Source organism: Arabidopsis thaliana, chromosome 5 (genome assembly GCF_000001735.4).
Source record: "Arabidopsis thaliana chromosome 5, partial sequence".
Taxonomy (NCBI): domain Eukaryota; kingdom Viridiplantae; phylum Streptophyta; class Magnoliopsida; order Brassicales; family Brassicaceae; genus Arabidopsis; species Arabidopsis thaliana.
Genome location: NC_003076.8, coordinates 14,785,506 through 14,918,940, shown reverse-complemented (window position 1 = coordinate 14,918,940; position 133,435 = coordinate 14,785,506). Strand labels below are relative to the sequence as shown.

Here is a 133,435-nt window from a genome sequence, read left to right as displayed (position 1 = left end):
ATTGTGCCCATACCTATATAATTTTCCACAATATTATCTCTTCTTTTTTTTTAAATTTCATTCATGGTCATTCGTTTCTCTTGACTTAGTGTTTCTACGGAAGCTTTGATCAAAATTTATTTTGATTTGTGAATTGTGATCCACATATATTTATAGTCATTTTGTTGGAATCTCATCATATGCTTAACTCTACAAAGAACCGATTTGAAGAAGATAAGAGCTGAGTAACCAAAGAATGGAGTCACCTACACAAGTAACCAAAATAAAGATTCGTAAACCCAATGGGCCATTAGTTGGAGTAAGGCCCAGTTTTTTTATATTGGTGTCGTTCATAGATGTTAGTATAAAGTAGAAACTAGGGGAACATTAGGCGAACAAGATTTGCATTGGATGACTATTTTTCAAGTATAAATAATTGAATTAGTACAAAAAGTAGGAAGATTCATATTCGTAGTGTATATATTTTATGACTCTAATAAATAAAAGAGAGGAAATGAATAATTCGTAGTGTATATATTTTATGACTCTAATCAATAAAAGAGAGGAAATAAACAATTTGATCTAAATATATACACTACATAAAATACAACTTAATGAACAATTTGTTTATCCTTTATGATCTTCTTACCTACAACTTTAGATCAAAATTTAGTTATTCAACTTGTCAAAATAAGTTTTAGTCTTGGAATTAAGTAGAGGGTAAGCACAATTTCCATTTCGTTCTGTTCCATCTCGTACCATTTCTCAAATTCTCGTCCCATTAGACAGGACGAGACGAGACGTAAACCAGAATTTTTGAAGTCCCGTTTATGACCTATATATATAATAAATAATTATGTATATTCATAGTATATGTATATATTATATAATATTATAAAATTAATTTAATTCTTTATTGTTATTATTTTATGTTTAAATTATCTATATCGGAATATGTTTTTTTCTTAATTTTTAACTAACATATAACATTATTTTAAAAAATATTATTTAACTTTTCTTATTTCTTATTTGGAACATATTTATTCTAGATAAAATAAGAGAAACATTGTAAATACATTATTGCGAGCATTTTTATTTTATTTTAATTGTAACTTGTTCTAAGATTTTTCTTATAGGAATTTCCGTTCTTATTCCGACCCGTCTCGTTTCGAATTCTTAGATTTAAGGAGAGTTAAATGATGAGTTGACTAAATTTCTCTTATCAAAAAAAAAAAGGCTGGCCAAATTTCTCAATATCCACGTTCATAGTAGTGCATGCATGTATATTGTTATTGTATAAGTAAGTCTCGAATGTCGAGTTTGTTAAAGAATGACATATCGAGTGCTTCGGGGTAGTGCTTTGGTCAAGATTTTCGCTACTTGAATATGAGTGGAAACATGAGTATAGTCAATTTTCCACATATGATTTTATCTTCAAAGAGATGGTATTCGTTGATGTTGTTCATATCATATGCTCTTAGAGAATTGAATGATTGTCAATGTGTTTCACCGACTTCTTGTCATCATCAAATTGGCATAGGTAATCATTAAAAAAAGGGAATATATACCACCACCCAAATATATCTAAAACTAAATCTACGCATGGTTATTATATTGTCTCCCATTCCTATTACTTCTCGTTCCAGTCGTGTTTTCGTTCTACACGGATATAAGACAAATACATGAGACACTAAACAGTTACGGTTTAGGGATTAGATGATTTACATATAATTAATATTAATAGGTTGGGGCAAGATGATCTATATATACAAATTAAGTGGATATTGAGAAATTTCATTAATACATATTTTGTCAATATTCATCTCATTCCAATTATATTTAGTAGTATCAATAAAAACTTAAATATGTCATTTTTCATTTTTCTATGTTATTCGTCAGCATTCTCATGTTGATTATATTAAAAAGAAAAATGAAAATTGCTTTGAATTGTAACTACTAACCAGCATAAATGGGCATAGATGCATACAATAAATCCAATTTATATGGGATATAAATTAGGTTGTGGATCTCTAGCTTCACCAAAAAGCAAGAATTAAATGAAGATTGTATGGATTACTGGATTATAACAACTGGCACTTTGACCTATGATTTATCCACTTTACTTGGAGTTTAGTGCCTTAAAATAATAAACTCGGAAATGTGAAATAGCATGAGTTACCTGCTTTTGACTATTTAACATAACAGCTGTTTATAGATATGCATGCACCAGTAGAATCTAATACACACATATATGTCTATATGTAGATCGAGGATGGTCCCTGATAAGTGATAGCTCTATGTGTGGCAGTCCCAAAAGACGTGGCTTTGATCCAACAAGTAAAACAGTCCCTATGTATATATATATATATATATATATAATTTTCAAAACATTACCTTAAAAGTAACCAGAGCAAAGTAATAGTACGTATAGTACTTATTTTTCCAACTCAGTAACTTATGATATGCCTATAAGATAATGAATGATGAAGTGAAACAATTTATGGAATACAAATTTATGATCGGTTGTATAATTAATCAACATAATTTTGGGGAGAAACAAACTGATCGATAGTGATATGAAACATGGAGTTTCATATGTGGCACTAAGTACTAACCAAATCAAATTAGTGTGATATATATAGAAATTTCGTAGACTAAAAGTTCAAACCCTTTTTGGCAATTTTAATTGTACTAGTTAGATTTAGTTCTGTTGCAAACACTTGAGATACGATGATTAAACAAAAGTAATTAGTCATGAATGAACAAAATTGCAAATGATATTTAACATTTACACCCAAAAATATATATAGCAATGATGCATGAAATGAATAAAACAATCGTGATACGAATAAGGTCATTGTCAGGAATAAAGGAGAATAAGAAATCCAAAGTGAGTTGAGTTCGGCGAAAGACTTGGAACTAAGCTGTCGGCTACTCCCCCAAAATCTATCCAGCTCATCTTTTGGGCCCCCATTTTTTACCCTTTTCATTCAAATTCTGCTTTTCTTTTTCAAAATTTCAAAACAATAAACGTAAGTTTTTTTTTCAACTGAGCTTTACCTCGAATTCACTATATAACGTTATGATTTAGTTTTGACAGAGGTAAATAGTGACAAGTAAAATTTAATATTTGGTAGTTGTTGAAGGTTGTTTCTACAAAACAAACTTACTTTCGTATTTTTAAACTATGTAAAACAATCTCAAGAAACTTATAAGCTGAGACTCAGAGGTTTTATTTTTTTGAGTGATGAGGATTTGAGAAACTTGTAGATTTGAACATTTATCAAAGTGGTAGCTTACAAAAATTCAGTGTTGGGAATTAACACTAAATTCTTAAACTATTGTATCTTGTTTTGTTTTGTTTTATTTTGGTAAGCTTTTAGTTTTTGTCAAGATTGCATATGAAATAGTTTTTGTCAAGATTGCATATGAAATTACTAAAAAAAGTGAGAGATTTTCGTATAGAATGTTAAAATAAATCACATATATATAGTTTATCTTAGACCGATCAACAATTAATTTAAAAATCTCACAAATTTTTTTGCGATTTGTTTTTTTTCGTGTTTGGTTAAGAAAAAGAAGGAATGTTTTATAAACGACTCTTACTAATTTTATTAATAAAATCTTCAAAGCCTGGACTGAATTAATGAAAAAAGTACATAGCTAATTAATGTTATCTCTATCAAACATGTTGATTCATGGGAAAGAAAAAGAGAGAAGCCTAGCTAAGGCCGATTACTTTAGATTTACTTTTTAATGACAACAAAATATGACGTTGCCGACTTGCCGTATCTCAGTGGTAATTGATTACCAGTGTTCTGCTCGATTTCATCATCATGTGTCATTGTCTTCATTTGCATCATGTGTTTTTGTTGGCCTCAGTCATTGCCTCTCTCCCTAAATCGGTCACTTGTATCTATCTATCATCTTTAAATTCTCATAAATACGACCACTTTCTATCATCTTATGTGTTATCTATTTTCAATTTCGGTTTGTCTTATTAGTTATTAGGAAATACTGACACTACAATAGACCACGACTCAAGCAATAACATTCTTGTTTGTCTTTCCATTTGATCTTTTGAAGTTTTATTTTCGACAAGAAAATCTAATCGTAAGTGAGTTTAGATATTTTACGGCCGAAACCAATGGACAAATGTGTTTTTTTAGAAAAACATAGATGCATAAAAATAAAAATAAAAGAAATAATAACATAGATAAATTTTCAATGTATTTAATGATAAATTGTTTTTAACCACACCTAATATTGAAAATCCGCAAAAAAAAAGTTAACAAAAATAAGCACACAACCAAAAAGAAAAAGAAAAATTATACACAATAAACATATTCGAAAAAATTGCGTAGTGGTTTTGATTAAAACTTTATGATTTGTTGTTATCCATTTTCTTGATTTACTTTTTATTTTTGTCAACGTTATTAATTTTCTTTGTATATGAGTAAATTGTTTTATAAGTAGTTAAACAATGAAAATATTACACAAAAAAAAAACAATTAAAACTTGGACAATTTTGTTGATAACAAGTTATATTAACCATTTAATATACAAGCTTTTAATTATCATAGTACAAACATTTATACATAGTTCCAGAGCCTAATAAAGATTGAGAAGTTTGCTTCAGACAGTTGTCCTTCTACGGGACCCACAAAAATCCCAGATTTCCTATACACCATTCGATCAAACATCCAACGATCATCATAATGAGATACAACTCAAAACTAATACGCACGACCGTAGAAGAATATTCACCTACTCACGGCAATAATCTACACTCAGCTTTACTAAAACCAACTCTCCTATTGGTCACATCAAACTCAACCCAAAGATTTTGCTGATGAACGTTCCCGATTATATTACTAGCTGCACCAAGCATGCTTGACCGTCCGATTCCAACACAGTGAATCCCACCTCCTACGTTAACCAAAAGGCTTTGTTTCTCAACGAGTATCTCAACACCTCTCCCAAACTCAAACACAAGATCGCCTATCAACCGTCCGATCTCCATCGAATGGTTACCATCAAAACACATGTCAGCTGTCGAACCGTACACGTAACCTTTCTTTAATCTTGATCCCACAAGCCTCACTATTTCTTCTTTGACTTTATCATACGCCACGTCGACTAAGTGAGTAAATTCAGAACCCGAATCAACCATGGTTTGACCCGACCCACCTGCATCGGGTCTAAAAACAGAACCGGGTATGTTGAGTCTCTTTTGTCCGATTCTGATACCTTGTAATGGTACAGTGTAAGCTAAAGGGTCTAGATTCGGCATGCGTTGACTTTGAGGAAAAGTCAAAAGAGAAACGTATTTGAAACCACGAGAATTCGGGTTATCTCCGAGGTAAAACGAGCCGGTTGAGGCTAAACCGGGACGGTTTGACCGGGTTGGGATACAGTAAGAGAATTTAGAAATCTTTGCTTGTGAGATAAAAGAAAGACGACCAAGATTCATTCCCAAAATACCCTTCTCGTCAGTTGACTCTTTAGCACAACCAAGAATCAAAGGAGGGGTAGTTTGGGAATTTGAGAAAGTGAATTTTTCTTTAACGAGATTGCCCTCGGCGAAGGTTCCATCAGCGTAGAAGTAAGAGTAGTGACAGAGACGGTTCGAGTCACAAGACGTGGGAAGGGTAAAATCGGGAATTCTAGGTTTACAAAGAGGATGAGAGCAAGGTAGGTCGGAGAACGATGAAGATAAAGAAGGATCAAACGACGTCGTTGGAGGAGGAAGTGGTTTCTTGATTTTCTTGGGATGGCATTGGATCCATGAGAGTTGGCTTCCGGTGTCAAGAACTAGCTCTTGTGACTGAGATGGTGTTCCTATGGGAAGAGAGAGGATTAGAGCCATTGAGTATTTGATGTTTGATCGGAAAGTGTACGGAGACGACGGCGGAGATGGGTTCCGGCGAGAAAGGAGGGAGGTTTTGAAGGAGGAGGAGTTTGTGGTTGGAGTGAGACGAAGAGATGTGAGAGGAAAGTGGAGAGAAAGAGACGAAGACCATGAGAGAGAAACTGAGTAGCAGAAGAAGAAGAAGATATAGAGAAGTTTTAAGAAGAGAGGTTTTGAAATGGTAGACATTTTTTTTTGTGAGTGAGAGTGAGTGAGGAGAGAGATAGATTATGGGAGAGTGGTTTATATATAGACATCCACACGCGTACGAATATTATAAGAAGAAAAAAGATAAGAGAAATTGAGGGAGATTGTGCAACTAAATTAAAGTGGTTAGCTTCGTATGATTTTTGTAATTTTATCGTCTGTTTTGTATAATATATGGTTTTAAGATAGTCTTTGTGTCGGTTGGTAATGCATGGATAAGGCTAGGAAATATAACTAAGTTTTTGCTTCTACGTATTTTTTAGTTTTTGTATGGGTTTGGACTAATTATTGGATGATTAGGTGTCAATTTAGAGGTTTCAGCTGAACGACCTAGGTCTTTTTAATATGAACTCAATGACCTATTATTCAGAATATTAAAAGATCTTTCTAGTATACTAGTAAGTCTAGATTAATAAAGTAAATGGCTTCGTTGATACTCAAATTTTGTATCCGCTCGATTGAATTCGTTTACGGTGTGTTTCTACAAAAGTAAAGATTCATGCATCCGGAAAAAAAATAAAAGATTGATTGTTTATAACATTCATTTAGATTTCAAAAACATTCTTTGATCTCCTGGTTAATTGGTAAACAAACGAACAATCCATATTTAGCAATCATATACGTTAATTAATCTAAAACTGATGTACTTACAAGTTACGTTGAGTGGTTTTTGTGTTGCTTCTTTTTCACGTTCATTTTGATATAGTACAAAATAATATATCGTTGTTGATGAACAAAAGAATGGCCCATGAAGCAGTTGACACGTAGTCAAAGGTGTTAAAGAGAAGACGACAGAGATACTGAGAGTGATAGAAAGCGAAATTCCGGAACGCGTTTTCTCTTCGATTTCAGACAAAATGGTCTTCGGTTTTTAGACTTTGGTTTGGTGAAATTTATATTTTATATTGATATATTTGGTAATTGATTTTTGTTCATACTGTTCAAGAGTCAATATTACATGTAGTTTCCACAACTTTCACGTAATGGCTAAGAAGAACATTGATTTTATGGAAAGTCCTACTGGCTTGCACCTTAAACCGTCAATAGAAAAAATTATATAGTTGTAGAATACAAACCAATCAAGAAAATCAATAAAAATGGCAAATTTATTCATATTTTATATTGGAAAAAAGCACCATTAATATATCAAACGAAGAGAAATGTTTGGTTAGGTGGAGAGGAACACAAATATATTCTTTTTAAAAAGTATATACGTTAACTTAATTTTTTTTAAAAATATTTTGTAGAATTATTTTTTCCCTTTTCTTATATAAACTATTCAAAATGTTTATAACCACCAAATTACAATCATTATTCATTTGTTAGTTGTTTAAAAAGTGACTTTATCTAGAAATGATCTATCAAACAATTTTAGTCCATTATTTAGTCTTAATAGTCCATATGATCTTAATCGAAATGTTCAGATTCGTTAGCATTAATTACATTTTCATCTCCTCTACAAATTTTTTGAATAAAAGAGTTCAATTCCTTTTCTTTTTTTTGTTGCAAATGATATATTAAAAACATCGTTGACAACAAAAAGTTAATCGAACTAAAAATAATAAATATAAAGTAGAATCTCAATATTATATTTGTGATAGGACGTTGATAGGTTAATCGGTGTATTAGTTAGCTATTCAAATAATAATAAAAGTTTTTAAAGTTATAATTTCCAGCGCAACAAAAAAAAGAAAAACTAATTAATCCTACTGATTTTGACTCGAAAACATTATAGATCTAGAGACCCATAACCAATATGAGTATAACCTCTTGGCTAATAAGAAAAAGAAAGAAAGAAAACTATTAATTTATTCAATCATGTAGATAGAGGAGAATATATTACGCGTTGGTGTAAACGTTTGTTGATGCAATTATCTGGCTCAAGGCTCAAACTTGTTTTTCTATTCGCAAAGATTTTGGATACTTTGGAATATATATATATATATATATATATTTTACCTACATGCATCAAATCAATGCCATAGTTGAATTTTTTTTTTTCCTGGTATAAGAATCAGCTATTATTAATATTTTAATTTAGCTATGATATAACTAAAAAACGAAAGTGTCTATTTTTAATGATTTTATAACTAAGCTAAGCACAAAACCTTACAATAAGTCCTAAAATTAATGTTTGCATGATACAAAGAAAAAATGTGGTATTTTGCCTTATTTGCAAAGTCTGTGGTCCAAAAATTCCAAAATTATATATCTGTTTTATTAATAACTTTTAAAATTTTAAAATTAAAATTAAATAAAAGTTCTTCAATCGTCGGAGTATTCATCTAATCTCCTATGTAAAATCATATTATTGAAGCTAGAAAATTTCTATGAATCTGAAATCATAACAAAACTTGCCCATACAATGATACAAAATAAATATCATCTACTTCCATTCATGAGTTCAAGAGCTTCTACAGAATATTGGTACTATTTAGAAATATATACTTTGTATACGCATGCCTATATTTGAGAAGATCATTTTCCGCCGGATGACATAAACTGGTGTACACAAAAGATATTCATTTGCAAGTGACGTTGACAACATGACATAAAGTCATCGACTTATTTGGATCACTAAAATAAATGCATGCAACGTCATCAAAATGAAACTGTGATGTTACAAATATACAATAAGTAATGTAATAAAAGAGGAGTAATACTCAACATCGAGTAAGTGAGGAAAAAATACAGTATAATGATCTCTCGAAAACAAAACTGTGAAGAGGAAAAAAATGAATTCCCGACAGGGACTTGTGCATTTGATCGTGAACTTTTGACACATTCACGTTTTTAATTTGTATACTTTAGATCTTTAAAATTGGAGTGTCGTTGTTTTATCCAACACGAAGCCGTGCAATTATTAAATTTTGTAACCTGGTTTATTTACAAATATCTTCATGGCAGTTATACGTTGGGTCTCTTTTGAGTTAATTCTATTTATGATTGTCATATTTGGGATTTTGTTAGTGGTTATACTCAATAACAAATGTTGAACTGAAACATCTGTTACGTGGCTTGCATGATTGGTGAACCAAAAAAAATTAGTTCAAGATACTTTTTTTTTGGCTAAATCTAAATTTCTAAAAAAAGAGTTTACATTAATTAGTTCAAGAGAAAGTGACAAGAATCCGATATGCGATTTGTTTACATTAATTTAATACGATACATTTGGGCTTAACATCCGCTTTTAACCTAAAACCAATTCGCAATAGATGTAATGGTTCTAAAACTTTATATACTACTTGATAATTTCTCCAATTTCCGATGTTGGACATTTTTTATTAAGACCCTTCCTCACGTTCATGCATCACTAGCTTTGAAACGTGAGCATATGTGGGAATAACATTTACAAGATGGGCCAACGAAAAAGATAGATTCAAGTTGAACATAGACTTCCAACCTACAATCAACTGACAGAAGTGGCTCTAAACTTTTATATAATACTTGATAATTTCTTCAACTTCCAATTTGATACTTTTTTATTAACACATTAGAAATTTCAAATGAGATAGTAGTAGTATAAGTATTTTGTTTTTCTTCAAACCCACATAGATAGATTAAAAAGAAATAGTATTCTTAAGGTTTTGTATGTTTTAGTTTTCAAAATTTATAACATGTAAACGCACATATGTTTTCAGTTTCATCAACAAAAAAGTAGTGAAATTTCTCTATAATAAACTCGACACACTGTTGTTACTAATTGATAAAAACAAAATTTTTGCTAATCAAATGAGAAAATAATACATTAAGATGAGTAATTTTGTAAGTCATGAATGGGTTCTTCAAGCCTGTGTGATTGATGTTCAGTTCAACGGGTTCTCTAGCCGTAGAAATCAAGCTCTGCCTTCTTCAGTACGCATGAAACTCTTTCAAAGAACTCTGTTTCACTTTCCTTCACTTCCTCAAGAGTCTTAGTCTCATGTTCATCCGCCTATAACAACATACATCATATCTCAAATTGTGACAAAACCAGATCAAAGTGATAAAGGTCATGTAACGGTTTCAAGCTTATTATCATTGAGCAAAACCAAACCTCTTTGAACTTCAAAAGAACCAAGTTTGAGACTGTTGCTGGCTTTTTTGCATCCCATCTGATTATTCATAACTTCCCATTATATTTTTTTGTCAGATTTCCATTGAGCTTAGTAAAAGGAGTGAATCAACATACCTTACGAGCATCAACTCATTCATGGCTCGCCACATCCCTCTGCCAACATCTTTTGCAGTCTCATCTCTAGCACTTCGTCCGTGCCACAACTCTTTCACTATGTACATCACTTCCTCAACATCCACCTACAGAAAACAAAAGGAGATACAAACTTTTAATCATTTTCAGGAATTGGACAAAAGTTTAGAGGAGTTCTCAAGAAGCTGCTATTAACTTCACAAGTAGTTTCAAGTGTCTCATATAACTCAGATACCATCTCTTTTTTCTATTAGTCTTTTTCTTAACAAGTTCTAGCAACTATATTATCAGTGAGACCAATCTGAATACCTCGACTTCAGCAGATGTGCCATAAACTGTCTCCTCATGCTCAATAAGGCGTTGATGAAGCAATCGGTAATGATCCAAATCTAGATTCACTATAGGCTCCATCTGAACTTGCACACCTGCAAGTTGTGTTATAACATAGGAGGCCATAATTTGTCCAAATATAGCCGGGATGGTTCCGAGAACAGGAATTATCCGAACACGAAAGCCAGGAACAACCTGTAATCACACACAAGCTATAAGATCAATGACTAATGTAAATATTGGAAGTAAATATTCAGTGTTTCAAGAACTAAAATTAGTTACTTGATAATCTAAAGGATTCTCGTCTTCTCCATTTGTCCCCTCAAAGGGAAGCAGCTTTGCTTTTGGTTTTTCCAGGGAAAATACAACAGGAATGCCTCCTTCAATGCCGTGTTTTCTCCTCAATCTGTGTCTTACCTGAAAAATCCAGAATGATATAGGAGATTAAAAGTGAGTGTACTAATACCTTAAGATGGTATTTCAATAGAGGAAAGAGTTAGAAGTGTTACAGATCGAGATAACGGGTCAATTGTTGACTCTCTTATATCAGCCACTCTGATTCTTGTTGGGTCAGCTCTAGCCCCAGCACCAGTTGCACTCAGAACTTTCAAACCCCTCTTAACACATGCAGCCAAAAGTCCCACCTAACATTATATTTGAAATGAGGCAATTATATCAGTGTGCTATAACCTTAAGCATTATTGGAAATAGACGGATCAATTCGCGTCTGCAAAGAAAGGGTACCTTTGTATCGATGTTGTCAATGCAGTCCAGAACGAAATCTGGCTTGCCTGAAAGAATTTCTTCTTCAGATGATGAGTCATACAGCATCACCTTGGCTTCTATATGGCATTCAGGAAAGATTGAAGAGAAATGCTTCTTGAGACACATAGCTTTCGGAATACCAACATCTGCTCGTGTTGCAACAGCGTGTCGATTTAATGATGATAGTGACACCTTCTCATGTATTTAAGAATAAGTTCATGAATATATATGTAAAGGGGAAAGAAACAAAGTTCTCTTGGAAGAACACAAGTGGATCATGCAAATATCTCTAAAACAGACCTTAAATCTGTGTAATGAAGAGAAAAGTGAAGCCAAATAGAACCAATGATACCTGATCAAAGTCAACAAGGAGAAGCTTGCCAACACCTGACCTCAAGAGCATAGATGCAGCATGACTCCCTACACCTCCAAGTCCAATAACCACAACATATGATCCAGTTACTTTATGCTGCGATTCAAGACCGAAAAACTGTATATTCCTAAAGAGATATAAATCAACATAAACCATTTAGTATCAACATAGCACCAAGTCCTCAGAAACAACAATTTCATTGCTAATTAAAAGGTACCTGGTTAAATGTTCAGAAACAATTTCATCTTTCAAAAGATCTTGACCATTTGCTACAGTATCTGGTCTTGTTTCAGATTCAATACCATTTCCTGCTGTTAACATAGGTATTAAAACAAAAAAAAAAAACAGATTTTTATGAAGAAACAAAGAACACTAATTTTTTCATCAAAGGGGAAAAAAACAAAACTTGCATTGCAAAATGACAAGTACCTAAGAAATTAGTTTCTGGGTTTTCATTAAGCTGCTTCAATGAACTCCTGCCATGGATAAAAGCTCGAGTCAGCTTTCAACTATTTCGAAGCTACTTAGGATTTAGAAGTTCTATAACAATGAAATTGAGAGTCTAGAGATGATATAAAAAGGGTTTTTGCCTGGAGAGAAGTTTAAGGAGAGCGACGGTGGAGATGGATCCGATAAGAGCTCCGGCTCCGACGAGACTTAGATACTTTGATTTCTCCTCCATTACCGTTTGATTTCTCTTTCCGACCAAAAAGACACAATCGAATTTTAAGGTTTAACGAATGTGTGTAGGGTTTATTTATTAAACATCAGTGTTTAACAAACTACTTATCATTTAAAACCTCGTATTTTTGTGTTTCTTGATTTTAAGTCCCTAATCTTTAAATTTATCAATAAAACTCTTACCTAAGAATTACTTCTCTCTTTTTTTATTTTTTTCTTGTCTATATTTGAGAAACATGAGACGAACTTTTTAACGCTCAAGAGAATAATTAACAAGATAACTTGATCTTGTAAACTCATTTAGCATTTTTTTTTTTTTTTTAAACCGGGAAGTAAATCAACAAGAATCAAATTTTAAATTCTTCAAAAGCAGTGGTCTTGTTTACCTAGCATTATGCCTCGATCGTTTAACACTTACAATAATTGTTAGGTTTACGCGTTTGGATATTCGGGTCGATTTAATTTCGTTTTGTTTCTCTCGATTTTAGTTTAAAATATGTATGTCGAAAAAAGCCAATTCGGTTCTGCTTCTTTCAATTTTAGTTTCAGATCAATATAGATATCTAAAAAAACTTTTATGATCCGGTTCTTTTGGTTATGTTTAAGATCTATTGGAGTATTATTTATTTTTATGTATTTCGGGTATTTTGGTAAACTCATTTAGCATTGATTTTTTTACTGGAAAGTAAATTTAAAAAAATTTAAAAGCAGTGGTTTGTTTACTTGATAGCATTGCGCAACTTTTTGTCTTTTTCCACTTTCTTATAAGTTGATCGCTTAACATCTACAATAATTGTTACGTTTGGACATCTAGATATTAAGGTCGATTTAATTTGGCTTTGATTCTTACGAATTTAGTTTGTAATATGCATATGTATAAAAAAAAATGGTTAGGTTTTGCGTCTTTCGATTTTAGTTTAAGATCTATATAGGTATCGAAAATATCGGTTTGGTTTTGGGTTCAGCTCCGGTTCTTTCGTTCTTGAGTTTATGATCTATTAAAAAATATATATATATATATATATATATTTGTATATATATTTATATTTTAGGGTGTTTTGATATTTTCAAATATTTACGGTCTAAATAACTAATATTTTTGGATATATAATTGTAGTTCAATATTCAAAATATTTTGGGTTGCTTCCGATATTTTTGGTTCTAGAGTTAAGAATCCATTCGAGTATTTAAAATTTTGGTTTGATTCTTCTCGGTTCAATTTCAATTTAGTATTTTCAGTTTGATCTCGATTTGGTACTTTCAGCTTGGTTAATTAATATGCCCAAAAATAATACCTACTATCAAGAAAGCTTAGTGTTCTAGTGAGAATAACTGAGTTGATGACATTTTGTCAATAGGGTATAGTAAGTTGCCTAGGCCGGTAAGCGAGTGCTTGGAAGTGGTGGTGGCGAGAAAACTCATTTTAATGAGTATTTTTTTCCTCCGACGGTTGGTAGCTTATGGCAGAGGGCGTAATATGTGATAGAGTGCCTAAACTTGTATGTACGACGCTCAACTGCTATTAGGACATTCGAGTGTCATTGGGATCCGTACTAGGTGAGTTAGGTTTCCCGCTGAATATTTGTTTATGTGATGATTCAACATGCTTTCGAGGGCCGATTGGAAGACTATCAATTCGAAAGATTGAGGTTCCTACTTTAGGCATTTGTCAAGACCACAAAGTTCTCTAATCCGTATGTTGCTACTATGTGATTGGTGGATGTAAAATAACTTCTTTTTTTTGTGTGCACCATTAGATGTAACTAACTAACGATTATATTATTTTTTAAACTAATTTATATAATAAAAAAACTAACCTATACAATTTAAATTCAAAATCAAATTACCAACTAAATTAAATAAATTTCATTCCTACATTTAATAAACTAATTATATACTCCCTCGGTTTCATATTAGTTATAGTTTAAGTTTTATACACATATATTAAGAAATCATAAAAATCTTATTTAATCTACCTCTTTTCTATAAAAAAATATCATTTATTATAACCAATTCAACCAATAAAATATATATATATGATTAAGTATAATTGGTTAAAAAATTTTAAATACATTTATTATTTGCATAAAAAGTTGAAAACAACACTTATTTTGGAAAAAAATAAAAACCCTTAAACTACATTTATATAGAAACAGAGGAAGTAATAAATAAACTAATCTATAAACAGTAATAAATAAAATAATCTATAAACAGAGAAATTTATTTTAGATGCTCAATTACATGAAGATAATTTTATTTCATTTTCAGTTTTACACAAAATTATATTCTTTCTTTTACATCTTTCCAGGACCTCCAAAATATATGATATGTCCAACCGGTAGTCCTGAATCTAAATCCTCGTATACTTTATAACTATGATTGTTATCCGAGAATGTCTCTATATTTTTTACCATCTTATCAACCTTAAAATTCTCATCAACTAAAGTTATATTACACACATGTGCATCGTCCACTGGATCTAACAATGGAAAATAACCATTTCCCATACGAGGACCCGGCAGAGATGCGCTATATACTTCTCCTCCCCACTCGACACTGTTAGCCAAACTCTGTTGAAATATGTTTGCTGGCCAAAACCCAATTTGTATTCCTCCAAACTCGAGCCACCAATTACCATTTGCTTTGTCCTTTGATCAACATCCACATCAAAGCAAAAACATATTAGCATTATTATATAATTACAAATAGAACATGTTATATATATTGATAAATACTGTTAAAACCACACATACAACTTCCAAATAAAAACAACTGTTGAGTTTTATGTTTTATGCGTGTGCTATTGATTTAATACCTATATTTATTTGTTTCTCTCTTTTTTACATACGTTCTATCAAATTTGTTTGAATAATAAGAAACATAATAACAATTTAGTAAGTTATAGAAAAAGAGGAAATGAAATAAGTAGCAAACCTTGAGTAATCCATATGTATCATATACTATTTGTGTAGAACCACGGACACCAGGAGGACCTCGAAGCCCACCAAGAGGAATATCTGAACGGACCAAAATGATTCCAGCCGGACACAAGCTGTTATAACACTGATTTTGACCTGCCTATACAAATTTTACATGTATCGTTATGTCTAGCGTATAAATATCTAATACATCGAATAATTTTACAAAATATGATGGAGTGATTTATAGTATTGTTTTTTTTTATGATAAATTACGCTACAAAATATTCATTTAGAAAACATTGTTTTTGGTTGCGTTGAACATCATTTTTGTTTGTTTCAATTGTTTGAAATATAAAAAAAAAATCAATATTTAGAATGAAATTATAAAAATAAAATATAATGTGAGGAATTTTGTTTTCTTTTGTAAAGATATATAATGTGTGTTTAATTTATCTTTTAAATTTTGAAGTAATTTAGGCAAATGATTAAATTTTATAATCATTTTACAATAGCATGTTATATAGTTAAATAAGTTTCTTGGAGCTGTCAAAAAAAAGAAAAGTTAAATAAGTTTCTTGGTATTTGAAGATATATAAGTAATAAACTTACTTTCGTATAAACATAACTTCGTGGTTGCATGTCAGTATATAAAGCCGGATTTACCTGAAATTTTAATAGATTTATGTTAATAATATTAAAACTAAGTGTAGTATATTTCTAAGTATTTATAATAAAACCAATTTATTATGATTTATATTTTTATACTTTTAGGCCGCAACTCTAATTAAACATAAAATGTTGAAACAAACTTACAGTCCATCCAGCTTGAATAAAATCGTCTCCAATCTGAACGTGCATACGAGAAGAACTAAATTGCGGAGATCTAACTTCAGGATCATGTACAGAAATAGCCATCGATACTCCACTATAGCTTTTCTTTTCTCCTCTCTTGGTTCGAGCAACTGCAAACTAGTCATCATAACCATGCATAATCAACTCTTATTTTGAATTTAATAGAATTCTATATATTGAGCAAAATAACAAAATTATATATTTTGTATCTTTTTATAAAGATGACTGCACGGAGATTTAAAAAGTTATATTTACATTTTTGAAATTAATTTGTTTCTAACAACAATAATTTAGAATTTTAAAGGTAATTAATTAAAACACACTTATATTTCTTACATAACTAAAACTTATACCATAAGAAAAAAATAGTTAAAACATCTTATAAAACATAAGGAAGGGTACTACTTACATGATGTTCGACATTATATTGATTATAAGTGAAGTTCCAAGAACCTTGGGGCTTAGATTTGTTGGAATACGAATTTAATCTCAAAAGTTTGTCTTTGGTGACTCTTTGTATGGGTATGGTACCAATGGGACACCCTACACCATTTTCCCACAAGAAACCAAATTTTTTGTCATTTATTTTTCTTGTTCTTGAATTTTTACGGGATGATATCTGATGCATCTACATTTACAAAGAATTTTGTATTAGTGATAAATAATGATCAGATTCACTTATATTCAATTTATTATATACTTTGTAGTTGAGCAAGTGATTTTTCATGGTCTGATCGTCAAACGCTGGTTGTTTGTAAAAATCCACACATTCATATGTATCTCCATGTGTAGTCTATCATCCATAAACAAAAAGTAGATTATAAAATATTTTGTAAACTTCACATATCTCTACAAAATTCAGATATATATATATATATATATATATGTATAAATCAAGGTAACGAGTGCAGCTCTAAGAAAATAAGATGAAATTAAACGGACTTTGATGATTTTAGCTGCATGTTCGTCGATGACTTTAAGTTGTTCTTCCATTTCAAATGAGGTGAAATTTTGCAATGTTTCTGCATCCACAAAATGATTATTGAAACTCGATATATCGCTGAAACATAGGATATAACCTAACAAGAAGAACAACTTTCCTGGAAAACTTAATTTCATATTCTCTAAGAAATAAGGTTGGAGTGGCAATCAAAGAGTAAAGAGAGATTTATATAATAATATCAAAATAAATGAGATAAAGAGAAATATAAATAACATTAATATTTTCTAGATACACATGATTTCTTTTTCATAAAATTTGAACTATATAATTAACTCATTTTTTTATTAAGTGTTATGGTACATGATTATTGTTATTACATGTATTGTGTATCTGTATAAAAATGTGTAAATCTAGATTACTAACTTATGAACTTAACTTGGTATAATTATTTTATTATATAAACTTTGGTTTTCAAAATTAGTAACTCACATGATTGCGACACGGGTAACTTTCTCGATTAGATATCAACAACTGTTTTATTTTTTTGTTTTCTTTTACAGAAAATAAAAACTAATTAAAAGAATATTTACATATACTAATTATTCTTACCCAAAAAAAACTAACAAAATGTTTTTTACATGTGTTATTGGTCAACAAGATTTGGACATGTATCAAAAAAATCTTATCCATTTAGCATGGATTTTAACCAATAAACAATGTGTTGAAGTTCAAAAAAAAAAAAAAACAGGTTATTTAAAATTAATTAAATTAAATAATTTTTTTGCTTATATTATACTTTTAGATATAAGACCTAATCAGTAAGAAAGCAATTTGATAATAAAAAGTTGGTTGTTTGAGAAAGATAAAAAAAGTTGGATGGATTAATTATCCCAGCTATAAAAAAAAATTGATTGGTTTAGGTAAGTTTTTCTAAAATAAATTTATATGTTACTTGTGATTGTCTTTCATAATCTATCTGAAATTTTCTTTATGACCAATCACAAAGTTGAAACTGAAATGATTTTAGGTAACATAACTTGTCAAAAACAGTTTAGTTCACAAGTGATCATCTCACATTGGAAACCATCTAATCCTTTCAAGATTTGCATTATTTGTAACAATCACAATGGTTAAGAACAAACGATAAAAGTAGAGATTGTATATATCGCCATGCCTCCAAATTCATATATGCAAATGTAAAAGGGAGTCCTAATAAGAACAATACAAGATGCCACAAAGCATCCAATTAACACTGCAAAGTTTTGAATCTAACAATGTGCTTATTGCAAATTGCTTATAGATTTCACCGCAAGCTAAACCCGAGATACAGTGATACTCAGGCTTAAACAAAAGGTCTATAAAGAGGACAGCAAACGAAGAATCAGTATCTTTATTTTTGCGAAAAGAGAGAAAATGTGAAAACCCAAGTTAAAGCTCTCACTTTTTCAAGAGCACGGCACTGCACTGCGCCATGATCTTTGATGCTCTTGTGATCGAGTTTGTCATGTAAAAGTTCTCAACCACGGTTTGGAACGGTGTTGTGCTCATTGCCTCCTTGCACTCAGGCTTCAATGAAGGCCCAAAAGCAGCTGGCTCTCGCTCATCTGTGTGGACTAGATTTGGTGCAACGCTCTTTATTCTTGATCTAACACCTTCGATTGAGTTGTATGGAAGCTTCACACCCGAGACCTCGGATAAGGCTCTCACAATCTTCCAGTCATCTCTTGCATCACCAACTGTTGGAACAGCTGGAACAGTCTGTTGGGTAAATCCTTCAGTATTTTCATAGGTTCCTTCTTTCTCAGTGAAGGCCGATGCAGGGAGAATTACGTTTGCACGGTAAACCGCTTTGTCTCCATGGTGTCCTTGGTAAACCACAAAGGCGTCTTTAGGAATCTTGTCAACATTTACATCGTCTGCTCCCATCAAGTAGACGAATTTTGCAGACTCGAGGGCTTTGGCGGACTGTTGAATGAGACCAAGATCAAGAGCAGCCGCTTGGGCAGCATACTGAAGGAGAAAGTTGAGACCGTTCCAGTCTGGTCGGACAACATTGTTGGCTTGTGCAATGGACTCCACAGAAGAGAGGATAGCATTTTTATCAGTTCTGTTGAAGAGCCCAGCACCAACAATGATTGCAGGGTTTTTGGCGTTCTTGAGAGCCGTACAGAATGGATGCCGTCCCTCAGCAATTTCCTTGAGAGTATCAGGCCCAGTCCCGAGGTGTTTGCAGTCGTAATTGAACTCTGCAGGTGGACCAACATATCCAACCTTGGCATTTGATGCACGGACTGTCTTGCAGATCCTAGCATTCACCATTGCAGCTTCCACCCTAGGCTGGTAAAAATAGACAAAAACTGGTGAATGTACTGCTAAAAAACCTTCACAACTTTGATATCTGGAAGAGCAAGTTTTGCTTGATCTAGATTGGTCTGGATCAGGAATATTCAATACAAGCGAAATGTTAACATCTGATCTGTTTTTTAGAAACTTAATTTTGCTTGTTTCTCCTTTCTATTTGCCTCTGTATTCCAAATTATGCACAGAACCTTAAGCCACACCACTAAATCAAAGTATCAAACTACACAATTTGGTTTTTCTTATGTCATTGTTCCAAATACAGAGCGGTCTGTCTAATCCGGTACCAGAAACCATACAAAAAAGACAGGGTGGAAATCTCACCTGGGTACCGATGAGAAGGAAGAGATCGGCGTTTTCAAGTCCACTGATGCTAGTGTTCATCAGATAACTGTATCTAAGATCAGCATCAACACCAGCAGCTGTTCCTTCACACCATACATTGTCTGAGCCCATTCTGTTAACGAAGTCCTTCAGTACCATCATGGATTCCGCATCAGATAGCTGACCTGCTACTCCAACAATCTCATCTGGCTTCACCTGATGAATGATATCACCCACAACAGCCAAGGCATCACGCCAGCTCACTGCCTTGAATCGTCCATCGGAATCTCGGATCATAGGGTCGCTCAGCCTTTGTCTTTTCAGGCCGTCATAACAGAATCGGGTTTTGTCAGATATCCATTCTTCGTTTATATCCTGAATAAGAACATTCACAAGTTCAACATCCAGCAAAATACTTTTAAAAATAGTGTTTTTGAACAAAAGCATTACATACCTCATTCAGGCGTGGAATGATACGCATTACTTCTGGTCCTCTACTATCAACACGGATGTTGGACCCAACAGCATCACTAACATCAATAGTTTCTGTTGCTTTCAACTCCCAGTTTCTGGCTTTAAAGGCAAAAGGCTTTGAGGTCAAGGCTCCAACAGGACAGATATCAATAACATTTCCAGAGAGTTCACTGGTCATAAGCTTTTCAACATAAGTTCCAATTTCCTCTCCACTACCACGACCTAGTATACCAAGATCCTGAACCCCAGCAACTTCAGAAGCAAATCGTACACACCTACAAAAACATTATACATACAAAACCTAATCAACAGGATAGCGTATCTATCACATTAACTAAAACATCACACTATAAGCAAACTATATTAGTAACCTTGTACACTGGATACACCGAGTCATAACAGTCTTCACAAGAGGACCAAGATTCTTATCAACAACAGATCTTTTCATCTCAGTAAAACGTCCTCTATCAGATCCAAAAGCCATAGACTGATCCTGAAGATCACACTCTCCTCCTTGGTCACAAATAGGACAATCCAAAGGGTGATTCATCAACAAAAACTCCATCACTCCCTCCCTCGCCTTCTTAGCTATCGGTGTATCAGTCTTAATCTTCATCCCTGTTACAAAAACTCTTAGCAATAGCACCAAATCCAAATATATTCCACCAATCAACGATCAAAATCAATCCATCAGCATAGAAATTTTCCTGGAATCGAACTAACCAGGAAGCGCAGGCATGGCACATGAAGCTACAGGCTTAGGAGATTTCTCAACCTCAACAAGACACATCCTGCAATTTCCAGCAATAGATAAACGAGAATGATAACAAAACCTCGGGATATCAACTCCAGCGACCTCACAAGCCTGAAGAACAGTGAATCCTTTAGGGACTTTGACCGCGTAACCATCGACAAAGACCTCGATCGCATCTTCAGGATTCGAGAAGTGGACGCGTGCTCCACCTACAGGGTTTCTAGGAGGGAGAATCTGTGTCGGCGGCTCAGGCTCAGAGACAGCAGCGGATTCAGGAGATTGGAGCTCTGGTTTTGAGACGATTGTGCGGAGGAAGAAATTGGAGGTTTGAGATTGAAGAAGACGTGAAGCTGGTCGAATTGTTCGAGAAGCTAAGATGCCTAAACCCATGGCGTTGTGGATCTGTATCGTCTTCTTCTTCTTCTTCGTCTTCTATGTGTGTATTTCTCGATCTTGTTGTGAGAACTCCTGAAGCATTTGTGCGAGAGAGAAGGAGACACGAATGAGTGAGTTTTGGGCTTTATGGGCTTTTATTTTGGATATTATAATTGGCTTATGAATGAGTGAGTTTTGGGCTTTGTGGGCTTTTTCTTTTCAAACTGAATTAAGTTAATTTTGGGAGATATAGTTTAAGAGTTTTGATGATCTTTCTCTAATTCACTTAATGACATTGAGTTTAAAACAATCTTGCTTCTAGTTCCATACAACATATTAGAACCTCTAGCAAAATAAACCTCTAATCAATCATTAGTCCTAGAGACTTTTAGGTCAATGTACTAATTGAACATTTGTATATTTCAGATAAAGACAACTTAAAATATGGTTATAAATGATGACAATTTTAAACATCTCAACGTCGTCTATTTAAATAAAAGGAAAGAAAATATTGTCAACACCTATGCTGCATCGGTTAAGGTTTACGTGTAAGAGTTAGTTTATTTTCCTCGTTTGTTTAGGTTTACGTGTAAGCATCATTATCAGTGATATTGTTATTAATCTAACCTTTGCAATGACAACCAAAAAAAAAAAAAAATGAAGTTTCATAAGCTTTGATATATATTATCTTATCATTACAGGCAGACATGATAAGTATAATTTAACTCGTTTAATTTGATAGTTTTAGTTATAAATTTACATAGTAATTCGTTATAATTTTAATTATGGGTTTGAATGGTTACGGCGGTTCGGGCGGACAAAACCATCAACGGATCAGACTGTTTTTTATTTACCATTAATCAATTATAGTGCACAGTGGTCCGGACAAAAAAAAAAGAAGAAAACCGCAACAGATCATCTGTGAATCATCCACGAACTATTTTTACATATAAATAAACTTGGTCCACAGCGGTTTATTGTCCGCCTCAAAATAAGGTAGATTAAACCGCATACAAAGTATACCGCTTTGTCCACTGCATCCATTCAAAACTTATAAAGTTATAAGTTATAGCTAATAAATATGACACTTTTTCAAATTGTTATAGATCACTTTAAGAGTGATTACATTCCTCTCTTGTTTTTTTTTGTCAAACAGAGTGATTACATTCCTTTCTTTTTTTTTGTCAAACAGGGTGATTACATTCCTTCTTTTTTTTTTTTTGTCAAAACAGAGTGATTACATTCCAAGGCAAAGAAACATAAGGGAGAACCACTAACTACAATAAAAATTGTTGGGTTAATGGCAAAAGAAAAAAAAGAATTAGTGGTTCTTCTATGAAAAAGAATTGCATCCAATGGAAAGAGGATGTGACCGAGTTGATAAGATATGAAACACAACATATATAGCTTTTTGTTATCAAACTATTTATCGTCTCGTATTTGTTCTAATCTAAACCGAAATACTAATATTTTAAGGAAATACTTTGCGAAAAATAAATAAAAATTCTCACCTTTATTCAATCAAAGCCAAAAATGAAAAAAAAAAATAGAAGCAAGACAATCATATTCATACAACTCGATAAGGTAGTACCTCTAAAGTGCAAAACGAAAACAAGAAATATCTCTGCTATCTCATTCTCGTCAACTAGGAAACTCTGCATAATCTCTCTTTTACACAATGCAAAGAATAAGGTGAAGATGAACTGATTATCTCTAGCGTACTATGAAAGTCAATATTTAGATGCAAATTAGGTGATTTTTATTGTCGATATTCTTCTTTTTCTGGACACGTCCTCATATTCGTGTATATTTAATTTCTTCTCTTGGTTTTATACAAAGCCGACCATTTGGAAAATTTAAAACTAAAAATCTCAAAACCTGATGTAAATTTTGATTTTACTTTAAACAGAAATCCTACGTTAAACATATAGGAAATGCTGTTACACACCCATTAATGTCTATAACTAGTACATCAATTTACAACAGATTTATTGTCTTAAAAAAAAATAACTCCCCCACTTACCCCGTGAATGTTCAAGTACACTAGTCCAGATTAACTTAAATTCGATTATGCTAGAAATGATTCACAAAAACCGGTTTAGGGAATCATCATCCAGATTTGGAGCATCGTAATCTTTTGGTAAATTTTTATTAGCCGTTCGTACAATTCAATTCCAAATTTTAATTTAGATGAGATTTTTTATATTAAAAAAACAATGATATATGTTCGACAATCGACATGTTCTGATGTCCTATATAAATTCGGTCCTTCTAGACAAAACCTTACGTTATACACTTCAACTAATAAAGAGTCCAAACCAAACAAAAAAAAAACAGTAGTTTCTCGACAGAAACAAAATCAATATAGCTTTAACATCACGAGAAAGAAGAACTAAAGAAGACCAAACAAAAAATAATTTGGAAAAAAACAGAGAAGCAGCTCTCGTGATCTTCCCGCCTTTTCTCTTCAACTTGTAAAACATTACAAGATCTATCTTCTACCAAAAAGACGAAGTTTCGAGTGTCAGATTCAAGAGTTGAATCGGGTATTAAACTCTGTTTTTCTAGATCTTTGTGTCGAAGAGATCGCCGGAGATTTCATTTAACCGATTCTTGAAAACATGGGACGTCTCCGGAGACGGCAAGAGATAATAGATCATGAAGAAGAGGAATCAAACGACGACGTTTCATCAAGAAGAGGAAAACTCAGTTTAGCCGAGACGTTTCGGTGGCTTGATTCATCAGAGCATCGGAGAATTGAAACCGATGGTCATAATGATTATAAATACATCATTCATCCCAAAAACAGGTTCTTTCTTTTTTCTCTTTCTTCATCATGCACTTGAAGAGTTTCCTTTCTATCGGGAGATAAATACGTAGAAAATACTTTTCTTGAAACCTTCAAAATATCTTCTGTTTTTTTTTCTGTAACTTCAGAAAAAAACTTTATTCACCATACCACTTCAAAAACTTGTCTCCCTAGTTTTAACTTCGAATAATACAATAATAGAAAATTCACCATTTTAATAATTATCAATCACTAAAACTCTTATCGTTATTTCTTTCTGCTCATTTTTAAGGCTGTGTCACCAATCTAATCTAATATTAGTATCACTTCAATCTAGTTTAAATATTAATATTTATGTCAAGGATTTTTTAAAACAACTAAATGATTTAAGGTTCGAAAAATTACGATAATTAGAATGGACAAATCCGTTTACAGTTTGGATTGCTTTTTATTTACCGTTCATAAAGTATAATTTATAGTAATACAAAATAATAAAAATAGAATCCGTCTACAATGGACTAACGATATATCTTTTTTACGTAAAAGTGAATTTGGTCTACAGAATTTATTGTTCGCTCTAAAAATAAAATGGTCTAATCGCTTAATTCGTATCATCCATTAATAGCCTTAGGATTTAGATGAATAATCTTCATCACTTATCAAAAGTAGATATTAGATGCTAATCAGGTGATTTTGTTGTCGATATTCTTTTCATTATTATTTACTAAGAAAAAAGAAATTGGTGGGACACTTCCTTGTGATATATTTCTTCTCTTTCGTTGTCCACTGATCACCTCAATCTAAGCATTTGTTTTATTTGCAGCCGACCTATTGAAAATTTAAAACTTAAATCTAAAACCAAATTCCGACCAAAACAAGGAAAAACTTTAAATCTATCTTTAAATAGAATCCTACGTTAAATTGCACCAGGAATAAAAAAAAAAATACTACGTTAAACAACTTGAATCCACTAGAGGATACTGTTACACTCCCATAAATGTTTCACTAGGGTTATATTAGTAATTATGCGTTGTGACAGAATCATCGAAGATCGGATTATTAATTGGTTCCACTAAAGCTGCCGTAACCAGAGGCCACACGTGGATATTTCATCCACCTGTTCTTCTAAGCATAATAACATTAACTATAAAATAACAAAACTATACTAGTGAAAATGTATATTCAACTTAGTCCAGCTATGTCGATCTTAAACAAATAAAATTTAAAACGTTGTTGCTTGCACTTAACTAATAACTATAGTATTATTTTCATTTGTCTCCTTCCCACGATTCCGTTTAGCTACATTACCAATTTGACGAATCAAGTATAAGCCACAATCTTTACATTTTCAAGAATCTTTGATTAGACCTGAATTAATGAAAAGTGAGAAGAAATTGATCAGGTGGTACAAGGCATGGGAAATGTTTATATTGGTGTGGGCAATATACTCCTCATTGTTCACTCCCATGGAGTTTGGTTTCTTCCGCGGTCTGCCTGAGAGACTCTTTGTACTTGACATTGTTGGTCAGATCGCGTTCTTGGTCGATATTGTTCTTCAGTTCTTTGTTGCCTATCGCGATACTCAGACCTACCGGACTGTCTACAAACCAACACGTATTGCTTTCCGGTCAGTTATATATATTAGACTCTTACAATCATTTTAACCATTTCTACTTATATAGCCTTTAATGGAGGAAGTATGTCTTTCATCAGGTACTTGAAGTCGCATTTTCTCATGGATTTCATCGGTTGCTTCCCTTGGGATCTTATTTATAAGGTACTTAACTTTGCTTTTGATATTTGCTTAGATCTTCAACAAAAGTCAAACCAAAGAAACACTATAGCTTATAAATATTTCTTGGTTTATAAAAACTCAAACCAAATAAACACTATTTGTAATTTGTTTGGTTCGTTTCTAGGTGATGCAACTTTAGTTCCTACTTGATGCAATTTTAGCTTAGTTAGGTTGGAAATTTTGTAAAAGTAACTTTGAAACATATAAAAATATTTCTTAACTAATATTATATTTATCTAATATGATAACACATATTATAATTTCTTATATAATTAAAATAAAATTCACATAAATATCAATTCATTTGGTTAGTTTACACTAAAATCAGTTTCACTTCGATTTCGATGTTTAAATAATAAACCAATTGGGTTATTTAAATACATTTTTGGTTCTGATTCGGTTTGGTTTGGTTTATACTCCTACCCTAACCTTTTTGTAGGCATCAGGGAAACATGAGTTGGTGAGGTACTTGTTGTGGATAAGGCTATTTCGGGTTCGCAAAGTGGTTGAGTTTTTCCAAAGGCTTGAGAAAGACACAAGAATCAACTATCTATTCACTAGAATCTTAAAGCTCTTGTTCGTTGAAGTTTATTGTACTCACACTGCTGCTTGTATCTTCTATTACTTGGCCACCACTCTTCCTCCAGAAAACGAAGGTTACACTTGGATCGGTAGCTTGAAGCTAGGAGACTATAGCTACGAGAATTTCCGAGAAATCGATCTCTGGAAACGTTATACTACCGCTCTATACTTCGCCATTGTCACTATGGCAACTGTCGGTATAAAAACCAATTCTATTTTGATGCTAATTTAATTAGTTACTAACAAAGAGATTGATGGGTTTTTTTTTTTTCGTTTTGGTTTTAGGTTATGGAGACATTCACGCGGTGAATCTGAGGGAAATGATATTCGTGATGATATATGTTTCGTTTGATATGGTTCTCGGTGCTTACCTTATTGGTAACATCACTGCCTTGATTGTGAAAGGTTCAAACACAGAGAGGTTCAGAGATAAAATGAATGATCTCATAAGTTTCATGAACCGCAAAAAACTCGGGAGAGACCTTCGTAGCCAGATAACTGGTCATGTTAGATTGCAGTACGACAGTCACTACACCGACACTGTCATGCTTCAGGACATCCCAGCATCAATCCGCGCCAAGGTACCCTAATTATAAAAACAAAATTCTCGTTTTGTTACCAACAAATATTCATGTACTTTTTAGGTTAGAGTTAGTGTTTCTTGGAACACAATCTTTGTCAAGCCGGTCCGCATAACCCGCTCAATATCTTAGCCTGCTGCATGACGGATTAGCGCGCATTGACACCCTAACTAATACACATTTTTCTTGCAGATTGCGCAATTATTGTATCTGCCTTACATCAAAAAAGTTCCTCTCTTCAAAGGCTGCTCCACAGAGTTTATTAATCAAATAGTTATAAGGCTCCATGAAGAGTATTTTCTTCCAGGAGAAGTAATAACAGAGCAAGGAAACGTCGTGGATCATTTGTATTTCGTCTGTGAAGGCTTACTGGTACGTAAAATCTCATTGTGCTTGTGTCTATCTTTGCTTCTTGTATGTCTCACTTTGTAATTTTTGGGGATTTTTATAGGAGGCTCTTGTTACAAAAACAGATGGATCAGAAGAGAGTGTGACGTTACTTGGGCCTCACACTTCTTTTGGAGACATCTCCATCATTTGCAACATTTCTCAACCTTTCACTGTTAGGGTTTGTGAGCTATGCCATCTTTTACGACTCGATAAACAGTCTTTCTCAAACATCCTCGAGATTTATTTTCACGACGGACGCACAATCTTGAACAATATTATGGAGGTACTCTTTTTTCTATCTCTTACTTAGGGTTTTGAAACTCGATTGAGAAATCTTGCAACTCACTCAAACTTGGTTTTGGCAGGAGAAGGAATCAAATGATAGGATAAAGAAGCTAGAATCTGACATAGTGATTCACATTGGGAAACAAGAAGCAGAACTTGCATTGAAAGTAAACAGTGCAGCTTTCCAAGGAGATTTTTACCAGCTTAAGAGCTTAATCCGATCTGGAGCCGATCCTAACAAAACCGATTACGATGGAAGATCACCGCTTGTACGTTTGTCGCTTATCGATTATCTTTCTTTTAAGAGCTTAACTTTGATTCTTTTTTATATCCAGCATCTTGCAGCATGTAGAGGCTATGAAGACATTACATTATTCCTTATTCAGGAAGGTGTTGATGTCAATCTAAAAGGTAAAATATGAATCGTTCTAATGGAAAACATTACATTGTTTTATGTTTACGCTTTTGATCACAAATTTTCGCAGATAAGTTCGGACACACACCATTGTTTGAGGCTGTGAAAGCAGGACAAGAAGGAGTGATTGGTTTGCTTGTCAAAGAAGGAGCCTCCTTTAATTTAGAAGATTCAGGAAACTTCCTTTGCACGACAGTTGCTAAAGGCGACTCTGATTTTCTCAAGAGATTGCTTTCAAGCGGTATGAACCCAAACAGTGAAGATTATGATCACAGAACGCCGCTTCATGTCGCGGCTTCTGAAGGGTTATTCTTGATGGCTAAAATGTTGGTTGAAGCTGGAGCAAGCGTTATTTCTAAAGACCGGTAAAAATCATGCAAAATGAATCATTTAATTCTTTAAAACTATAGTTTATAGACTTCATAACTTCTCTCTTTGAAGATGGGGGAATTCTCCGCTTGATGAAGCCCGATTGTGCGGAAACAAGAAACTGATTAAGTTACTCGAAGATGTGAAAAATGCTCAGTCGTCTATCTACCCGTCAAGCTTGCGTGAATTACAAGGTACTCGTATACTTCCTTCAGACGATACAACTCAAAAATGGATCTTGTAATTCTTGAATTTGATTTATGTTTTGAAAAACAGAGGAGAGAATTGAGAGACGGAAATGCACGGTGTTTCCATTCCACCCGCAAGAGGCGAAAGAAGAGCGTAGTAGAAAGCACGGAGTTGTGGTTTGGATCCCAAGCAATCTCGAGAAACTCATAGTAACCGCTGCGAAAGAGCTAGGGCTATCGGATGGAGCCTCATTTGTACTATTATCAGAAGACCAAGGTCGTATCACAGACATTGATATGATTAGTGATGGACACAAATTGTATATGATCAGTGATACTACTGATCAAACATAATGATGGACTCTTCGATTTTTCCGATGATTCATTTGAGGTTTTTATATTCTAGAGCATTTTGACACAATTTATCTATCGCAGAGCAAACATAGTATTCAAATCTTCGATTCTTTTTTGATCATCACATAGAATCATTTGAGTTCTTGTAGAGCATTTTGAGACAAAAGCAGAACTATCACGTTATTATATATTTCAAGCTATTGCACTAATTTATAATATTTAGAATTACACCAAAAACATAGAGACTATGTAAATAATTTTATCGTAGAGAGCAATTAACCGAGCTTAATACACTGTAGTTGTCTGAAGTTCTTCTGAGCTTCAAGATTACCTGTATCAACAATTTCTTTGCCTGCGTCACTCGAAGAATCTGATGTAAAAAGTAGAAAAAGAACGTCCATGACACACCCAATAAGAGGAATATGCGAACAAATATTAGATTTCACACGATCCATCAAGTTATAGAGAAATAAAAATTTTGAAAAATTTTGGATATGTAAAGAGAAATGTTTGAGAGATAGATAAAGAGATGAAAGAAGAAAAAGAGAAGATAAGTGAGTTTTATATTAGTGGGGAGAGTCGGAGAGACTTGATCCCCAAGAATTAACCATTGTTGGGGGCCCAAAATATTTGCTTGATCCCCAAGATTCAATGTTTCTTTCAAAGGTTTTTGTATTATTAGTTGAAATCTAATCTGTCGTTTATGTCAAAATGGCTTTTTGATATACTTAAACTCTTTTAAAGAATCAACACAATCACTCATCAATTTCATTTGTGTATTCATCATCTTCAACAACTCTGTCGCTTTCTCCTTAGTCTCTTCTCCATACCCAACTTGCAACACAAGCAACACCTTCTGAAACGCGCCCAAACGCACCGCATCTTCAACCGCAACCGTGTTTCCTGTTTTCCACAGCTTCAAAATCATTGACATTGAGCTCCTAGTCGCTAATTCAGAAACCTTCGCAATCTTCTTCACCAAAAGCGGCATCACCAACGCATTTTTCCTCACTTCCTCTCTACCATGTTCTGTTTCGCAAATCGCGTCAAGAACCGCTAACGCTTTTTCACAAACGCTATTCTCGGCATCAACGATCATCTCCACCGTTATACTCACCAAACCAATTTCGAGAAACTCCGACGCGATTTCAGGCTTTTGCAACACCATTTGATAAATCGCTATCAACGAAGATTTTGTTGAACTAGACGAAACCGAATCGCGAATCAACTTTACTAACGCTTCGGCGACTCCGTTCTCAACCGCAAACGAGTGAACTCGCGTTTCGTCTAATGAGAGAATCTCCTTCATAATAAACGCGGCGTTTTGACGAACGGAATCATCCGTACTCTTCAACAAACCCGCCACGCAACGAAATGATGTCGCAGACGCGAGTTTCGAAATACCCTCTAAACCAATCGGAAACATCCACGTCAGCAAAGACAAAATCTCATTCAACATAAACGTTAATTTCTCATCTCCCGAGAACTTGTCGAAACAATCACAAAGAACCCATCCGACGCTGTTTTCATTAACACACTTTCGATTTTTCTCACTCTCATCCCCTAACTTCTTAATCTTCTCAATAATCACCCCACATTTCTCGTAATCCCCACGCCGCGTCGCAGACGATAATTTTCTACTAATCTCGTAGACCTCACATGGCATTAAAGGGACACGTGGCGTCGGAATACGTTGAATCAACGGCGATCCTTTCTCCACGCACCATCCTTGAATCATCTTACGAATCGTGTGGTTTGGGATTTGATCGAACGTGGTTAAGACAGTGTTCGTGACTGGACATGTTTTGTTGCCTGAATTGATCCATGTTTCGATGCTTACGCGGTCGTAAGTAATGCCTGTTGAGATTATTACTGGATCTTTCATTAGATCGATCGAGATTGGACATTGAAACTCCGGTGGAATTGTTATCTCTGACTCCGGTTCTGATTCCGGCCAACTCAAAACCGGAGTTATCTTCTTCTCGTTAGATCTCGTTCTCCATAAAAAACCCATGTTTTGTAAAATGCAAAAATAGTGACTTTTTTGTTTTGGTTGACGTCAATAGTATTGACTTGGGTTTTAAGATTTTGGGTTGGGATGAGATTATATTTATATGTAATGGTTTTTTTTTTCTAAGTCAATATTTGTTGGTCAAAATTAGGGGAAAAGAGAGAATGAGGAAGGTTTAATTAGGTCTAATTTGCAAGTTGTGTTGGTCTAGGGACTGGAAACTTTTGACCATTGAATTTTTCAAGGAATAAAAGAACTTTCAGTTGATTAGTTCGTTGAGGTTAGTTCTGTAGTTAATTATTGTGGACTAAATCTCAGTTTTTGTCAATGTTACAAAGAAGAATGTGTCAATTTTTTTTTTTGTAAAAGGGTTAAGAATGTGTCAATTTACTCTGAATATATTGATGTGATGGAGTTTTATCCCGCAAAATACTTTTGTACAAGTTAATTAAACTGGTAGAATGTTCTGTTACTTGTTATACTGACCAGATATATAAAATATCGAACCTAACTAAAGACCATAAGAGTTTGGTTGTTTTAAAAAAAATGAGTTTGGTTGTTTTTGGGTTCTTTTACACGTAAGGAACTTAAGCAAGACGGGCAAGACAACAAAGCAATTAAGTAATGAAATTAAACCGTGTTAAGAAAAAAGTAATGAAATTAAAAAAGAAAGCAACTAGGAAAAAAAAATCAGCTAGGATCATATTCATAGGTCTAGAGTGTTGTACTTTTGTTGTCCTTGTTGTCCCTCTAGACCTATTCAGCAAAAATCAGCAAAAATCATAAAAAAAAGTTCTTGTCGTTCGGTGTGTATTCGGCTCTGGTCTGACATCGATAGCTATTTCAGTAGCGGTGGTTAGCTCTTGTCCGACAACAACTGGCTATCCTAGCGGTTATAGCCGGATTTTTTACCATCATCAGCCGTTTCTCTTTTATGGCGATGTGCGCCTTGTTTTCAGCTTGAGTCAGCCTTTGTGGTGCATGGCCGACGAGCGGTCTCTTCATTGTCGATGACTGACTTTTCTATAGTAGTTTCATCGTTCATCTCTTTGGCGAATCTGGTACATTTTAGATCCGATGTTATCTATATTTAGTTTTTATTTTCTCCTTCAATTTAATTTTGTATCGATTTTATTAATGTTTTTTGGGTAGATGGATTTTATTTTAATTTCCCTTGTTTAACGGTGGAAACTCTAGTCCAATTTGAGTTTCTGAAAATTTGTTGTTTGAAGGATGAAGATTCTAGAGTTCTTACGTAAAACGTTGTGGCTTCAATTGATGACGAATTTCGGGTTTACTGGTTTGGAGTTCTATGATATTGGAGAACGATGTCGGTGATCTATCTCTTCCGGGGATCTAGCGCTTTTCCTTTATTCGTGTCTTTGCTTTTCTTAGGAGGTGACACATGCTGGTGTGCTGTTTTGCTTATCTCTTCCAAAAAGGTTTACCGTATTAGACTTAATTTGTTTATATTGTTGTGTTTAATTTATTTTTGTTGTTGAGTTTTGTTTAATTTGATTGTTTTTTAAAAATAAAAAGATAATATTCAACGTTAAAAACAAAAATCAGATACATAATTGATAATTGTCTTTTCAGGATGAAAAATTCATGATAAATTACATTAAAATTAGTTTTTGCTAATTTTTAAGATCAATTTTTTAAAAAAAATCCTGAAAAAAAAAACTGGTACGGCCGCAAGTGTTCAACAAGTTAAGTTTTATAACTCGAATACATTATGACATGGTTTACAAAATCGGTTTAAATTGGTCAATGATTCTAAGTTGACTCATCTTCCATAATTTGGGATTCACAAAGTCGTCTCTGTTTTTCGATCTTCCTCTTTCTCAGAATTTAGGGTTTCGAAGATTGTTTCTTCTTACTCCAATCCTCTTTCTCACTTCTCGCAGTTGGGATTTTCTTCTGGAAAGAATCAAGTCCTGGTAAAAATTTCCCGATTGATCCTTCGTATTCTTGCTTTGCTATTTCACATAGATTAGATTTGACTTCATTTTGTTGCTTAAAATCGATTTTAGAATTTGATATGAATTGGTTAGTGATAAATCTTATCATGATCTAGTTCGGACATAACTCAGGCTTAGATCTAAACTCAAGTCAATTTCTGAAGACAAATGTGTTCTGTCAAAGATTTGTTTTTGAGTATATTGATTTGTTATGTTCTTTGCTTCTTTTGGCAGTAACTTATATGCATCTGGCTGATCAAATAAAGTAATGGTGGACGATACATCACCTGTAGGTTTCCTTAACTCGTTGATTTTTTTTTTTTTTTTTGGTCTAAACTCTCGTTGATTTTTGTTTATACTAGTGTTGTTTTTGGTTAACTAAAACATTGTTGATTGTGGTATACTAGTTTCTGGAGGTTTTTTGTGAAGTTTCTGGTAAAGACTACCGATTCACAACAGGGACAAAGGCGGAGTTTGCTGTCTCTGTGATCAACAGGAAACTTGGTTCGTTGAAACCTCGAGTGATTTACATCGAAGCAGCAAAGGAAGGTGAAGAGCCTATTAGTTTTGGTGATAATGCTAGTCTTCTGAATTATGGACTTGGTTGGAAGTTGAAGACAGTTGTTGATGCTGATCTACCTGGTAATTTAATTCTTGTCAAACTGCATTATGTAGCTCTTTACCTTTGGTTCATGTACTCTAATGCCAATCTTTTCTCTTTGATGCAGGAACGGAGAAAAACAATCGACAACAGCGGTTTTCTTCTGTATTTTCGACGGTAAGTATCTTGAGTTTGTTAGTAGCTTCATAGTGTGATATTGTGTTATAAATATCTGAATAGTTGATGCTAGCATGATTACAGTTTAGTATCTAACTTATACTTAGAATACTTTTCATTGTCAAAGCCTAAGTAGGAGTGTAGAAAAACTAGAACCATACGTCTGTTAGAATATAGAGAATGAGCTCGATAAGGAACAGAAGAATGTTGAAACAGTTGACTTGGTAGACTGTAAAATAACTGTAAACTTCTTCTTGCTTGAGATTATGGTGTTGGTTTCATATCACTTGGCGTTTGTTATGTGATTTCCCTGTAGTTTATCGGATTGTGGGAAAATGCTGAAGTGTTTTGTGGTTTGCTTTGCAGGGTTTTGCAAATGATTCAACACCAGAAATCGGAGAGCAAAGTCTGAAATACATTGGGAGGATATTTTTTGCATTTGTTTTGATGTTTATTCTTGGTGGCCTCTTCACAGTGGCTCTTGAGAACCTTCCTAGATTAATATTGCTCTTTAACAACTCTTTCGTGTAAACAATATGACATTGTTCAAACACAGACATTTGGAGATGTAACTCCAAAAACCTTTTTTTTTGTTTTCCTCTATCTATCACTCATTGATTTGGGGATGTAACAGCTCTGGAATCTTTTCTCTCTGAATTTGGCTTTCAACCCTGGTTATGTGTTTCCTCCTATCTCTGCTCCTTTCCGGCACTCGTTTTTGTCGAGTATTTTTACTAAGTTTATATATATTCTCGAGTATTTTTAATTATTCAGTGTAAAAATAACTAATATTTTCAAAAATATATTTATATTTCGGATATTTTTGGTTATCCAAAATATTTCGGTTTATATCCATTCGGTTTCGGTTATAGAATTTAGTATCTATTTGGTTAGTTTTCAATTTTTGGTTCTTTTGTTTCGGTTTTGGTTTGGTACATTCGGTTCGGTTTATTTGCCCAGGCTTAGATGTAGAAATGGAGAATGGCAGAGTATATTGTCTACTTCAAATCAGACCCAATAGTACTTCAAATCAGCATTTACTCGTTTATTTAATCTACGAAAAAAATTACAGAATATTATACTGAAAAAAAAGAAGAGGGGAAGAGAAAAAGACAAAAGCTGCCAAGAACAAAAATAAAAGTAAACTGAAAAAAAGATTTGAAACGAAAATTAGAAAAAAGCCTCTATGTGAGCTAGTTACTCGAGATTTAAGCATGAGCATGGTTAATATGGTAAAGATAGTGTTGGTTGTTGAAAACACAAGTCCAACAAGTGCTGTTTACGTTTCCAAAGCTTGGTTCTTTTGGCATCGTCAATGGTCTGCTCGATCTATACACCCAAATATTTATTTCAACATAAAATAAATTAGTTACATAACAATATCATATTATTTCAGAAAGTTTCTATTATACAATTTGTTAATATACTATCTAAATTTATCTCTTTGATTATAGAATAAACTATAGATAGCTTGAAACTAGATTTTTGTAAACTATAAACTGACCTTTGTGGGAGAAAAGGTCTGTCGAAGAAAGGCATCAATTGAGCTTTTGGAACCATTTCCTTCCTCAACATGCGAATCTCTTCCTCTTCTATCATCTGTTACATATGGTTCGATTTAATAACGCGGCTTAACTTCGAGTATTCTTCTCAAACCAAGGGATACCAAATTCCAAAATTTCTCACTGTTTTAGTTAGAGTAGTTTCCGTTCTATATCTACTTGTGGTCTTGGTGTCATGAAAGTGAAATGTTCGATTTTAGACAAGCATGATTCATATAAATAGAGAGGTTCTAGTTATGTTTAGTCGTCGTAAATTTACAGCCAAAGAGAGACCAAGAGTCCAAGACCAATCAGAGTACGGTGTGTGTCGGTTTAAATTGTTTAAGGTTGTTTTCAAGCCAAATAATAGTAAACCATTTTTTTTCTTTTGTAATTTACCTTTTGCAACCTCTCTTCTTGTTTTTTCTGAAGTTTCTGGATGTAATAATTAGTTGCAACCTGCCAAGATGATGAATGAGCTCCATGGAAGTTGAAAAAAATATGATGATTAAATAAGAGATATTGAGGAAGTATGTGTAAACCGAATAGTTGAACATTGCACGTTTCACTGCTCTCTCGCCAGAATGAAGCTTGAACTCGAGAGGTTTTTTGTTCTCTTTTGCTGGTGCCTTTGTAATATTCTGATTAGTAAAACAAAAAAAGTCAACGGTAGAAGTAATATTGTGAGGTTAATATTTTTATTTTTGATAGTAAAAAAACAAAAAAAAAAAACAAAATTAATAGTAAAAATTAATAAATGAAGTATACGTCTAAGAAAATTTTGTAGAATTTTTTCCAAGCAATTAATTTGAGAAAATCTGTGTTTAATGCATGCAAGCATAGCTAAACCTTAATAAAACGAGGACGACATAGATGAGAGTATTTGTAAGTTGTAACTTTTATATTTTCTTGGGTAAAATATATTCATGTAACATATGCATTTTGTTTCTCTTTTACGGGCTAAAGATATTGTGGATAGTTGTGATTCTATTTATTAGAAAGAATTACAAAATTGTTCATATATAGAATCTCTATTTGGGTACCTTAGTCGTGGCTGCCTTGGTTTTGTCATGGGCTCTTTCTTTGAGTGGTTCCACTTTGGTCTACAATTAGATTAAGTAGGGATTCAATTATGCTACGATAACTATACTAACATACTGTAGTATTTATGTACAAACTACGAAACACCATACTTTTTCTTACTCATTATTTACAAACTTTTACTGAGAAGTTCACGAGTACTTTGATTTACCATTTCTTGAATTACACAACAATGTTTTTATAAAAACACATACTTACACTTCTGGCATTGTGAAAACTGTAGAAATTGTTGGGACATTAGGATATATATCAAATGGTAACTATATAATGCTGGAATTGGCAAATGACGTTACATAGTTTGAGTTTTTTTTTAATGTGATGGACATTAGGATAAAATTTTGGCAAATGACGTTATATAGCCAAACTTAGACTACAGTAAAAAAAAAAGTTTTTGATGAAAATGTGATCGTTGGATTAATGTGAAAAATGCCTCAATAGGAGAAAAATAATGTAAGAAAAGAAATTAAAAATGGAATCGTATCCTCACCATTCCTTTACCATTGGAACCCAGGGAGAGTACAGAAGAAGTAGGACTTGTTTTCCCAAACTTTGAAGACACGAAACAAAACACTTTGTCAATATGTAAGCCTCTTTAATTTGTTTTAGTTTCATGTATATATTATTACAAACGTGCCCAATTATACATAAACGTGTGAAAATATTTACGTGAAATGTGTGTATACAAATATACGTGCACAAAAGTAACAACGAAAGTAACCACTTATTGAAGTAGATAAAGAAAAAGTAACCAATTATTGAATAACCTTGGGAGAGGATTTTGTGTATGATGATTTTCCAGTACACATGTTTAGGCCAAAGAGATATATAATAATAAGTAGTTGTTAAAAACAAAAACTCAACCAAAAGCCAAACTCCTTTACGATTTTTGTTTGTCACAACTTATTATGAACTCTAAATTAAAAGTAAGTGAAATAAAAATATTACTTGATGAGTGAAAGTAGAGAAGAAATGAAGTGAATTTATAGAGTGAAGGACGAAGCAAACACACATATACAAGTTTGGACATTAGTAACTGTCTTAAGTGGCGTCTGTTGCTACATCAGCAACAAGCTTTAATTAGGTTTTTCTTCATAGATTTCTTTGTTAATATAAATGAATAAATGACAATTATCTATCGGTATACTATTTTGGTAAGTAATGTGAAGTCAAACATAAGTAGCTATGTGTGTTCTATTTTGATTGCATGTAAACGTAAATCTTACTGAGTTACAATATTATAAATGAAAAAATAAAGAATAATATATGTTACTAATGTACCAAGATTCTAAAAACAATATGATGATGCAACGTTATTGAAAACTTCATTAATTAATTATATATAGAACTGGAAAATAGAGTAATTCACATTAGTGAAACCAAAGCATGATAAACTGAAGAAAACATTACAAAATCAATAGATGTGTCATTTTTTTTATCGTAGTCAAATCGAGAACTTGAATCGTGTGAATAATTTTCTTAAACTCGACTTATAAGAGATGACAAATCTTAATAAATCGTGTAGATGTTATGGTAGAAACAAAAGTAAACTAATATTAGATTTTAACCCGCGGTACACCGCGAAGACAATTTATTTTTCTAAATTAGTATATATAAAATTTTGCAAATTATATCTATCTATAAAATATTTTTATTTTATAGTTTACAATTGTTATTAAGTAACGTCCTTCCAAACCCGTTCCACCAAACCCGTCCTGTTAAAAAAACTGCGGTACCCCGCTAATTTAAATTTATAATTAAAATAAATATTTTACGGGATTGCAATTGTGTTTTAGTTTGTCAAACAAAATTTTGTTTTAAATAGTTGTCGAAATCTAGTTCAAATTTTGGAGAAATAAGATTTAGTGAATTGATAAGAAATATATTTAGTTGCGTTTTGCTCATTTTAAGGGATTGCAATTGTCTTTTGGGTTGTCAAACATTTTTTGTTTTAAATAGTTGCCGAAATCGAGTTCAAATTTTGGAAAAATCTGCGTGATATATGGGATTGGAATATATTTGGAATGTTTTTCGTTTGTTAATCAATTTATTGCTGAAAAAACCAATAATTAAAAGTCAGTGGCAGCCATTGTAAATAAGTTCCAACTCCAGGATTTATTTCACAAAATGGCTGCAAAAATGTATATATAGATTAGTTAATAGCTATATATATGATGTTTGGGACAAAATTAATATTACATGTTGTGATTTCGGGTTTGGAGGGATTACGGGCTTCGGCCCAGAACCTTCTGGTATTCAAAAAAAAAAAAAAAAGCTATATATAAAGATATAGTAACCAATATTCGTAGTAGCCAGGAGTATTTGTCACATTTGATTGAATAAGTATTCCCAATATACATTTCAATCCAAAAGAGTTAGAAACATACTTTCAAAGAATGAAATGTATATTCCCCGCATAGATAAACACATATTTCCCGATTTCAGATTGATGATATTGTCCGACAAAAAAACAAATTGGTGGAGCTCTCATGCAACAAACTTTCTGATTAAACCTCCCACTCATGCACGTCCGTAATTTTCGTATATAGCGTCCATCTCACATTTGGGAGTTGTATTTTGAACTATTTAATCATATGTTGTTAATCGCGCGCTAACTTCTCGATGTCAAAGAGGCTTTGTATTGTTCCCCTTAATTAACTTTTCTAGATGGGAGAATCATTTAACTTGTCGTTACATTATTTCATTACTCATTTCAATTTAATATCCACATATTTTTGGCATTTAGGACGTAAAAAGGTAATTCAGATATATGAATCACTACGTGAACGAACATGGTTTACGGATCATTTTTAAAAACATGGTATACGAACTTATGGATAATTTTAGTAATGTTAATAGCTTTTAGATAATTTTAGATTACGTTCAAACTTTGTAAGACCAATTCCTAACTATCAATAATTTTAGATATTAGTTTTTAAAAATATCAATATCCGCTAATCCTATTACAAATGAAGCTACATATAATTTTTTGTTATTTTTTAACCATGTTAATTTAAAAAACTAAATTTATAATAATCTTGTTTTAAAGTTTTTTTAGTTAATCATTTACATTTTTAATAGTTCAGAAAACCCAAGGAAGAATATCTCTATATATTACCACCCAAACTATTATTCATATAACGTAATATTACTTTTTAATATATGTGTGAATCCACTAGCTATTCCATTAAACAACTGGATATATCATATATATATAATTATCTATCTATATATATATAGACGACTTAATCATCTAATTTTCAGTTATTTCGACGTATTCCGATGTTCAGTCATTTCCATTTAGACCATTTATTTTGCGTTACACTTGCATCCCTTTGATTTTCTGTGAAATGTCACCACGAAATGTGAATATATACAAGCAGTTGAGTGCAAATATTTTTATTTTTATTTTTTTAATCAAGCGCAAACTTTTGAATGACTTAAATCTGAAAACTGACAAAGATCCAAGATGAAAATGGAAGAAATCCTTCACTTTTGGATTTGTATTTAATCTACACAGATTAACTGTAAAACTATTTGTTTGTAAACGTCATTCAAGGGTTAAAAAATTGCGTCTAAAACAATCGGGACTACAATATCTTAACCTGGATACGACGTCTTTTCGACCTTTTTCTTCAAGTTTGTGTTTACGTTGAGAATTTTTAAATCAGTTTACAGGATTTTAACATTTAATACAATCATAGTTAATTTTCATTAAAAAAAAAAAAAGAAGCAAATAAGTGAATGCTATTTTTTTCCTTTTTTTTTTTTTTTTTTTGGTAAAAGCTATTTTTCCTAATTGAATGAGATTACCACACACTAAAGAATAAGGAACGAGATAATACATCTACGGGTAGATATAGCATTGTACACTTTGGAGTCACGAGTAAGGGACTCGTGACCCTCTTTTTCCAAACAAAAGTTTCAAGAAATTGAACCAATAGGTTGTTAGCTTAACAAACCCCAATCTTGAAATGTTTCTTGGTGAGTCATCAATTTCGGAGAAAGTGATAGATAAAACTGTTTATAATTCTGTCTTATTATATCATATTGTTAATTTCTTAATTCTAAGCGCAAGACTTTTTTGTCAAAGAAATGTAAGAATAATGCATAAAGGTTAAGGGGAATGTCATACTGTTAAGTTAGGTCCGTGATTGGAAAAAGGAACCTAACTCATGCAATCCTTAAATCTCAAGTCTTTTGTCCTTGTGTCATGGGCATGGCAAAACACCAACATGCATGATTAGGGTTTAGTGATAAATTGACCACGTAACATCCATGAAAGACGTGTGTGAGATTGATGTATAGTATTATACTGAGTGTTTGATATGGTTTGGGCTTTTAGCATTATCTTTATTCTGTATTATGCTAGCATGATCTTATCTTTATTCTTTACAATATAATATAATATTATATATATATCATGATAATTGTTTTCATATAATACAGATGGTATGGTGCTTAGAATCTAAGCTTAATTAATGTCTCTAATTTCTCCATTATCGAGTATAGTTTCGTAAGATATCAACAATGCTCACTATAATACAACCATATAGTAATTTGATGGGTTCTCATATATATATATCATTAACTAATTGGAGGTGAGATATCTTAACTAACTGGGGGTTGGGTATCCTTTGTCAGGTCTGGCAATCGAAGAGCCATATTATTAACTAAACAACGAAAATTTGGAAAACGTTTTATTACGTCCGACCAATACTTTATTCGAGCTATCTTGAATTTTAAGCAAAATGTTGAACAATATTTTGAGGAGGCGTACGGATATTGTATGTCAGTACTCAACTAGTTATAACTAAAACTAAAAATATTTTTAATAATTAACTAGAGATAGTTAACACTATGAAGTACACTTAACTATAAATCTATAATTTTATACAATTTGCATATTATATATATATTTTTTCCGTACATATTATATTTTCTTAGTTTTCACTTTTTATCTATGAAAATACTAAAATTCAAAAACTTTATATTGTAAATTATTAGAAATAATAATAAATCTTAATATATTGAACAAAATTTCAAACTTAAGATACATAACACTAAAAATAATAATTTTAATAATATACTAAATAATTATTTAAAATTTGGAGGCCAAAATTTGTTTAATATTGAGGAGGCCAAGACAAATGTCTTTTTTTTAACTCATAGACATGCGAGTTTGGGAAAATATCTTTGTTCCGTCGGCTTTTGGTTCCGACTTCCGAACATTGTATTTCAACTCCTCAACTTTGTTTCGAAGGAATCTTGACTCTTGCCGACTCTGTGTCCGGAGGAGTCTCGACATCTATGGGCTTTGAGTATTTGAAATTAAGCTTGAATGATCAATGAAAAGATTGAGATCATTAAACAACAAAACTGGATAAGAATAATATTAGATTTTTCATATTTTCAATATTCAAATTTGACAAATTCAAGTTTTTTCGTTGGTGAACTAAAAAGCCTTGAATTAAAATGTTCCTACCTCTCGGCCTTCTATAAATCCATTAATGATGTTCACAGTTAGTCGATTACAAGACTGAACAAACTGCAGAGCCCGTGAAATTACATAAATACCAATATTAATAGGAAACCTTCTCCTTCGTATGTTTACCATTTTCTTTTGAAGTCAAACCTTCTTTCTGACTCAAAGTCTCTCTTAAGCTCAAGAACAATTTATTTCACCTCCAATTTTGTTTAAATTAGTTCACCAGACCAAACACCTCAAATTAAATTTTAACAAAACTCCACCTTGATACTTGAAACCTTCATAGTGAATTCACCCTCATTTGTTTTGGTAAAGACCGTTAACCCTCATTCCAACCTCGATTATTTGATCTCAATTATATTCAACAAATTCAATGCATCACTAAACTTGTTAGAATCACTCTAGCCATGATATCAGCCGAATTCCTAGAACTTGGATTCTTCAAAAGCTTAATCACTTCTCTGATGACATGTTACCTCACATCAATATGCTTAGTGTTTTCATAATGTACTGCATTCTTGGACAAGCATAGAGCACTCTGAGAATTACACCAAACAATTACACTCTTCTGATCAAACGAGGTTCCTTTAACGATTTTCATTACCTAAATTGCTTCTTTGATTTGTTTTAGTTAGTCCAATATATTTTGGCTCTATGGTTGATTGATCCACTACATTTTGTAATCTAGACTTCCAACTTTGTATACCATGTCAATGGAACATTTTTTACTTATAAAAGATATAACAGTTGGACATAAACATTTCTTACCAAATTATCCGCTTTGATATTTTCTTGTCGACTAATTAAATATTAAAAAAAATGTATTTTAGTTTCTCGCCAAGTTATCCGTTTTAATATTACTAAGTTGTCTTTCAATTTTTAACAACAAGAAGAAAACATATTTCAAGTTATCCGCCAAATTAAGTTCATCGTATTTAAAAGTGTTTGCAATGGACATACTTTGTAAATATTGTCACAATAAAAATGGAGGCTAAATATAGATCATAAAGATAGAAATGTCACACATGAATGGAGCCATGCTTTTCTATAGTCAACAGTCAATATTTTTTTCCTTTTTCTTTTTGTCTCCCATTGGTACTTTATTGTTCTTCTGACCTTCTCATAAGTGGCATGTAATAAATTTAAAATTTGACATAAGCCGTATAGGAATGTTCAATAATTGATACACGACTTTGAATAAGATATTTGTCTTAGTTTTTTGAAATTTGAAATGGTATATATATAAGGAAATTTTGAATAGAAAATGATTATATAAAGGCTGATAATCATTTGCTCTTAAACCAAGAAAAAACTAAGAATTGTCTTCACAAAACAAAAACTACAAATACAATAATGTCAGGACAAAAATACCAGCTTGTTTCTCTGCTATTAATAATCTGCCTTCTTTTCTCTCAATCAACTGGTAATATGCTCATTTTTTGAATTATTTTTTCATACAAAAAAATGTAAGATGTATGAGTTAATTCATCTTATTTATTTATTTTTTCTTTTTTTTCTTCAGCAAGTGGCTGTAATTTCAAAGGCTCTTGTAGAACTGATGACCAGTGCAAACGCATATGCAGAGGCCATGGGCTAGATCCAAGCTTTCAACTGTGTGTTCCTTATTCTTCAAAGGGAGGCAAATGTTGTTGTTTACATTATGAAGGGGCTCCATTATCAAGCGAAGTAATATAGTTTTTCTTTTCTATAATGTTACAACCATATATTTGTATCATCATATTGTAATACGATTTAAAATAATAAAAACTAATGTTTCAATCAAGTTCATTGTTTTGTCCAAGTATGATTTTTTTTAAAACATATTTAGAAGTAGCATAGTCGAGAGTCAATCAAAAGTTTATATTTAGCAAAAAATACAAATTTAATTATTTTGCATGAAACGGATTTATAATACATTGGTAAAAGCGTGTCTCATAGAAAATTTCTTCTTTAAATATAGAAAATAATACTACAAATCATGCATTTATTGAAAGTGTAAAACATTACAAAAATTTGATATTTTATTCAAATTCTAAAATTTCATAGTATTCTCAGATAAAGACAGGGTATATACTCATTTTATTTCCCAACTATTAACAATTAACACAATTATTCCTCAAATATTCTTTGTGCAAATTTAATTCTTTGACGTTGACCTAATAATTTTGACCAAAATTTTGGTCAATGTTTACTAACTAATAGAGAAACGTTAAATGACTTGAGTAAAACCTAATAAATTCAGAAATCCTCAAGTTTTCCCTCAAATTCAGAAAAAGTGAATATTTTTTTAGTTTATTAGGATTTAATCGAGTCGTTTAACGTTTCTCTAATAAACGTTCACCAAATTTTGGAGTAAAATTGTTAAGTCAATGATAAATTAAGGATTAAATTTGCACATACCATAGTTGGAAAATAATTATACTAATTGCAAATAGTTGGAAAATAAAATGAGTATTTTTCGGATAAAGACATGTTATTGATTCTCGACTATATTATCCTAATATAGAAAAAGAGTTTTTACCCTCGTCATGTTATTGATTCTCGACTATGTTATTGATTGATTCTCAACTTGTAAAACGAAAAAACACACTTAACAAGTCGTTTTTACCCACCCCAAATGCTAATAAGACAAGTGTTGGAGCTACGCTCTGACATACTACGATGGTTCAAAAAGTATTCAAACATTTCAATGGATGGAATAGTTAAACTTAAATGGTTTCACGAGTAAAACTCATAATTATTTTAGCAACAAAATAAATTAATATTTTGTTAAACAGGCTCAACAATAATGTTAACATCTTAAACTTACTAGAAAATTATTAGTAATACTATATTTTAACCTGCGGTATACCGCGAAGACAATTTATTTTTTAAAATTAATATATATAAAAGTATGTAAATTATATGTATCTATAAAATATTTTTATTTCATATTTTACAATTGTTATTAAGTAAAGTATTTCCAAACCCGTCTCGCCAAACCCGTCCCGAAAAAAACCCGCAGTACACCGCTAATTTAAATATATAATTAAAATAAATATTTTACGGGATTGCAATTGTATTTTAGTTTGTCAAACAAATTTTTCTTATAAATAGTTGCCGAAATCTACTTCAAATTTTGGAGAAATAAGATTTAGTGAATCGATAAGCAATGTATTTAGGTGCGTTTAGCTCATTTTAAAGGATTGCAATTGTATTTTAGTTTGTCAAACACTTTTTGTTTTAAATAGTTGCCAAAATCTAGTTCAAATTTTGGAGAAATCTGCGTTATATTTGGGATTGAAATATATTTGGAATATTTTTCGTTTGTTAATCAATTTATTGCTAAAAAAAATCAATAATTAAAACTCAATGGCAATCATTGTAAATAAGTTCAAACTACAAGATTTATTTCATAAAATAGCTGCAAAAATGTATATGTAGATATATTTAAAACTTATTTGTGATGAATTTTATAACGTTGCAAATTTGAAGGGTTCAAAATAATTATTAGACCACACTTGTTTTTGAATAAAAACATTTATAGGGGTCAATATCTATATTCAAGAAGGGTCAATATAAATTTTGTAACAAAAAGTAAACTAAAAACAAAATTCCATGGATGTCATATGACCCCATACTTGTTCACTACCTCCTCCTGTACTCGGGTGAGGGACATTGGGTTGTAATTAACTTCCCGGTTATCGCATAGCGTGCTTGACATTTATCTTTTCCCGACAGTTGGTTAGTCGAGGAATCAATTCCATAATTCACATGATTAATATCATTTCATATTGTAGGTAACAATAGGAATCAATTCCATTTTTATGTTAAATCCTAGCTATAATGAAATCGGCGATTGATTAACATTTGAAAACAAAAAGAGAAAATAATGGTTTTCCCCAATTCATAATTGGACAAAACAATGAACTTGATTGAAACATTAGTTTTTACATGTGTTATTGGTCAAAAATGGTTCAAAAATCGTAACCATAAGCTCCATTTTAACCATTGGTTTTTCCCAATTCCATTTTGAACAAAGAAGTATATAAAGGGAAACAAAAATACTGGTCGAAAAAGGTTTTTTTTCTCTCCCAGGCCCGAGTCCCCATGATAGCTAAACATAGAATGGAACTTTCAAAAAACCAAATCTCAACCACTTCTTGTTACTGAAAGTAGCAATACCCGTTGGTCTTTAGCTACAAATGAAAAGATCCAATGGTTTTTTGAGCTCCTCCGGCAACACTTCTGCTTATCTTCCGGCCTCCACCACCCTAGTGAGACAACACAGTGCAACTCCAAGAAATCTAACCACTGGTATGGCTTTCTCTACTCTTTGTTAAGCTTTGTAAACCTGCTAAAGTGTTTCCTGTTACCTTGTTAAACCTCTGAAACCGTTCACTACTAAGAGAATAACCCTAAACCAAATACATCATAATCTCCCTGTTACCTCTAACATTGGAACCTTTTTCAACACCATGGATAAGCGAATCCCGTACCATCTCAAAGGAAAAGGAATAGCGAATGGTTTCTCTCCCCCTCCTCGACCAAAAACAATGAACTGGATAATGGAATTGGGGAAAACCCTTGTAAACCCTTTAATAATTTTTGAACCATTTTAAAACTCTTGTGAACCATTACAAAAGGTTTTAAAAAGATTTACAAGATTTTTTAAAGGGTTTTAAACCCTTGTAAATTCTTTAAAAATCTTTTAAAACCCTTGTAAATTCTTTAAAAATCTACTTTCCGCCATTTTTTTTTCACAAGAAAGATGTTTTTGAAGAAAAAAAATTTGGCTGGAAATTTTTTGGCTCAAAAATTTTGTTGGCGGAAACATTTTGGTGGAAAATTCTTTTGGGAATATTTTAGGCAGGAAAAATGAATATTTCATTTAGTTAACCTAAAACATTTTCTAAATAGGGATAAAATAGTCATTAAAAATTAAAAACGGGTATAAATAAAAATTGCCAACATGAAATGGTATAATTGAAAAGAGGTAGTGTTAAAAGGGCATTCATAGCAATTTTTCTATTTTCAATTTTTTTTTATGTTTTGATTTAACAAATGAATAAAAACACTATATTACAATGATAAGTACAATTTTATCCAATTTAATAATTAAATAAATTATATTGTTATTTTAAACTTCAATGGCCTTTTTTAATTATTATTATTATCCATACTAAATAATTTTTAAAACAAAAGTAATACATGCTAAATACAATGTTATCCCATTAAAATTAATGTTAAATAAATTATATTATTATTTTAAACTTTAGTGACCTTTTTAATTAGTATTATTATCCATAATAAATAATTTTATAAAAATATTAATACATGCTAAATTTAATTGATCAATAACACATGTAAAAATAAATTTGTTAATTTTCTTTTTGGTTAAGAAAATGAAATGGACATATAAGTTAATATATGTAGATTATGTTTTCTTTATTAGTTTTTCTATTTCTTTAAGAAAAAAAGTTAAATGTTTTCTGACACATGTCAACAATTGATCGATATAATTGACACATAACACAATTTTATGAGTTACTTAATTTGAAAATTATATTTTATATAATAAAATATCATATATTGACTTCTTACAATCTCAAATAGTATATATAATTTGTTTTTTCAAGAAACATATATATATATGATTAGATTTTATAAAGGGAAGTAACCATTTGCTCTAAAACCAAGAAAGAAAAACTGAACTTAAATTTACCGAAAATAGCTACAATTACAGTAATGTCTGCACAAAAAATTTACCTTGCCTCTCTGCTATTATTTATCTGTCTCGTTTTCCCTCAATCAACTGGTTATATTTTCTTCCTCTATTTCTTCATATCAAAACAAAAAATGTTAGAAAAATGAGATATTTCATACCTTTTTAAAAAAAAATATTTTTTTTCAGCAATTGTATGTAATTTCGAAGGCCATTGTGTAACTAGTGACGACTGCATCAACGTATGCAAAAGTGGGGAGGATCCATTCTTGTGCGTTCGTTCAGGCCCACATAAAGGCATGTGTTGTTGTTTGAAGACAAATGGTTCTGTACTAGAATGATATATTCATATTTGTATCATCACCTATCATAAGATTTAAAATTAATAATAATAAAAATTAATATCAATTTAAATTTTCTTATATAAGTTTGATATATTCGATGACCATCATATACAAAAGGTTGAAAATAAAGAAAATATCATTGATTCATTGTAATGCAATATAAGCTATTCTATATAGAATTCAAATAAATTTTGTTGATTTATTAAAAGTGTCTATGACATTGAGATTGAAAAGAGTATTCTAATAAGGGCTATATTAATATCTATGCTCAGATGATCAGAATATTAAGTATCTATGTATGAAAACTGAGTTATTAATCCTCTGTCTTCCCCAACATAATTTCTGACAAAAAAGCTCCTATAAAACCAAAATATAGTTTATAGCATAGTTTCAACATGCTAAAGATATCTTAGAAGATATCTCCCACTGGCATTAAAAACATAAAGATATTGTAAATCATTATTGATATGTATAGGGTTGTAGGTATGTCGAATATATACGATACTAGTTTCCGTTGGCTTTTAGAAATAATCCTCAAACAATAAACTGCGAGTTTAAATAGAACCTATGTGGTCTCGCTGACTATAAGCAACGTTCTGATAACAAATAGTATCGCGATAATCTCGTATCTGCTAAACATAATGATATTTCCGTTAACTTTATAAAGAAAGTCCACAATCAATAGACTACGAGTTTAAATGGTAACAATGTTAGTCGATATAACTACTAGCAGATAATTAAGATAATAACTACGATGCCACATGTTGTCCCTTTGTGTTTTACAACAAGAATCAAAGCTAGTAACACGTTCTAATAATAACAGAATCATGAAAACCTCTTATTCGCTAAACACGAGCATATTTGTTTGTAGCCTTTTAAAAATAATCCTCAAACAATAGCCTACGAGTTTAAATGGTAACAATGTTAGTCGATTTAACTTCTATCAGATAAGAAAAATAATAACGACGATGCCACAGGTTGTCTCCTTGTGTTTTACAAAAAGAATCAAAACTAATAAACACTTCCTGATAACAACCCGTATCGCGATAAGCTTCTAACCGCTAACATCAGTATCAGGATAATCTCGTTTTGGCCGCTAAAGACTATATCATTTTAGTTAACTTTTTAATTTCTTTTTACAAACAATAGACTACGAGTTTAAATGGTAATAATGTTAGTCGATATAACAACTAGCAGATAATTAAAATAATAACGACAATGCCACATGTTGTCTATTTGTGTTTTAGAACAAGAATCAAAACTAGGAACACGTTCTGATAACATTAGTATCGCGATAACGACGATGCCACATGTTGTCCATTTGTGTTTTACAACAAGAATCAAAACTAGGAACACGTTCTGATAACATTAGTATCGCGATAACCTTTCTTCTTCATATAGGATCGAAAAATATGACTGATCGTTAGGTGGGGAAGAAAAAAAAACATAAAAAAAAATACAACTCCCAAAACAATATCAACATAAAATCTTCTCCTACCGTGTGCAATAATATCTCGCTACAATCTATAATTGACTAAACTGATAATATAGGGGGTAAAAAAAATGTTATCGAGTGATATTTTCCTTCTAATAAAAACTAAGTTTTCAATTTTTTTTTTGTGGTTTAGCTTTTTAGGTTTTTTTGTTTTTGTTCAAGTCTTTGTATTATATCAAAATTGGAAGTCTTATGAAAATCGTTTTACTAATAATATTTATGAAATACATCTGATGATAGTTAAAAATTTATATCATTTTAAAATTATTTTTCTTAATTAATCTAAATTTTTAATTTCGTTAAAAATAAATTCTTATTATTTTTTTTTATTTTGGTCCAAAATGTTTATTAATCTTAGTTATGAATTATATTTAAACAATTGTTCTTTTATGTTTTTTTTTTAACAATTGTTCTTTTATTTATTTTGTTAAGAATATAACACTGACAAAACAAAAGAGAAAATAAAATACCTAAATATAGGTAATTTTAAAAAGTTTAAGCCAATTCAAATTAGGTGATCAAAAAAAGAAGAAGGGAAATAAGTATTTTTAAAAAATATAAATAATTCCACTTAAATGCGAATATTATAGAAAGAGAAGAGAAAAACCTAAAATCCATCTTCGTTGTCGTTTCGTCTGCTTCACATCGGAAAGCTACATCTTTTTCGTTTTTTGTGGTGGCGATTTCTATTCTCCGGCTGAAACCTACCTTCAGGATTCAGCCTTTCTCAGGTACTGTTTCTTCCGTCTCCATTCGCTTCAATTTCACTTGACTGTTGAATTCATCGAATTGAATCCGAGCTGGGCATGCCAATATTTATCAGTACTGATTTTGTGTAAGGTTAGATTTAGGATTTGTGGTGCTTGATGGGTTTTTATTGGTAATTGGGTTGTAGGTTCCTCCTTAAAAGTTGTGTAATTTGTCACTAATTGGGTTTAGATTACACTAATGATCAATCAAACTCTGTTTTGCTATATTCTTTTGTATGATTGATGATGTTTAAAAGCTGAATCCTTTCATGAATCAGGTCGCAAACTCGGTGTTCATAACCTAAGTTTTGGAACGAACAAACTTGTGTTTGCTGGCTTGCTTGAGAATTAACTTGTAATCAGGCTCTATGCTCTTATTTTAGTAGTTCTATTTGCATGTGAAGTACTAGTAGGATCAGAAAGTCTTTCTATAGTAGATTGTTTTATGTTCTTAAGCTGTGAAGCCTTGATCCTAAGAGTAATTGTATCATTGTCTTGGGCTGTTATGAATTCCTGGTATTTGCAAGTTTACTGTGAGTTGTTACACACGTTTTTGTTGCTTGGTCAGACCAGATGACTAACTACTTAAAATCATGAATATCACTATATTGAAAATATCATATTCGATTTTTCATAGGAGTTTTGTTGCATTTTACCTCCAGGATATATAACTAACTAATGTATGATTTACATTTAAGCATCACCAGTGAGAGCCTTTGTTCTGATCTTTGTTCTGATCTTTGTTCTTTCTGATGTTATGTGGCTGCTTGTGCCTTGTGCAGGTTTTCAGTTGGATTCAGATAGCAGCTTGTACTTCTTCTAGATAATCGGCGACACATATGGATGATTGGGGTAAGACTTACATTAAGAATTGTTCAATACACAATACTTTCTTGTTCTCTAGGTGTTGCATTAATCTCTTTGAATATGTAAAAAGTAGTACAGGCTGTATACAGCTATATATATTTTACTATGTTCTCTAAGATGATAGGCTTTATTGTTGTTTTATTGAAGTTTTCATATGGGAAATATATTAGAATTCTCACTTTTAGGTTTTCCTTTCTGATTTCAGAGGCCGAGGACTTTCAACCACTTCCCTCAAAAGTTGAACTGAAAAGTAACTGGGATGATGAGGATGTGGATGAGAATGATATCAAGGACTCGTGGGAGGAGGAAGATGTATCTGCTCCGGTATATTTTTCTTTCATTATATACTTTTAGTCATTGGGTTTTGTTTGTTATTTGTTTTTGAGATTGCGGCTAACAATCTTTGTTTCTCCTGTAGCCACCTATAGTAAAGCCTGCTTCTGAGAAGGCTCCAAAGAAACCAGCAGTAAAAGCTGTTGAAAAGAAGGTTAAAACTGTTGAAGCTCCGAAAGGAACATCAAGGGAAGAACCTCTAGATCCTATTGCTGAGAAACTTCGCATGCAGAGGTAGAGTGTAATAATAGTTCACTTACATATGCTTCTACTGTTGGTTCTGCATTGGTTTGGTTGAATGGGATGAAAAATGTTTTCTAGTAGTGTAAGAAGCATGTCACTGAGGAAGGCCATTGTGCTAATTTTTAATATTCTTCTTATCTTAGGCTTGTAGAGGAAGCTGATTACCAATCAACTGCTGAACTCTTTGGAGTAAAGACTGAAGAGAAAAGCGTCGATATGTTAATTCCGAAGTCTGAAAGCGATTTCTTGGATTATGCTGAGTTGATATCTCAGAGACTTGTACCATTTGAGGTATGCTATTTTCATTTCCTGTTACTTTCTTGTCTTAGCTAACTGTCACTTATTTCTATATGACCAAATATCATATTAAGACCAATTCGTCTGCATTTTAACTATGTCTACTATTTCGCAGAAAAGCTTTCACTATATCGGGCTACTCAAAGCAGTGATGAGACTTTCTGTGGCTAATATGAAAGCAGCAGATGTTAAAGACGTTGCTTCGTCCATTACAGCTATAGCAAATGAAAAATTGAAGGCGGAGAAAGAAGCTGCTGCTGGCAAAAAGAAGTCAGGTACACACAATCAGTCTTTGAATTTTGTTTTATTCTTTGGATTTGATAAGACTTGTGAATTATATGTTTTTAAGCTAAGCAAGCATGTCTCTGTTTCCAAAATGATCAGATTAAAATGTTTTTTTCTTTCTTTCTTTCGTTTCACTGTGTTTACTAGGTAAGAAGAAACAACTTCATGTTGATAAGCCTGATGATGATCTTGTTTCGGGTCCTTATGATGCCATGGACGATGATGATTTCATGTGAGAAAATGGCAATTTTGGAGATTGCATTTTACCTCCTATAGGATTGTAACTGAGAAGAGGTTTAAATCGTCGGCGGTTTTTTGTTTTGTATACTGAATTGCAAAAGTGTTTTTCTTCTGTTTTCTTTGCTCGGTTTGATTTAAAAATTTGTGTAATAAGATTTGTTGTGGGCACACTATTTCCTATTATATGAATTGAACGAGTACTAAGAGCACGGCCTATGATTCACTTAGAATTTGAAGCCACATTAGTAAGATAAGTTTTCGATAATGAACCAGCAAATCTAACACATTACAAGAGATATACACTCGAAGAAGACCTAAACATGTAGTGTGAAGAGTAATCAATACGTAGAGAATCAAATGAACTGGAGAATCTTCGGGGAGTAGCTTGATCAAGTCTTTGGCGTAAAGTGATGCATGTGTCATGGGAGAGAATTGATGAATCTAGTGATGCCCTAAATTGGTTCTCAGTTGTAACAAACTATCGATACAGATAAGAAATAGAGAGATTCATAGTTATTGTTTGAAAATTTAGAAAAGTTAGAAAAGTTAGAAAAGTTTTTGTTTGAAAAATAACCTACCCATTTTTTCTCTTTAAAAACTATTTTCTAAAATAAGAAAGGAATATAAAATTACAAATATATCCTTACTAAAATTTACTAATAATTTTAAAACATTTATATTTAAAACAAAATCAGCTTTTTATTATATTTTTTGTCGATCAAAATAATATATTTTAATTTAAAAATATTTGATGTAACTATTTTTTTCGTCAACTATTTAATATTAACTACCTAACAATTTTACATATAATTTATCTTGAATATCTTTTTAATGAAAAATATTGTTACAAGACAAACAAAAACAATATTTTTTAAAAGAGAAAAGTTAGTCGTATATATACGTATAAATTACACCATGCATATATATGTTACACCATGCAGAATTTCATTATCATGTTTTGATTATTGAAATTACAAATATTTACAAACAAAGCTAAAGTAGTTTACATTACAGTTAGAGAAAACTTGGGTAATAATGTAGAGTTAAAAAATTATGTGTTTGGAGTTAGATTGATTTCTTTATATACTGTGAGAAATATGAAGTGATAAACTTTAGAATATTTTTTTGATAATATCATGCTAGATTTTAATATTTAAAATATATAATCTGCTTTATCTTAAAATAGTTAAAAATAATAATTAAGATTTTAAATTAACTTTATTCTTTTTTTTTAAAAACAAATTCGTATTTAATTTTAGTTTATCAAAAAGATTTCTTTTATTTCAAATCTGGACAAAAATTGTCATTTAACATATTTAAAATTATATTTTTAATTGAAAATAGGGTAGAATGTATTTTTCAAACAAAAACTCAAAAATAGGGCAATTTTCAAAATCACCATTCATAGTTTGTATTGTTATCAAATGGTGCGGTGAGCGTGGATCGAACACGCGACCTTCAGATCCACGCTCACCGCACTATTAGAGTCCTCTTGCCGAATATATTTTATTGTATCCATTACAGTTTTGGCCGTTGCTACGACATAAAATTTCAACTGTTTCAACATTGTTATAGTGATGTGGCAATCTATATCTTATGTGATTAGATCATTGTTGACTTTTAATGCTCACGAATCCAATCTATCGTTGCTATGCTAATCTTATTCTTGTTAGTGTTTTCTTCCTTATCCTTTATGTAGTTGATTAATTTTGAACACAAAATGTAAGTTCTGATTTAAGTTTCAGTTATAAACTCTCATGTAAACAAACTGTACAAATACCTTAAGTCACATGCATGAAATTGATTTTCTGCTTAACAAAGTTCGATTTATTATACGTAATATGTGATATCACCAACAACAGTTATGGAAACTGCCCCAAATCAGCCCATCTTTTTCAATAATAAAGTAATTAGTAATTTTGTGTAATCATTAGATTTTCTTATTATTTCTCCCAATTTGACCTGTCGCACGTCGTCTTCCATCTCAGCCACAACGCATCATTTGTTAAAAATGAAAGTATGAATCTTTATTAATAAACTTTTGATATTTTGTTTCTCTTACACTTGAGAATTACTTAAGACATCGCTATGTATACGATTCTCAATCCAAATAACATGTACATCATTAACAACAACAAAGCATAAACAATAATTCAGAACTATAGAGTATTTATATGCAAATGTAGTAATGAATATATCTTCTTCAATCTTTAATCACATGAGTCTTCTGCGGCGGTTTAAAAATATCTTGATGTTGTGATCGGAATTTTGACATGTATGATCGTCTAGTGTGTTCTTATGTTACTATTATTTTGTAACTTTTGATCTATGTTCATTGACATCAAAACGAAATATCCATGTTTTGTTATTATATGAACAAAAATATGTTTTGGATGAATATAACCAGGCTCGGTCAAAATTTATTGGACCATATGATCTGTGCTATTTTGAAATTGTTTTGAAATTACAGCCTAAATATTTAATATTTTAAAAATTATATACACTTCTTTAAATTTTTAGGGTCTTAAAATACAAAAGAAAAAAATGTCTAAAAAAATGGGACTCGTGCTTGCACACCCCGGCAATGATAATTAATAATGGTTAATTAGGTTTTTCATGTTTATGTTCTTAAACGTTTAGAGATTATTTATGCTACAACATCGATCATTGAATTGATTATATTGTTTTACTAAACAGCTCAAAATAAATATAAAATTGATTAGGCCCACCGGTTTGAAACCCAACATCACTAAAGGACCCACTGGCCAATGTTAAACGGGTCGGATTTTTTAAACCCCCCGTTATATCAAACCGGGCGATTTCACTTAAATGTCGGTTTATATACCCTTTCGTTACAAATCTTTAACCCTTAAACCCAAATTCCCAGAATTTCTGGAGACGAAGAACAAAAATTTTCTCGAGAAAATGATAATGGAGGAATCTTCGAATCTCATGTTGAAAGCGAGAGAGGTTCTTGCGACTCCAAGCCACAAAGGACTCGAGAAAATCGTCGAACAACTCTCAATGCGTCAAGACCCCAAAGAATATGAAACTGCGTTTGCTCTTTTCTGTTTCTGCGCTGATAACTTCCCAAATTGCTTAACCCTAATGTTTCTCAAACTATATCGACATTCTTCCAATGGCGTCATCAGATTCTATTCGCTTTATCTCCTCTCCGAAACCCTCGTCGTTTTCAGAAATCGTAACTGGGAACTCTCTCGCGTCGCTCTCCATGAAATCAAACCCCTTGTGATTGAATGTTTAACGATGCAAGAAACCAAAGAATCTGACATGAAGTTCCTAGGAAGAATCGTTTCTTTAATAACCTACAATGTTGTGATTTGCGATAATGGTGGATGGTACGAGCTCAGTGATTGTATCCTTTGGCTAGCGGAAAACGAACCTGTCAAGGCTTTTCATGTCTTTATCGATTTGCCATCATTGTATCAGAGTTTTATCGACAAGTTTATGAAGGTAATTGTTGAGAAAGCTGAGAAGGTTTTGTTTAATCCTGAGAAAGATAGAGTTGACGATTGGAGCTTGGCTTTAGAAACTGTTGTGAAAATGGGGATTCAGACTTTGGATACAGAGATGAGAGTTGATTTGATAAGGATTCTTCTGAACATTCTTGTGAACTCAGTGAAGATGCTAGTGCAAAAGGGAATGGAACAGTTTTTGGTACAAGGGCTTAAACATCTCGAGAAGTTCGTGTTGCGAGATAAGAATCTATATAATTACACTAAGGTACAACGTCATTTTGTGATGACTTTCATGTTCAAGATCAAAGATTTCGTAATAGAGAGCAAGGAGATTGTAAGGAAGATCACTCGGTTGGTTAAAACACAGGACAAAGCTGTGAGCAAACCTGTCGTGAAACCTCAGGAAACGAAAGATGATGGAGCAGAATATGTTCGTGGCTTGTGTGACCATTTGAAGACTTTGTCATCAGTTGATATCTTGAAAATCTTTGTGTCAAATGTTGTTGAAGATAGGTCCAGAGAGATAGCAATCAGACGGCTTGAAGTTGTACTCTCTGATCACACTTCAAAGAAAGTGGAAATAAAATTGTCAGAGATGAGAGAACTCCAGGCATTGCTCATCTCTTGCCTTAAGCAAGAAAGAATCTCTGACAGTATGTTCAAAGTCCTTGGTAAGGTGGTGAACCACGTTGTGTATGAGATGTCCAAACACCAAGATGTCGCATGGGATGGTCTACGCGATTATATTGCATCACAAAGCAAAACAAAGTTTCAGAGAGCGGTTTATATCTTCCAGTGCTTAACAACGCCGCTTGGAGATGACGAGTTTGTGATTCATGTGATGGAGAATCTTCTCCCAGAGATAAGTATAAGGCTAAACCCACCAAGAGACTTGTTGGTAGATAACAGTTGCTGGGTTTTGGCGTTTACTGGTGCATTCTGTGCGACCATACACTTGATAGAAATCCCAAGCCAAGCTGAATCCGTGAAGGAGATTGCAAAGAAGATGATAGATTCTGTGAGAGAGCTTGTGGAAAGAGGAATGGAAGTTGGGCTTGTGAGGAGAGCTTTCAGAGATCTTGAAGACATTGTCAAGAAACAAATGGAATGGTACGAAACGATCGAGTACAAATTCGTTAAGGGTCTGCTATGGGAACTCCATGCAATCAAAGGCATGAAATGGGAAAGTAAGATCGTGTTGTGGAGAATCAATGTGATTGTGGAGAGAGGAGTGAATGAGAAGGTTAAAGACCTCCCAAAGGATAAGTTTGATTGGCTGAACCTACCTGAGGCTGAGGGATTTGAACAGTCTGAAAATCTGCTTGCAGACTATGGTTTTTGATACATAGTTTGCAGTTGTATAAAGTATTAACGTTGTATAGAAAAACAATTATTGGTCTTGGTTCTTTGGTAGGGGCTTAGGTCCTTCTGATTTTGTTTAGACTACCACTAATCATAAACCCACAATTGTTAGAATAGAAGTTTCTTACAAGGCATGCAGATATCCTTTACATCCTTATGAAGATGAGAGATGTAAATTCACTGTGATTTGTTAACTCCAGTGCCATGACACGTACATGTGAGTGAGTACTTACTTTTTCAAAGTCTTTATTTTTTTTTCTGTGCGAATTACTATATACAGTAATACAGATGGAACTGTACTACTTGGTTTAGGATCCAACACTTTATGGTAATGCTCAATGGGGAGGCAGAGATCGTCCCAATATGGGATGCTTTCCAACTGCAGTTCCTTTCTTTGCGGCTATTATAATATCTGCATTGCTATGGTCAGGAGTAGTGTTCAGAAAAAAGGGCTAGTAGGTTGGGTTACAAATAACACAGTGAACTGGTTTTCATTCTAGGAGTGGTACAATGAGAAGTTGATTTGTCATGCTATTCTTGCATAGGCAGCTATGTTTTCAGAGAGGTTAGGAAGACGAGAAAAACTCGATGATAGTTATGAACCAGTTGCTTTTGTACTGTCTACAAACCTTGGAAAAAACAGAAATTAAACACGATGCTCACAATTTACTATATATACATATCTCATGGGAACGAATGAACGATAATCGTATCGTGGCTTGTTGGATACTAAGGAGGTTATGGAAATCCCCCGTATTGACCTTATTACCTTCAATAAATCACGATGCAGAAAAGGCAAGAGCAGACATGTATGAATAGATAAATGGACAAGATCTCCAAATCACAAACACTAGGTGCAATGATGTGGTAAGCCATCGCAAGGGATGATCAAATGTAACGTTAAATGAAAGTTTTAAATCTCAATTTGGTGGGATTTATTTTCGTCCGGTTCAATTTTGATATATTTCGGGAATGGTTTTAGCTAATTTACGGTTATTTCCGGTTATTCAGTTCCGTAATAACAAACGCAAACTCTCTCTTCCTCGCTACAGATTTCTTCTTCAAACCTCTCTTAAACCCAGAAGATTCTAAGACGAGAATCCAAACTTTTCTCGGGAAAATGGAAGAATCTTTGAATCGTAAAGCAAGAGACCTTCTTGCGACTCCAAGCCACGAAGGAGCAGAGATTCTCGTCAAACAACTCTCACTGCCTCAAGAAACTAACGAATTTCAAACGGCGGAAGATCTTTTCAATTTCTGCGCTAATAATTTCCCAAATTGCTTAACCCTAATGTTCCTCAAACTATATCGACACTCTTCCAATGACGTCATCAGATTTCATTCGCTTTATCTCCTCTCTGAAACCCTCGCCGTTTTCAGAAATTGCAACATCAAACTCTCTCGCGTCGCTCTCCATGAAATCAAACCCCTTGTGATTGAATGTTTAACGATGCAAGAAACCAAAGAGTCTGACATGAAGTTCCTAGGAAGAGTCGTTTCTTTAATAACCTACAATGTTGTGATTTGCGATAATGGTGGATGGCATGAGCTCAGTGATTGTATCCTCTGGCTAGCGGAAAACGAACCTGTCAAGGCTTTTCATGTCTTCATCGATTTGCCATCAGTGTATAAGAGTTTCATCAACAAGTTTATGAAGGTAATTGTTGAGAAAGCTGAGAAGGTTTTGCTTAATCCTGTGAAAAGTGAAGTTGAAGATTGGAGCTTAGCTTTAGAAACTGTTGTTAAATTGGGGATTCAGATTTCGTATAAAGATATGAGATATGTGAAAATGGTAGAGAATCTTCTTTCTATTCTTGCGAAATCAGTGAAGGAGTTAGTGGAGAAGGGGAATGAACAGTTTTTGGTACAAGGGCTTGAACATCTTGAGAGGTTCTTGTCAGAAGACAAATATCTGTGTAATTACAATAAGGAACAATGTCATTTTGTGATGGCTTTCATGTTTAGGATCAAAAGTTTTGGAACACAGAGCAAGGAGATTATAAAGAAGATCAATTGGTTGGTTCAAACACCGGGAAATCGAGCAGGAAAACATAGTTCTTTGAAGATCAATCCGTTGGTTCAAACACCGGGAAATCAAGATCATGGAGAAGAGTTTGATCGTGCCTGGCTTGATCATTTGAAGACTTTATCATCACTTGAAGTTTTGAAAATCTTTGCGTCAACTGATCTTGAAGATGAGACCAGAGAGATGGCTATCAGACAACTCAACGTCTTACTCTCTGATCACACTTCAAAGAGAGTGGAAATAGACTTTTCAGTGATGAGACAACTCCAGCCATTGCTTATCTCTTGCCTTCGGCAAGAAGGAATCACAGACAGCATGTTCAAAGTCCTAGGTGAGGTGGTGAGTCACGTTGCGTTTGAGATCTTCAAACACCAAGATGTCACATGGTATGCTTTACGCAACTATATAACATCGAGTAAAATAGAGTTCCAGAGAGCGGTTTATATCTTCCAGTGCTTAACAATGCCGCTTGAAAATGAGGAGTTTTTGATTCCTGTGATTGAAATTCTTCTCCCGGAGATAAGCAGAAGGTTAAACCCACCAACAGAGTTGATGGTAGATAACAGTTGCTGGGTTTTGGCGTTTACTGGTGCCTTCTGTGCCGCAATTCACTTGATAGAGGTCTCGAGTCACGCTGAATCCGTTAAGGAGATTGCACATAAGATGATAGAGTCAGTGAGAAAGCTTGTGGAAAGAGGAATGGAAGTTGGGCTTGTGAGAAGAGCTTTCAGAGATGTGGGAAGCATTGTGAAGAAACAACTTCGATGGTATGATACGAGCGAGTACAAATTGGTTAAGGGTCTGCTTTGGAGACTCTATGCAATCAAAGGTATGAAATGGGAAAGTAAGATTGTGTTGTGGAGAATCAATGTGATTGTCGAGAGAAGAGTTGATGAAATGGTTAAAGAGCTGCCAGAGAATGAGTTTGATTGGCTGAACCTTACTGATGAGGAGGTTGAATAGAGAACTAGTTTTTGGTGTACAGTCTGAAAATTGTGCAGAATTTAGGTTTTGGTTTATAGTTTGCATTAGAGTAGAAAATCTTAACGTGCTCCCAGAGAATGAGTTTGATTGGCTGACCTTAGGGATGTATACAATATGAAATTCTGCAGAAACTAGTTTTTGATGTATAGTTTTCCTTGGGGAAGAAAATTGTAAAGAAACAAGTAAAGTACACATGTTATCTTGAGTTTTGGCAATGTGTATTCAGTTTTCTCAAGACTGTTCTGCAGTTATTATGCTTCTAGTCTCTAATCTGTACACAAGGTTTCTCCTCTCAAGATTGTTCACAAGGTATGCAAAGAAAGTATCTAAAACATCTTGTTCGCGAAAGGACTACACTTTGCAGGTAATTGATTAGTTAATTTTCCCAATTCTATATTATGCCTGAAACTACCAACTACATAATCCTAGCTATTATTGATGTTGACATAACATAGGATAACGCGCCACACCGTCAATCTGGGAGACAGCTCCTTTTCCTGGTGACAACTTTTAGGCAGATTATGGCTATAAAGAGGTAACTTCTATGGACTAAAGAGATAAATTGAACAAGTATGGACGTCCCCCTACTACTGGTTTCTTGATTATTATACAGTAATGCTTACAAACATATGACATGGTGATTTGAGAAATGAAAAATTTATCCACTAGCAGCAAAGTAATGGCAAAATGAAAGAGTCAACGGATACATTTTTTAATACCTTTGATTCTTAATCAGTAATACATCACTAATGTTTTTAAAACTTACATAAAACACCCTTTGTCAACTCAAATATCTATTTGAGGTGTTCTTATTAAAGCTTCTCTTCAATGCTCATAATTTGATGTGCAACTTCCAATTCCACAAAGTAATTATATCATACAAAAACCTGTCACTACATACTATATTTCTGAACAAGTCAAGATGGTTCCGAGTTTTTCCTGATTTTCTCTGAATAAGTCAAGATGGTTCATTTCTATATAAATTCTCCTCATTAGTAAAAAACTCTTATCTTTAAAGACAAATTAAAGAAGAAAAATGTAAGTTTTGAATTTTTCATAAGAAGAGAAAAAGTAACACAGAAGAAGTCAGCTATTCTGATTTTATTCCTCCAATCCAATGGAGGAAGAGAGTTGAACAAACCGTTAGTTGCCTTTTAACCGCGTCCACGCTCATTTAAATATGGCAACAAAACCACCAACTAGGGGTTATTGATAGTTACATTATGAGTTTTTTAAAAGTAATTGTTGCTTCAACTTCATATATAGAGTGCTCATTCTTCAAAGATGCAATTTACAGACTTTTTCTCAGCATTCCAAGGTCATCTCTAGGCTAGATAAATAGTGATCTTTATTGAAACCAAAGCAGAAACCAAGATGAAAGAGATGATGGGTGTAGTTGGAATCATTCTGGTTGTGTCTTCTTGTTGCTTGTCTTTGCTGGATGCCCAAGAGATTACTCATCCCACTGATGGTACGGTCCTTTAGATTTCTCTGAGCACCATCTATATGTGAACAGTGATAAGTGATGCTAATGAGGGTGTTTTGTTGTTGCAGTTAGTGCTCTGCAGTATGTTCACCGCAAACTAAAGGACCCTCTGAATCATCTTCAAGACTGGAAAAAGACGGATCCATGCGCCTCTAACTGGACCGGTGTCATCTGCATCCCTGATCCTTCTGATGGCTTTCTTCATGTTAAAGAATTGTATGTTCGGACTTTAAAACTTTCTTCTATTGTTACTCAAAAGCAAACCTTAAGGATGTCATATGGTTTGATGAAATGGTGCAGGCGGTTGCTAAACATGAACCTCACTGGACAACTGGCACCTGAACTCGGCTTACTATCAAATCTTACCATATTGTATGTTCTGTGTTTTGGTCTGTGCATGCTCTGGTTTTTTGAAATCAAACTATAGATATCAACGTCTCTCCTTTTTATATTTTCTGATCACAGGAACTTCATGTGGAACGATCTCACCGGTCAGATTCCACCAGAACTAGGAAACTTAACTCATCTCATCTTCTTGTAAGTAGTCTTGATCATTGTTTCATCAATATTTCCTCTTCATGGATGCATAACTTAACAGATTCATGTTATCTTTTGTCAGGCTATTAAGTGGAAATCAACTGACAGGATCTTTGCCTCAAGAACTCGGTTCTCTTTCCAATCTCTTAATCCTTCAGATAGATTACAATGAAATTAGCGGAAAACTTCCAACGTCCTTGGCAAATTTGAAAAAACTGAAGCATTTGTGAGATCTCCTTCTCTCCTACTTATCTTCTCTCTTCCTTTCAAACCCCTCTGACATAACTTTTACTTTCTTTGCTAGTCACATGAACAATAACTCAATCACGGGTCAGATTCCGCCCGAGTACTCTACCTTAACCAATGTTCTGCACTTGTAAGTTTCTTGGTTACCTTTAAATCTGTTTATCTTATTCAAATCTGATCATCAAGGCTCAACTTGTGAAGCTTGATGGACAATAACAAGCTAACTGGTAATCTTCCACCGGAGCTCGCTCAGATGCCAAGCTTGAGAATTCTGTAAGTGTCTTCAACTTCTTATCGAAGACGACTAACTTTCTTCCACATTCAAATTAGTTTGCTTCATAATTTACAGACAATTGGACGGTAGCAACTTTGATGGCACAGAGATCCCATCTTCTTACGGATCGATACCAAATCTCGTCAAATTGTAAGAAACTGAACATAGTAAAATCTTATGTTTTCCCTGTGCCGTACTGATTTTGTGTCTCACGCATTAACAGGAGTCTCAGAAACTGCAACCTAGAAGGACCAATTCCTGATTTGAGCAAATCACTGGTTCTCTATTACTTGTGAGTCACTTTAACAAGAAAAAAAACTTAACAATCCATGTTACATTAGTCTCTAAGGCTTTTTTACTCTTCATGCTTCAGAGATATTTCCTCCAACAAACTCACAGGAGAAATTCCCAAGAACAAGTTCTCTGCAAACATCACAACTATGTAAGTGCCATGGCCAAGAAATGGAATACAATTGATATGTCGTTACATTTTTGTTGACAAACATGTCTGCATTTGTTTATTGTATGCAGAAACTTGTACAACAATTTGCTCAGCGGATCCATTCCTTCTAATTTTTCAGGCCTTCCACGGTTACAGAGACTGTAATTAGACTCTCTTTTGCTCTTCTTTTTTTTAGAGAAAGAAAACAAAAAGACATAAGTTTTGTCTTAAATTTTCAGGCAAGTGCAGAACAACAACTTGAGTGGGGAGATTCCTGTGATATGGGAAAATAGGATCTTGAAGGCAGAGGAAAAACTTATCTTGTAAGACACGTCATATCTACAAAACACTAGAGAAAACTTAGTAATTGTTGATTGATTTTTGGTTGTAACAACTTGCAGGGACTTGAGGAACAACATGTTTTCAAATGTGTCAAGTGTTCTTCTAAACCCTCCCTCCAATGTCACAGTCAAGTAAGATTATGTTTTGAAAAAGAACAAAAGATTAATAATTTGGAATGTTGGATAGAGAAATGAGAGAACTCTGTTTTGATGAGCAGGCTTTACGGAAACCCGGTTTGTGCAAATGTTAATGCGGGAAAGTTAGCTGATCTCTGTGGTATCTCAACGTTAGAAGTGGAATCTCCCGCAACTTCTTCGGAAACCATCTCGACGGGAGACTGCAAACGTCAGTCGTGCCCCGTAAGCGAAAACTATGACTACGTGATTGGGTCTCCAGTTGCATGTTTCTGCGCTGCACCACTTGGCATTGATCTTCGGCTTAGGAGTCCAAGTTTCTCGGACTTTCGACCTTACAAAGTCTCCTACATGCTCGATGTAGCATCCCCGAAAAATCTCGGGATAAACCCGTATCAGATATCTATTGATACATTTGCATGGCAGTCGGGTCCAAGGCTATTCATGAACATGAAGATTTTCCCTGAGTACAGTGAATTAAACAGTAAATTCAACAGCACAGAGGTTCAACGTATTGTGGACTTCTTTGCAACTTTCACTCTGAATACTGATGATTCTCTTGGCCCTTATGAGATTATTAGTATCAACACTGGTGCTTACAAAGACGGTAATACACATATCTTCTACTCATCTTTGTGCATCAAAAGAGTATTTATTTATGTTACTCCTGTATATGAAGTTACTATCATATTCCCGAAAAAGTCGGGGATGAGCATAGGCGTCTCGGTTGGAATCATTATAGGAGCCATTGCTTTCTTCCTTGTATTGTCCTCTCTAGCATTGGTCTTCTTCATCAAGAGAAGCAAACGAAAGAGAAAAACTAGGGAAGTCGACATGGAACAAGAACACCCACGTAAGTGGAAACTTAGTCAATTTCTCTGTTTTCCTTAAACGTATATCTAATGCTAATCTCCCATGTTTCTCCTTGGCCTAGTTCCAAAACCTCCAATGAACATGGAGAGCGTGAAGGGTTACAATTTCACGGAACTTGATTCAGCAACAAGCAGTTTCAGTGATCTCTCTCAGATTGGTAGAGGTGGCTATGGGAAGGTCTACAAAGGCCATTTACCAGGTGGTCTGGTTGTAGCTGTCAAACGTGCAGAGCAAGGGTCTCTGCAGGGCCAAAAAGAGTTCTTCACCGAGATCGAGTTGCTTTCCCGGCTACATCACCGTAACCTTGTTTCTTTGCTTGGCTACTGTGATCAGAAAGGAGAACAGGTGAGTCACTTATTAACATTGTAAATTTCAAGATAGTCTTGAGTTGATTTGTTATGCCTGATTTCAGATGTTGGTATATGAGTACATGCCCAACGGTTCTCTTCAGGACGCACTCTCTGGTAAGTTCCTACCTTGTCTTGTATATATAAAAGTGTTGTGGGAGGATTGAGATAGATGAATGTGAAACTGCAGCGAGGTTTAGACAACCACTGAGTTTGGCGCTGAGACTGAGAATAGCGCTCGGGTCTGCGAGAGGGATTCTGTATCTGCACACAGAAGCTGATCCACCAATCATCCATCGAGACATCAAACCAAGCAACATTCTTCTAGACAGCAAGATGAACCCTAAAGTTGCAGACTTTGGGATCTCAAAGCTCATAGCACTAGATGGTGGAGGAGTGCAAAGGGATCACGTAACTACCATCGTCAAAGGCACTCCTGTATGTTGCTTTAACATTCCTCTGTTTTAAATCCCTTAGGGAAGGTGACTAATTCCCGAAACGTATGGTACAGGGATATGTGGATCCAGAGTATTACTTGAGCCACAGGCTAACAGAAAAGAGTGACGTATACAGCCTCGGCATTGTCTTTCTCGAAATTCTCACAGGAATGCGCCCAATCTCGCACGGAAGAAACATCGTGCGGGAGGTGAATGAAGCATGCGATGCTGGGATGATGATGTCAGTGATAGACAGGAGCATGGGGCAGTACTCTGAGGAATGCGTCAAGAGATTCATGGAACTAGCCATCAGATGTTGTCAGGACAACCCAGAAGCGCGTCCGTGGATGCTGGAAATAGTGAGGGAGCTGGAGAATATCTATGGGCTGATTCCAAAGGAAGAGAAGCCATATTCAAGCCCTTCAGTCCAATCATCTGCTTCAGGAATGTCAGGCTTCGCTGTTGCTTCTCCAAGAAGCAGTTATACTACCTTCTCTGAATTCACAGCTAACCAACTCGTCAGCGGAGTCATTCCCTCCATCGCACCGCGCTAATGATCATATTGTTAAATATGTGCAGTTTATTTTGGAACTCTTTAGTAAACAGAACCGTAGAAGAAGTTTATGCCTTTTTCTTATGGGTGCCAATGAGGCATCTCTGTTTATAATAATAATGGTGGGTTTGGTTTCACACGTTAAACAAGACATCAAAAGGAACCCGATGAACTTAGTTGATTTGGCTTTTCTATAAACGGAACTATGGACTATATATCTATCTCAACAAGTGATCATTTTCATTTTGATGAGAATACATGGAAAAGCTGGTTTCCTAATTACTCTGCTAATCTCTAGCTGAGTCTACCGATATTATAAGCTATGGATAGAGCGTGGGGGTCGAATCCTGGTAGCGGAGGCGCCGCCACCGGCTAGAACGAGGCCATAGATCGCCGTGATCGTCTCCGTCGTCTTGCTCTTGACACCATAAACATTGCAAAAGATCCTTATTTCAAACAAAATCACTATGGAAGCTATGAGTGTAGACTATGTGCAACGTTGCATAACAACGAAGGAAACTACTTGGTACATACTCAAGGTAAGAAGCATCAGACAAACTTGGCAAAGAGAGCTGCCTTGGAGGCTAAGAATGCTTCAGCTCAGCCGCAACCGCTGCAGCCACATAAGCGCAAAGTCTCAGTTCGCAAAACAGTTAAAATCGGTAGACCAGGGTATAGGGTTACAAAGCAATACGATCCTGAGCTGAAGCAAAGATCTATTATGTTCCAGATTGAATATCCTGAGATTGAGGACAACATAAAGCCGAGACATCGTTCCATGTCATCTTATGAACAGAATGTTCAACCTTGTGACAAGAAATATCAATACCTTTTAATTGCAGCTGAACCATATGAAACCATATCTTTCAAAGTTCCAAGCACTGAGATTGATAAATCAACCAAGTTTTTCTCTCATTGGGATCCTGACTCCAAGATATTTACTTTGCATGTGTGTTTTAAAGCCAACAAGCCTCAGTCCGCCGTTGGAGCAGCTGTACTTCCACCGCCGCTTCCAACGGCGGCTAATGGGTATTGTCCCATTCCGCCGCCACCACCACTGTCCAACATGTGAAAGTGAAACTACCAATGCAATCAACTCTGGTAAAAGAGTGTGCTCTCTTTGACTATTCTGTTTTCATATTGATTCTTAAAGCATATGTGTTTACTCTCTTAAGATGCGGGATTTCGTTTATGTGTTAACTCTGCCTGACCGTTGCTTTCAATTACAAAATTGAGCCAGAGCCTGTAACCTACACTCAAGCTGTAGAGGATGAAAATTGGAGGAATGTGTATATGGAATAGGGTGACTATTTCATAACATAGAAATTATTCTAAGTTTTATAATATGAAAGACTGTTGAATGAAAACTTTGAGAAGATCAATATATCTTTGTCAATGTTGATGTAAATGATAATATGGAATGACATACATAACATTGTTGCTAACTCACATCATGTGAACATCTCACGAAAAGGGTATGATCACCTACATTTTTAAAAAAGCCAAGATGAAAGTAAAGCATCAAAGTCTTTGAAGAAACTTTCTTTAAACTAAACTTTACAATGACTTGTGTAATCGATGTATTAAAAGGTATATATTTTCCGTCCAAAGGACTGCCAAATATGTTTCAACGCACCAGATAGCATATTTTCTAGAAATATTGACTTGAGCTGTCTACTGAAAATTACATGAAAAAAAATCTTTTAACTCTTGGAACAGAACCTATGAGGATAACAGATTTAGCGTACGGGATTGGACAAAAAAAAAAAAAGAGTTTTGAGAGACCTTGAAAGAAATTCATATAGCTATATTGGTCTAATAAACTGTACAACTCATGTAATTAAGAAGTAAACTATTTAAGATAATTTTATCACACACATATATATATTGAGATTGGAATTCCTTAGCTTTAATTTACCACATGTACGGAGGAGAATATTTGACTTATCTTTACTATCTATGTTGACATGTTGTACTTGTATATAGTGAGGTTCAAGATCTATAGATCTTTGATAGAGATCTTGAATCTTCTAAGTGAGACGTTAAGACAGTTAAAAGGAACTTAAAACAGAAGTGCTATGTCCGATTTATCCCAAATTCCTCGTGTTAATTAGTTCAATCTGAATGCACAACTCTGATAATATAAAGCATTCTACTGGCCTTAATTAGAGCTGTCAAAGCGGGCTGTCCATGTCCATTAGCCCAGTCCAATAATGTCCATTTCGATATTGGACAAATAGTGTTCATGTCCACTAAGGCCCATGTCCATTAACGCCCATGCCCATTAATGCTCATGTCCAAATGGGCTGTCCAATGGGCAGAACCAAATTTTAACATAATAGTATTTGCTTCATATTTCAATCAAATTATCAAATCCAAAAGCAAATTTAAATAACAAAGTATTAAATGATACTTTAATTTAGTATAAACACTATGCATAGACTCTTTTTCAGCCAACTCTCGCACCTGATACAAAACACATAACACTACCACATTTAAAGCACCTGATACAAAACACATAAACACTATGCATAGACTCTTTTTCAGCCAACTCTCGCCCTTAATCAAGGTCCAGCTTATATACAACTTATATTTTGTTTTGTAATCATAACGTGGATTTGTTCAACTTGAGTCTTGTTTGATTTGTCATTTTCTATGTAAGTACGGTAATTGAAAATCTACACTTTGAAGTTCAAATTTAGTTCGATTTTCTTTTTTAATATTTTGGAGGCATTAGAAGATTAAATTGAGAATTTCATATTTGTTTTGGTAAATTCTTGCTTTGATTTTTATCTTTTGATCAATGTTGTTTTGGTATAGTTTGGTTTAACTGCAGACTACATAAACTGGGAAGTTTTAAGAGTTTAGGTGACAATGGTTCATTTATTGTGCCATATGATCTATTGTGCCATTATTCAGGTGACTTTTAATTTAGCAGATATTGTTTAATTCATAATTTCATATATTGGTAGAATGGAATCTGAAAGGATTTAAAAATATTTGTGGCAGGTGATTAGGTGAGTTCATTAGACACTGTTTATATGTGACTTCTTGAAACCGTTTGCTGAAATTACAAAACTTATTTCTAGTTCGTTTATCCAATAACAAACATATTTTATGCAAGTGTAGGCGACTAAATACTGGCTAAGAGATCATGACGCTTTTAGTGATAGGATTATTCGTAAAATGGTAGAGGATATGACCGAGATATATGATAAGTATTAGGAAGATTTAGCGACATTCTTGCAATTATTGTAGTACTTGATCCGAGACGGAAATTCGCATTTCTAGAATATTGTTATAATATTCTTGATCCATAAACCATCAAATCAAACTTGGCTCATATCTGAAAGAAGATGGTTCAGCTTTTTGGTTCCTATAAAAGAACCGGAGTGAATATTACGGCATCCACTTCCCAAGCTTCAATAAAGGATATTCCACTTAAATATGATGTAAGTCTTCTTTCCCTCTTGCCTTACTCTCTTTTGAACATGAAACTTAGTTATAAAGAAGTCTCTAATTCTGTACAAATGGAGTTGATCAATGCTTGTTGATTTTACTTAGCTTTTAGGTTGAGTTTACTCAATGAAAACTCGTCGATTCTTCTGTTGGTTATATATCGAGAAAAATATCGTTTAATACCCCAACTTTCAAAAAATGGTCATTTAATATGTCAACTTCATAATAGGCTATTTAAAACATCAACTTATCGTTGACCAATATTTAAAACATTATCTTTCCGTTGACCAGGTCCAATTAGACATGTCGTTAAATCGTTTAACAGACCTATTAACCGACGTTATCCACCGTTATCAGCTTTCTTTAATTGACCAAAAAGACCACGTTTTAAACTTAATAAATCCCCTAATCGGAAAAAATTCCCAAATCAATCTTCAATCCCTAAATCTCAGATTTTTCTACTACTCTGAACATATTATTTTAAAATCTTAAATACTAAACAAAACAAATAATATTAACAAAACAAATACAACTTAACTAGATATTAACCCGCGGTATACCGCGGGCCTATATTTTTATTAAATAAAAAATCATTGAATATTTTTAGGATGATTTTATAAATTTATGCTATTGTTTGATTTAAATGTATAATTCACCGCGAGAAGAAATTTTATAACTCAAATTTTAAAGTTTTAAGTTGTATTTGTTTATTTTGTTAAATGTTTAATATTGTGTAATTGTATTTTGATTGTTGTTTCTCGGATTTCACCCGTAGTACACCATCCCATATTAATATCGAATCAAGGCCGTCAATTCTAGGATTTCACCCGTGCTAGTATTTAATTGTATAATTATATTTTAATTGTCATTATAGGATTTTACTCCTAATTCTATCGCAAATTATTATCAACCCAAACCAGTCAATTCTAAAATATCACCCGTAGTACACCATCCCATATTAATATCGATTCAAAAACTCGTCAATTCTAGGATTTCACTCGTGGTAGTATTTAATTGTATAATTATATTTTGATTGTCATTCTAGGATTTAACTCCTAGTTCTATCGTAAATTTTTATCAACCCAAACAGTCAATTCTAAAATTTCACCCGTACTATAAAGTTTAAATATTTATAATGTTTAAATTTCTTATAAAAGAATCAAAATGTGTTTTAAAAAAATTAAAGTTTTAAGTATATTTTTTTTTAATATTGTTAATTTTGTTTAGTGTTTAAGATTATATAATTATATTATGATTGTTATTATATGTTTTTCCATAGCATACTATCCCATGTTATTATCCACTCAAACCCGTCACACCATATAACCCCGTCCCGTGAAATTAAACACAAATTTATCATTTTATTATAAATTTCAAATATTTATAAAATTAGAAACTTCAAAAAAGATTAATATTGACCCAAACTTCATCAATGAATTTTGAGTGTTATATCTAAGATTTCTCTCGCAGTATATCGTCCCGTATTAATATGTTTTATATTGTTTAAATTTCTTGTAAAATTTAATTTATAATTTTTTAAACTTTTTAAAGCTTCAATTTTTTAAAATAAAAATAACCCTAGTAAACAAACCATTTTAATTTTGGACACCTCATAAATTAAGTTTCATGCTCATTTGTAATCAAAATTATTTTGGTCCTTTTTATAGTATGGCTCTTGACCATTGTCCATTTTTTTAAGCGATGTGGGACATTCTAAAATCGTAGTTATTATCCACCCAAACCCGTCCTACCATATAACCCAGTCCCTTGAAATTAAACATAATTTTGTCATTTTCTTATAAATTTCAATATTATAAAATCTGAAACTTAAAAAAATACAATATCGACCCAAAATTCATCATTGAATTTTGATTGTTATATTTAAGATTTTTCCTGTAATATATCGTCTCGTATTAATATATTTTTTATACATTTATAATGTTTAAATTTCTTGTAAAATTCAATTTATAATTTTTTAAACTTTATAAGTTTTAAAATTATAAATATTTAAAGCATTTTTTAAAGATAAACTTTATAAAAAGTTTTTAAAATTATAATATTTAACTTTTGATAAAGTTATAATATTTATAATTTCTTGAAACATTTTAAAGTTTCAATTCTTTAAAATAAAAAAATCCGAGTAAAATCGGATAACTATTTTAATTTTGGACGCCTGATAAATCAAGCTTCCTGCTCATTCGTAATCAGAATCATTTTGGTCCTTTTATAATATGGGTCTGAACCATTGTCCTATTTTTCTAAGCGATGTGGGACATTGTACATATATTATTTCTTCATAGGTTGAATAATATATGTCCGTTTAAAAAAATTTGAATTACATCATATTCAGAAAAAATATAATATTTTATTAACTATATATATTTTATATAAATTCAAAATAAATAAAGTATAAGATCAAATAAAAATGAAAGAAGAATTATATATTTATGTTTTAATTAGGTAGAAATATTTTAGGAAATTAGTTAAGGTAAATAAGAAATATGGTTAGTTTATAGATATTGTTTATATTAAATTTGGTAATTAAATCATTAATTTTCGTTTTTAATTATTAGTTTTTAGGTAACTTTTCCAAAAATTAATGTTATCCAAGATCAGAACAGAATTAAACATGTTATCCAGGATCCGAACAGAGTTAAACCGGGTAAAACCCACCCATTTGAATTAATTGTTGAATTATGGCTCAAATCTTCAACATTATCTTCAAAAACCTCCTACAAAAATGTATATATAGATTTTTGTTTTTAAAAACTACTAAATACCAAAATAATTATAAAATGGACAAAAGTTTTACACATAAAACAAATAAATTTTTTGTTTTGTTAATATAATTTTTTAAGCAATCTTCAATCCCTAATTCTCAGATTGTACACATAAAATGGACATATTATTTTCTGTATATGATCAAAATGTAATTATACAATCTTAAATACTAAACAAAATAAATAATATTAACAAAACAAATATAATTTATTTTTTTATTTTTTTTAAAACGCATCTCAATTATTTTATAGAAAGTTTAAATATTTATACTACAGATGAAATTTTAGAATTAACAGATTTAAGTTTAAATATTTATACTACAGATGAAATTTTAGAATTAACAGATTTGGATCGATAATAATATGAGACGTTTTAATATAAATGAAATTTTAGAATTAACAATCTAAATATAAATATAAAATTTTACAAACAAACAAACAATATTAACAGAAAAATACAACTTAAGTTTCTTTTTTAAGAAATACATTTTGATTTTTTTATAAGAATTTTAAACATTTGAATTTATACTACGGTTGAAATCCTAAAATTGACGGATATATGTCGATATTAATACATGATTGTACGAATGAAATTAACAATGTTTAAAATATCGTCTCACGGTATACCATACATTTAAATTAAACAAAATAATAGCATATTTTTATAAATCATCTTAATAAAAAAAAATCAATTTTTTTTAGTAAAATATAGACTCGCGGTACAGAACGGATTAATATCTAGTATTATCTTACAAACTCAATTTTAATAGTTGTTTCCATTATATAAAAAAAGAAATCAAATTGAAATCTTTCTTCAGTTTGGGGTTTGCTCTCTTCGGCTATTTGGGCTTTCGGGTTTATTTATTGGGCTTGCACTGTTATAAAATTAGACGACAACAAAAAAAAATATCATCATCACCGACCTAATACTTTTCCATTCTATGAATTAGGGTTGCAGTGGGTCTCCACCAAAATCAGAGATTTTCACTATTGGCTTGACTTGAGAGAGTTTGCGAAGTTTCTTTTTCACGGGGTTCGTTCTTTACACAGAGTTGCTGCAAATCTGTTTTCGTTTTCTGAATAGTCGCTACAAAGTTTTCTCTTTCACGGGGTTTGTTAATATCCTCTTAGTCGCTACAAATCTGCTCTCTTTTTTCCTGATTTCTGCGTTATCCTCTGAACAATCCAATGGACTCTTTTGTTACCGTAGAGAATAAACCTCTCCCAACCGACATGGAATTTACGATGGAAGAAGCAACGAAGATTGTAGAGAGGAAACTTTCGGAGAAAGATTACGTTGGTGCGAAGAATTTCATTAACAACGCTTTTAATTTGTTTCCAAGTCTTGATGCTCGTTGGAAGACGATGATCGATGTATACATCTCTGGATCAAACGTAGGAGAATCTGATTGGTATGGAGTTTTAGGTGTAGATCCTTTATCTGATGATGAAACAGTAAAGAAACATTACAAGCAGTTGGCTCTTTTACTTCATCCAGACAAGAACAAGTGTTATGGCGCTGAAGGAGCGTTTAAGTTGGTGTCAGAAGCTTGGTGTTTGTTGTCTGATAAGCTTCAGAGAAGTTCTTATGATCAAAGAAGGAAGAAGTCGAAACAAGGAAAGTCTAGTAAACCTAAAGCTGCAGATTCATCAAAACAGAGGAAAAGCAGAACGTTTTGGACAATGTGTAGAAGCTGTAAGACAAAAGGTGAATTTCTGAGGCATTGGAATCTTAACAAGGCTATACTTTGTCCAAATTGTCGTCAGATTTTCATTGCTACCGAGATAACTACAAAAGAACCAAACAAAAGCACCAAAAAGTCTTCTCATCAACAGCAACAATGGAGTGTCCAGGATAAAGTACCAATCAAAAGCACCAAAAACGCTTCTTCCTCGCCATCTGTTACTTTTACTTGGAATTGTTCATCAACAAAGGCAAGGTCTAATTGTGGAAGTGCAGCAAATCAAAAGTTGAAAAGAGGATTTGAGTCACAAGAAACGGTTGCTCCTGCAGAGAAGATTATTAAGAAGGCGAGGACATATGTGAGCTAAGAAGTAAGACTTATATGACATTTAGAAGTTTCATTTGCATTGTCCTGCTTTTATACCTTCCAGTGTTTCTTTAGGATTATGTTTATCAATGTGTAGGAGTGTGTCTTGTAACATCATTCAAGTTGATTATCAATGTAGTGTGTAACTCTATCTATATCTTTCTTTACATTTTTCTTCTTCACTGCAAACTATACACTTCTATTCAACCTCCATCATCATCATCATCATCATCATCACCATCATCACCATCATCATCATCATCATCATCACCATCATCACCATCATCATCATCATCATCACCATCATCATCACCATCATCATCATCATCATCACCATCATCATCATCACCATCATCACCATCATCATCATGTAGGTTGAGCCAATCAAACTCAGTCTCTGGTAGCTGTTTCTCCTCTTCTTTCACTCCTCTCTCAACAATGAAATTGATTCTCCACAACACCATCTTACTTCCCCATTTCATTCCTTTGATTGCATAGAGTCTCCAAAGCAAACCCTTAACAAATCTGTATTGGCTCGTACTGTACCATTCCAGTTGTTTCTTCACAATAGTTTCAACATCTCTGAAAGCTCTCCTCACAATCCCAACTTCCATTTCTCTTTCCACAAGCTCTCTTATAGAATCTATCATCTTATGTGCAATCTCCTTAACGGATTTAGTGTAGCCTTGTGGTTATCTCTGGGAGAAGATTCTCCATCACGGGATCCAAAAAACCGTCATCGATAAGTTGCATTGTTAAGCACTGGAAGACATAAACAGCTCTCTGAAACTCTGTTTCGCTTTGCGATGCAACATAGTCACGAAGATCATCCCATCTCTTCTCTTGGCAGACCAACATCTCATAAGCAACATGGTTCACCACCTCACCTAGGACTTTGAACATACTGTAGGAAACTCCTTGTTCCTTTAAGCAGGACATGAGCAATGGCTGGAGTTGTCTCATCTCTGCAATTTCTATTTCCACTCTCTTTGAAGTGTGATCAGAGAGTAAGACGTTGAGTTGTCTGATAGCCATATCTCTGGCCCTATCTTCAAGATCAGTTGACGCGAAGATTTTCAAAACTTCAAGTAATGATAAACTCTTCAAATGGTCATACCAGCCACGCAAAGATTCTTTTCCATGATATTGTTTTGTAAACAACATGTTGATCTTCGTCACAAGCTCCTTGGTTTGTGTTCCAACTCCTCTGACTTTTCCGATCTTGCTCACGAACTTCGACACAAAATAGCAATGTAGTTCACTGTATTTATACAGATTCATGTCTCTTGACACGAACCTTTCGAAATCTCGAAGCACTCGTACCAAAAACGTTTCATTTCCCATGTCCACTAGCTTCTTTGCTGATTCCAAAATATTCAAAAGCTGAAAGCTCATTAACTTCTTGATCACGTTTCGTTTCATTCTTGTATCGAAAAACTGAATCCCTAATTTAACAACAATTTGTAAAGCCAAGCTCCAATCTTCAACTCCACTTTCCTCAGGATTAACCAAAACATCCGTAGCTTTCTTAAACATAATCTTCATAAACTTCTGGATGAATTCCTCGTAGACTTGTGGCAAATCAATGAAGACATGAAAACCCTTGACAGGGTCATTGCTATTCACTAGCGATAAGATACAATCACCGAGCTCGTCCCATTTGTATTTATGCAAGTCCATAACATTGTAAGCTACACAAGACACGATCCTTCTAAGGATCTTGATGTCACATTCTTTGGTTTCTTGCATTGTCAAGCACGCAATCAAAAGGGTTTTGATTTCGTAGAGACAGTCGAGAGAGAGTTTGCGGTTTCTCAAACCGGTGAGAGTTTCGGAGAGTTGATAGATTGATCTGAATCTGAGAACGCCATCAGAAGAAGATTGATAGAGTTTAAGAAGCTTTACGGCTAAGCAACCTGGGTTAAAAGAGACGCAGTAATTGTACAGAGCTTGCGATGTTTTATATTCTTCCGAGTCTTCATCACTCTTAAAGAGATGATCCACGATCATCGCTAGTTCTTCATGGCTTTCACTCACAAGAATCTCTCTCCCTTTCAACTGAATATTCATAGATTCCTCCATTGCATTTTCCGTCTGACAAAGTTCTGGAGAAGCTTTGCGTTTATTTTATTAAACTGAATATAAACCACATTTAACTATATGTTTGAGTTTAATATATTTTTAAAGACGTACTACAATACGATAGTTTTACTATTAACAATTTTAATTATATGATTTTACCAAACAATTTTTTTTTATGAGAGATTCTTTGAAGACTCTTTTAGGGTTTTTGTATGAGGAAAAATTGTTTTAGTTTGTAAAAAGGCCCATTGATGTTCACTTAAAAGGCACAATTTCAGACTATACACACACAAAAAAAACAAGACTCTGCAGAATTTCAGACACTTCTATTCAACCTCCTCAACTAAAACTATACAATTTTACTCTTCATCATCACCATCACCATCACCATCACCATCATCATCATCATCATCATCATCATCATCATCATCATCATCATCATCGCCATCATCATCATGTATGTTCAGCCAATCAAACTCATCATCTTTTGGCAGCTCTTTAAGCATTATTTTATGCACTCCTCTCTCAACAATCACATTGATTCTCCACAACACAAACTTACTTTCCCATTTCATGCCTTTGATTGCATAGAGTCTCCAAAGCAGTCCCTTAACCAATTTGTATTCTAACTTCCCGTACCATTCCAGTTGTTTCTTCACTATAGTTTCCACATCTCTGAAAGCTCTCCTCACAAGCCCAACTTCCATTTCTCTTTCCACAAGCTTCCTCACTGAATCTATCATCTTATATGCAATCTCCTTAAGGGATTCAGCATAATCTGGGTCATCTATCAAGTGAATAACCGCACAAAAGGCACCCGTAAACGCCAAGACCCAGCAACTGTTATCTACCAACAACACTGTTGGTGGCTCTAGCCTTGTGCTTATCACTGGGAGAAGATTCTCCATCACAGGATTCAAAAAATCGTCATCAATAAGTGGCATTGTTAAGCACTGGAAAACATAAACTGCTCTCTGAAACTCTGTTTCGCTTTGTGATGCCAAATAGTCACGAAGATCATCCCATGTCTCATATTGAAAGACAAACGTTTCATTCGCAACATGGTTCACCACCTACCTAGGACTTTGAACATACTGTCAGAGATTCCTCCTTCCTTAAGGCAAGAGATGAGCAATGGCTTGAGTTTTCTGAACTCTGAAATACCAATTCGTGCCTTCTTTGAAAAGTGATCAGATAGTAAGACGTTGACTCGTCTGATTGCAATCTCTCTGGACCTATCTTCAAGTTGAGTAAAAGCAAAGATCTTTAACACTTCCAACGAAGATAAACTCTTCAAACAATCATACCAGCCACGATCAAACTCTTCTCTACGATACTTAAAACCATCCTGTGGTTTGATCTCCGGTTCTGTAACCAACATTTTGATCTTCCTCACAATCTCCTTGGCCTCAGTTCCTCTAACTACTCCTTCCATCTCAATCATAGAAGCCAACACAAAATGGCATTGATCGTTAGTGTAATGATACAGACTCATCTCTCGTGAGAAGAACCTCTCAAAATCTTCAAGCCCTTGTACCAAAAACTCTTCCTCTTCCTTATTCACCAGCTCAATTACTGATTTCACAACAGTCGAAAGCCGAGCCACCATTAACTCCATCACTTTCTTGGCTTCCATCTTTGTATACACAAGCTGAATCCACATTTTAACAAAAGTTTGAAATGCCAAGCTCCAATCTTCAGCTCTAACTGGACTAAGCAAGACACTCTCAGCTCTCTGTAAAATCGTCTCCAACAACTTATCAATAAACTCATTGTAAACTGGTGGCAAATCGATGAAGACATGAAAAGCCTTGACAGGTTCTCTTTCTGCGAGCAAGATTATACAATCGCTAAGCTCGTGAAATTTGCTTTTATGCAACACTACAACATTGTAAGCTACCCAAGACACGATTTTTCTAAGGATCTTGAAGTCAGATTCTTTGGTATCTTTCATTGTCAAGCATGGAATCAAAACCCCTTTGATTTCAAAGAGAGAGTCGAGAGAGGGTTTGAACTTGACATCGGTTAGGGTTTGGGAGAGTTGATAGATTGATCTGAATCTGAGAACGCTATTGGAAGAAGAAGATTGGTAGACCATAAGAAGCTTGAGGGTTAAGGAAGATGGGTTATGAGAGACCCAGATATTGTACAAAATACGCGATCTTTGATATTGTTGAGAGTCTTGACGCATGAAAAGTTGATTCAAAGTCATCGCTATTTCTTCGTTGGTTGGATTCACAAGAATCTCTCTCGCTTTCGACGGAAGATTCGAAGAAGATTCCTCCATTGCGATTTCTCAGGATTCGGATTTTTTCCGAGAAGATTTCTTTTCGGTTTTGTTCTGGAGAAGATGGGTTTAAGGGTTTAACAAACTATAAACCGGAATTAACCGAAATTTAATTAACTCCAAAAATATCCGAACATTGTTTTTATTTGGGACTAGCCCATAGTATAAGTTGGCCCAACAAGCCCAAATCCAAAGTCTATAAATATATATGATATGTCTTAAGGGTTTCCTAAACCTAACTCTCAAATTCACTCGCTTCTACAAGTTTGAGCAATAGACTTGAGACCATCTTCAAGAAAGCTTCAGAGGCTCAGAGCTTTGCATACTCTGTGATATCGAAGCCTGCGTCATCTATTACGGACCGGACGGAGAACTCAAGACATGGCCTAAGGAGCGAGAGAAAGTGGAAGACATTGCTCTCAGGTATAGTCAATTAAACGAAGCCTTGAGAAGGAAGAAAAGTGTTACTCTTTATGACTTCCTGAACAAGAAGAAGGACAAGACGAATTTGGAGAAGAAAGCAATGATAACGGACAATGATGACTTGAAGACTTGTTTGAAGAACGTGAATGTTTTAAAGTCTCCAATCGCTGATCATTACTTTAATGACCAAATTTCTCAACTGATTCAGTCCTTAGAACCTCATGTCTCTAAAGTCCAAGAAAGGATTCGTTTTGTTGAGTCGCAGAAACATAAGGAGACAAAACTGGATCATCAGAGTTTAGCATCAATATATTCTCTGAACCAATCTTTGAACCCTAGCCAGTTCACGCTGTTTTTGTACAACCATGGAGACAATACTATGTCTCAGATCCCAGTGACTGCATAAAACTTCAATCAGGATTTCTCAGAGTTACTACAAGAATCTGGTTTGATGAAGCAAGAGCTTTGTGGTTATGATCAGAACATGTTTATGAACAACAACAACTTCCAACATTCTTTTGTCTCAAACACACAAGATTACTCTGCTCTCCAAGAATCGGTGAATAACAACTATGGGTTGATGCCGAATGTTCTTTGTGGTTATGATCAGAACCTGTTCACGAGTGATATTACCAACAACAACCTTCTTATCGACAACTCGATGTATCTCTGATAACAAAGATCATGTCAAGAGAGTGTGTGAAACTGTTTTTTCATCTTCTTGTAAGAACTTTAATATGTTGTTATAGATGTTTATTTTCTAAGTATTGCATAACGCATAATGTTTTCTTGTATCAAGTGAAAATATTTTGTATATTTTGTATATCGTTTCGTGAAAATATTCAACCAAATCTCTCATTTTAAGAATAGCACAAACGGATTAAGATAATAGAAGAACAGAGTCCTAACTTAAAGCTTAATGAAGAAGACTTCAGAAAACATATCTCTTCTGATAGAGGCCAAAGCTGAGCTTGTCCTGATGTTGATGTTCTGAATTTAGATGTTGTAGCTAAGAGTTTCTTTCAGTGAACTCTCAAGATAAAAAGTGTGTATTGAAGAGAAAAATGGGAAGCTGTTATTGAAGTGTTTTAAGAACTAAGTACATTTTTCTTTCACTCTTAGTTATTTACTATTTTCTTCTCCAATGCAAACTATACACCTAAAAATAGACTCTACACAATTTCAGACTATACACCAAAAGAACTGGTTTTCTATTTAATCTTCTCATCAGCAGTACGGTTCAGCCAATCAGACTCGTTCTGTGGCAGCTCTTTCTCCTCTTCTTTCACTCCTCTATCGATAATCACGTTGATTCTCCACAACACAAACTTACTTTCCCATCTCATGCCTTTGATTGCATAGAGTCTCCAAAGCAAACCCTTAACGAGTTTGTATTCGCTTGTACTGTACCATTCCAATTGGTCCTTCACAATGATTTCAACATCTCTGAAAGCTCTCCTCACAAGCCCAACTTCCATTCCTCTTTCCACAAGCTCTTTCACAGAATTTATCATCTTATATGCAATCTCACTAACGTCGTCACCGTAACCTGGGTCCTCTATCAAGCGAACTGCTGCACAGAAGCCACCCGTAAACGCAAAAACCCAGCAACTGTTGTCTACCAACACCTCTCTTGGTGGGTCTAGCCTTGTGATTATCTCTTGGTAAAGGCTATCCATCACAGGATACAAAAACTTTTCATCATCAAAATCCATTGTTAAGCATTGGAAGATATAAACCGCTCTCTGAAACTCTGTTGTACTCGATGCTATATAATCGCGTAGATCGTACCATGTCTCCTCTTGGCAGATCAACATCTCATATGCAACATGGTTCACCACCTCAGCTAGGACTTTGAACATACTGAAAGAGACTCCTTCTTCCTTTAAGCAAGTGATAAGCAATGGTTGCAGTTCTCTCATCTCTTCAATGCCTATTTCCACCTTTTCTGAAGTGTTATCAGATAGTAAGACATTGAGTCGTCTGATTGCCATCTCTCTGGACCTATCTTCAAGATCAGAGGAAGCAAAGATCTTTAACACTTCCAGTGAAGATAAACTCTTCAAATGATCATACCAGCCACGGTCAAACTCTTCTCTACTATACTTAAGATCATCATCCTGTGGTTTCTCCGGTTCTGTAACCAGCATTTTGATCTTCCCCACAACCTCCTTGGTCAAATGTGTCCCGACTCCTTCGATCTTGACCATTAAATCCAACACAAAATGGCATTGATCCTTACTATACTTATACAGATTCATCTCTCGCGAGAAGAATCTCTCGAAATCTTCAAGCCCTCTTACCAAAAACTCTTCTCTTTCCTTCTCCACTAGCTTCTTCACTGAATTCACAACAGATGTAATCCGAATCTCCATTAACGCCTTTATTAACACCAACATCATCTTTGTATCCACAAGCTGAATCCACATTTTAACAAAAACTTGTAAAGCCAAGCTCCAATCTTCAACTCTATAAGGATCAAGAAAGACATTACTAGCTTCATCTAAGATTTTGTGCTTAAACTTGTCTATGAAACTCTTGTAGACTGGTGGCAAATCGATAAAGACGTGAAAGGCCTTGACAGGTTCTTTGCTATTCACTAGCGTTAAGATACAATCACCAAGCTCGTCCCATTTGCCTTTATGCAACTCCACAACATTGTAAGCTACACAAGACACGATTTTTCTAAGGATCTTGATTTCAGATTCTTTGGGTTCTTCCATTGTCAAGCATGAAATCAAAACCCCTTTAATTTCATAGAGAGAGTCGAGAGATAGTTTGAAGTTGCGATTTCTCAAATCTGTGAGAGTTTCGGAGAGTTGATAGATTGATCGTAATCTGAGAACGGCATTAGAAGAATATTGATAGAGTTTAAGAAGCTTTACGGCTAAGCAACCTGGGTTATAAGAGACGCAGTACTTGTACAGAGCTCGCGATGTTTTATATTCTTCGGAGTCTTCACGCTTAAAGAGATTATCGACGATCATCGCTAGTTCTTCATGGCTTTCACTCACAAGAATCTCTCTCCCTTTCAACTGAAGATTCAAAGATTCCGCCATTGCGATTCCTTCGGGATCGGATTCTGCCATTTTCCCGAGAAAATTTGAGCTCTGTGTCTGAGAATCTTTTTCTAGAAGATGGGTTTAAACCGGAGCTGGTTATAAGAGTTTTATTATTACGAAACTGGCAATAAACCGGAATTAACCGGAATTTAGCTGAAATAACTCGGTATGATTTTAATCTGAACCGAGCGTAAATCAACCCATATCAATGTGTTAATTTGAGAATAACCAAATCTGATATAACTTCGCTTCTTAAGTTTTTTTTACTCCCAAACAAATTTCCAAACTTCTGAACCGAACGTTTGCGATCATTATTTTGTTCATCACGTAAGGGCTATTTACAAAAAACAGTAGACAAGAAAGCAGTAGATATGAGAGTTAGGAACATAGGTTTCTTTTCTTCTCCTACACAAACCAAACTATGAAGAAAAAAAAAAAAAAACTCAATTGCCTAAAGTCTCGGGTTGGTTCAGCCAATCAAGGTCACTCTTTGGGAGCTCTTTTACCTCCTGCACTTTTTCCAGAATCACGTTGATTCTCCACAACACACACTGAGTTTCCACGCTGATGTCTTTGATTGCATAGAGCTTCCAAACCAAACCCTTAACGAATCTGTAGTCACTAGTAGTGTAACAGTCATATTGTTTCTCCACAATGCTTTCCATATTTATGAAAGCTCTCCTCACAAGCTCAACTTCCATTCCTCTTCCCACAAGCTCCCTCACTGAATCTATCATCTTATATGCAATCTCCTTCAAGTATTGAGCATGACTTGAGATCTCTATCAAGTGAATTGCTGCACAGAACGCACCCGTAAACGCCAAGACCCAGCAATTTTCATCTACCAACAAGTCTCTTGGTGGGTTTAGGTGTCTGTGAATCTCTGGAAGAAGATTATTAATCGCATGAATCACAAACTCTTTATCATCGAGCCGCATTGTTAAGCACTGGAAGATATAAACTGTCTTCATGAACTCTGTTTTGCTTTCTGTTGCAATGTAGTCCCATAGACCAAACCAGTTGTCCTCTTGGTAGCTAGACAACTCATGTAAAACATGGAACACCACCTGACAGAGAATCTTAAACGTGCTCTCAGGAATTCCTATCTCTGCAAGGCAAGAGATGAGCAACGGCTGGATTTCTCTAATCTCTGAAATACTTATATCCCCTTTCCCAGCAGTGTGATCACAAAATAACTCATAAAGTCTCGTGATAGCTATCTCTCTCAACCTATTAGGAACTTGACCTACTGAAACCTTTCTCATGATTTCCACTGGAGATAAAGCATCCAAAATGTCTTCTAAGTCACAAACATCATCTACTCCAAGATATTTATTCTCATTGCGAAAAGGGCTAAATTCGAAAGCTGGATTGTGCACATACTTATCCAGCTTTGTAACCATTCGATAGATCTTCCAAGCAACTTCCTTGGCCTCTTTTCCGATATCTGAAATCTTAAACGCAAACTCTGCCACAAACCTGCATTGATCACTATTCCACTTAAACTTGTTCGCGTCTTCCACCAAGAAAATCTCAAGAGAATCAAGTCCATTTAGCAGAAACTCTTCTTCCATATCATTCCACACAACATCAAGAGAACATTTCCAAACAATGTGAAGAATGTCTCTTGTCAAATCAAATCTCATTTCTGAATCCATAAGCAAAATCCCCATTTTAACAGCAGATTTCAAAGCCAAGATCCAAACTTCAACTTCATATTCCACAGGACGAAGCAAAATCTTGTAAACTTCATCAAGAAAATTCTGCAGAAACCGGTAAATGAATTCTCCGTAGAGTGATGATGGCAATTGGATAAAGACCTCAAAAGCCCTAATCGGATCATTGACAACAAGTGAGAGTATACAATCACTCATCTCTTCCCAGACACCAACTTTATCAGCTACTAAAGAAACAATGATTCTCACAATCTTTGAGTCACAATATTTAGGGTTTTGCATTGTCAAGCAAGAAATCAGAAGTGGTTTGATTTCATGGAGAGTGACAAGAGAGAGTTCGAATCGCTGAGCTTTTAGAGTTTCAGTTAGAAGACAGATCGATCGTAATCGGAAATCGTCGTCGGAAGAAAATCGATACACCGTGAGAAGCTTTAGGGTTAAGCAATTTGGGAAAGTAGAGACGCAGAAATCGAACAGAGCTCGCGCTGATTTGTGTTCGTCGGATTCTTGAGGTGTATAGACTTGTTCGACGATAATCGCTATTTCTTCGTTGCTTGGAGTCGCAAGTATAGCCCTAGATTTCAACGTAAGAGACGAAATTTTTGCCGTTGCTGTTTCACCGGAATCGGATTCTTCCATTGCCATTTTCCCGAGAAAATTTTGCCTCTTCGTCTCAGAATCTTCTGGAGAAAATGAATGGGTTTAAGGGTTGAAGAATTTGGAAGGCTCACCTCTTATGCCACTATTTGAGAAGAAATAATCACTCGTGCCATTCTTGGAATAATATTATTGATTTTTATTAAAATCGAAAAATGAGGAAAGGACGAAAAACTCTTGCGAAACCACGAAAACTACAAGAAAACTTAATTTGTTAGATTTAGGCACCAATAAAAAATGTAAATATTCGCCCCAGTTATATTATTTACCCTAGAAACTACAGAAAAAACCTAAGTAAAAAATGTTCTTCCCCTTTTCAACTTCTCGACTTCTTCCTCTTCTCTCCGTCGTCGTCTTCTCTCGTCTCCGACGACACCAATTTCACCGGAAAAATCAATCTCTTCTCTTCTTCTTTCTTCTCCGTTTTCGTTCGTCTTTGTCTCTTTCATATCCGCAAATTTATTTTCCAATGGATAGAGTAAAAGACTCATCTGGAGAATATGAATCAACTAGGGTTGAAGTGACCGGCGAAATTCCTCCATCAGTCGAAGAGACCGCCGCCGAGATTCCCCAAAGAGATGAAGAAGGCGTAGAGCTTCTAACAACAGAAGAGGAAGCCGGAGAAATTCAGCCTACAACCGGCGATTGTGACGCCGCCGATTTGGGTAATTCAAACGCCGTCGCATGGGATTCAATTGACGATCTTTCAGACCCAAATGCCGATTCTTGTGCAGAAGAAGAGGAGGCAACGAATGCAGTTGTTCAACATGATGATGGAGCAAATAAGGTATGAGAGAAGACCGTTATTTTTTGGATTAGGCTCGTTTTAGGATATTATGCATTGGTAAATGATTGGATTTGTGAATGGTGCTTCAGATAAAACAAGTAGTACAACTAGGTCGTAAATTTGTGAATGGTCATTCAGGAACAAGTAGTACAACTAGGTAGTTAATGTGGAATTGAAAGTATTTTGAATTGAATATGCAGGATGATGGTGATGATGATAACCTGCCGCAGAATATGCAGGATGGTGATGACGATAACCTACCGCAGAATATGCAGGATGATGATGATGATGATGATGATAATCAACCATTGCCGCCAGAAGTTATGTACTTTGATCCAACTACCTACACGAAGGTGTGTAAGATAGGAACGAGGTGTCAGTTGGTACAAACAGTGGAATTTATAGAGACTTTGGATGCAGAACTGAAGTGGTTTAAGAATCATGACCAATTTAAGCACATATTCCACATGCCTAAGGAGCCAAATCACATGATTCAAGGCATGTGGATGCTTATGGTTCGCACGGCTAAGACAGAATTGGCGAGAGAGTGTTGGTTTGTTGTCAATGGAGTACCTATAAGGTACTTAATTAAAGAGCATGCATTGTTGACCGGTTTGAACTGCCGTGAGTACCCAAAAAACTATAAGACTTTAGGCAGTTTGAAGTTTGTTGAGAAGTTGTTTAAAAGGACTGAGGACATCAAGATTAAAGACGTGGAAGAGAAGCTGGAAGAGTTTAAGAGTGAGAAGTCTACTGCTAGGTTGAAGTTGGCAATTCTGTTATTCTTAGCTAAGGTTATGAAAGCTGATTCTAAAGGGGATTCGAAGATAGAGGAGTTGCTGCTTAGGATTGTGGATAATATCAGAGCTTGTGAGACATTCCCGTGGGGACGTTTTTCCTTTGAGCAGTGTATGGAAGGGGTGCGGAGAGTAATGAAGAACATGAAAGGTGTGGTGAAACCCAAGGCACAGACTGCTTTTTATGGATTTATTACTCTACTTGAGGTAAGTAGTCGAGTAAATTATATGAGTGGCTAAATTTTGTTATTGTGAACTTGCATTTACTTTTATGTCTAGATTCTGGCATTTGAGTGCATTCTGCAGCTTGGGAAGAGATTTAGAGAAGCTGTACCTGCAGACAAGGAACGTCCAAGAATGTGCAAGCACAAGTTCAGTGAAAGTTGCATGAAGGGATTTACTTTGGAAGAAATAAATGAAGCACTTGGAGATATAATGGTTAGCTTTGTTCTCTTGAAATCTATGTTTATAATCTTTGTGGTGTTTGAAATATATGTTTACTTGACAGGATATTTCAAGCATCTTGGAACCTGATATGGATGAGAGAAAAATGTTGTCACGCGTTGTAGAGAAGCATGTTGATGATGGTATTGGATATATCGATCCAATTGTTGATAGCTGGAGAGAGAGGCTTATCGTAGAGAAAAAGAAGATTTTTTGGCGTAGTCTCTACCAAGCAGACATTGATGGTAGACGTATTGAAACTGTTGATGATGTTCCAGCTGTACCTGAACCTGAAATCCCTGGGACATCGATTCTCTCGTTCAAGGAAGCTATGGAGAGAGGATTTGACAAGCTCACGGACAAGCTTGCTGTGATGGATAGCGAAATCAAGCGGATTTGTGTGAGAGTACAAGGAATAGAGGAATATGTGGCAGATTAGCTTGAGAAAGAGGCAGAAAAAGCCCGTTATGAAGATATGCGTCCTGGTTCAGCTGCTGATTTTGTGCCACCGTCTTATCAGCCAAGGGATACTCAGAGCAAGGCCTTGGTTATTCACAGTGGAAGCCGTGACCCAGCACCTCCAACTATTGAGTCTCTAAGTGAGTTTTTGTTGAACTTTTGTGTAGTGATGCTTTCACAATAGTTCTTACATGTTTGGTTACATATTTTTGTAGGTGATGGCAGCGATGAGTCCGATGAAGAGGATAAGAAGAAGAAGAAGAAGAAGCAGATATCGAAGAAGAAGAGAAAGCATGTTGGTCCTACTCTGGAATCTGGGAAAAAACGTGGAAGGAAACCTTCCAAGTATAAGGGGGAAGAGTTTACAGCTGAGGGGAAGCAAACGAGGAAGAGACAGAAGAATTAGGACTTTGACTTTTCTTTCTTGCTTATGTGTGTGTGTGGACTCGTAGGTGTTTGGAGAAATAGGACTTTTTTTGTGTATTTGGAAATGTTATGCGTAGTTTATGTGTAAAGGACAAACTTATTTTCTGAAATGGTTTATGTGTTTTAGGATTTTATTAAAATCAAAACGTTTGGCTAAGTTGTCCCGGTTGGCCGGTCAATAATACAAGAGTGGCTAAGTTGTCCCAGTTGGCCGGTCAATACACATAGCTTAAAATACAAGAGTGGCTAAGTTGTCCCAGTTGGCCGGTCAATACACATAACTTAAAATACAAGAGTAGCTAAGTTGTCCCAGTTGGCCGGTCAATACACATAACTTAAAATAGGTAAATACATGTCTAATTAGGTTCAAATATTACATAAAATCCAGAAACATAACATAATTAGGTTCAAATGCCATACACCATCCTCAATAACATAAAACACATCATAATCACCATGTAGAAAGTAATGCCCTAAGCCTATCAATCTCGACTTCTTTGGCGAGTAACCTTTCTTTAAGGGTTTCAATTTCGCCTTGCATGAGATGAACAGTTTCCCGGATGGACTCCAAAGCATGATTGCATGCTAGTTGTCCATGTCTTAGTGCGGAATCAAGTTTGTGATTTACCATCTCAAGCTCCTCAGTTACCGCCTGATCCCACCACTGAATAAGGTGGTTTCGGGACTCGTACTCTTCAGCCTGCGAAAGAGAGAAGACTTCATAAATATAATTCACTTGTACTTTGTTGTTCCAATGAAATGAAAACACAATAACTTACTTTAAGCATTGAGCATTTGTAGACTCTGTCGCCTTGCCTGTAACCAGTTTTGCACACTTCAAGTTTTACAGGCTTACCACAAAAACATTTTTCTGGAACCCCCCAATTTGCATCGGCATTCGCCTCTCCACTATTCCAACTAGCTTCGGACGTGGATGGTTGAGAGTAACTATAGGGCATCTACAGAATAGAGAAAGAAAGAGATATGAATCATGAACGCTATAAACCCTAGATCTACTAATTACGGCGGCTAGAAACCCGTAAGAAACCCTAGATCTACTAATTACGGCGGCTAGAAACCCGTAAAAAACCCTAGATCTACTAATTACGGTGGCTAGAAACCCTTTAGAAACCCTATATCATACCTTGGTTGTTGTTGTTGTCGTCGGCGGCGGCGGATAATTGGAACCCTAATTTCAGTTGTCGTCGCCGATGTTGGGAAGGAAGAGAAGAGAGAAGAACGAGAGAGAGAAAGAACGAGAGAGAAATAGAAGAGAGAGAGAGAGAAAGAGAGATGAACGAGAATAAATAGGTAGAAACTTTGTAGTGTGAACGCAATAATCGTAGTGTGAACGCAAGTCGTGGGGTCTATTTTTTAAAAAACTTATTTATTAGAATATTCAGAATACACATAGTTGTATATATATGTACAGTTGGCCGAAATCACAAACAGTTGAACTATTCTAAATTTTGTGTTTTTGAAGTTGAATCTGAAAAACCAACTCATTTTTTTAGTTGGTCCCATAAGTTTTAACATATTAATGGATTTTAATAAGTGTTGATTGAATCATATTTAGTAAATATCTGTTTTCATACATAACGTATGTACATTGGACAATCATGAACTATATGTTCTTTGTTATACATAGGTGATTTATTAGGAAACCAGTTTATGATCAAGTTTAGTAATAACAATGTTGTAATATCATATTTTGGATTTATTCAATGTTTAGATGTTGATAATAGCTGAAAATATTGAGAATTATTTTATCATTTTGTTAACCTTAAAATACAGATACATATATCAGTTGTCTTAGTTGAACTTAAAAAAATACATTAAACTTGCAATAATTCAATAAACTTGCAAAGAATTCAATACAAATACGAAAACATAAAACATAGTACATCACACTTACAAATAATATAATACAAATACAAATGAACTTAGTTGTATTGGTTGAACCCTTTCTGGAGTTGGCCAGGTTGTTCCGGTTGAACCCTTTCTGCATCAGACTTAATCTTCCTCAGGCTGCAGCCAAGCCTCCAAGTTTATTCCATGTTGCGATTTTCTCCTCTTTCGCGCTTCACCAGCTGATGGAAACCGCTTCTCTTGATTTCGTCCTGGTCCTTTTGGTGTGTATTCCGGCGGAAAGGCAACTAACTCTTTAATATGGGTAGGAAGAACCCAAACCGACTCATGTGGGACTACATACAACGTCTGGTAATAGGCCAATGCCCAACTCTCTATCAAGTAATACACAGAGCAGAGTCCGTAGATGGTTATATTCACATTTCTCCCTTCCTTGCGGGCGAGGTGCCTTGCTACGGCCATAGCATGGACACACGGGATCTTGTCTATATCAAAACATTTGCATGAACAACTTTTCATTTTCAAATCCACCAGAAAACTTACCGAGTTGAGATCAATCACGTTGTATTCTTGGTTGTAACTGTTAAGCTCAAACACAGTTAATTTGGCTGCAACTGGACATCTAATGTGCAATATGTTCTCCACAGTAGGCACAACTTGTGCTGTGATTGGACAAGAACCTGAATCTTGCCTATGCTCGTTGAACCATTCAGAAAACTTAGAAATCATCACATCAATCATTGGTAACAAGTGATATTTTCTCGCTTTTTTAAACACACCATTAATGGACTCCGCAGAATTACTAGTGTCAATGTTATACTTGTCTCCTTTAAAATGGCACCTCGACCATTTTTCAAACCCTACTTTCACAAGAAAGTCAGCAGCTTTAGGCCATAAACTTGTAAAATGACCAAACTCTTTCTCGAACTCACTCTCAGTATATGCATGAGCACAATCCCTGAACTTGTCAGCAGCTCCATCCTTGTCAATTTTCACATGATCTCTCATGTTTTGACACAAATGCCATATACAAGCTGCATGAAGCGCATTCGGGTACACCGTCTTGACAGCCTTCTTTATGCTTTGATGCCTATCACTAATAAAGACCAATCAGGGAACATCCGAATATACAGTTTTCAGCTTTTCTAAGAACCAAATCCAACTTACATCCTTCTCGCTATCAATGATTCCAAACGCAAGTGGATAATGATGATGATTAGAATCTTGTGCTGTTGCAATAACCAACATCCCACCATACACAGTTTTAAGATGAGTTGCATCCACAACTATCACTTTCCGCATTGCCCTAAAACCTTCAATGCAAGCGCCTAATGCAATGAAGAAGTACTTGAACTTTTTCTCTCCTTCCAACTCCACATAAGTTACTGTCCCTGGATTTACCTTCTCTAACATATGAAGATAAGAAAATAACATCGTGTAGCTTCTTTCCGGAGTCCCTCGCACATCACTAACATGTAGCATTTTGCCTCTTAAGGCAGTGGAGTATGAACAATGCACCCCAAGTCTTCCTCTTACAATCGACATAATGTTTTTTGGAGTTGGGGTCTTTAAATTTCTGGGATAGTCACAATGCAAAACCGATGCTATTAATCTTGGTGTGCCTCGCTGTATACTGTTGCTTGTAGTCTCAACACTCCGAGAGCATGTATGCATCTTTCTATGCACTCTAACACTCCAAAAATGAGATTTCTTAGTTCTCGCAACTCTTAGATACCAAGTACACCCTTTAGAAGCTTGGCGGCATCGTAGCATAAGTCTCAACGGGTCTGACTTAATAGTATAGACTCCAAAAACTTCTTGCTTTGCAGCTCTGTTAACCAATTCCCACACAGCCTCCCTTGAACAAAATTCTTGACCAATTTCAATACCCGTACCATCATCCCATTCTATAACCTGCGGAGTAACTTCTACACTTCGTGGAATATCGTGAATATCATCATAATCAATCCTATCATCCTCATCTTCTTCCTCAACAGAATTCACCGGCCTTTCCATCGGCCTTTCGACAGCCACGATCTCCGTACCTACTACATTCTCACAATCATTCACATCATTATCATATCCCTCATGCACCATCTCACATACTTCATTTAAAACATCATCCTCTCTTACATTTACACCAACTGAACTTCGACGCTCCGGTACAGAAATTTCCTCTCTCCTCTCAACTCCTATACCATTTAATTCCTCCACATGCAAAATCCGACTCTCTTCATCAGATTCTGTTAAAAATATGAAGACATCCTCATCATCTACAATATATGTCTCTCTCCTAACTTTAGACAGATTGTAACTCAGTTTCAACTTCACAAAAGCTTCATCAATGGCAACCTTCTTCATGATCTTGTCAACTAACATCGAATATGTTATCTTCTCCAAACTACTCGTCTTAAACGATATAGCATATAGTGAATTTTTACCAATCCACTCATTCACTTCAAAATAGTATCCTCCAAATCAAAATGTACCTTAGTGTGGATCTTCTTCTTCATCGCTCCTCAAAATACAACCAGTTCAACTCCAATCAAACATTTTAATAGTTATACCACATGTACTCTTATCATACGTTGAAATCAATCTCTCGTCGCACTCGATTCTACTGAACCTAATTCGTTACCTTTCAATTGATTTCCAATGTTAATACATACCTATTCGTTAAACTAATTGGTTAATCTAAACTTTGCAAACACAAACCCCCAAATCTTTAATATGAAATCTCGGAATTCAAATTCAACTCACATTCAACCTACATTTCTTTGCTCATCACCTCAAATAACGTTTCGGCAACCTCTAATCGATTACTCTTTACTTTGCAAACCAATCATCAAACTATCAAATTGAATTTGGGAATTATATATAATTCAAAATCCCAATCTAAAATCACAATGCACCAATGTCAAAGGAAATATGAGAAGAAACTGACCTAATTCGTTGCCTTTTACGACGGATTTCAAGTCGGCGGCGGCCAGAATCGATGGTGGCCGACGAAGAAGATGAACGTCGGCGAAAGAAGAAGAACACGACGACGAAGGAGAGAGAACTGAGGATCTCGATTTTCTTTATTTAGCTTTTGAATTTCTTTTTCATTTTTTTAATCAACTCATTAAGGGTACAACTGGTATATCACATTTTCGGTAGCATTCAGATTAACTGATGGCAGTCCAGATCAGTTTTTTCAAAAAAGTGGCATAAGTGATAAAAGTTCAAGAATTTGTAGGATCCGAATTTGTAAGTGTATCCGGTTAATAATTTTATTTCCGAAATTGAATTTGAACCGGACTTACCCGAAAATTCAAAATTAGGTGAAATCATTCGGTTCGACTTTTAGGGTTATTTTCCTCTAGGCGAACTTTGTTTTGTGCTTATTGGTTGGAAAAAATATTCTCGCTCTCAACTTTTGAGAGAGAGAAATCCTCACTTTTCCGACATCGCTCTATTTCTTTAGCGACGCCTTCTCTTTCGGCATCGATTAGCTTCCGTAGTGGCATTGGCCGGCTCTCTTCCGGCATTGCCAGCTTCTTCAGTAGCTTTGCCTAGCTCTGTTTTTGGCGTGCCTCTATCTCCGACTTTTGGCTTGTTTTCTAATGAAGCCTGAGGTTGAAAACTGCTTTCAATTTATTTAGGAAAATTTTTGAGGTTAAAGTTCAATGAAGATGAAGATTATCTCTAGAGCTCTGAAATTGACTGTAGAAACTAGAAGCGGCTAGGTTAGATGAACGTTTTCTCTTATTGATTTCATACGATTACACCTTGATATATATACAAGAGAATATTTAGGTTAACTACACGTGGAGAGGAAGCTATATAATTTCCTAATCTCCACAAAGATATTTTCCTATTTTATAGCTAAGATATATGGAGATCTCCCAATACTCCCCCTCAAGTTGGAGCATGAAGATCACAAATGCCCAACTTGGATGACAAACCTTCAAACGGAATACGACCCAAAGCTTTAGTAAGCAAGTCAGCTATTTGATCATGTGTATTGACGTGAACCATCGTAAGTATCCCAGCTTGAATAGCATCGCGAACGGCATGACAATCTCTTTCAATGTGCTTAGTTCGCTCATGGAAAACCGAATTAGAGGAGATGTGTATCGCAGCTTGACTATCACAATATAACTTGATCGGTTGATGTTGTGGATATCCCAAGTCTTCTAATAACTGTTTTAAACAACGAACTTCATTCAACGCATTACGCATTGAACGATATTCCGCTTCAGCCGAAGAATGAGATACAACATCTTGCTTCTTTGTCTTCCAAGAAATTGGAGAACCACCCAAAAACATGACATATCCACTCAAAGAACGACGTGTCGTGGAACATGTCGAAAAATCTGAATCGCAATATGCAGTAAAAGTAAGATCTGAATTCGAACTTAGTAGCACACCACGACCCGGAGACCCTTTCAAATAACGCACTACACGGAGCGCCGCCTCCCAATGATCAACACGTGGTTTTTGCATAAACGTTGACAAGATATGGACAGAATAACACAGCTCCGGCCGAGTGGTAAGAAGATAGATGAGACGACCAACCAACCTCCTATATTCTTCAGGTCGAGGAAGAAACTCACTCTCATTCATCTCCAACTTGTGATTTTGTTCCATCGGAGTTGCAGCGGGCTTACAACCAAGAAGTCCAGCTTCAGTAACAAGATTAAGAGAATATTTTCTTTGAGAAAGATATATACCTTCTGAATTTCGGGCAATCTCAATGACAAGAAAGTACTTTGCTTTACCCAAGTCTTTCATGTGAAAACATTTTTCCAAGTACTCTTTAAAACTCTGAAGCATACGTGGATGATTACCACAAATCAACAAGTCATCAACATAAATAAGAACCCGAAGCTCCACACCAGCCCGTGAGAGAATAAATAAAGAGTAGTCTGAATAAGATTGAACAAATCCAAACTTTAGCAACGCCGAAGAGAGCTTAGAGAACCAACACCGCGGGGCTTGTTTAAGCCCATATAGAGACTTATGGAGACGACAAACCTTCTTCGGATCTGAATGACGAAAACCAACCGGTAATTTCATGTATACTTCTTCTTCTAAATCACCATGGAGAAAGGCATTGTGAACATCCATTTGGTGAACTTCCCATTTCTCGGCTGCCACAATACGTAACAAACTACGGACCGTCTTCATCATAACCACATGAGCAAACGTTTCATTATAGTCCTCACCTTCAACTTGACGATTGCCACATGCGACTAATTGAGCTTTATACCGTTCAAGAGAGCCATCGGCATTAAGCTTGATTTTGTACACCCACTTATTGTTAATCGCTTCTTTTCCAGGAGGTAAATCAACAATACTCCATGTACCATTCTCTTCAAGAGCACCAACTTTTGTTCCCATAGCATTTGTCCATCGAGGATCAAGCATAGCTTGTTTATATGATGGTGGTTCAGCACCATCAATAAGAGCTGCTAAGAAAGCTTTATGCTGTGGGGAAAACATATCATCAGAGATGTAACTTGTAAGAGGATAAGAAGTGGTACCTTGGACCGCATAAGAGGAAACTGGATCAAAGACGGGTGAGACGTGATGGGGTTCTTCAGTGCAGCGAGCATTATAAGTCTCATAACCTTTTAGACGAACGGAGGTAAATTTTTGACGTTTTCCTTTACCCAATTCATCACTTTCTTCTTCTGGATCATGAGAATTTTCCAACAACACGGTCGGATTCTGCGTTTGTGTAGCCTCAACCGTTGAAACCGGTATATCCTTTTCATGTGACACATCCGGTGGTGGAAGAGAAACCGGGTTTTCAGTGACACTAGATTCTTCTGGGGAATCACTCCCCCTTACATCAAGCTAACTGCAGAGTTTAAGGCATATATGAGTGAATGCTTTCACATGAAAGATTTAGGTCCTCTAAAATTCTTTCTTGGGATCGAAGTCTCTAGAGGAAAGCAGGGGATTTATATTTCGCAACGCAAATATACTTTGGATATCATCTCTGAATGCAGACTTCTTGGAGCTAAACCCGTTGACACTCCTATTGAACAGAATCATACTCTAGCCAAAGAAGACGGTGAATTCTATCATGAACCAACCAAATACCGCAGGTTAGTTGGCCGGTTGATTTATCTTTCTATCACCCGACCAGACCTTTGCTATCTAGTTCATCTTCTAGCGCAATTTCTCAGACAACCACGTACACGTCATTGGGATGTAGCAGTTCGCCTAGTACGATATCTTAAAGGGACTTGCGGACAAGGCTTATTACTAAGCAACGATGATGATCTTCATCTAGATGCCTATTGTGATTCAGATTTTCAAACATGTCCAAAAACGCGTCGTTCACTGTCTGGTTATGTTGTCTTACTCGGCAAATCCCCTATATGTTGGAAAACAAAGAAGCAAGAACGGGTATCACTCTCTTCCGCTGAAGCTGAATACAGAGCTATGGCTTATACTTATCAAGAACTCTTATGGCTCAAGGAGTTGCTTCTCATTTTTCAAGTTCCTCATCCAGAATCAATAAGTCTTCATTGTGATAATAAAGCTGCACTACACATTGCAGCTAATCCGGTATTTCACGAGCGTACGAAACACATTGAGAAAGATTGTCATTTCGTTCGAGATGGGATAAAAGACGGAATTGTGTCTACTCGACACGTTCGTACGACAGAGCAATTAGCCGATTTTCTTACCAAGGCTCTTGGGCGAAATCAGTTGCAATATTTACTTGGCAAGATGAGTGTTCGAGATCTCCACTGTCCATCTTGAAGGGGAGTATTAGAGATGGGCTTCGATGAATGGGCTTATATGAAGTCCAAAGAACATATTGATTTGTAAGGAGAGATAAAAAACAACAAACGAACAAGAGAAGAAAACGTTGGATCAAAGGCAAGGCTCTGATACCATGTAGAAACTAGAAGCGGCTAGGTTTAGATGAACGTTTTCTCTTATTGATTTCATACGATTACACCTTGATATATTTACAAGAGAATATTTAGGTTAACTACACGTGGAGAGGAAGCTATACAATTTCCTAATCTCCACAAAGATATTTTCCTATTTTATAGCTAAGATATATGGAGATCTCCCAATATTGACAATTGCTACCATTAGTTTATTGTGAACCTTGATGGATCGACGATTTGACTTGCGATCATCATACATATTCCAGTGGTTTTGGGTTTCATTGGAGTCGACAAACATCTTCAACGACGACCGACGATTACCCAGATCTTCCTCCTTCCACGTGTCTTCATCAAAGGATCTGCTCGTGACACGTGATCTTTCCTCCAATGCAAGACCTCTTTTTTCTTCCTGTTGTGGTTTTCTCTTGTTGGGTTTCTAGTTGGACTTTTCATTTTAAAAAGTTTTGGATTTTGTTTAGTTGTAATTTGGCTTTGTTTGAATGTTGTTGATCTTGGCTTGTTGTTGGATATAATAAAATCAACACTCTTGTGACAAAAAAAAAGAGAGGTAGTCATTTCAAAGATAGTATAACTATAAATATGGTGGTAATTTTAGTTATGTTCAAGCAGTACATATGCAGTTTAGACGCTTCAAGAGATATGATCTTGATACGTTATCCGATAATAGTGTACAACATTGTGAATAACACTTGAGGTGATGTACACGGCTAGATGTTGATATGCTGTTTTGGATATTTTTTTTGTTTTCGAAGCTCTCTATAATTAAACCACTATCGCAATTTGAATAGTAATGTTGTATTTATTTTCTGTAGATTGTTTTATTTAGTTCCTTGTAATCTCTGTAATTCTGTAAAAAATCTAAAATGGTATAAAACTTAACATTTTACCGGAAAAAACCCACTATCCCAAACTTCGATATGATTGCATGCACTCACAGAAAAATATAACAATAAGAATCACACTTTTTTCTCTTCCAACGAAGTTCAGTCATCTTGCGGACTTGACATTCTGTTCACACAAAAATGTTATCTATTTTCAGTACTATTCGGAAACAAAATATTTGTTAGCGGTGCTAAAACTAATTTCAGTATTCAAACCAAGTTTTTCGATTCAATTTGTTTTAGATTTTTTTGTGAGTAGTAGGAGGCAATTGCCCCCTATGTTTTATTCAAATAAATGTAAAGAAATTACAATTTGGTGAGTAATTTTTTTTGGTGAGTAATTTTAGTTTTGTTGGAGGATACTAAGAGAATGTTCATAGGTGATACTCATAAAGTATCATTAAGAATTATTTTAGTATTATCTATAATGTTTGTTTAATAAATAAATAAATAAATAAATAAATATATATATATATATATATATATATATATACTGATCGAGCTCATTTTAGTTATTTTATCAATATAAAAATAATTTTTGGACTTGTGATACTACAAAAATATCACCCATGTACATGGTTTGATTCACTTATTTTGAATTAAAATTTCTTAATAAACATGTTTCTCATTTAAAGACAAAAACGAGAGATTCTATATCTCTCATGAGTACTAATTCAGAGGGTAGGAATATATGTTACATTTATATGATACTTTCCTTGATATGTTTTAAATTGATCGATACAAAATTCTATATTATTTTCATATTATTTAATGAAAATAATTTATAAACAATTTATTATTTTTTCTTTTTGATGCGGATCTAGTTTCCGTTTTTTGATTAAATAAAAGTAAAACATTTTAATGATGCCACCATTTGATTTAGTATTGGGATAAGGGTTTTCTATTTGGTTTGTTTTGTGTCGATCCACTTAATCCGAATTAAACTTTCCTAGTAATATTTCTCATTCCTTTTAATTAATAGGTTATTAACTTAAAATCTAACTATACTAAATCAACGGTCATTTTTTTTTAATAATTGATGTATCCTTTTGACATGTGGCATAAGTCTCAAATTCTATTCTTTTACATCTTTCTTTTCACACCTATTTACAAAAAAAAAAAAACTGTTTTTTTAAAAAATTAAAAACTGTTCTCCTTTCCCATATCCCATTATCTCTATAATTTCCAAACAAACTATTTTCTTTCACACATATTTACGGGAAAATATGTTTTTAAAAAAACTAAAAACTGTTTCTTTTTCCCCAACTTTTCTTTTTTTTTAATTGTTTTGTAATAATGATATACTTTCTTTGTTATTTAACACTAATGCATATGTTTGATATCTTCAAAATATTTTAATATTTGTTGTAAATTAACATAGCTAGGGGCACAATTCTAGTTACAATATCTGAAACTTGACTCGATTTGTTGTAGACCGATCTATATGAGATTTCAGTCTTATTTGTTTTTTAAAAGTCAGAAGTCTTTATTTGTAATAAAAAGGTAATGTAATCCAACTATTTTATTTTCTAGTTCGCTTCGTATCCAACTTCTGTTATGAAAATAAACGAAAAAAGTAAATCTTTACAACCGTTTTAAAATTGAGTTTAATTTCGAATCAATTTTCTTTATTTGGTTTGTTTTGAATCGATTTACTTAATCTGCGTTAAATTTCTCTAGTAAAATTTTCTCATATGAGAAAATTTCATAATCCGTAGAATTAAGAAGATCGAGAAATTATAGTTACGTCTAATAGAGTATTTTCATCGCCTAATTTAAACAGACGGTTACAAATATGTTTTCAATTATTATAGTTTTCAAATTCAAATATGTTCTTATTTTTAATGAAACGAACATTCTATTCGAAATATTTTTCTCATTTAGTTTGATTCGGATCTAGTGTCCGTTTCTTCGGATATTGAAAAACATTATAACACTTACAAAATCGACTTCATGTCTCGAATCAAATTTTTGATTCGGGTCTATTTTTGTTTTTTTGGATATATAAAAAGATAATACCTTATAACAATTACAAAATCGAATTTATTTCTCGAATCAAATTTTGGATTCGGGTCTAGTTTCCGTTTCTTCGGATATAGAAAAAGATAAAACCTTATAACATTTACAAATTCGACTTCATTTCTCGATTCATATTTTTATTCGAGTTATATTAGATCATTAGGGTTGTTTTGGATCAATACAAATTAAACTTCTCCATAGAATCCTAATGTCAGAGATTATAGAAGAAAGAAGCTGTGCAAGTAGAGGTCTACACTGGTGTTACACTGGTGTTATCACACCATATAAATGTGGCCATAGTACACTCTGCTGAGGTCATAAAGATTCCTATCACAAAGTTTTTGGTCAATTCGGTCAAAAAGTAAATAATAAGAGGGTCATATTAAAAATCTTCTAAGATAAATATAAAAGTTTAAGCCCGCAATCGAAAAATCTGAAACGCAACTGGTGTGAGTGATTCTAGCGTTTTCTCTCGTCGCATCTTCTCTTTTCATCTTTGACCCTAAAACTTTGCAAATCTCGAGCTTTCAGGTCTTCTCTTGTTTCTCTTCACTTTGCATTAGATATGATTCCTGATTGATTGATTCACTGATTACAGATTTCGACATTGTCTCTAGGTTTAATCGATTTTGATGTTGTTGCTAATCCCGTAGAAATCAGGTGCGTTTCGAGTCGAAATTTTTGAGAGGTTTGTGAGTTTGTGAGATTTCTAGGGTTTTTAGATGAATCTAGAAGTCGATTTCGCTATTTACGCTTAGATGTTGGATTGTTTCTACATATCTTGGGTTTTTCGAATTTTCGGTGGAAAAAAATCTAAACCACACACATTGTAGCCACTTTTAAGCTTTGTTTCTGCATGCTTCTGAGATTTTTCGAAGATTTTAGATAGCTTCATAGAGTTAATTTCTTAGTGACGCATGATTGAGAGCTGTTTCTTAGCTTTGACAAGGTTTATCTCCTCAAGCTGCTGATTGTTTCGCCTCTGGTTTGTGGATTTGCAATTGGAGTTAATGGGTTTTTGTTCTTGTCGCATAGGCTTGAGTCTGGTGTCTCTGTTTTGCTTGGTTGTTTTACATGTTAATTTCTATGTGTTGGTGGAAGTCACTATTTGCAACGGATTTTTGGTAGCTAGGCTGCATGTGTGTAGAATATGATTGCAGAAAAACCATTGACATTTTGTGTTACGTTTTTCTGAACTGGCTAAGCGGCTAGTAGATGCTTTCTCACATATGTTAACACCTCCATATCTACCTTTTTTGTTTTAGCCAGAAAGTAGCCATCCTTGAAGCAAAACATAGCCCAGACGCTGGGGATTGCTCAAATTCGGAGAATTTCGTCGGCATTGAGACTTTGGTCATTAGAAAAATTGAATGATAAGGATACACGACAGGCATGGAGTGCAACAAAGACGAGGCGACGAGGGCGAAAGAAATTGCAGAGAACAAGTTCAAAATGAAAGACATTGCCGGGGCTAAGAAATTTGCCTTGAAAGCTCAAAATCTGTATCCAGAGATAGAAGGTGTTTCTCAGATGTTAGCAACCTTGGATGTGTATATCGCTGCAGAAAACAAAGTAAACGAGGATGTCGACTGGTATGGAATACTCAATGCAAGTCCTCGGGATGATGATGAAACGTTGAAGAGAAAGTACAGGAAGCTTGCTCTAATGCTTCACCCCGATAAAAACAAGTCTATAGGAGCTGAAGGGGCATTCAAACATGTTTCTGAAGCTTGGAAATTCTTGTCAGATAAGGAAAAGAGAGCAGCTTATGATCGTAGGAAAAGTTTGCACTCAGTTTATCAGAAGGTCTCAGTTTCATCTTCTAATAACGGGTTCTGCAATTTCGCCAAGACTACTTTCACTACAAATGCAAGGACGACGACCCCGAGAAACAATCCGCCGGCCCAGAAGACCAATCCGCCAGCCCAGAAGACCAATCCGCCTGCCCAGAAGACCAATCCGCCAGCCCAGAAGAACAATCCTCCGACCCAAAAGAACAATCCGCAAAAGCCAGTTGGTACTACACAGAAAACAGGACGTACTGATAATCACACAACAACACCAAACTCATTTACTGCATCTGGGTCATCAGACCAATCAAAGTCGAATACTTTCTGGACAGTCTGCAGGAGATGCATGATGCAGTACGAGTATCTAAGAGTTTATGTCAACTGTAACCTTCGGTGTCCTAATTGTCTACAGTCCTATTTGGCAGTAGAAGTCCCTAAACCAGGTATTTCAAGCCGTTGGAGTAGTTGCAGCCGTCTAAAGTCAGCTGCAAACCACAATACTACTTCAGGTTTATTTAATAACTCCAAGTGGACATTCTCAAGAACCAGCAGTGCAGCTCATGCTGCAAGTGTGGTTCAACATGCTTATGAGAAGGTAAAGAAAGATCGCGAGCAGGCGAAAGCAACCGCGAGAAGAGAAAAGAAGAATGCCAAAAGAAAGAGCACAACTGATTCGTCTGCTTCTGGTAGTTCGCTTAAAAAGAGGAAAGTTTGTTTAGAAACTGATATCGGTTGCTCTAGTGGAAGAGAGGTCACTTACCGTGTGACTGGTGAAAACGGAAAAAACATGGGAAAGTTAGAACATGGAACCAAAGAGAGTGCGGACAAGTTGTCTCTTAGAAGAACCCAGAGAAAGATTAGCAAGGAGAATGTTACAAGAGAGGTAAAGTCGCGTTAGCATTCTGACCCCGTTGAGTGAGGTTTAAGTTATGCAGGCATAATTTATTGATGGATTCTCCAGGCTATAACCAGTCATATATTTTGTAAGTTGGGTCATTCGGTAATCTTTTGGTTCTAACATTGTAGAGAGGTACGAGTCGAGTCTTTTTGGGCAGATGTCACAAACTGATTTCCAAAAATTTTAAAAGACTCAGTGTTGTAGCAACGATGGCTTGGTTTCATGGCTCTTAAGTTCTGTTTCAGTGCTCTTAATGTTTGATTCACTTTCTCCAATAATGAGTAGCTTTGAGGAATCAGGCGTATTCATTCATGTCTAGCACGAACAAGTCAACTAAGATACGGTAGAATTTGCAATTTCGATATTTCGAGTATATATACTACGCCAAAAGACTAAAAGAATGATCAAATTTGTATATTATAATATTTGGGTAAAATGTGAAACTACGTGATAATATGAGGGCATATTTGAAAGTTTCCCAAATTAAATATGAAAGCAGCTTTCTAAGTCCGATACGAGATCGCCGTTTCTAGGGCTCTTTTGGTGTCCCTCTACCTCTCGCGCTTGAATCCTGTAATCGCTAACACAGTTCGTCAAATTTCAGGTTTCTCTCTTTTACTCCTTACGATTTTGATAAACTTCTCGAGAATTAAGTTTGTTTGCTTATAGAAATTGTTTTTAACCGGCTGATACATAGATTCGACTTTGTTTCTAGCTTGATCGATTTGATTTCACCAGTTCCTTCCGAAATTGATATCGATTTTCACCTTTTCTTATCTGGGATTGACGAAATTTAGTTCCTTTCCGGTTTAATTTTGAGGTTGATCCCATAGATTTTGCTTTGCTATTTCTAGGGTTTCGTTTCAATTTAGGATTAATAGTTGGTTTAGTTGGGTTTTTAGGATTAGTTATTGTTTCTGTATCTATGGCCAAAAAGTTTCAAGCTTTAGCTTGTTGTATTTCCTAATGTGTTTAATTTCTCTTTCAGGTTTTTTGGGCTCGTAGGCTTTTTCTGTATCTCTCAGCATTTTTCAATTTCATAAAACATGGCGGAGATACAGTCAAATGGAAGGGCATATGAGTCATTATTGGAAAAGGTTCTTTCAATGAACATTCTTTCTTCTGACTATTTTAAAGAGCTCTATGGTTTAAAGACTTATCATGAGGTAATTGATGAAATCTACAACCAAGTTAATCATGTGGAGCCGTGGATGGGTGGGAATTGCCGTGGTCCTTCAACAGCGTATTGTCTTCTCTACAAATTCTTTACCATGAAACTTACAGTGAAGCAGATGCATGGACTGTTAAAGCACACAGATTCTCCTTATATTAGAGCGGTGAGTGAATCTCTTAACCATCTTTTTTGCATTATTGTCCTGCATAAAGTATGAGCTACCGTGATGCTATAACCTTGTCTTTTTGGTATTGGTTTTCTTAGTAGAATCTTAAAATATGTCTTTCCATCTTCTGGCTTCTTCTTGATTTTCAGTAAGATCTAGAAATCTAACAGTGTGTGCTGCTTGTTCCTATACCTGTTCCTCCTGTTACTTGTTACCAAGCTGAGTTGTTCTTATTAGTCAATTTTAACCCGAAAAAGGTAGGTGTTCCTTTTGATTGTCAAATAATTATAGAGCATATTACAGTCAGGTAATAGCATTCCTTACCTCTGGGTTCCATCTGAAACTATTCTTTTCTCATCCCGTATTGAAGGTATGAGCGTACACATAATTGTTCTCGTGTTTTCATAGCAGATTTTCACAACCACAATCAAAGTTGGGATGTCATTCTTTCTTTGAGTTGCTGAGACTTTCTCCCACCAAAATATATAAGACCTTTCTTTGCTAGGAGTATCCGCATATCAAGGTTTGAGGTGTCTTTTCTATTTTAGCTACTCTATCTCTCTAGGATCACCTCTCTGCCCATTTAACAGTATAGAACGTAGCTACTGACAAATAATCTGTTTATGATACCCGGTGTTCCAGATAAAGTTCAGGATATATCTGAAGTGTTTTCTTTTTAATGAGACAGTGCATACATGCTTCCTTGGTGTATGGGAAGTTATGTTTGTCTTGCATTTTATATCAATGTTTGTTTTGCTTTGCGTTTTTTTCATGTTACAACAACTTGTTTGATCTGTTTTACATGTCCATTGCTTTTGATCTAACCACAGGGTACTGAATGTGCAGGTTGGATTCCTATATTTAAGATATGTTGCAGATGCAAAGACGTTGTGGACATGGTATGAACCATACATTAAAGATGATGAGGTAAGCAGTTTTTATCAAGTTCTGAGAGTAGTATACAATTATGAATACCATTTTATTATTATCAAGCTCTCGTGAAAAACCGTATGCAATTGCCTATTCGTGCATCTGGGTTCATTAAAGTTGCTGTGTCAGTTAGCATCACGCTTTTCTTTCGTTCCTTAATATGGTTTATTGATGGAGAAGCTCTTGTTAGGATTCTTACTGAGATAATCGCACAATGAAGTTTGGAACAATAGAATAGAGTATGTCACTGACCTGAATGGCTACAATTATACCGGATCTTATCTTTTAGACTCTTACTGTCTTGGAGATCCCTGGACCCTTTTTAGTATGTATGAGATCATGTGGCCTACTGCTTAGAAAATTATGTGTTGTGGACTTGTGGGTTCACCTAGTTATCAGAAATTCATAACATGCACTCCAACTTCTTTGAACATGGCTCTGCACTGGTATACAGTTTAACGTGAATTATGTTTTTTTGTCTTCAGGAGTTTTCACCAGGATCAAATGGACGGATGACGACAATGGGTGTTTATGTACGTGATTTGCTGCTTGGACTGGTGAGTCACAAGTCTTTATATTAGATGGTCAAATTTTCCTGTCTTCTGTGAATTCTCCATGGAAAACTGATTTTTGGCTGGGCAGACTTGGATGCATCTGGGTTGTCCATGGGGTCTATAAATATATTTTATGATACTGAGAATTTGAAGTGATATTAACACAAGAACTTTTATTCGTTGGTAAGATGCTGTGTGACTTTACACTGGGCTATGTTTTGTCAGGAAAGTACAAACACTCTTTTAATGACAGTTGCTTGTTTAAAATTGTTCTTAGTTACCATTTGATAATGGTCTTTGATACCTAAGGTGTGGTAGTGTGAACAATTCATTAGATTGGTTTGCCCTGCGACCTTTATCCCTTAAGATGATTCTAAGCTATGTTACGAGTGAAATGTAGCAATGCAAACCAATCTAATAAATAGCTTAGATTCTAAGCTAGTTACCATTGATAATGGTCTTTGATACCTAAGCTATGTATTCGATATTTTTTTTATTTTCTGTTCGTTTTAGTAAACATCCGTTAGCTTTTGCTATAAATGTGTTTATTAGTCATTTATCATAATACTTTAATGTCTCCATGATGCCAATTCCTGAATCTGACTTACTGTTGTTGGTTTTTTTGCAGTACTACTTTGATACTTTGTTTCCTCGTATACCTGTTCCTGTCATGCGCCAGATTGTATCAAACCTTGAGAAGATGAATTTACCAACTAAACCTTCTGGTTCAACCGGAGACATGACCCGTGGCTCAGAAGACACTGCCCGTCGTCCACCATCAGTAAAAGCATCCCTCTCTGTTTCATTTGGTCAGCGTGCACCTCATCGTGCTTCCACCAGAGGCTCTTCTCCTGTTCGCCGTCCTCCACCGACTGGTTATGACAGAAATGGAGGCGATGAAGTACAACAGCGGTCCCCACGTAGAAGCCAGAGCCGAGACTATTATTCTGACAGAGACTCAGATAGACAACGGGAAAGAGAGAGGGAGAAAGACCGCGAAAGAGAGAGGGGGAGGGATAGATACAGAGAAAGGGAAAGGGATTATGGTAATGATAGGAGATCAAGGCGTGACTATGATAGTAGAAGCAGGCGCAATGATTATGAGGACGACAGAAGTAGACATGACCGGAGAAGCAGGAGCAGAAGCAGAAGTAGGAGCAGGAGTGTGCAGATTGAGCGTGAACCGACTCCTAAAAGAGATAGTAGCAACAAAGAGAAATCGGCGGTGACAGTGAACAGCAATCTCGCAAAGCTAAAAGATTTGTATGGAGACGCAAGTAGTCAGAAAAGGGATGAAGGATTTGGAACAAGGAAAGATTCAAGTTCAGAAGAAGTGATAAAGCTTGGTGGTTCCTCTTGGAGGTGAAAAAACAAACAGAACAAAACCAAACTGTGGATTTAAAATGCTTCTTCTATTTAGCAGGATGATGCATGTTGTTTAACTATACTGTTTTGATTTCCAGCAAACTATTTGTCATATGCTTGATATTACAGTTTAAGAGTTGATCTTTATCTTGAATTTCTGTAGACTATGTGTTGGGTTTTAACTTTCCTACATATTTTGTGTGTTTCTCAGTCCACATTTAGATTCAGCTAAAAATATCATCTGTTGGAGGTATAAAAGAAGAGAAATTATTCACAGGACCTAGACTTGTCGAAGATGATCCTAATTCATGTATAAAAACTTAAAATGTGGTATTTTCATAGTTTTGTTTAAAGGAAATTGAGAAATAAGAGAAAGGAAAAAAGAGAGTTTGCTTATAATTGACATATACATATCATAAAAGCCTCAATTGTGCTTTTCCGTTGGAGAAAAGTCTCAACTTTGCCAATTTCTATAATTGAGCTTTTTTTTCAACGAAAATACATTTTGAAGTTTTTAATGATATTTTCTCGTTTTTTAATTGAAAAATTATTTATCATCGTTGCCCGTATATATAAATTAATAATCATATACTCAAATATACACTTACAAAAATATATATATATATATATTACATATAATATACTATAACATTCTATACTCTTAAATTGTGTATGTTTACAAGATATGGTATGATTAAAAAAAAAAATATATATGGTAAAAAACTAAACATTTGACATCTAAAAAAAGAGATAAATTTTATCGAAATCGACAAACACAACTTTTGAATCACATATTTTATTCAAGATATGAATCTCGAGAAAAAGAGAGACTTGAAGATGCTGATCTTTTCCTCCATTTCTAGAGACTAAGGTTTAAATTTCAGCAAAGTTATTCATGTAAAGATTTTTGAAGATTAGATTAATCAAAATCCAGAGACACGTGGTGGTTTTCTAAGTAAGAAATCTGATGTTGAAGCGATTCGATTTCTTGGTAACCATAACTTACAATTCTTGACTCTCCTGTCCAAGCTGTTTTTCCCTTTCATCAAGAGTTTGACCTCTCAAATACACTGAAGCATCAATAGTTTTTAAAACATCCATCAAGTACATCCATTCTCGAGTAGCAACTCCTTGAATCAAAGCTCATATAGTATCGGTACTCAAAACAGATGTGTTTTGGTTATTTGCCATTTTAGGAAAATCATAAACGAAGTTGAGTGAGAGAGAAATTCTACCTTGAAAAATATGCAAAACCGAAAAGAAAAATTCAGATTTAGATGATTGCAATATAAAACAAGATAAACTCATCGGAAACAGAATAATAGAGGTCGTACATCAACATGAAACACAAACCCAAAACCCACCAATTAAATTTTGATATAGCCATGAAAAGATTAATCTACGATTAATCCACAATAACTATCACATCATACTAGATAGAGCCCAATATATGATTACGTGCTAGATGTCCCCCAAAAAATTACTTATCGAGTTATATCCACATAAATTTAGGAAGAAACGAGATTCAAACTATGAATTTATGGAGATATAAGTAGATAAGTATGTTTTCGGGGATATCTAACACGTAATGATAAATTGGGCTCTATCTAATATGATATACATATTTTTGTGGGAAAATAGACTATTTTTCCACGGACTGGAAATGATACCGAAGGAAGAGTCCATGCACATAGAGAGAGATTACATGCAACATATAGTCCTCGAAATCGATAAACCTAAACCTCAAAAAGTGGTGAGATAGGATTGTTGACTGATTTTGTTTGCATGATGACCAAAAAAAGAGGAGTCATCGTTCCTTTAATTCTGCAGATTTTTTTGTTTTTTTAGTTCCTTATTCCACTCGTAAGAGCGATACATAATATCTTTTAAAAAAGAATTGAAAGTAAACGATATAAACGCAGAAATAAACTTTCCTTTAGCTTGTTACATTTTTCTGTCCTCACTTGTCAAAGTTTGATACTTTTCTCTCGAATTACAAAATTCAAGAATTGTTATTAAAACTAGATTTTAACCCGCGGTATACCGCGGAAACAATTTATTTTTTAAAGTTAGTATATATAAAAGTTTACAAATTGTATCTATTTATAAAATATTTTTATTTTATAATTTACAAATGTTATTAAGTAACGTCCTGTCAAACCCGTCCCGTAAAAAAAATCCATTTATTTTATTAATGTTGATCTTATTTATGATATATTTATGAATCATTGTCTAAATATTTTGTAATTTTGTAGTAATTAAATGCTATCAAATTATATCTCTGCGCTTTGATGATTATAATCGAATTGTTATAGTCATGGAGAAAAACAATATCAAAAATGATAATTTTGTAGTAATTAAATGATATTAAATATTTTGGAAGTTTTATTTCAGTAAATAATCGTGTAGTTAATGTGGAGAGATTTTAGGAAGATGGTTAAATGTCACAATTTAATTCGAAGATTTTCTTTCTAATTATCAAAAACAAACATTAAAATCCAGTGGCAGCCATTGTAAATAAGTCTCAACTACATGATTTATTTCACAAAATGGTTTCAAAAATGTATATACAGATAATGGATTTTGGGAAAAAAGCTATATGCATATTAAAGAAAAAAGAAAAATCTGAAACTTTTGAGGAAATTTTTTGAGGAAATGCAATCTCCTCATTTTTTTTTGAGGAAATACAAATAAAATTAGTTTTCAAATACATTAGTTTCTCTTAATCTCCTCCAACCTCTAATCTAAACAGTCTCTCTCTACTTGTAACATCCTGTTTATCCAAAAATCTAATAAGTCAAAATGTGTAATCCTTGGAAATCCTTTTTATTTGTAGTACATGATACATGTTGGTTTAAATGTACTGTTTTGATTTTTTTTAACACATTATTTGCTACATGCTTGATATTACACTTTTATAATTGATCTTTTTCTTGATTTTTTTTTATTTAGATGTGTGTTTCTCACATATTATGTATTTTTTTGTTGGAATTAACAAATCTGTGTTATTCTCAGCTAAGAATGATAAATGTAATAGAGCAAATCCACTCTATGATAAAAAAAACTGAAAATTACCCGGATTGACTCAAAACTGGATAATAGTAACTAAAATGACTCTCATTAGTGATGAATAACTAGACTAACACAAATTTTGTGTAAAAAGACCAATTGACCCTAAATGTCGATATTTAATGTTTTAGTGGTAAATATGGTAACTGCTCTAATAAGTCTGTCATTACAATGAAAAAAAACTGTCACCATTGTAAATATTGTTATAGCAAAAAAATATGCAAAAAAAAACCATAACTGATTTTTGAAGTTATATAATTTTTTATATATTTGGGTTGACTATGTATATTTACGTTATAGTTTTTAGGTGTAAGGTTTAGTGTTTAGGATGTAGAAATTAGTTTTGAATATTAAATTTAGTTATAGATTTGTGGTATTTTTGAAAAATAAAATTCATTATAGTATTTTTTTTGGAAAAACTCATTTTAGTGGTATTTAAAAGAATTTCTAAAAATAATTGACAAAAAAATCAAATCTGTCATATAATTTTCCAAATAAAAGAACTGTTACAATAGTTAGTATTATTCTATTAAGAAAATCGTGGAAAAATAAAACTATAAATCGGTCACCATAAGGATTTCAAATTACAAATCTGTCATAACATAAAATATTTTTAAAATCATTTCAGCAATTTATTTTATTCTTTATTAAACCTGCTATCAAACGACAGATTTATGGTAATATAAATTTATCTGTCACAACATAAAACAACTTTATCATAACACAAAATATTATATCTTAGAAAACAAATCTGCCATCAAACGACAGATATTGTGTAAAATTACAAGAATCTGTTATAACATAAAACAAGTCTGTCATAACATTAAAAAAATTGGTTATCGTTACACGTCATTCTAGTAATTAATTATTTGACAACAAATCTGTTACAATGTGACAGATTTTTTTAACAAAATTATAAATCTGCCATCACTTAACGTAAAAAAACATCCACAAAAAAATAAGTCTGTCAAATTATATGAAAGTCTGTGGTTGAATAAACTAAAAATCTGTCAATCAAATTAAATCTGCTATAATTTATAAATCTGTTATCACTATCTTCTAAGAAGTCTGTCAACCAAAAAAGTCTGCTATAAAAAAACTATCGCAGTTAAAAAAGTCTACGGAATAAGAATAAATCTGCCCATAACTAAACGATAGACTTTTGTAAAATTGTTGGAATTTTTTTTAAAAGATATTTTTGTATTTGTTTTATTTTTAACATATAAGAAAATGATATTTTAGAAAAGAAAAGAATCAATTTAACTCTAATATTTTATAAGTTATTCTAATAATTAATCTTATTATTTTGGTTAATCTAGTTTTTTTCCCTAAAAAAAATTAGCCAAAAAAAAAAAACAGAAACGAAGAAGATTAGTGATATTATGATGATTAAGTTTCTTCCAAAAAACTTAACAAAAAAAAAAGTTTCTTCCAAAAAAATTCACAAAAATCGAAGACCAGACAAATGGCGCAAGTTCATTGCACAGAGAGACAAACAAAACACATATATGGAACCAATGAAAAAGACAAATCTTTAACCAAACGATGATGCCTCAAGAAACAGCTTCGACTCTACTACATTCATTGTCTAAAAGATCTTTCGGTTGTTCACGAATTGTTTCTGAGTTTGCCCAAACACAAACGAATTGAGGAAAACTGAAAGATGGCTTCTTGTTCTTCTTCTTCTATTAGTCTCCTCCAACCTCTTCATAGTCTCTCTTCTTCCACTCTTTTCTTTTCTCAGCCAAGTTTTCATTTTTCGTCCTCTCTAAAACCTAATAAGTCCAAAAGGCACAATCTTTCGAAATCCTTGACTCTCCGATTTGCTCTTACGGAATCAGATTCTACTAAACCTCTAGAAATAGAAGAACCAAGTTCCAAATCCCTTCTTCTACAACTCTCTGTAAGTCTGAACTCTGTTTTTGATTATGGGATATCAATTAAAATAGAGTTTCTTGTGCTTAATGGGTTCTGAATTGTGTGTGTTGCAGAAGTGTTTTGATCTTCCATCAGATTACTTCCAGCAGCTACCAAATGATCTTCGTCTCGATGTAAGTAAGCCCTCATTGCTTAAAAACTTGATTTTTTTTATTTTGGGCAACGTTTTTTTATGTGGTGAGTTTTGGTTTTCTTTAGTTGAATGATGCGGCTTTTGATCTCTCCAATGGACCTGTCATCGATGAGGTTAGTTCCTATTTCTCCACATGAACAGTTATAAGATTAAGGTTCGAGGTTATGATTATTTTAGTACTGAGTTCAAGAACAGCTATTCCATCTGTGGGATCTTTTATGTGATATTCATGTATTTGAACTACATGTGTATGCTCTTCCTTCATTGTAGCCTCAACTCCATGGTAAACAAACTATCATCTGCTATGCAGTTCTATATTCCAACATTTGTGCCAGCATAAAATCTTAGGAAATGAGTAGAAAAAGAACCTTTGGTGATTTGCTGTGTTATAAAGTAGTTATATGCTTAATAGCATTCTATGCTTTTGTGTGTATTGCCAAATATACCAATGTGTAGTCCGGTATTTATCGTTTATATGGGTATAGTATAGTATTCTCATTAACGGTATAGTTTGCTTAACAGTATCGACATGGCTGTCATATATTATTATGTCTAAATGATCTCAAATTTCAAGTTTCTGAATTAGCTAATTTTCTAAACTGTTTGGAGTTAGCTATTTGTGATTAGTTTCATCCCTATTGTAGCATAAGCTGTTTCTTCTTTATTATTCATCTTTGGTATCAATATGATTTATGGAAGGAATGTTGTCATGTGTGTGGTTAATGGATTTACTAGCAACTAATGATAGATATTTGCAGAAGAGAATATAGCTGCTCCATTATTTTGATATCTGAGCTAAATACATGATTTTGTATTACTTTAGCCCTTAGGAGCCTAATCATAAGACTGATCTTCACTTTTAGGCAGTTAGATGTAACATGTGAGTAGTGAAACATACAGCTCATACAATTATTTTAAGTCCGCAGACAGAAACCTTCCTGTAATCTTGTTTAACAGTTAGTGATAGGGTCACATTCATTCAAACGTTATGGAATCTTTCAAATGATCTAAGCTTCATTGTGATATACAAGCTAACCTCCCTTCCTCACTTTCTTAAACTTTGAGGGACTTACAATTGCGACCTCTCAAATCTATTTGTAGTGTGGTCAAGAGCTTGGGGAGACCTTACTGAATCTGTCTCGTGCTTGGGAACAAGCTGACACATCAACTTCTCGTAGTTTAGTGGAGAAACTTCCCGAACTGGAAATTTTATTAACAGATGGTGCCAGATCAGGTTACAAGAAGTAGCTCTATAGTATCTAGATACACATCTTTCTAGATCTACTCTCTTGTAATCATACCTGCTTTTACCCTTTTTTTGTTCAGCCTTTGGGAAGCGTTTGATATCTGCAGGAAAAAGGTTCCAGGGCATGGGACAATATGCCAAAGGTGAATTACAGAAGGTACTTGAATCTCAAATGACGTGTGGTTTCTTCTACTGATTCTTTGATTATGTCTACTGAGTAAAAATGTAAATGTAAGTGACAGTTAATCGCAATAGTTTGCATACTTAACGGCCACAATGATAAAACCAAATTGTTCGTTTGTATAATCATTCATGCGTATAAGAACTAATGTTCCTGAGAACTCGCAGATTGCGAAAGCGATGATCACAACTGGAGGGGTCTTATCTGCAAAAACATCATCTGTTTCAGTCAGCAATGAATCTAAGTCAGGAACAAGGATGTTTAAGGTAAAGCATAATATCTGTTTTCTTATGTATGTTCACTGAAGAAGCTACTTTGCAGATGATAATTTTTTGTTTGAACTGCAGTTTGGGGAGCTTCAAGTTGCTGTGACTCCAGAGAAAGCCTACACCGGAGCTGCCATTGCGTTCATCTACGGGTATTTTGTGGAAGCTTGTTTATTACTTTTGAAAAATGTGTATCACAACTCTTATGAGCAACAATAAAAACAGTTCATACTTTGATCAAACAGGATACTTTCATGGCAAATCAGTCAAGGGATCCAAAGCATACCAGAGAACTCATTGCAGTATGCAAATGACAATGCATTGCTAATCGGAAAGGTTAGTGGATCAAACATTCTACTCTTATTCTTTAATGCTTATCATATTGTGGAAGTCGATGATACTGCTTTGTGATGCTTTGGGGGTTTATAGAGTGACATTTTGTCATGTTTTTGTTCTTCTGAGCAGTCTCTAAGAGGGTCTCTTCTAGCTCTGTTTTATGCGTCAACCGTCTTGTCAGGCTTCACAACAGCTGGGCTTATCCTACTCGCTAAGCAGCTTTCATCAGAAAAAGAGTGAATTCATAATCCTTCAGGGGTGGTCTCTATTACTCTCATGTACAGTGCCAAATATTCAAATTTACAATAGTAAATTTTTCTACTTTCTCTGTCTATGCGTTAAACTATGGAATGTGTTGAGTGTATATTCTTATAGAGAAAACGAAATATCTTTGTTATGAATAATTGAAGTTTGCCAAGCAATGAGAGTGTTTGATGTTTGATGTTTCAGGAATTCATGCAAAATGTTCATTTCTCTTAGTTGGTATCTCTTTCAAATTGTATTGATGTTAGGCTCACAAAGTTCTCTAGTTTGATCAACTTAATTCACTAAGAAGAAAAACATCAAAACCAATAGTCAACACACCATACAAAGTGTGTTATCTATTGTTAAGTGAATCTAAGAACTTTGTCTCCATTACCAAACTGTATGTACATATTTGTTCTTAACCTAAACTAAACAAAATTTATGATAAACAATATGCTTTACGGTTTAGTTTCACTCCAGTTTCTTTAGTTTTTTTGGTTATAAAACTTAAAAACCATATTAGACCATTTGTTTAATCACAACAAAATAGACCATTTGTAATTGTGGATGAAGCCCTTTGGCCACATAAACAAAAGAAAAACATGTGATGCTCATGTGGGTTCTTCTTCAACTCTCTCGCCGTTTCTAGAGCTCTTTGATGTTCTCTGCTTCTTGAATTTCATTTTAATCCTGCCTTTGTAATCTACAAATTTAAGATAGGAAAAGGTTGAGAAGAGATTTTTTTTAAAAAAGTATCTTTGTTATGAATAATTGAAGTTGCCAACCAATGTATATTACATATGAAAGGTTTTGATGTTTCATAATAAATACATGCAAAAAAGTTAATTACTCACTGCATGGCATACATACAAAATCTTTGATATTACTTTACTAAAAGTAAATAAATTGTTTTATGAGGCCTAATTACCCCTAGGGGTGAACCCAAGTATTTTTCTTCCCACGAGGCCTAATACACAACAATTTTTTTTGGATGATTTTTGTCGATAAAAGTTAAAACTTGAGATCAAATCTTAAAATTTCAGGAAAATAAGGCCTATTTTTGCGATAGTAAATAGATAATTTTAAAAATTGAAACTAAATATGAAAATTTTAGAAACATAGAACCTTTTTTTTTGTTGTCGACAGAAACAAAGAACCTAGTTTTGCAATAACAAATATTTTTGGAGGCCTAATTTTGTTACTAAAAGGCTTAAACATTTTGGAGGTCCAATACTCATGTATCTTGGATTTGTGCCAAGGGTCCGGCCTGCTTGTTCGGCTCATCATTAACTGAGTTTTATTTGTATGAAAAAATTCCGAAGTATTTTTTAGCAAATTGTTTAGCTTACAAGATGTAACAAACTCATACTTTTTATATTTACACTAGGGATTAATCTGGCCTACGTCCGGGCTATGAGTGCTAGTATTTTTAATCTATATCTCTTGTATAATTTCTTTTCCAACTGTTATTCTCCTTTTAAGGAAAAAATTTATATGTGATTTTTCCACAATATTGGTATGGAGAGTAATATTTACATGAGAAATCGAGATGATTTTAATAAAATGCATGGTAGCTTGCTACTTGCTAGTATTGTTTTGAAATCTGATTGGCTCTTTAGTTTAACAAAATGCATCTTATGATTGCCGATGGGGATTATTTTAACAAAATAAACTTATACTTGTAGCCTTAGGCAACGTTTATCAAGTGGTTCTGTTAAGATTTGATACAATGTGATGAAGAAAAGCTTAAACATTAAAAGTAATTCATTCTTTTCTGTAGTACAATAAATATTACTATTGAAATATGAACATCTCTTACTACTATTAGACAAAGTGAAAGAGGATGCAAGCAAGAAGGATGGTGCAAATGGTTGTCTCAAAATAACAAGTTGACTGCGTTGAAAAATTATTAATCTCATTTTTTACCATTTGAGATGAATAAGTTAGAAAAGTCATTTAACCCATTCAACCAAAAAAGTTAGAAAATAAACTAATTACAAAGAAAATTTGTTCAACTTATTTATCTACTATTTTGTAGAGAAATGAGCTGAATAATGTACAATTCTTTTGTTCAATTCAAAATTTTCCAGTCATTCATCTACATGCAACATTTGCAGCCGAAGATTTCATGTTTTGTGAAAAACTCACAACACCAGTTTGCTTGGCATGATCGGTGAGCTTTTCTTAAGCAGTTTTGTTGTATTATTCCATGATTGTAGCAATCAGTATCCAATCATAGTACTTCTTTTCAATTGTTCGAAATCTTTGAGCATGGTTTAGAGAGGTCGGTCACGGATGAGTTATGTGTTCGGCCATCCAATTACATCTGTTTTGGCTGAGCTATTGGATCCAAGAACATCGAGGTGTGACGTTGATAACTTTGGCTGCATCTAATGATACCTATATTATCAAATCAACGATTTGATAAATCATTTGGATGAAAATGCTTCGAGAGAATTTGTTCTCCATGAAAAAATATGTGACTGAAAGAGGAAAATAACCTGAATCTATTTCATTACTTAGATCGATCTATTGATTTTTTTTTGATTTTTTTTAACACAGATCGATCTATTGATAAAGCAATCAATTAGTTTGATACATAGAAGTTAATACATGGTCAGTTATTAATAATGTGTTCAAATGCAAGATGACATCTATAGGATATATGACGTGGAAAAGTTTTTCTAAACTTAATAATTGTGTTGAGGATGTTTTTCATGTGCTGATGTGGATACTCTAAGAGGCCTCAATTAGAATCTTTTATAAGTAAGAGATTATATTTCGAAAGAAATGTTAAGTAAAACATGAATTTTCAAACTGTCAATGTTTAAAAACTTTCAAAATATCATTTAAATGCCAAAGTTGTAGTCAGATTTTAGAATTAAATATATAATTTTTGTTGATTTTATCTTTTTGTGCATGTTGTTAAGTCAATTGACGAAAAAATAACTGGTTTAAATCTCGGATTAGAATTTCTGTGAACTTACATAATGACATCGTTTTGAATTAAAAAATTTAAGGTGGATTTGGGAATCAAAACTGCCACTTTGGAGATACATCAACACTTGAGTCCCGACTAAGATTCTAGATTTTGTTGATTATACCTCAATTAACTTGACAGATACATCATAGTTTTTTTTTTTAATGACCAAATTAAAGCAATTCACTAATTTTAGATGATTTTTAATGTAAAACCAATTTAAATTCGTACTCATATTTCATTTTGGACACAAGCATAATAGAAAGGAAATATTAAATTTTGAGAGATAGTGTAATAAGTAAATTTAGGATTTTGTTTCCCTTTTGTTTCAAAATTTAGGATTTTTTCTTTTTTGTTAAAGAATTTAGGATTTATGGATTTAAAGTATTAAGAAAATAATTATTATTTTAATAGGAAACAAAAGTGTCTATGTTGACTACTTTTGGCTTTGAAGTTAGAATTTAGAAGAAAAGATTTTAATTACTATTTTTTTATTTACTAAACAGCTAATGCATTTGTTATAACAGCTAAGGCATAAACAAGTTTTTTTCTTAGTGAGGTTTATTAGTTATACGTGAAAAAAATAATTATGATAAATACAAATATTTTTAAAATATACAGACTAGTAATAAAGTTTTCTTTATTGGTTAAGTAAATAAAAATCCAAATTTGGATTATTTTTAAAAACGTTTTACGATTAGAACTACAACTCAATTATATAAGAGACTCTTAAAAAAATTTGTCATATTTTATACTAAAGTTAACAAAATAATTTTTATTTTGAAAAAAAAATTTAAACGTAAGTACTTAACTCTAACTTAAAATCTTAAAAAATCCTAAGAAAAAGGAATAATTTAAGAACTCTAAAATCTTATCCCAAAATAAAAGATGATTTATTTCCTCAATATCAAAGATTTTGGCCTTTTATACAATTTCTACTTTTTTTTTCTTTTATCATTCTATATATAAATGCATCGTATACGTAATAGATAGCAACTAAAAAAAAGTCTTCGTTTTCTCCGCCAAAGCTTGTATATTGAAAATTTCTCTCCTCGGTGTATTAAGGGTTGTTACAGCGCTCAAAAAGAAAATGAAGATGGTGTATTAGTCGAGAGCAAAACATATCTACAAATTTTGTTTGTGATGACTTTTGAATAGGAATATTGCATTACCGTCACTAAAGAGATCGTTTTCGATATTTGAATTGAGGGGAAACATAGCCGAGGTCAAATAGTCCGTTGATTACTATCTTGAATCTTCGTATATGATGGGTAACATCGATGTCATACAGTAAAGGTTAGTTTTAATTTTTTTTTTTTATTGTTAATAGCTTATTTTTAATCGTTTATGAACAAGTATATGATTTATAATTAGATAAATCAATCAAGTTAACAAATTGTAAATTAATTTAAACATTTTAGATATTTTATATTCACTACTTTGGAAAAGAATTTCTCCAAAATAATCACTAGAAAAATAATGCAACTTATCAATTACCTTTGATTTTATTACATCTTTGTCTTTTTATATTAGTGTATTGTAGTTTTGGCGAATATGGTTTTTATCCTTCTATTAGAAAAAGGGGAAGTCTTAAGTTTTACATATAAAAAGAAAGTGTTATTCTTTTTTATTTCAGTTGCCAATACTTTTCAATTATTGTATATAAGATTTATATATTAAGGCTGGATGCAGAGTGGATATTCAAGATGTATAAGCTATTTGTCATCCGTTCCATACGAATAGTGACTATTCTGATCAATATCCACTATGTCGTTTATTGGATAGTTGATGTCAGTAACGTTATAATTCCGATATGCGGTCGCAAAATTCAAAACATTCCCAAGATAGTTGCAATATTTCATAAAATACGTTTTACTTAAACTTGGTTCTCCTCAAATTAGACTTGACATAGTTGTGAAGCGTTACTTGCTCAGGCTAGACTAGGTTTATAAACCTCTTTCCTCCCGAGATTGTTTCAATCTCTGATGTTGACCTTTGGTTTAATGTTGGTTTTAAAACCACCATGATGTCCACAATCCTGGAACTTCAAGATGAAACTTTCCTTTATGATTATCGATAACCTTGTTATGTTAACATTCTTAGTTTGGTTAAGTAACCAATCTTGTCTCCATGATTAGAATCTTGATAAGAAAATCTTCTTCCAATTTATTAAGCAAGGGTATCTTCAAATTTTTTGAAGGTCTACGAGTGTCGGCACAACAAAAACTTTTTGAAGATACCCTTGTGGACCTTCAAGGATAAGAAGTTTTTGATGTCTTTTTCAGCTAGGATATGCTCCAGAAACTTATGGGAAAAACATGAAAACAAATGTTAATAACCTCCCTTATGTTTTCCTAGTAATAATATCCCATCTTGTTAGTGGCGTCTTGATACAAGCAACAATCTTAAGAAAGATCATCGTTATACTGATGTCAAGGATAACAAGTGAATGAACATTTAAGAGAATATCCCTACAGACAATTTATACTTCTGTAACATTAGAGGTAACATTAGAGTGAAATACCATGTTGGGGAATTGCTTGCTCCTCCCGCCACCCATAGTAAACTTCAGATTACTTTGCAAAGCGCTTGAATAGTAAACTTCTATTTGTACTTCTACAATAGATGTTTGGCTTATGGAAAAAATGTTTAATGAATTAAACTTCAGTGACGTTCTATTGCTCGACTTCTACGTAGTAGACACGAATACATGATAGCATTTAAAAGTTCTTAAGCAATATCAAACACAGACCGGAAAATAATTTTCTTGGGCTCAAAGCAATTTTCCAACTTGGTATTTAGTAACAGAAACTTTGAGATAGTTGCAGAAGACATTATCTTAAACATACTTTCACTTGTCATTTTTGATAAATGAACTAATCCCCAAAAATAGATAGATAAGCATTCTTAAATTTGTTTTTTTGTATCAAAAGACGTCACATAAAATTTTATTCACCAGAAACTCGATGAACATACAATAGAAAAATAAATTGTGCGTAGACGTCGAAACGCTGGAAGAAGAGGCAAAAGAAAGAGAATGTGTAGACTACTCTCAACTAAAGCTAAATGAAGAGCTTATTGCTGGAATCAACCGAGTTAAGGTGGCAGCTGGTGACAGAATGGCAAACCCCAGCCAGTTTGAGGGTTCAATGATGTTGCCACTGGGCCCAAACATGTTCCAGCAGCAACTCAACATCATTGAGTTTAATTAGCAACAACCACTGAACCCAAACACGTTCCGTAAACAATGCAACATCAATGAGTTCAATCAACAGCAACCATTGGATCTAAAGATGTTCCAACAACAACTTAACATCAATCAGTTCAACAAGCAACACCGAAACCAAGATTTTTATGGACAACTCTAAGGAAGTTGACGTGGATTTGGCAATCATATTTGTGTAAGGATTGAAGATTTATTCAAATTGTTTTACTTTACGTTTAAAAGGTCAGGTTGGGAGAGAAGCAAATCTATCTAACTGTTCTTCTTAGATAGATCCGTGAGAGGGTGATAGGGTTCAGACTATTGCGACCTTTTGTTTTTTTTTTGTTTTTCAATAATGTGGAGCTTTTCTATTGAGATTTTTTTCTATTTTATTCAATTTGTTAAATTTCTGAAAAATAATATGAAAGTAATCTTCTGAAATGTTCCTTTTTACGACTAGTTGATGATTGCTTTGGTCAACTTTTCAAAGAATCACAATTTTTTTTAGTTCCTCCTTGAAGAAAAGGTCAACAAAAGAAGGAGGAATTGAAGGAAAATGTGACTCTTTGGAACATTGACCAAAGCAATCATCGACTAGTCGGAAAGATGGAAGATCTGAGAAGACTACTTTCATGTTTTTCTATGAAATTTAACAAATTGGATAAAATATAGATAAATCTCAATAAAAAGGAAAAAGCTTGAGTGAAAGAAAAAAATCTGTCACAATTGTTTCAACCCTTTCACGGTTAAAATAATATATCTATCTAAGCGTAATAGTTAGATAGATTTGTCACTCTCTCAACTTGACCTTTTAAACATAAAACACAAACAACTTGAATAAATCTTCAATCCTTGAACCAATAGGATTGCCAAATCCACCTCAACATCCTAAGGGTTGTCCATAAAAATCTTGGTTTGGCTGCTCCTGGTTGAACTCATTGATGTTAGGTTGTTGTTGAAGCATGTTTGGGTCCAATGGATGCTGCTAATTGAACTCATTTGATGTTGCATTGTTGATAGAACATGTATGGGTCCAATGGTTGTTGCTGATTGAACTCATTGATGTTGAGTTGCTGCTGGAACATGTTTGGGTCTATTGGTTGCATTATTGAACCCTCGAACTGGCATGGGTTTGTCATTCCCTCACCAGCTGCACCTTAAGTCTGTTGACTTCAGCGATGAGTTCTTCATTTAGCTTCAGCTGAGAGTAGTTTACACCCTGTCGTTCCTTTGCCTCCTTTTCTAGCCTTTCGATTTCTGCACATAATTGATTTTTGTATTGCTAGTTCATTAGGTTTCTTGTGTATTTTGTTAGATTTTATTAAATCGTTTGTTTATCTTTTCTTGTTCTCTCACTGAAAAAATATTTCAAAATTGAATTAATGTAGCGGACAATAAACTGATGGACGAACTATTGGTCAATTCACCACCATCACCATGACTTTTGCTTGTTATGATACCGTTAGGGTTTTAATAGAGTGTTCGTTAGGTTTCCGTCTAATTAACTCTCATGCGAGCATACATATATCAAACTATTTAGCCCGTTTATGAAAAAACATATTAGATTTCGCAAAGTCTTCAGTTTGCTAATAAAGCTTCAGTCATCATATAACTCTACCAATGTAATGGCAAATGTAAAATTTGACTATTTAACCACCCACTATGGACTACTGAGAGAGAAATACATGAAGTTTACGTAAATTTGAAACCGAGTGATATATCACTTGTGCTATTTGCATGTTAATGTAATGATCCTAGTGGATAGAGACGAGTTGTCAATGCTAGTGTTGCAACAAATCAGACGGGACGACATCATCGGTGCGACCTTGAGACTTGGGTTTGGCGAATCAAAAAGTTGGGTTGTCAAATCAAAGAAAAGCGGGTTTTGGGTGCGACATTGGATAGCAGAAGAGTGCTTGAAGATAATATTACATGTTTAACTCCAAGCGGTATTAAGCTAACACTTAGCTGTTGTTAATCGTTAACAATTTCTGATAAATACATTTTTATTTTAATTGACTTGAAGTAAGAAACCATAAGTAGAGCAAACTTTTGTAATGTGCTACCACAAGATACGGTACGTCACAAGTTTCTTCTTCTCATATTATTGTATTTTTTAGAATGGAACTATGTAAGAGGTGTAACATTGTATCTAATCTTCTGTTACTCTATAGTGTATTGGAGAATGTAGTACGGCAAGCTAGACAAATTTCCGGGAGGAATCCAATTTTTCCGAGACAAATTTCCAAACGTCAAACTATTAGCGAAAGTATCTTTCACACTCTCCATCACTTCCCTCTCTACTGGAGATAATCTCTCCAGTGAAATCCCTGAAGCAGATTCCTCAAATTCCCTCATACAAGCAATCTACACAAAACCAACGTAGACTGATTTTTGCAGGTTTCAAGTATAAGATGTTCTAATAACAAAAGTGATAAAGATTAAACCTATTTTACCATATTCATGACTTGGGACTCGAGAAACGCTTCTCGGTACAGTTTGGTAATACTGATCCTAGCATACCATTCCATGTAAGCTCCATCATCCACCACATTGCCAATATCCAGGTGAAAATAACTCCAACACTATATACATATATGAGAAACAATCATATATCTTACTTCTACTAAATACCGAACTCTCTCATAAAACTAAAACCACAAAAATTAAGATAGTAACATGTAGCAAAGTCAAGCAGCCGCAAATGTTTCTCTGAGACTTAAGCGAAGCATTACCAATAGCCCGGTGAAGACAAGCCAATGCAGAAGCTCCCCAAGCATATCAAAATCCTCAAACAAAGGCAATTACTTAACAGAGACTTTATCACCATCAGTAGTAGCAAAAATGGTACTACCAATAAGATACAAGAGATAAGCTCGAGTATAACATTCAACAACATCAAAAGAAGCATCTTCAGGACACTCAGAGAAAGTTCTTTTAAGGAAATTAAGCTTTAACCCTAGAACAATTAACTTCTTTGTTAGCAGCAGATGGCAATTTCCCTAAAAGTCTACCACACAGATCCATAGAAACCTCATCACCAACTTTAGAACCAACAATAGGATCTCCATCAATCTCAAGCCCAAGTAGTAAAGCAACTTGGTCTAAAGTGGCTACCAAGAGAGATGGATCGTCTGCACTTCGTTGCACCTAAATAAACTAGCTGCAGGATTAGTTTTTTTTTTTAATAAGAAGCCAACAATCTCAAAGGTCGAGTTGATAAATTTAGAGACTACCATTAGTCGAATTGTCAAGTAACAAAAATTATTTTAGTCCTCTCAAAACACCAGCAAACCTATCATGTGATCTATCATAATCGTACTGTGAATATTACAAGAACTTACTGTTTTGGATAAAGAGACCCAAAAGAGCCTTCGGGTCCATAGTAAAAGATACAAGTATGGGAGTCAAAAGATGCTAACGAGTCTTGTGGGGTTTAGAGACTTTCTTTTTTCGCTTCTTGACAGATTTGGGTGTTTTCGTCTTCCTAGACTCTCGTTTCTCCTCTTTCACTTTCTTCTTGTGCTCTTTCCTTGCAGCTTTCTTGTCTTCAGGACCCAATTCTTTTTCACTCTCTTCTTCGCTTTCTTCTCCACTTCCCTCTTCCTCTTCTTCTTCTTCCTCTTCAGCATTCACCTCTATTTGCTGCTCGTCTACTTTAGGAAGAGCATCCTTAAGCCCCGTTATCGTTTGGTACAGCATGTCTCCTGTGTCCTGCCCGCTTGTTATCTTCGCTACATCAGCCTCTGGGTTGTTCACAGCATCCAGAGATTTCGGTATGTATGACTGATCATATCATTACAAATCGATAAGATAAGATAGTTCTACAGAGATAGTTCACACATCAATTCTATTGACTGGATACACTTCACGAACCTTCATGAATACAGAATCCGCGATTTCATCCTCTACGGATATCTCTCCTCGCTCTATAACTTTCCGTTGGACCTACCCATTGTTACATAATTCATTAATAAACGTTACAGCTTTAAACCTGACAAACTTCAAGTAGTAAAAAGTTAGACATTACCTCTTCCAAATAGCTATCAACATTTTCGTCTGAAATTGTCGGGTCAACTATGAAGTCAAATAGCTCTCGTATTGTCATAACAGCCACACCATGTTTTTTGAAAAAATCCTGCGTGTGATTGTAAATCCACACATCAGACACCCTATTCCAGTCAAATATTAAGCATTGTTAAAACAGGATACTGTTAACACTTACCGAGACATGGTCACAATCTTCCCGTAGAAAGTTGAGTGCAAGAGGATGGTCCAGATCCACAGATTGAGAAACATCAATTATATAAAGGTGCCCCTGAAAAAGTCAAGATAATATCATTATATTTGTTTCGTTTTGCTGCCACGAAACGATCAAATAAGTGACCCTTGTAGAGATAAATCAAAACTCACTTCAAAATAAAGTATGTTATACTCACTGAGATCCCCATGCACTAATTTGCACTTCTGATATAATACTCGCATTTGAATTATCAACTGAAATAAGAAGAGATTAATCGTGACATATCAGGTCTAAGTAAAGTATTACAATGATACACTCAGGACCCTCTAAATGAGAAAATAAGACATACCTCTAAGTAACACTCGCGCAACTTGTCCAGAGACAATGCGGCATCCTTGAGACGCGGTGCAGCCCAACCATCCCTCCCTGCAAATTATAAATAGATAAAACTATCTTTGGTAGCTGAAAAATCGTTACTTCATCAATGAAATATGCTAATGAATCAGAGTAGAGTGTTGCGTGGAAATGAGTGATTAAAACAGAAGATAATGCATAAGAGCGAACCTATAAACTCCATGACTAGAACATGAAGGCGTAGAAGTATAACAGCTGGACACCTAATTCCTGCTGCATGAAGCCTGGCAATGAAACATGTATAATATAACCAACTAAGAAATTACCAGAATCATTGTTACATATATGTGACCAAAAGTGACTACTTCTCCGGCTTCTGTTTTGAAAATAACAAGATAAATCAACCCTACAATACATTAACAAGATTCCATATGAAAATTGTAGGTATTACCTCTTGAGATTTCTCTGTTCTTTTTCAGCCCATGTCTTCACCATCTTTCGAGGATTGTGACGACAGTAGCCATATCTAAAACGGTAATCTCCTTGTACATATCGATCTCGATCCCTGAAATCATCACAGTTATAAAAATAGGGACTAAAACAAAATCATTAACAACCTCTATTCATGTAATACTAATAGCTCACTTGAAAACCAGAACAGATGTCTTGTACACTTTTATTGCAAGTTCCGAACCGTCAGATTTTGTGGCATGATAAACATTTGCCTGAAAGACAATAATTAAAGAGAGTGCTTTCAACAAAAAAGAATAAAAACAGATAATCTCAAATATGAGAGTTGTGAAATGTATCATACTTCTTTGCCTGTCGAGATACAGCCATTAACATCGTTAAACACACCCCTATTAAGCATTCTAAACAATACCATACGCGTCCTTGGATCAAGAGCCTGGAACAAAGAACAAAACAACATCAACACAATGCTTACATCAGACCCGAATCTTTGTGTGACAGTTAGAGCTTACCTGTTCAACAGTTGCCCGGTCCGCTTTATCAGTATTCCTACTTCTCCCAATTTCTGTATCTCTAAGACTTCCACGAATCGCAGTTGTCACAGAATTCGACATCCCAACTTTAACTCTTCCTTCCCATCCCTGCATCATCAATTAACTCAAAATCACATTTCCAGCTACACAAAACCTACCTGAACCTAAACCCTATAAACTCAATGTTCATTTGAGCAGAGACTATGAGCAATTCAGAAGCTATTTCAAATGTAAAGATCATATCTTTATAAGAAATTCAGAAGCTTTTTTCAAATTCTAAACAAAAATTCGATAAGAAACGGTACCTCCAAAGGAGAAGCACGAACGTGACTAGTAAGCTTCTGGGCCTTATTTGAAATAGGCTGAAGAGCACTAGAGTTAGGGCGTGAACCATGTCCACCGTGAGCATTAGGACGACGAGCATGAAGAGAAAAGCCACCACCAATTAGCTCGTCATCGTCTTTACCGTCTAGCCAATCAAGAGCTTCAGCGATATCGGAATCTGACGAAAGCGAGAGATCATCGTCATCATCTTCAAGCTCTTCTTCGTATTCCACAAAGGGAGTAATCTTCGGTGGTGGCTCTGCAACTACCACTACTTCCTCCATCACTTGTTTTTCGTGGAAACAACTACCGGCGACGAGAATCAGAAGAAGAATTCACCAGTCGAAAACCCTTTTCTTTACTCAGACAAAACGACGTCGTTTAGGTTTCGGTTTTGAACAGTTTAACTAAACCAGACCGGACAAGAACAATTCTTGGCGGTGAGTAGGATTGGTTTACCCGACCCGAAGATAAACAATAAACAAAAGACAAACACGTGATGCTCACGTGGGTTCTTCTTCAACTCTCTCGCCGTTTCTAGAGCTCTTCGGTGTCCTCTGCTTCTTGCCTGAGTTTAGTAAAATTTCAAGCATTGTCTCTTTTACTCGGTAAGTTTTCTTGTTTGATACACATATTCGCTTCTCACATCAGAAATTGATATCAAAGTAAGTTCCTTTTTTCTTATTATTCTCTCGAGATTGACGAAATTGAACTCTGTTTCTCGATTTCTAGGAACTTATCTTGAGCACTCTGTCCCACTCTGATTTGACCTTTGAAAGAGCTCTTATATAAATTCTTAGTATAGGGATTGTGTTTGGAAATTTTGGATATAAGTTTATGTTTTGTCTAGCTGTTAATGAGCACAAAGTTTCATGCTTTTTAGCTTGTTTTCTCTAATAATAGGTTTTTGAACTTCATAGGATTGTTTGGAGAAATTTTTGGAGGTGATGGACAACGGGAATGATCAACAAATCGATGTTGGCTCGGTAGTTGAAGCAGTTTCGGCTGATCATTCCTTTGGTGCTCCTCTCTATGTAGTTGAGAGTATGTGTATGCGCTGCGGTGAAAATGTATGTCTCTTTATCTCTCTCACACACTTACATTTGGTTAGGTGTCTCGGTTTGTAGGTAAGGTCTATGTGTATATTCCAATTGATTTTACAATTGGAATTTTTCTGTGTAAGCTTATCTTTTTGTGGATGGAGAAATTGGTTGAACGCGTAGCTTGCAGTGACTGTATTTGTTTTCTCATTGCTTTGTAAATTTACTAGAAGTGAAACCATCTCAATGCCTTTGAAATCTTGCCAGTTTGGAGCATCTTCATCAAATTTGAGATGGGAGAAGGTTGGAAATAGAGAAACTTAAGTATTTGTGAGATTTAGAGGAACTTTACCAAGTTTTATTGAGATTCCTGATGTTGTTATGTAGTCCTTATCCTTTGTCATAGGAGGAAAGGTTATACAGGTCTAGGAAACAGGCTAGCGTCGCTTTAGTCTTTGCTTTTTAGTTTGAGCTTGTTCCCAAATTGTACATGTTGGCTTTAATAACATTAGTTCGTTCTACAGTCCAATGGTTCTTGAGATTGTAATGAAGTGTATTATAGCGGGGATGAAACAGACCTTATTGGCTAAGTCTTGGTGATGGAATGAAATATATTAACATATGTGGTTCTGTGGAAATCAATTGGGAAGCTTTATATTGTGAACTTTCAGCTACTAGTTTATTTTTGGCTGAAATCTTTTTCAGTTGTAAAGAGTCCAACGTATGAGATTTTCTTGGTCTTTCTCTTGATCCTTCTTCTGTGCATAAAGTAGCTTCTTATTTCTTTTCCAGGGAACAACTAGATTTCTATTGACCTTAATACCTCACTTCAGAAAGGTATGTTTTAAAGAGTACCCAATTTTGTTCATTTTCTAGATTCAGATTTTTAATATTCTAGCTAATGTGAGTAGACGACATTCTAGAAAACTAACAATCCACTAAGTTTTGTTGGTTCGACGTTTTATTTAGAATTTTCTCTACCTTGTGTTAGCTTAGAAGCTTCCTGCTAACATATTTCTGGTTACAGGTCTTAATATCTGCATTTGAATGTCCGCATTGCGGAGAAAGGTACAACTTCTTATGATTTTGAGATGCTTTTAAGTATTTGATTTGAGATACACTATATATTGTCTATTTTCTCAATTAAAAAAGATAAGCCTTTTCTTGATCTCTGGTATATTTTATAGGAATAATGAAGTTCAGTTTGCTGGCGAGATTCAACCCCGAGGATGCTCTTACCATCTAGAGGTTTCAGCTGGTGATGTGAAGGTTGGTGCATTGATTCAAATCTAAAGTTTTGTTCTTTTCAATAGAAGTTTGTTATAATTTTCATGTGGAGATGCAATTATGAGGTAGCATGTAGCCTGCCATTCTTATAAGAAAAAACATGAATTATCTTTCTTTAGTTGTCTCTTGCTCCCTAAGCTAATTTTACCTTCTTATTTCTCTCTGAATGCAGACATTTGACCGGCAAGTTGTAAAATCTGAATCAGCCACTATTAAGGTGAGTTCTCTTACTGATTCTGGGAAATTCAATGCATCTTCGGATTCAGTATTTTCTTAACCGAGCATATTTATAAGAAACAGCTTCCCCTAATCTCCCTGAAAACTGTGAATTAGTTTCCTTCTTATAATATGAAAACTGGACTGATTTGAAGCTGGAAACTGATAGTAGTTTGCATTAATATATGTATTCAGATTCCTGAACTGGATTTTGAGATTCCACCAGAGGCCCAAAGTGGTAGTTTATCTACGGTAAGTCCTCTTAACCATCTTGTGATACAAACTGTTCATTTTTAGGGGGTAGTTGTTTCTTTGAACAACCTAAAAATCTTCTGGTCTATTCATGACAAAATAACTATTCGCTAGTCACTTGGTCGATGAATATTGAGAAGATTGCCATCGGAGCCCTATCAGTATTTCTTTGCTAGCTTCAATCTGGTGTTAGCAGTTGGGAATATCTTGTTTCCGTTAACTCATTTTTTGGTGGAGAATAAGCCTATACAATGGCGTTTAAGATCTTTGTTTTTTTCATTTTCGAGTTCCATGTCAATGACGCTCCCAGCTCCCCTTTTTGTTTAATTTCTAGGTGGAAGGGATACTATCCAGGGCTGCTGATGAACTGAGTGCCCTTCAAGAAGAACGCAGGGTAAATTCTGACTTGGAGCTCCACATTTTTTTAGATGTCAAGTTTGATTGTTTTATAGTCAGGAATCTTAAACTATATATGTTGCTTGAAACAGAAAGTGGATCCTAAAACAGCTGAAGCAATAGACCAATTCTTGTCTAAACTGAGAGCTTGTGCTAAAGCAGAGACATCATTCACCTTCATTTTGGATGATCCTGCTGGAAACAGTTTCATTGAGAACCCGTAAGGATATTTAACTTGGAAGTACCATAATAAAATGTAGTTATATTTATTTTATCTGCTTATGACACAAGTTTACAACATATGACAGACATGCTCCATCATTAGATCCCTCACTAACGATCAAGTTCTATGAGCGTACACCCGAACAACAAGCAACTCTTGGATATCTTACTAACCCATCTCAGACTGGACAGTCAGAAAGAAGCCTGGGAACACCTTCTACTCAAACAACTGCTCTACCTCATGGAACTATCGGAGCAACAGCTGGTCATCGGGCTATTGCGCAGAGTAATAGCACTGATATTTCAGATAACTTGTTTAGATACTCTGCGCCTGAAGAGGTAAGTTCTGACCCTACAAATTTTGGAATAGTTTTGTTGAAGCTCAATGTTATGATCACTTGAGTTGAGATAAGAAATCAATGTCAAAAGGTTGTTTTGTGAGAGTTTAAAACTAAAATGGTGAGTTCATATAACGTTACTATTGCTCATTTTTAACAGGTGATGACTTTCCCTTCAACTTGCGGAGCATGTACAAAGCTGTGTGAGACACGGATGTTCGTTACTAGTATTCTTTCAAAACTCTGTAGCCGTTCCTTGGTTCTCTGAAACAAGTTTTACACTTATGTTTGTTGGTGAACTCCTCGATGCTGTTACGCCTTGACATAAGATAGAAATCCCGTATTTTCAGGAGGTTATCGTCATGGCATCTACATGTGATGATTGTGGCTATCGGAATTCTGAGGTTGGCTTCCCATTGGTTTCGAAGATTTTGCAGACACAGGCTTGGTCTTTAGGTTATTAACTTTTTTGGGTAATTCTGAACAGTTGAAGCCTGGTGGTGCAATTCCTGAAAAGGGAAAGAAAATTACGCTCTCTGTGAAGAACATAACTGACCTTAGCCGCGATGTTATCAAGGTTAGTTTTTTGCTTCAATTTGTTTATTTTCTATAGTATTGCACCTTTAGTAAAACTGTTGGATGTGTGGTGGACCAATAGAGGTTTCTTCATATCGTTCTATGTATCTTAAAGTAGCTGAGAATGTCACATTACGGTTAAAGTATATGCCCTTACAGAATGTATATAGTTTAAGTTTGGTAAAGGTTTGACAATGAATCTAGCCCTGTGCTAAAGTTTAGTTGGTTATGTAATAACTGTATGGTATAGATGTAGAATAGGCTTGTTTGATCATTGTTAGCTTTTGGTATATATGTAAAGACATCTGATGGCGATATCATAGTAGAAAACCGTATGAACCACCACTATGTATGCTAGGAAATGTGTGATACTTTTTTATATATATTTGGAGCAGCACCTTCCCATATGGCAAGAAATTTTAATTTTGTTTGTTGCGTGTATTAGTCAGACACTGCAGGAGTGAAAATCCCAGAACTTGATTTGGAGCTAGCTGGTGGTACACTTGGTGGAATGGTAACAACAGTGGAAGGGTTGGTCACACAGATCAGAGAAAGTGAGTATGACCTTTTAACATCCAAACATTATCCTTGTCTAGTCTGAACATGCGTCTTACTCATTTTTAAGTAAAATAAGTACAGTAGAACAGTTTTAGAGGACCATCAACGATGGCATAAATCAATGTCATATATTCTTCCATACCAAGCTTTCATTGTTGGGATAATGGTCAATGGAAGCGTTACGATCCTGGCCTTTTTATAGTTCTTATCTACTGATCCAAGTATGGTATGGGTTCTCACAGGCTTAGCGAGAGTCCATGGATTCACTTTTGGTGACAGTTTGGAGCAGAGTAAGATTAACAAGTGGAAAGAATTTGGATCCAGACTAACTAAGGTACGAGTTTATGTTGAGTATAAGCCTTCTCTTGTTCTTGATGTGCAAGAGGAAGCAAAGCAATAAGATCTGGATTTTATTATAAAGATGCTTTCCTTTCCTTATCTCTCTTTGCAGCTTCTAAGCTTAGAACAGGAATGGACATTGATTCTTGATGACGAATTAGCGAATTCTTTTATTTCACCAGTAACAGATGATATCAAAGATGATCATCAGCTCACATGTAAGTTACTCAATGTTCCTTGACTACAACCTTAAGTGGGATCGAAGCATATACTAGGACCGTTGATTTCGTATCCGTCTCATTAACTAAAGGTGTTCCTTGCATGTTTCTCACGGAAGGCTTTTATATACAGTCGTTGTAGATCAAGAAGAAACAACGTTATTTGATTTTCTGCTTACTGTATAATGAAATCGACTTGAATTAGGAGTGAATATGTCAATTAGAACTGGAGTCTTGGGGTTCAAGTAACAAATGTTGTTGTGTTTTTTAAACTACAGTTGAAGAGTACGAGAGATCATGGGAGCAAAACGAGGAGTTGGGTCTCAACGACATTGATACTTCTTCAGCTGATGCTGCTTATGAGTCCACAGAGCCAACTAAATTACCTTAAACCTGAAAAAGTGTCTCTATAATCAGAGAATTATGATCTGTATTTGGGACAGATTATTATGTTTATGTTGTATGGGTATCACCGTAACAGTTTAGAGAACCTCAAAGAACCCTACCAGTACCAGCAAACTACTTTTCTTCACATAGTCTTTAAGTAAATATTTTTCATATGTCAATAAGAATAGTGATTTTAAATAGTAAGAAATCAACCCGGAGTTTTTGAAAGCGCAAGTCCAATAACTTACACCAAACATATGAGAATTCGATTGTTTTAACTACTTTATTGAAATATGCTATTAACTCAACCGAAAAAAATCTTGTTATGTGAAAAATTTATGGTATCAGTGAGGTTAGTTCATGAATTATTTTTTTTCTTTTAATTAGTAATTTCTTCGTATTTTTCAATTTTGTTCACAATTACACACGGACAAATGATATTAAATTGTCATAAAAAATTTATTCACTAGCAGGAATATTGAAGTGATCTACAATCCCAAAGGCTAATAATGTGATTGTGGTGTAGACATAACTAGGCATAACTACTATGAGAAATGCTAGAACATCTCCAATCCCACTCTATTTTTTCCTCTAAAACTCTATTATACAGTACATTTTTTACAACCTCATTGTATATGTTACTCTAAAATAGAGTAAATACTAGGATTGCTCTATATATAGAGTAATTGTTTTTTTTAATACTATCTCTATTTTTGAGTAATATATAGAGTGATACATTTGAGAAAAATCATCATGCTCTATTTTTGAGGAAGAAATAGAGATTTATAATGGAAATGATCTTAAGACTTATGAAGAATTCGTTCAGGATCCACTTTACATAAGTAAGACCTTAAAAGATATTCTTAAATTCGGAGATTTTAAGAATGCCAAATTCCACTTGGTAAACAATTCATCTCTATTTATTATTGGAATCATAGTTTTAATTTAATTCATTGTCCTTATTATGATCATGAATTTGCAATAAAATAATAATTGTAAATAGAAAGAAATCAACATGAAATCAACATGAATATTTTAAAGGCGCAAGTTCAGTACAATAAAATTAACTACAACAGTTATATAATTTGGAGATGGGTAAGGAGCATTATCTTCTACATACAAATTTAATTCTTTATATTTGTGTAGAATCAATGAGTTGACTTTGTTTTTTATGCACAGAGGGCCGTCCGCGCCGTCCTTGTCCCGCAGCAGCTTCATCATTTACACGTCTCATCCTTTCTTCCTAACGACAAGGTTATTTCTCACAATAACGGACAGTTTATCAGAGATGTCCAATTACTGAAAAAATTATAGTGGTCATTTCATCGAGTTTAATCAATGACCTCCCATTCAGGGCCAGCTTAACAGTTTTTCTCCTCACAGCTTTTACTCTCCGCAGCCTAATGGTTTCCTCCTCATCTTCATCAGACTCAGGTAGCAGGCGATTATCTTCAGCTACCCACTAGTCAGTAATATCAAGTATAGAATCATCATCAGCTACCCTCTCACCGTCAGTTTTTTCCTTGGCTACCTCAGGCTTATTCTTGGGGACAGAAAAAGTATCACCGTCAGATTTTTCCTTGGCTTCCTCAGATGATTTTAGCTTTTTTATTGTCACCTTTAGAGGCACCTTTGTAGGCACCTTTGTAGGTGGCTTTGTACCAGCCTTTCTTCCTCTTCTGCCTGATTCTTTCACGATTAGATCATTTAATGTTTTCTCCTTAACATTACCTTTCTTCTTTGGTGATGCCTTCGCTTAGGAAATTCTCCTTCCCGCCGTCATAGAGCCTAAACGGCGGTTGACAGGAGACGTCTCAATGAAATCAATATCAGAACGGTTTCCATCAGTGGCCTTAGCAAATTCTCCATCAAGATTCCTACTAACCCCAACCTCAGCAATATCAGCATCCTTCTCTACCACTACAACTTCTTTTGACTCCATAAACGTAAAGAAAACGCAGGCGTTAAATAACGAAAACTCAGGCC

The 133,435-nt window shown here is 34.2% G+C and overlaps 26 protein-coding genes, 2 long non-coding RNA genes, 2 other non-coding genes and 9 pseudogenes across 80 annotated transcripts in view; 21 read left to right on the top strand and 18 right to left on the bottom strand.

The window, feature by feature from the left end:
* Positions 1-40, top strand: part of AT5G37550 (uncharacterized protein) — a 1,125-nt gene extending 1,085 nt beyond the window's left edge. Inside the window, exon 1 of the mRNA NM_123114.4 lies at positions 1-40. This exon is cut by the window's left edge and continues 1,085 nt beyond it. The gene's annotated coding sequence lies outside the window, so the exon portion shown is untranslated.
* Positions 41-4,491: 4,451 nt separating this feature from the next.
* On the bottom strand, positions 4,492-6,282 carry AT5G37540 (Eukaryotic aspartyl protease family protein). Its single transcript, NM_123113.3, has one exon. It carries the CDS (start codon positions 6,077-6,079, stop codon positions 4,751-4,753), a length of 1,329 nt encoding a protein of 442 aa, NP_568551.1. The 5' UTR covers positions 6,080-6,282; the 3' UTR covers positions 4,492-4,750.
* A 3,392-nt stretch (positions 6,283-9,674) lies between these two features.
* AT5G37530 (NAD(P)-binding Rossmann-fold superfamily protein) lies at positions 9,675-12,499 on the bottom strand. 2 transcript variants are annotated; one of them, NM_001085205.2, is made up of 11 exons: positions 12,345-12,499; positions 12,184-12,230; positions 11,972-12,062; positions 11,734-11,881; positions 11,361-11,573; positions 11,126-11,260; positions 10,899-11,033; positions 10,596-10,811; positions 10,269-10,393; positions 10,134-10,191; positions 9,675-10,031 (listed from the first exon to the last, which is right to left on the bottom strand). In NM_001085205.2, the coding sequence occupies exons 1-11, from the start codon at positions 12,434-12,436 to the stop codon at positions 9,921-9,923; spliced, it is 1,371 nt and encodes a 456-aa protein (NP_001078674.1). In that variant the 5' UTR covers positions 12,437-12,499; the 3' UTR covers positions 9,675-9,920. The 2 variants fall into 2 exon arrangements, with proteins under 2 accessions (NP_001078674.1, NP_198569.2); NM_123112.3 differs by having other exon boundaries at positions 9,690-10,031; positions 11,972-12,065; positions 12,345-12,485.
* Positions 12,500-14,729: 2,230 nt separating this feature from the next.
* AT5G37520 (NEP-interacting protein, putative (DUF239)) lies at positions 14,730-16,271 on the bottom strand (the record flags this gene model as incomplete). The annotated part of the gene is made up of 3 exons (NM_123111.1): positions 14,730-15,083; positions 15,370-15,513; positions 16,170-16,271. 3 exons carry the CDS (start codon positions 16,269-16,271, stop codon positions 14,730-14,732), a joined length of 600 nt encoding a protein of 199 aa, NP_198568.1.
* A 1,976-nt stretch (positions 16,272-18,247) lies between these two features.
* Positions 18,248-21,612, bottom strand: EMB1467 (NADH-ubiquinone dehydrogenase). 2 transcript variants are annotated; one of them, NM_123110.2, is made up of 6 exons: positions 21,031-21,531; positions 20,679-20,925; positions 20,288-20,582; positions 19,834-20,208; positions 18,593-19,488; positions 18,294-18,506 (listed from the first exon to the last, which is right to left on the bottom strand). In NM_123110.2, the coding sequence occupies exons 1-6, from the start codon at positions 21,449-21,451 to the stop codon at positions 18,494-18,496; spliced, it is 2,247 nt and encodes a 748-aa protein (NP_568550.1). In that variant the 5' UTR covers positions 21,452-21,531; the 3' UTR covers positions 18,294-18,493. The 2 variants fall into 2 exon arrangements, with proteins under 2 accessions (NP_851103.1, NP_568550.1); NM_180772.2 differs by having other exon boundaries at positions 18,248-19,488; positions 21,031-21,612.
* Positions 21,613-23,707: 2,095 nt separating this feature from the next.
* On the top strand, positions 23,708-29,696 carry GORK (gated outwardly-rectifying K+ channel). 4 transcript variants are annotated; one of them, NM_123109.5, is made up of 12 exons: positions 23,708-24,245; positions 25,627-25,851; positions 25,938-26,001; positions 26,459-26,798; positions 26,887-27,182; positions 27,375-27,554; positions 27,634-27,855; positions 27,938-28,126; positions 28,193-28,268; positions 28,343-28,637; positions 28,714-28,835; positions 28,918-29,249. In NM_123109.5, exons 1-12 carry the CDS (start codon positions 24,058-24,060, stop codon positions 29,181-29,183), a joined length of 2,463 nt encoding a protein of 820 aa, NP_198566.2. In that variant the 5' UTR covers positions 23,708-24,057; the 3' UTR covers positions 29,184-29,249. The 4 variants fall into 4 exon arrangements, with proteins under 4 accessions (NP_198566.2, NP_001332118.1, NP_001332119.1 ...); NM_001344207.1 differs by having other exon boundaries at positions 27,938-28,268; positions 28,918-29,696; NM_001344209.1 differs by having other exon boundaries at positions 27,938-28,268; positions 28,343-28,835.
* A 93-nt stretch (positions 29,697-29,789) lies between these two features.
* Positions 29,790-31,512, bottom strand: AT5G37490 (ARM repeat superfamily protein). The gene has a single exon (NM_123108.4). The coding sequence runs from the start codon at positions 31,195-31,197 to the stop codon at positions 29,890-29,892; it is 1,308 nt and encodes a 435-aa protein (NP_198565.1). The 5' UTR covers positions 31,198-31,512; the 3' UTR covers positions 29,790-29,889.
* Positions 31,513-31,961: 449 nt separating this feature from the next.
* AT5G37485 lies at positions 31,962-32,748 on the top strand. Its single transcript, NR_144280.1, has 2 exons — positions 31,962-32,255; positions 32,427-32,748. It is a non-coding gene; the product is annotated as an other RNA (non-coding RNA).
* Positions 32,749-32,971: 223 nt separating this feature from the next.
* AT5G37480 (maltase-glucoamylase, intestinal protein) lies at positions 32,972-34,750 on the top strand. Of its 2 annotated transcripts, NM_123107.4 has the most exons (5): positions 32,972-33,134; positions 33,390-33,444; positions 33,563-33,797; positions 33,884-33,933; positions 34,300-34,750. In NM_123107.4, exons 2-5 carry the CDS (start codon positions 33,424-33,426, stop codon positions 34,462-34,464), a joined length of 471 nt encoding a protein of 156 aa, NP_568549.1. In that variant the 5' UTR covers positions 32,972-33,134; positions 33,390-33,423; the 3' UTR covers positions 34,465-34,750. The 2 variants fall into 2 exon arrangements, with proteins under 2 accessions (NP_568549.1, NP_001331550.1); NM_001344206.1 differs by having other exon boundaries at positions 33,102-33,444; positions 34,300-34,610.
* A 196-nt stretch (positions 34,751-34,946) lies between these two features.
* Positions 34,947-37,525, bottom strand: AT5G37478 (TPX2 (targeting protein for Xklp2) protein family). 4 transcript variants are annotated; one of them, NM_203128.6, is made up of 7 exons: positions 37,340-37,525; positions 37,063-37,122; positions 36,518-36,577; positions 36,017-36,115; positions 35,874-35,933; positions 35,438-35,532; positions 34,947-35,262 (listed from the first exon to the last, which is right to left on the bottom strand). In NM_203128.6, the coding sequence occupies exons 1-7, from the start codon at positions 37,379-37,381 to the stop codon at positions 35,142-35,144; spliced, it is 537 nt and encodes a 178-aa protein (NP_974857.5). In that variant the 5' UTR covers positions 37,382-37,525; the 3' UTR covers positions 34,947-35,141. The 4 variants fall into 4 exon arrangements, with proteins under 4 accessions (NP_974857.5, NP_001329991.1, NP_001329990.1 ...); NM_001344203.1 differs by having other exon boundaries at positions 37,063-37,525; NM_001344204.1 differs by having other exon boundaries at positions 35,874-36,115.
* Positions 37,526-41,761: 4,236 nt separating this feature from the next.
* AT5G05495 lies at positions 41,762-42,078 on the top strand. The gene has a single exon (NR_142844.1). It is a non-coding gene; the product is annotated as an other RNA (long non-coding RNA).
* Positions 42,079-42,167: 89 nt separating this feature from the next.
* Positions 42,168-43,051, bottom strand: AT5G37476 (annotated as a pseudogene; the record flags this gene model as incomplete). Its single annotated transcript has 1 exon — positions 42,168-43,051.
* Positions 43,052-43,367: 316 nt separating this feature from the next.
* Positions 43,368-43,811, top strand: AT5G37474 (Putative membrane lipoprotein). Its single transcript, NM_001036900.2, has 2 exons — positions 43,368-43,483; positions 43,583-43,811. Exons 1-2 carry the CDS (start codon positions 43,414-43,416, stop codon positions 43,753-43,755), a joined length of 243 nt encoding a protein of 80 aa, NP_001031977.1. The 5' UTR covers positions 43,368-43,413; the 3' UTR covers positions 43,756-43,811.
* Positions 43,812-47,787: 3,976 nt separating this feature from the next.
* AT5G37473 (Defensin-like (DEFL) family protein) lies at positions 47,788-48,105 on the top strand (the record flags this gene model as incomplete). The annotated part of the gene is made up of 2 exons (NM_001036899.1): positions 47,788-47,857; positions 47,954-48,105. 2 exons carry the CDS (start codon positions 47,788-47,790, stop codon positions 48,103-48,105), a joined length of 222 nt encoding a protein of 73 aa, NP_001031976.1.
* Positions 48,106-50,165: 2,060 nt separating this feature from the next.
* AT5G37475 (Translation initiation factor eIF3 subunit) lies at positions 50,166-52,884 on the top strand. 3 transcript variants are annotated; one of them, NM_180587.4, is made up of 7 exons: positions 50,166-50,334; positions 51,135-51,204; positions 51,425-51,543; positions 51,638-51,786; positions 51,939-52,086; positions 52,208-52,367; positions 52,525-52,884. In NM_180587.4, the coding sequence occupies exons 2-7, from the start codon at positions 51,192-51,194 to the stop codon at positions 52,611-52,613; spliced, it is 678 nt and encodes a 225-aa protein (NP_850918.1). In that variant the 5' UTR covers positions 50,166-50,334; positions 51,135-51,191; the 3' UTR covers positions 52,614-52,884. The 3 variants fall into 3 exon arrangements, with proteins under 3 accessions (NP_850918.1, NP_001330000.1, NP_001330001.1); NM_001344202.1 differs by having other exon boundaries at positions 50,166-50,707; NM_001344201.1 differs by having other exon boundaries at positions 50,183-50,334; positions 50,631-51,204.
* A 1,175-nt stretch (positions 52,885-54,059) lies between these two features.
* On the top strand, positions 54,060-54,305 carry AT5G05485. The gene has a single exon (NR_142843.1). It is a non-coding gene; the product is annotated as an other RNA (long non-coding RNA).
* Positions 54,306-55,517: 1,212 nt separating this feature from the next.
* AT5G37470 (hypothetical protein (DUF577)) lies at positions 55,518-57,488 on the top strand (the record flags this gene model as incomplete). 2 transcript variants are annotated; one of them, NM_123106.2, is made up of 1 exon in its annotated part: positions 55,518-57,438. In NM_123106.2, the coding sequence occupies one exon, from the start codon at positions 55,543-55,545 to the stop codon at positions 57,436-57,438; it is 1,896 nt and encodes a 631-aa protein (NP_198563.2). The 2 variants fall into 2 exon arrangements, with proteins under 2 accessions (NP_198563.2, NP_001318688.1); NM_001344200.1 differs by having other exon boundaries at positions 55,549-57,488.
* Positions 57,489-58,578: 1,090 nt separating this feature from the next.
* Positions 58,579-60,468, top strand: AT5G37460 (hypothetical protein (DUF577); the record flags this gene model as incomplete). Its single annotated transcript, NM_123105.2, has 1 exon — positions 58,579-60,468. The coding sequence occupies one exon, from the start codon at positions 58,579-58,581 to the stop codon at positions 60,445-60,447; it is 1,869 nt and encodes a 622-aa protein (NP_198562.1). The 3' UTR covers positions 60,448-60,468.
* A 1,306-nt stretch (positions 60,469-61,774) lies between these two features.
* On the top strand, positions 61,775-66,335 carry AT5G37450 (Leucine-rich repeat protein kinase family protein; the record flags this gene model as incomplete). Of its 4 annotated transcripts, NM_001344198.1 has the most annotated exons (19): positions 61,775-61,939; positions 62,023-62,170; positions 62,255-62,326; positions 62,420-62,491; positions 62,574-62,717; positions 62,796-62,867; positions 62,939-63,010; positions 63,087-63,161; positions 63,235-63,303; positions 63,385-63,453; positions 63,543-63,614; positions 63,693-63,776; positions 63,855-63,926; positions 64,013-64,536; positions 64,609-64,782; positions 64,864-65,147; positions 65,215-65,266; positions 65,340-65,587; positions 65,661-66,335. In NM_001344198.1, 19 exons carry the CDS (start codon positions 61,843-61,845, stop codon positions 66,138-66,140), a joined length of 2,880 nt encoding a protein of 959 aa, NP_001332713.1. The 4 variants fall into 4 exon arrangements, with proteins under 4 accessions (NP_001332713.1, NP_001332712.1, NP_198561.1 ...); NM_001344197.1 differs by having other exon boundaries at positions 64,013-64,782; NM_123104.1 differs by lacking the exons at positions 62,255-62,326; positions 62,420-62,491 and having other exon boundaries at positions 61,843-61,939; positions 64,013-64,782; positions 65,661-66,140.
* Positions 66,336-66,461: 126 nt separating this feature from the next.
* On the top strand, positions 66,462-67,287 carry AT5G37445 (annotated as a pseudogene). Its single transcript has one exon.
* Positions 67,288-69,169: 1,882 nt separating this feature from the next.
* On the top strand, positions 69,170-70,024 carry AT5G37442 (annotated as a pseudogene; the record flags this gene model as incomplete). The annotated part of the gene is made up of 1 exon: positions 69,170-70,024.
* A 3,231-nt stretch (positions 70,025-73,255) lies between these two features.
* On the top strand, positions 73,256-74,607 carry AT5G37440 (Chaperone DnaJ-domain superfamily protein). The gene has a single exon (NM_123103.3). It carries the CDS (start codon positions 73,567-73,569, stop codon positions 74,428-74,430), a length of 864 nt encoding a protein of 287 aa, NP_198560.1. The 5' UTR covers positions 73,256-73,566; the 3' UTR covers positions 74,431-74,607.
* A 25-nt stretch (positions 74,608-74,632) lies between these two features.
* On the bottom strand, positions 74,633-76,511 carry AT5G37430 (hypothetical protein (DUF577); the record flags this gene model as incomplete). Its single annotated transcript, NM_123102.1, has 2 exons — positions 74,633-75,094; positions 75,150-76,511. The coding sequence occupies 2 exons, from the start codon at positions 76,509-76,511 to the stop codon at positions 74,633-74,635; spliced, it is 1,824 nt and encodes a 607-aa protein (NP_198559.1).
* A 359-nt stretch (positions 76,512-76,870) lies between these two features.
* On the bottom strand, positions 76,871-78,798 carry AT5G37420 (hypothetical protein (DUF577); the record flags this gene model as incomplete). The annotated part of the gene is made up of 2 exons (NM_123101.1): positions 76,871-77,400; positions 77,589-78,798. 2 exons carry the CDS (start codon positions 78,796-78,798, stop codon positions 76,871-76,873), a joined length of 1,740 nt encoding a protein of 579 aa, NP_198558.1.
* On the top strand, positions 78,640-79,894 carry AGL105 (AGAMOUS-like 105; the record flags this gene model as incomplete). 2 transcript variants are annotated; one of them, NM_148055.2, is made up of 3 exons in its annotated part: positions 78,640-78,865; positions 79,083-79,615; positions 79,703-79,894. In NM_148055.2, the coding sequence occupies 3 exons, from the start codon at positions 78,640-78,642 to the stop codon at positions 79,892-79,894; spliced, it is 951 nt and encodes a 316-aa protein (NP_680360.2). The 2 variants fall into 2 exon arrangements, with proteins under 2 accessions (NP_680360.2, NP_001119325.1); NM_001125853.1 differs by having other exon boundaries at positions 79,140-79,894.
* Positions 79,895-80,253: 359 nt separating this feature from the next.
* AT5G37410 (hypothetical protein (DUF577)) lies at positions 80,254-82,366 on the bottom strand (the record flags this gene model as incomplete). Of its 2 annotated transcripts, none has more annotated exons than NM_001344196.1 (1): positions 80,254-82,366. In NM_001344196.1, one exon carries the CDS (start codon positions 82,308-82,310, stop codon positions 80,433-80,435), a length of 1,878 nt encoding a protein of 625 aa, NP_001332534.1. In that variant the 3' UTR covers positions 80,254-80,432. The 2 variants fall into 2 exon arrangements, with proteins under 2 accessions (NP_001332534.1, NP_198557.1); NM_123100.2 differs by having other exon boundaries at positions 80,269-82,280.
* A 166-nt stretch (positions 82,367-82,532) lies between these two features.
* AT5G37400 (hypothetical protein (DUF577)) lies at positions 82,533-84,733 on the bottom strand (the record flags this gene model as incomplete). Of its 2 annotated transcripts, none has more annotated exons than NM_001344195.1 (1): positions 82,533-84,733. In NM_001344195.1, one exon carries the CDS (start codon positions 84,602-84,604, stop codon positions 82,727-82,729), a length of 1,878 nt encoding a protein of 625 aa, NP_001331165.1. In that variant the 3' UTR covers positions 82,533-82,726. The 2 variants fall into 2 exon arrangements, with proteins under 2 accessions (NP_001331165.1, NP_198556.1); NM_123099.2 differs by having other exon boundaries at positions 82,595-84,598.
* Positions 84,734-85,085: 352 nt separating this feature from the next.
* AT5G37390 lies at positions 85,086-87,509 on the top strand (annotated as a pseudogene; the record flags this gene model as incomplete). Its single annotated transcript has 6 exons — positions 85,086-85,403; positions 85,604-86,407; positions 86,480-86,638; positions 86,709-87,044; positions 87,165-87,243; positions 87,319-87,509.
* Positions 87,510-87,980: 471 nt separating this feature from the next.
* On the bottom strand, positions 87,981-88,488 carry AT5G37385 (annotated as a pseudogene; the record flags this gene model as incomplete). The annotated part of the gene is made up of 2 exons: positions 87,981-88,229; positions 88,309-88,488.
* Positions 88,489-89,550: 1,062 nt separating this feature from the next.
* Positions 89,551-91,911, bottom strand: AT5G37383 (annotated as a pseudogene; the record flags this gene model as incomplete). Its single annotated transcript has 1 exon — positions 89,551-91,911.
* Positions 91,912-93,298: 1,387 nt separating this feature from the next.
* Positions 93,299-96,157, bottom strand: AT5G37381 (annotated as a pseudogene; the record flags this gene model as incomplete). Its single annotated transcript has 1 exon — positions 93,299-96,157.
* Positions 96,158-96,276: 119 nt separating this feature from the next.
* On the bottom strand, positions 96,277-96,728 carry AT5G00535. Its single transcript, NR_144174.1, has one exon. It is a non-coding gene; the product is annotated as an uncharacterized misc_RNA (transcript).
* A 2,866-nt stretch (positions 96,729-99,594) lies between these two features.
* AT5G37380 (Chaperone DnaJ-domain superfamily protein) lies at positions 99,595-102,207 on the top strand. Of its 9 annotated transcripts, none has more exons than NM_001344191.1 (3): positions 99,595-99,749; positions 99,836-99,878; positions 100,488-102,196. In NM_001344191.1, the coding sequence occupies exon 3, from the start codon at positions 100,611-100,613 to the stop codon at positions 101,904-101,906; it is 1,296 nt and encodes a 431-aa protein (NP_001318687.1). In that variant the 5' UTR covers positions 99,595-99,749; positions 99,836-99,878; positions 100,488-100,610; the 3' UTR covers positions 101,907-102,196. The 9 variants fall into 9 exon arrangements, with proteins under 9 accessions (NP_001318687.1, NP_851102.1, NP_198554.1 ...); NM_180771.2 differs by having other exon boundaries at positions 99,836-99,906; NM_001125851.2 differs by having other exon boundaries at positions 99,639-99,749; positions 100,484-102,180.
* A 105-nt stretch (positions 102,208-102,312) lies between these two features.
* On the top strand, positions 102,313-106,371 carry ATSRL1 (PRP38 family protein). Of its 12 annotated transcripts, NM_001203501.1 has the most exons (6): positions 102,313-102,510; positions 102,895-103,003; positions 103,098-103,243; positions 104,093-104,173; positions 104,662-104,733; positions 105,359-106,366. In NM_001203501.1, exons 3-6 carry the CDS (start codon positions 103,118-103,120, stop codon positions 106,094-106,096), a joined length of 1,017 nt encoding a protein of 338 aa, NP_001190430.1. In that variant the 5' UTR covers positions 102,313-102,510; positions 102,895-103,003; positions 103,098-103,117; the 3' UTR covers positions 106,097-106,366. The 12 variants fall into 12 exon arrangements, with proteins under 12 accessions (NP_001190430.1, NP_001330326.1, NP_851101.1 ...); NM_180770.2 differs by having other exon boundaries at positions 102,350-102,510; positions 102,895-103,243; positions 105,359-106,371; NM_123096.3 differs by having other exon boundaries at positions 102,421-102,510; positions 102,895-103,243; positions 104,662-104,709; positions 105,359-106,256.
* A 4,294-nt stretch (positions 106,372-110,665) lies between these two features.
* On the top strand, positions 110,666-113,728 carry AT5G37360 (LOW protein: ammonium transporter 1-like protein). Its single transcript, NM_123095.6, has 9 exons — positions 110,666-111,067; positions 111,156-111,215; positions 111,301-111,348; positions 112,337-112,469; positions 112,562-112,638; positions 112,830-112,928; positions 113,010-113,080; positions 113,174-113,264; positions 113,394-113,728. The coding sequence occupies exons 1-9, from the start codon at positions 110,828-110,830 to the stop codon at positions 113,502-113,504; spliced, it is 930 nt and encodes a 309-aa protein (NP_198552.1). The 5' UTR covers positions 110,666-110,827; the 3' UTR covers positions 113,505-113,728.
* Positions 113,729-121,784: 8,056 nt separating this feature from the next.
* AT5G37352 lies at positions 121,785-122,736 on the bottom strand (annotated as a pseudogene). The gene is made up of 3 exons: positions 122,431-122,736; positions 122,152-122,280; positions 121,785-122,062 (listed from the first exon to the last, which is right to left on the bottom strand).
* A 159-nt stretch (positions 122,737-122,895) lies between these two features.
* On the bottom strand, positions 122,896-126,122 carry AT5G37350 (Serine/threonine-protein kinase Rio1). 2 transcript variants are annotated; one of them, NM_180769.3, is made up of 12 exons: positions 125,602-126,122; positions 125,276-125,404; positions 125,107-125,199; positions 124,938-125,017; positions 124,744-124,857; positions 124,503-124,576; positions 124,288-124,364; positions 124,109-124,192; positions 123,921-124,013; positions 123,726-123,833; positions 123,572-123,643; positions 122,896-123,481 (listed from the first exon to the last, which is right to left on the bottom strand). In NM_180769.3, the coding sequence occupies exons 1-12, from the start codon at positions 125,902-125,904 to the stop codon at positions 123,113-123,115; spliced, it is 1,596 nt and encodes a 531-aa protein (NP_851100.1). In that variant the 5' UTR covers positions 125,905-126,122; the 3' UTR covers positions 122,896-123,112. The 2 variants fall into 2 exon arrangements, with proteins under 2 accessions (NP_851100.1, NP_568548.2); NM_123094.2 differs by having other exon boundaries at positions 122,914-123,481; positions 124,938-125,199; positions 125,602-125,937.
* Positions 126,123-131,694, top strand: AT5G37340 (ZPR1 zinc-finger domain protein). Of its 4 annotated transcripts, none has more exons than NM_123093.4 (17): positions 126,123-126,228; positions 126,541-126,690; positions 127,453-127,497; positions 127,688-127,728; positions 127,848-127,929; positions 128,120-128,164; positions 128,359-128,415; positions 128,750-128,809; positions 128,904-129,031; positions 129,120-129,372; positions 129,532-129,598; positions 129,705-129,775; positions 129,859-129,948; positions 130,393-130,501; positions 130,748-130,839; positions 130,957-131,062; positions 131,341-131,674. In NM_123093.4, exons 2-17 carry the CDS (start codon positions 126,568-126,570, stop codon positions 131,451-131,453), a joined length of 1,482 nt encoding a protein of 493 aa, NP_198550.3. In that variant the 5' UTR covers positions 126,123-126,228; positions 126,541-126,567; the 3' UTR covers positions 131,454-131,674. The 4 variants fall into 4 exon arrangements, with proteins under 4 accessions (NP_198550.3, NP_001190429.1, NP_001331606.1 ...); NM_001203500.2 differs by having other exon boundaries at positions 126,169-126,285; positions 131,341-131,694; NM_203127.1 differs by having other exon boundaries at positions 126,170-126,228; positions 129,532-129,630; positions 129,722-129,775; positions 131,341-131,677.
* Positions 131,695-132,913: 1,219 nt separating this feature from the next.
* The window catches only part of AT5G37330, a pseudogene marked incomplete at both ends in the record, with an annotated part of 2,592 nt that continues 2,070 nt past the window's right edge, over positions 132,914-133,435 (bottom strand). The window contains one exon of the mRNA in view: positions 132,914-133,435. This exon is cut by the window's right edge and continues 2,070 nt beyond it. The product of the transcript in view is annotated as an uncharacterized protein (mRNA).

What these genes read in the sequence shown, in the direction of transcription:
- AT5G37540 (NM_123113.3), bottom strand. Translation starts at nt 6,079, where the DNA reads ATGTCTACCATTTCAAAACCTCTCTTCTTAAAACTTCTCTATATCTTC.
- AT5G37530 (NM_123112.3), bottom strand. Translation starts at nt 12,436, where the DNA reads ATGGAGGAGAAATCAAAGTATCTAAGTCTCGTCGGAGCCGGAGCTCTT. An exon ending in TTGACAACATCGATACAAAG is followed by an intron (nt 11,261 to 11,360) that starts GTACCCTTTCTT and finishes ATATAATGTTAG; the next exon opens with GTGGGACTTTTGGCTGCATG. An exon ending in AATGAGTTGATGCTCGTAAG is followed by an intron (nt 10,192 to 10,268) that starts GTATGTTGATTC and finishes ATGAATAATCAG; the next exon opens with ATGGGATGCAAAAAAGCCAG.
- EMB1467 (NM_123110.2), bottom strand. Translation starts at nt 21,451, where the DNA reads ATGGGTTTAGGCATCTTAGCTTCTCGAACAATTCGACCAGCTTCACGT. An exon ending in CGGTGTATCCAGTGTACAAG is followed by an intron (nt 20,583 to 20,678) that starts GTTACTAATATA and finishes ATGTTTTTGTAG; the next exon opens with GTGTGTACGATTTGCTTCTG. An exon ending in TCATTCCACGCCTGAATGAG is followed by an intron (nt 20,209 to 20,287) that starts GTATGTAATGCT and finishes GTTCTTATTCAG; the next exon opens with GATATAAACGAAGAATGGAT.
- GORK (NM_001344207.1), top strand. Translation starts at nt 24,058, where the DNA reads ATGGGACGTCTCCGGAGACGGCAAGAGATAATAGATCATGAAGAAGAG. An exon ending in ATCATTCATCCCAAAAACAG is followed by an intron (nt 24,246 to 25,626) that starts GTTCTTTCTTTT and finishes GAAATTGATCAG; the next exon opens with GTGGTACAAGGCATGGGAAA. An exon ending in TGTCACTATGGCAACTGTCG is followed by an intron (nt 26,799 to 26,886) that starts GTATAAAAACCA and finishes TTTTGGTTTTAG; the next exon opens with GTTATGGAGACATTCACGCG.
- AT5G37490 (NM_123108.4), bottom strand. Translation starts at nt 31,197, where the DNA reads ATGGGTTTTTTATGGAGAACGAGATCTAACGAGAAGAAGATAACTCCG.
- AT5G37480 (NM_123107.4), top strand. Translation starts at nt 33,424, where the DNA reads ATGGTGGACGATACATCACCT. An exon ending in TGGTGGACGATACATCACCT is followed by an intron (nt 33,445 to 33,562) that starts GTAGGTTTCCTT and finishes GTGGTATACTAG; the next exon opens with TTTCTGGAGGTTTTTTGTGA. An exon ending in TTTCTTCTGTATTTTCGACG is followed by an intron (nt 33,934 to 34,299) that starts GTAAGTATCTTG and finishes TTTGCTTTGCAG; the next exon opens with GGTTTTGCAAATGATTCAAC.
- AT5G37478 (NM_203128.6), bottom strand. Translation starts at nt 37,381, where the DNA reads ATGTGTACTGGAAAATCATCATACACAAAATCCTCTCCCAAG. An exon ending in ACACAAAATCCTCTCCCAAG is followed by an intron (nt 37,123 to 37,339) that starts GTTATTCAATAA and finishes GTGTCTTCAAAG; the next exon opens with TTTGGGAAAACAAGTCCTAC. An exon ending in CCAAGGCAGCCACGACTAAG is followed by an intron (nt 36,116 to 36,517) that starts GTACCCAAATAG and finishes TTTACTAATCAG; the next exon opens with AATATTACAAAGGCACCAGC.
- AT5G37474 (NM_001036900.2), top strand. Translation starts at nt 43,414, where the DNA reads ATGTCAGGACAAAAATACCAGCTTGTTTCTCTGCTATTAATAATCTGC. An exon ending in TCTTTTCTCTCAATCAACTG is followed by an intron (nt 43,484 to 43,582) that starts GTAATATGCTCA and finishes TTTTTTCTTCAG; the next exon opens with CAAGTGGCTGTAATTTCAAA.
- AT5G37475 (NM_180587.4), top strand. An exon ending in GAGAAACTTCGCATGCAGAG is followed by an intron (nt 51,787 to 51,938) that starts GTAGAGTGTAAT and finishes TTCTTATCTTAG; the next exon opens with GCTTGTAGAGGAAGCTGATT. An exon ending in TGCTGGCAAAAAGAAGTCAG is followed by an intron (nt 52,368 to 52,524) that starts GTACACACAATC and finishes TGTGTTTACTAG; the next exon opens with GTAAGAAGAAACAACTTCAT.
- AT5G37440 (NM_123103.3), top strand. Translation starts at nt 73,567, where the DNA reads ATGGACTCTTTTGTTACCGTAGAGAATAAACCTCTCCCAACCGACATG.
- AT5G37380 (NM_001085204.2), top strand. Translation starts at nt 100,611, where the DNA reads ATGGAGTGCAACAAAGACGAGGCGACGAGGGCGAAAGAAATTGCAGAG.
- ATSRL1 (NM_180770.2), top strand. Translation starts at nt 102,953, where the DNA reads ATGGCGGAGATACAGTCAAATGGAAGGGCATATGAGTCATTATTGGAA. An exon ending in CATACATTAAAGATGATGAG is followed by an intron (nt 104,174 to 104,661) that starts GTAAGCAGTTTT and finishes TTTTGTCTTCAG; the next exon opens with GAGTTTTCACCAGGATCAAA. An exon ending in GTGATTTGCTGCTTGGACTG is followed by an intron (nt 104,734 to 105,358) that starts GTGAGTCACAAG and finishes GTTTTTTTGCAG; the next exon opens with TACTACTTTGATACTTTGTT.
- AT5G37360 (NM_123095.6), top strand. Translation starts at nt 110,828, where the DNA reads ATGGCTTCTTGTTCTTCTTCTTCTATTAGTCTCCTCCAACCTCTTCAT. An exon ending in CAAATGATCTTCGTCTCGAT is followed by an intron (nt 111,216 to 111,300) that starts GTAAGTAAGCCC and finishes GGTTTTCTTTAG; the next exon opens with TTGAATGATGCGGCTTTTGA. An exon ending in ATGCATTGCTAATCGGAAAG is followed by an intron (nt 113,265 to 113,393) that starts GTTAGTGGATCA and finishes TCTTCTGAGCAG; the next exon opens with TCTCTAAGAGGGTCTCTTCT.
- AT5G37350 (NM_180769.3), bottom strand. Translation starts at nt 125,904, where the DNA reads ATGGAGGAAGTAGTGGTAGTTGCAGAGCCACCACCGAAGATTACTCCC. An exon ending in TCTAGTCATGGAGTTTATAG is followed by an intron (nt 124,365 to 124,502) that starts GTTCGCTCTTAT and finishes TATAATTTGCAG; the next exon opens with GGAGGGATGGTTGGGCTGCA. An exon ending in CGGATTCTGTATTCATGAAG is followed by an intron (nt 123,482 to 123,571) that starts GTTCGTGAAGTG and finishes TGATATGATCAG; the next exon opens with TCATACATACCGAAATCTCT.
- AT5G37340 (NM_203127.1), top strand. Translation starts at nt 126,568, where the DNA reads ATGGACAACGGGAATGATCAACAAATCGATGTTGGCTCGGTAGTTGAA. An exon ending in TGTCCGCATTGCGGAGAAAG is followed by an intron (nt 127,729 to 127,847) that starts GTACAACTTCTT and finishes TATATTTTATAG; the next exon opens with GAATAATGAAGTTCAGTTTG. An exon ending in GTGGCTATCGGAATTCTGAG is followed by an intron (nt 129,776 to 129,858) that starts GTTGGCTTCCCA and finishes AATTCTGAACAG; the next exon opens with TTGAAGCCTGGTGGTGCAAT.